Source organism: Schistocerca nitens, chromosome 5, assembly GCF_023898315.1.
Source record: "Schistocerca nitens isolate TAMUIC-IGC-003100 chromosome 5, iqSchNite1.1, whole genome shotgun sequence".
In the NCBI taxonomy this organism is placed as follows: Eukaryota; Metazoa; Arthropoda; class Insecta; order Orthoptera; family Acrididae; genus Schistocerca; species Schistocerca nitens.
Window position 1 is genome coordinate 147,673,935 of NC_064618.1, and position 144,179 is coordinate 147,818,113.

Below are 144,179 nucleotides of genomic sequence, written 5' to 3' on the forward strand. Positions count from 1 at the left end.
AACGGCTTGCCATGCCATTTCCACCTGGCGCCTCAGTTGGACCAGCGTTCGTGCTGGACGTGCAGACCGCGTGAGACGACGCTTCATCCAGTCCCAAACATGCTCAATGGGGGACAGATCCGGAGATCTTGCTGGCCAGGGTAGTTGACTTACACCTTCTAGAGCACGTTGGGTGGCACGGGATACATGCGGACGTGCATTGTCCTGTTGGAACAGCAAGTTCCCTTGCCGGTCTAGGAATGGTAGGACGATGGGTTCGATGACGGTTTGGATGTACCGTGCACTATTCAGTGTCCCCTCGACGATCACCAGTGGTGTACGGCCAGTGTAGGAGATCGCTCCCCACACCATGATGCCGGGTGTTGGCCCTGTGTGCCTCGGTCGTATGCAGTCCTGATTGTGGCGCTCACCTGCACGGCGCCAAACACGCATATGACCATCATTGGCACCAAGGCAGAGCGACTCTCATCGCTGAAGACGACACGTCTCCATTCGTCCCTCCATTCACGCCTGTCGCGACACCACTGGAGGCGGGCTGCACGATGTTGGGGCGTGAGCGGAAGACGGCCTAACGGTGTGCGGGACCGTAGCCCAGCTTCATGGAGACGGTTGCGAATGGTCCTCGCCGATACCCCAGGAGCAACAGTGTCCCTAATTTGCTGGGAAGTGGCGGTGCGGTCCCCTACGGCACTGCGTAGGATCCTACGGTCTTGGCGTGCATCCGTGCGTCGCTGCGGTCCGGTCCCAGGTCGACGGGCACGTGCACCTTCCGCCGACCACTGGCGACAACATCGATGTACTGTGGAGACCTCACGCCCCACGTGTTGAGCAATTCGGCGGTACGTCCACCCGGCCTCCCGCATGCCCACTATACGCCCTCGCTCAAAGTCCGTCAACTGCACATGCGGTTCACGTCCACGCTGTCGCGGAATGCTACCAGTGTTAAAGACTGCGATGGAGCTCCGTATGCCACGGCAAACTGGCTGACACTGACGGCGGCGGTGCACAAATGCTGCGCAGCTAGCGCCATTCGACGGCCAACACCGCAGTTCCTGGTGTGTCCGCTGTGCCGTGCGTGTGATCATTGCTTGTACAGCCCTCTCGCAGTGTCCGGAGCAAGTATGGTGGGTCTGACACACCGGTATCAATGTGTTCTTTTTTCCATTTCCAGGAGTGTATTTGTATGGTCGACCTAGCACAGGATAGTGTTGGTGAGGTCTACAACTGTTAGTGTTTCAAGCTGTCGTCCATACACTTACCTTCAAATTCTGTAAGTATGAACTAAATCGAAGAGAGCATAGCAATCCGTAAGGTTCCCGTCTTGACGCAGCCTTTAATGCTACGGTACTGCACAATATTTTGTCTAATTTGGTGAGCACTAACTAGCCTCTGAATCCAGAGATAACTTCAAATTTTTGTGTCTCAGATTTCATGTAATAATGATGTTTGTAAATGCTTACAACAGCGTCCACAGTATGCCAAATAAGAAAAGATAACTCAGTTTTATTCAGGAAGGTTTTCAAGAAACCCGTCAAATGTTCTTACCATTCCACCCGCTAGATAGTACTGAACGCGCAGATGCTACGATTGGCTCGATGACTCAGCCAGTGCTCGTAAGCTGCCATGAATCTAACGTTATGTGAGTAGTGACGATTAAACATTGCATCCCGGTTCAAAGAGCTGTGATAAAATTTTACTGTGAATGAGGAAATAAGGAAATAAGCTTGCAACGACATGCAACGTATTTAAGAGAATGATTATCACAGTCATATACAAGTGTTTCGCTGGTTTTGGGCATTTAAGAATGGAAGAGAATCCTTAAAAGAGGAACAACGCATTGGACGTCCTGTGTCTGCTCAGGCGGATGACTATGTGGAAAGAGCCAAGGAAATTGTTTGCCAGGCGAGTTATCACTAAAATGCGTGCACTGAAAGTTAGTGGTAGTAAGGGAACAACCAGCTGCACTTTCAAGGCAGACGATTGTTGCTCCAGGATCATCACCGCAGTTGATGAGGATCCTAATCCGTTGAAAGGAAACTTAATCGGGGGTGAAATTTGCTGTTTTCAATTCGATCCAGAGACAAAATGGCATGGAACATACCCACCGAGGCAGAAGAAACTCGGATAGCAGAAATCACGCCTCAGGGCAACAGTGCTTTTTTTGTTTAGATATTTCTCGAGTGATCCTTCTTCAGTTTCTTCCTGAGGGCACAAAAGTGACCGAACAGTACTACCTACTTACGAGTCACGCAACGTCACTTTGCCCGCATGCGTCGCGTTAGGATGCATCTGTCCAAAAACAAGAATTGAGTTCTTCTGTATGACAATGCACTGGTTCGCTGTGCACTACCTGTGAAACAGTTTTCAGCATCAAAACAGTTTCGTGTGCTCGAAAACCACCCTGTTCGCCTGTTTGGCACCTTGAGACTATTTTTTTAAATTCCGACAATTAATTTTGTTTAAAAACAGGAACATTTCAGTGACCAACAGGTTGAAGGAGGTACACAATAAGAACTTGCAGCGTTCTTTATACATGTACGGCGGATGTAAACGTTGTGTAGATGTGCAAGGTGATTATTTTGAATCCATGTAACTGAGAAATTCAAATAAAGTTGTCAGTTTGAATGTAATGCTAGTTTTCTCATTAATTATTTGGCACACTGAGTATTACATGTAGTTGCCAAAATGTCCCAGTACACAAAAAATCAACATAAGAGCAAAGAAAAGTCAAAAAATTCGCTTAAAATATATCCTTTCCGATTACTGTGATACCTTGTTTTAGGAACGTGTCTTGTAAGGACCAGCAGTAGTCACACAACATTGCGGATTAGATAAAACTTTTATGTTTGAGAAATACTTTAATGCGACATTTCTCCATGCTCGTCACTAGTGGTGGTAAGGATACCTGGGTAGAAGTCGAAATGATCATTCAAGAAATGTACATTTTTTGGCATATTATATCCCGTAAGGTGGTCTGAGCTGAGTAGTTGTTTTACAATATCGCCACAGTTCACCCCACTACGGGTTCCTGAATATGGAGAGCAGACAGAAATATCACCTGTTTATTTTGATAAAGTGGAGGTACCATCATATATTAAAGGATGTTGAACACTACAAGGTTTTGGCCCTCTATTAGTGAGAAAATATCTGTACCGTTTCGTCTGTTGCCCGGTGCCTATGCTGTTGCATAAACATTAAAATCTCTGGGAATTAAATAAGATTAGATTTGTATGAAAATTTTCAGCAAGACGTCATTTGATATAAGTGATATCGATGGGCCATAATGCGACACAGTCTTAAATGCGGCACCTGGTAATAATTAACTTTATATGCACGACCACGAGACGCAATGATAATCGTTACATTCCAAATACATTAAGTTGCTGGTATGCAATAGTTTCAGGGAAGAACACTGGAGGAGTGGTACCACGCTTTCCACCATTCCAGTCATCTCGAATTTTAGTGTATCTGGAGAATCTAACCTAGGAGGTCGGCTTTGATTCTTCTTTTTCAGTCATCAAATCGGTGGATGCATGGAATTTATGTTCATCACGCTATCTGTGGCAAATAAACATCTTAGTATGAGGAATTACAATTTGTAGAAGTCAGTTGCAAGATGGAGTTTCGAAATCGCCTTGCAAGAGATGAGCTGTGGCTGGAAGAAATGTATCCATAAGATTAGTTATAAATGTTGTACTTGTTGAAAACTTACTTTAATATGAAATACCTGAACAATGTTATGTATACGTAATAAAAAAACATGAGGACACGTTTTGATAATAGGCTTCAATAAATGAATGACTACAAAAAAGACTAATCAGTTAAAAAATTGGTTCTACTGCTCGTTCTCAATTATGGTTTTGAACATGCAAAATATTCATTTTATTGGTATACAAAGCAAAACTTAATTTTTATGGTAAGGTTACAGGCTTGACATAGATTGTGCAGAATTCGTGCTTTTTAAAATGATTTCAGCATTATAATTAACCTAATTAAGAAGAGTGAAATAAAATAAAAAGTTAATTCATAACTGGTTATCTATAGTTTCTCCAATAGTTTCGAAAGGACACATATATTCAGTTCTCAACAACAAGCGGAATAACAACATCATTAAAGATGCACAGCAGTGGGAGTCTAACGTTCCAAAACTTTGAATGAAACTGGAAGACATATGTTGCTGAGCTTTACGAACACTTAAGTTCATGAACTTCTCCTTTTGCCAAAGTTAGTGGTTTAGGAAACCTACAATTCAACATAACCTATTTTGTATAGTTCCTTTATTAAAGCCTTATGATATAATTTTCTTATAATTTCCTGGGCAACTCGTTACTTAGGCACACTGGACTCGCATTCGGGAGGACGACGGTTCAATCCCGCGCCCGGCCATCCTGATTTAGGTTTTCCGTGATTTCCCTAAATCGCTCCAGGCAAATGCTGGGATGGTTCCTTTGAAAGGGCACGGCCGACTTCCTTCCCCATCCTTCCCTTATCTGATGAGACCGATGACCTCGCTGTTTGGTCTCTTCCCCCAAACAACCACTCATTACTTAGGTAGAGAGTAGTGATTGGCTTAAGATGAGTATTGAGATTAATATTTAATGTCCATCCACAGTAATCTTGTAGACACATTTTCAAGCAGTTAAGCTTTCTAATTGCAGCTTGACAATATACATATTCACTAAATAAATTTGTCAAAAACAATTTGCTAAAAAATATGAAGCACTGGAATACCCACAGCTACAATTAGAAGAAGAAATAAATTACATGCGCTACTCATAGCTAAAATAGTTAGGAACTCAGAAACTTCAATATGAAATACAAAAACCTTGGGCGTTTTTCTAATAACACAAAATCTCCAACTGGTGGGAAAACAAAATTTATTAAATTTTTAAGTAATTGTTTCTGGACAATTACTTCTACTCTGTAAACATATATTTCATTAATATATTTCATTCATTGGTAGTATGCACAGTACACTAGCAAAATATGTTTGCTTTGTTGTTAAATCCGTTTCACTTGTGATCTGAACAGTGACAAAGACTAGTAATTAAATTGAAAATTCAGTGTTATTTCGTATCCTGTAAATAGCCAGCATGCATCCATATGTGCAAACAAACTGTACACAAATAGCCTGCATAATGTTTCAGTCCACATCATTCAATACAAATTATGAAAATTATCTATGGAAAATGTAATTATTTGACTACAAGCTACTTTAATTCTGGAAGAAGCTATGTTGAAAGATAAAAGGTACTGATTAAATAAGCAGCCATATGTCCTTTGGACCATGTTGCTTTGTGCGGAATTGATGACAGATCTTCATTATTTTTGGCGTTTATGTTACACATGGAGTCTCATGTGTACACCATAAAATAAGTGACACTCTAGCAACAGATGTTCAGACAGCTTACCAAGGATTCAAACATTTTCAGAAGAGTCATAGAAAGTGCTAAATGAGACAGGTTAAATCTGCCACCGTATGTAACTTCCAATGTTGTGTAGTGTTGAAAAGAACAAAGTACACAAGTAATACAGAACACAATATGCATGAATATTTCTTATTTGTAATTATATATTTTTTTAATTCCTACAATGCTTGTTAGATTTTCATCGTTATTTTTCCAGTTTTGGTTATTTCTCAGTAATTTTTCTTTTGTTTGCACTTATAATTCAGCAAGCAGAGAAACTAATAATGGCTATCCATAATAAGTATGTGTAAAGCGGTGTTCTGTTATTGCCATTAAATTCACATCGTTTTCAGAAAAAGCCAAGAGTTTAGTCCAAGTCCTATTTACTGAAAAGGTGAACATATTTATTCTCACATCTTGTGGGCAAGTGTTAAAGCGCAAAATAAGTAACAAAAATGTCAAATTGAAAGAAATAAGTGAGAGAGCTTTTGTAATTTCTTCAAAACACGAAATGTTGCTAGAATTTTTATTGTAATTATGCTTGTGTAAAATGTCCAGTGATCTATAGTAGGGACACTGTTGTAAAATTACTTGGATCTAGTTATGTCGAAAGTTCTAATAAAGTTTAAGTTCACTGTCAAAAATTGAGACCACACACATCAGTTCAGAACAGATTTTGGTTGGTAATACTCATATTTCATAATGCATTATTATTGTGCAGACTGGATTCGAACTTCTATATAAATCTAAATTGATGAATTGGAAAGCAGTGCACTTATTAGGATGAGATTTTCACTCAGTGGTGGAGTGTGCGCTGATATGAAACTCCCTGGTAGATTAAAACTTTGTGCCGGACCGAGACTCGAACTCGAGACCTTTGCTTCTGTCAAGTGCTCTAACAACTTTTTTTAAAAAATTTTTATTGGTCGTTGTATCTGTTCAGGGCGGACGTTCCATGACACATGTTTAAGTTCAGTGTCGAGCCATTCACTCAGTTTTTTTTTTTTTTTAATTGCAGAGGTTAGCTCACCCTCTGACCGAACACGCTAAGCTACCGTGCCGGCAGGAACTAAGCTAACCACAGAAGCTATTCTGCGAACCTTGCAGAACTATCTCTCCTGGAAGAAAAGATGTTGTGGGTTGGCAGGAGAGCAACACCGTATTATTAGAGGAAGCCGAAAGGCACGCGTTTTAGCTCACGCAGGCGGGCTTGAGGTCTGGAACAGGACAAGGAAATTAGACTTTAGAAAAAAAGGACGTAGCTGGTGGAAAACTTAACTTCAATCCATTAATGATGAGCGTCGCTCTTGACGGTATATGTTTTACAGTATCGATAGTAACTGGTAATGGCGCCTTGCTAGGTTGTAGCAAATGACGTAGCTGAAGGCTACTAACTGTCGTCTCGGCAAATGAGAGTGTATTTTGTCAGTGAACCATCGCTAGCAAAGTCGGCTGTACAACTGGGGCGAGTCCTAGGAAGTCCCTCTAGACCTGCCGTGTGGCGGCGCTCGGTCTGCAATCACTGATAGTGGCGACACGCGGGTCCGACGTATACTAACGGACCGCGGCCGATTTAAAGGCTACCACCTAGCAAGTGTGGTGTCTGGCGGTGACACCACAAAAGATATTGGGGAGACATGGCTTAGCCAAGCCTGGAGGATGTTCCCAGAAGGAGATTTTCACTCTGCAACGGAATGTGCGCTGATATGAAGTTCGGAAGGCACAATACGAAGTACTGGCAGAATCGAAGCTGAGAGGAATGGGTCGTCAGCCGTGCTTGGGTATCTCACTTGGTAGAGCACTCGCCTACGAAAGGCAAAGGTCCCGATTTCGGGTCTCGGTCCGACACACAGTTTTAATCTGCCACGAAGTTTCAGCGAATTTTTTTTTTTTTTACACATGGAATGAATGAATAGAAAGATTTGTGAATTCCAGTTGAATTTATTTTTTTCGGTCAAGAACCCTAATACTGTTTATTTGAAATGCAAGATAAGTATTATTTTTATTATTGTTCTAACGGTGATCATGTCATGGCACTACTGTTCAAAAAGTGAAAACACGCAATCCCATGATGTCCTTACATAAGAACTGAATCATCCGGGGCTGACAGCAGTGTCGAACTCCTTGTTGCTCATTGCAAAATGAACATTCATTTTCGACTGTGAAATTTATGGAAATCAACGCCCCAAGGAAGAGATGTTTCACTAACGCATTTTATGCACTTCCTGAGGCGTTTGGTATCGATTTCGTGTGGCGGTGTCTCTGAAATGCTTTCCTCTGCCATCCATAAGAAAACCGCGTGATTAGAACGCTGGGCGTTGCGGTTCTGACTACCTCACAAGGGCGTCAGAAGAAGGTGTGAAATGTGGGTAAGAGGGAGTGTGGCGACTTTCCCATCTTGTGATTCGTTCAGATTCGTTCACGATGGCGTTGGGCAGAATTGTGGTGAAATTTGGTGCCAGTGTGACATCAAAAAAAAAATGGTTCAAATGGCTCTGAGCACTATGGGACTCAACTGCTGTGGTCATAAGTCCACTAGAACTTAGAACTACTTAAACCTAACTAACCTAAGGACAGCACACAACACCCAGCCATCACGAGGCAGAGAAAATCCCTGACCCCGCCGGGAATCGAACCCGGGAACCCGGGCGTGGGAAGCGAGAACGCTACCGCACGACCACGAGATGCGGGCTGTGACATCACTAACCAACATTATACCTCACACGAACTTCTGAGCTCTGGCCTTTTCTTCGCCATATGTCGACACACTGCTGTTTAAAACGTCACCGAGCGCGAGGCTGACGTCGCAGGGCGCCACGCTTTTGCACCAGAGGAAAGTTCAGGCATCTTTGAGTCTAATTTCAAACTTACGCGTCGCAGTGGGAGAAATTGACGGGATGATATTTTAATTATGTTACGCAGTGTACTTTATATGCTGTGCGAAATATATTGGCAGTTTTCCATATCTTTCTGGAAAGCCTTACTGCATGCACTTCCAAAGTTTTCAGTCTTCTTGTTTTTAGCGCTTTAACTACAGTCTGATGAGTGGAACTCTGCTTAAGTTTAAATATTTTGTTTTAGAGAGAAAATATTTGCTGGTATTACTTTGCATTTTTATCTTTTATGCAAATGGAAACTGAAACCTACTCCTGTGAAATGCTCATCCCCCGCGATGTGCTTTCAGTTCCCATGATGCCAACTTCCTTACAAATTCTACAGCCAAAATTTTTATTTTTTACCACCAACAATTCGTATTTACTGCATAATTCCTGATTTTTCTCCAAATCCCAACATTCGGCAATGCCTTGCGTCCCAAGCTCTTTGTTTGATCTTCTCCTGCATGACCCGTCACCGCACGACGCTATTGGCATTTTCCTGACATTGTTTGCAGTGGGATCATTAACTTCCAGCTTTTTTCACGTTGGATGTAAAATAGTTCGTTGTTTTATTCAACCTTCAAGACTAACCACACACACAAAATAACAATCTAAATCGCCACCAGACACTACGTGCGTGCTTATTAGAACGTAAAATCCTTTTCGCGATGGTTACAGTATGCAGCGCCAAATCGTTTCTATTCAGGTGCCTAGGCTACCAACACAATCTAAAAGAAAAAATCCAACGATCGTAAACAACAAATGGTCCACTGTTGTGTTTTCTGGGGCCACGGTTTGATCTCGTGAATGTGATGTTTTCTACGCCTAGTGTCGATAAAAATAACTATAAAGCCAACATGCAGCACTAAAATACCTGTTGTTGCCTAAAAGACTAAAATTTCTTCAAGTAACATAGATATTGCAAAGCTTTAGTCGAGCAGATAACAATATGGCCTAATATTTCGATTCTGATATTTAGTGTTGAGTTGCCGACCAAGAGAAACTGTTTCGATAGATGGATTAAAATCGAACATACTCGAAAGCGTTTCCAGCTGTCCTGAACAGCACATTGACGCCAGCTGATAATGAATTTCAAAGTCGAAAATTATATTTTCTGGGCCAGATAGAAATGTACCAATCTTTTTTCTTAAACAGTCTTCAGATTTTTAAGCGGTTCGCGTATCCCTGCGTCCCTTCTGAAAAAGTACCCTGGCTAAATCATTTCAATTACGTAGTGATTAACGCATGAAGTTGATCTTGGGCACTAACTGGTGACAGCAGGCATAGGAGAAACCGTGCCGTTTTGTGATAAAAATAAGATAAAGCTATCTTCAATTCAATGCTTCGTTTGGACATTGTTGTACTTAACGAGATAGGTATATAAATTTTTGTCATAAGTAAAAGAAGCGGTAAGGACAGACTAAGGATTGAATTGTAGATCTTCAGGGTTTGTAGTCTTACACATATCCTCTTAGCTGCTGAACCACACTGTCATAAATATGAATTGATTAGAAACATAATTTGATTTCCCCACATCTGCTTCAAAATAACGCTCTACCACCTGTAAACTGCAAATTGACCATTGCTGTGTGTTTCGGGGCCACAGTTTGAGTTCGTGAATCGTGGTTTTATTCTGTGCTTGGTGTTAATGAAAATAAAGTCTGAATCCTCAATGCCACAAATGTAGCTCGTGGATTTCATAAATGTAGAATGATGAATTTAATAGCCGCAATTGGTTCCAGCTCAATGGCCCCGAAGTTCACTTGCGCTGTCCAGTTTTCTAAGTGCCACGTAAATGTTAATAATCCAAAAGATGTATCCACAGTTCAGTAATGACTTTTTAAACAACGTACAAAAGAAGCCAAAGACTGACATTGAACTTGTTTACACACTTTTGCCAATCAACATTTGGTTAGCAACCAAAAAAAATTTAAAATTTTGAAGGTCTATCCGATCTACCACATTAGCTCAAAGTAAAGTGAAGCTTGGTTCTATAAAACGTAAATAAAGACAATGCTCTCCCCGCGAGTATAAGGGATTTGATGTAACAAAACGAAGTATAAACATTCATTTAATAATAGACTTAAGCTGCATAATTTATTTTGTGTTAATATTAACTTAAAACTGTGTTCGTGTTGCATATTAAATTTGTCTGAATGTATATTAATATGGTAACACTACACGTGAGTCCAGTGTTATTTCCGGACACTTGTCTCCTATCCCAGCAAACTGAAATAAGTGAAATTTTACGGACATTTAAAGCGACTGAGAATTTATGTGTCAGTGTCTCATCGTAAAGAAATTTTCATGCTGCTTCCAAAATTGGTCTTAGGTTTTTAAGAGACTGTAATATTTCCGAACTTATGTAGAGTTTAATATTATGATGCGTATTCCAGTAATATTAATTCCGTGATCCGCTTGAGTTACATGATAGAGTGTCTTCCAGCATCTGCTGAATAAATATTATTTTTCAAAATAGTCTTGTAACTTAATCTGAATATTGCACATCATCTCCCTTTGTTAATATGTGATACAATTTGGCATTAGCCTAATGAGTTGGTCCCCCACGAAACTTGTTATCCTGTTATGGTCTTCAGTTGTTACATGATCTCATTTCATGATAGCAAAAAACGGGATGATGTATTAAAGTGATTACAACACACGAAATATGGATTTCTAGGGTAATGCTAAAATACAATTTCGGGAGGACTGTATGGGATCAGTGCTGTGCTTCTGTCACAAACATGTCTTATGCGTAAGCCAAAAATGGATTTAAGTTGATTCAAAGTTTGGGTTGGGTCAGAGAGTGTGTTTATAGGTGTCGTCATCGACTTTCGTTCTTCAGTCGATAATCGATTACGATGATATAAATGTTAACTTTAGCTTGCTTATTCATTACAGACAATACAGTAACACTGACTTTATTCTTTTACTCTGTTACAGAATATGTGCAATGAAGAAAATTAAATCTCATTATATAATCGTAATGTCCTTGTAGAATTAAGTGTAATTTGGTGACGCAGTGCTGCTCTAACAAATGAATCATCATCGCATTTGCCATAAGATCCGTGTCCGCTGATGGAGAGCCAAGCGTGTCGAGCATCTTAAGGCCTCAGGATGAGCTGAATGACGAACGAGGAAGCAAGCGGTCCGTCGTTAGAGGTGATAAACTAGTGTTCTTTCTTCTCAGTGGTTGTTCACATTTTTCAGCACGGTGTAGTACGAGTAAGTCGCATTCACCAACTGTAAAAGAATCATAAAAAGATCTAGAGCTGAGAGTTAAATAACAGCAGTTCGATAGAACTTATTTATGTATGGTGAAAAGATTCGAGTTCGTAAGAACAAGTGTACCTTCATACTTTCATACAGACAGAGGCATATACTGTCAAAACAGGGTCGTAAAGTAAACTCAACATCACATATTGTTCCCACAGTGACGAGAGGGTTAGTTTTACATAAGATTCGGCCCGTGTTAGTAAAACACTGTTTGGTGATAACAAAAAAATTATCCCTCACGATTTGGGAGACGTCGCAAAGCGTTGCAAAGCAGACAAACCAATTTGTTCACGTTTGGAGAACACAGTCATAAACTTAAAGAGCGCAAAAAGATGAATAAAACTCCAAATAGTTTGTATACTATACTCTAACAAAACACCTGTAACAAAACTGGAAAAAAATGAGCAACATACCAATTTTTTCCGAAGCGAATGTACTAGAAAAAACTCAGCAATCTGCTCACAACTAGAGAAATGGCCAAATAAATGTTCGAAGAGGTCTAAAACCAAATGCTTTAGAAGAATTTTAGAGTGAGGTGATTCTACGCGTGAAAGTGAACCGAAAATGTCCTATGCCTATGTGTCCTATCTTCGATCGTTAGGGAACTGGGATGGGTTGAAAACTACACACATCCCTGAACGAATATGAAAACAAGAGTGAATATTACTTACCGAAATACTATGTAGGAGCTATGGCGGACAGAGTAACGGTGGGACAGATGACATTGCTGGGATGGGACGCAAAATACCAACAGAAGTCCACAACGTGCGTAGGATAGTAATTACACTCAAACGGTTAACCACTGAGGTTTTGAAGATAGTGAGAAGCAATAATTTTCCAAAAATCAAGAAGCAAAATCCCACAATAAATAAAACTCTTCCTGACAACAGTAGGTCCAAAAGGTCCGAAAAACAAAGAAAAACATAAAGAACTGTAAAGCACGTGGGGGAAGTAACAAACGAATACTTCATACGAAAACACCTTTACAATAGCAGTAAGAATAAACGGGTGACACAACAGATTAGACCAGTGGCTTCCAAACTGATGATGATTACCTCCTGCGAGATAAAACGAAAATTTCTGGGGGATAAAAACAAAAGTGTTCAATTGACTTTCGATCACGAAATTAAATAATGTTAGAAAGCCATTTCTGTTACTGCTAATTCGTGAGACTGTAATACTGATTACACAAATTACCAGAAATATATTTTTTAAATGCTAGCATTAACGTGTGATACAGTGTGGTAGAGATTACAGCTTGTGATACAAATTTATAAACAAAATTTTCCTCACGTAGTCAATCCACTACATACAACTTCTTACTGTGTATCTACAACAGTAAAATGGAGACTCACATATCACATATACTTAAATATCTCATTAATATGTCTTTTCTGAGTTATACATAGTTCCTGCAATAGACTAGAAATTGCTTCATTCTTCACTTCGCAACCATAGGCGAACTAATTGACAGCGCAACGGAGCAGAACTACGTAAAGGCTACTCCACTGCAGCAGGGTTCAAATGGTTCAAATGGCTCTGAGCACCATGGGACTTAACTTCTAAGGTCATCAGTCCCCTAGAACTTAGAACTACTTAAACCTAACTAACCTAAGGACATCACACACAGCCATGTCCGAGGCAGGTTACAGACTGTAGCGCCTAGAACCGCTCGGCCACCCTGGCCGGCCGCAGCAGGGCCAACACTATTACTAGTATTATTTCTTTCCTTTCTCAGACGTTATGTCTAGTTAAAAATGGAAAGTGACGCGGACCTTGATCAAGCGTGAGTTCCTTTTAACTGTATGGTACATGTTACATTGCATTTAGGAACTTTTGAGTAATTGAACATGTATCAATAATTACAGATTTCTGTAGTTGTATGTATACGCTTGGCTGTAGCTGTATTGCGTTGATGTACTGGTGGATATTGTGTGGTATGACTACTGTAGTTGATAGTGTAATTGGTATAATGTCAACTTTATCCTGATGCCACATTTCCGTCCGCAGCTCGTGGTCGTGCGGTAGCGTTCTCGCTTCCCGCGCCCGGGTTCCCGGGTTCGATTCCCGGCTGGGTCACGGATTTTCTCTGCCTCGTGTTGTGTGCTGTCCTTAGGTTAGTTAGGTTTAAGTAGTTCTAAGTTCTAGGGGACTGATGACCATAGCTGTTAAGTCCCATAGTGCTCAGAGCCATTTGAGCCATTTTGAGCCACATTTCCGTAACTTCATCAGCCAGTTGGATACATTTTTCAGTTTTTTCTCCTGTTTTCTTCTGTATATTTGTTGTATTGTGTATGGATATTTCGATTAGTTGTGTTAATTTCTTATTTTTATTGGTGAGTATGATGTCAGGTTTGTTATGTGGTGTTGTTCTATCTGTTATAATGGTTCTGTTCCAGTATAATTTGTGTTCATCATTCTCCAGTACATTTTGTGGTGCATACTTGTATGTGGCAACGTGTTGTTTTATTAGTTTATGTTGTATGGCAAGTTGTTGATGTATTTTTTTGCTACATTGTCATGTCTTCTGGTGTATTCTGTATTTGCTAGTATTGTACATCCACTTGTGATGTGATCTACTGTTTCTATTTGTTGTTTGCAAAGTCTGCATTTATCTGTTGTGGTATTGGGATCTTTAATAATATGCTTGCTGTAATATCTGGTGTTTATTGTTTGATCCTGTATTGCAATCATGAATCCTTCCGTCTCACTGTATATATTGCCTTTTCTCAGCCATGTGTTGAATGCATCTTGATCGATGTGTGGCAGTGTTAGATGATACGAGTGCTTGCCATGTAGTGTTTCCTTTTTCCAATTTACTTTCTTCATATCTGTTGATGTTATGTGATCTAAAGGGTTATAGAAGTGGTTATGAAATTGCTGTGGTGTAGCCGATGTATTTATATGAGTGATTTCTTTGTGTATTTTGCTAGTTTCTGCTCATTCTATAAAGAATTTTATTAAATTGTCTACCTATCCATAATGTAGGTTTTTTACGTCGATAAATCCCCTTCCTACTTCCTTTCTGCTTAATGTGAATCTTTATGTTGCTGAATGTATGTGATGTATTCTACACTCCTGGAAATGGAAAAAAGAACACATTGACACCGGTGTGTCAGACCCACCATACTTGCTCCGGACACTGCGAGAGGGCTGTACAAGCAATGATCACACGCACGGCACAGCGGACACACCAGGAACCGCGGTGTTGGCCGTCGAATGGCGCTAGCTGCGCAGCATTTGTGCACCGCCGACGTCAGTGTCAGCCAGTTTGCCGTGGCATACGGAGCTCCATCGCAGTCTTTAACACTGGTAGCATGCCGCGACAGCGTGGACGTGAACCGTATGTGCAGTTGACGGACTTTGAGCGAGGGCGTATAGTGGGCATGCGGGAGGCCGGATGGACGTACCGCCGAATTGCTCAACACGTGGGGCGTGAGGTCTCCACAGTACATCGTTGTTGTCGCCAGTGGTCGGCGGAAGGTGCACGTGCCCGTCGACCTGGGACCGGACCGCAGCGACGCACGGATGCACGCCAAGACCGTAGGATCCTACGCAGTGCCGTAGGGGACCGCACCGCCACTTCCCAGCAAATTAGGGACACTGTTGCTCCTGGGGTATCGGCGAGGACCATTCGCAACCGTCTCCATGAAGCTGGGCTACGGTCCCGCACACCGTTAGGCCGTCTTCCGCTCACGTCCCAACATCGTGCAGCCCGCCTCCAGTGGTGTCGCGACAGGCGTGAATGGAGGGACGAATGGAGACGTGTCGTCTTCAGCGATGAGAGTCGCTTCTGCCTTGGTGCCAATGATGGTCGTATGCGTGTTTGGCGCCGTGCAGGTGAGCTCCACAATCAGGACTGCATACGACCGAGGCACACAGGGCCAACACCCGGCATCATGGTGTGGGGAGCGATCTCCTACACTGGCCGTACACCACTGGTGATCGTCGAGGGGACACTGAATAGTGCACGGTACATCCAAACCGTCATCGAACCCATCGTTCTACCATTCCTAGACCGGCAAGGGAACTTGCTGTTACAACAGGACAATGCACGTCCGCATGTATCGCGTGCCACCCAACGTGCTCTAGAAGGTGTAAGTCAACTACCCTGGCCAGCAAGATCTCCGGATCTGTCCCCCATTGAGCATGTTTGGGACTGGATGAAGCGTCGTCTCACGCGGTCTGCACGTCCAGCACGAACGCTGGTCCAACTGAGGCGCCAGGTGGAAATGGCATGGCAAGCCGTTCCACAGGACTACATCCAGCATCTCTACGATCGTCTCCATGGGAGAATAGCAGCCTGCATTGCTGCGAAAGGTGGATATACACTGTACTAGTGCCGACATTGTGCATGCTCTGTTGCCTGTGTCTATGTGCCTGTGGTTCTGTCAGTGTGATCATGTGATGTATCTGACCCCAGGAATGTGTCAATAAAATTTCCCCTTCCTGGGACAATGAATTCACGGTGTTCTTATTTCAATTTCCAGGAGTGTATATTTGTGGCATTGTGATCGTTTAAGTGTATTGAGTGCTTCTAGGTCTGTGTTACTCCATTTCACTACTCCAAATGAGTAGGTCAATATTGGCATAGCATAAGTACTTATAGCTTTTGTCTTGTTTCTAGCTGTCAATTCTGTTTTCAGTATTTTTGTTAGTCTTTGTCTATATTTTTCTTTTAGTTCTTCTTTAATATTTGTATTATCTATTCCTATTTTTTGTCTGTATCCTAGATATTTCTAGGCATCTGTTTTTTCCATCGCTTCTATGCGGTCACTATGGTTATCCAATATGTAATCTTCTTGTTTATTGTGTTTTCCCTTGAATATGCTATTTTTCTTACATGTGTCTGTTCCAAAAGCCATATTTATATCATTGCTGAATACTTCTGTTATCTTTAGTAAGTGGTTGAGTTGTTGATTTGTTGCTGCCAGTAGTTTTAGATTATCCATGTATAGCAAATGTGTGATTTTGTGTTGGTATGTTCCAGTAATATTATATCCATAATTTGTATTATTTAGCATGTTGGATAGTGGGTTCAGAGCAAGGCAGAACTAGAAAGGACTTAATGAATCTCCTTGGTATATTCCACGCTTAATCTGTATTGGCTGTGATGTGATATTATTTGAATTTGTTTGGATATTAAGTGTGGTTTTCCAATTTTTCATTACTATGTTTAGGAACTGTATCAATTTAGGATCTACTTTGTATATTTCCAATATTTGTAGTAACCATGAGTGAGGTACACTATCAAAAACTTTTTGGTAGTCAATGTATGCGTAGTGCAGCGACCTTTGTTTAGTTTTAGCTTGATATGTCACCTCTGCATCTATTATCAGTTGCTCTTTACATCCTCGTGCTCCTTTGCAGCAGTCTTTTTGTTCTTCATTTATAATTTCGTTCTGCGTTGTATGTGTCATTAATTTCTGTGTAATGACTGAAGTTAATATTTTGTATTATGTTGGTAGGCATGTTATGCGGCGATATTTTGCTGGGTTTGCTGTGTCTGCTAGATCTTTATGTTTCAGATAAGTTATTCCTTGTGTAAGTGTATCAGGGAGTGTGTGTGGGTCTGCACTGTAACTGTTAAATAATTTAGTTAGATGTGAATGCGTTGAGGTGAACTTCTTTGGCCAGAAATTTGCTATTTTATCTTTTCCAGGGGCTTTCCAATTGTGTGTAGAATTAATTGCTCGGGTGACTTCATGTTGCAAAATTATCACTTCAGGCATTTGTGGTATCGTCTTGTATGTGTCTGTTTCTGCTTGTATCTACTGTGCATGTCTGTTATGTTGTACCGGGTTTGACCATATGTTGCTCCAGAAGTGTTCCATGTCTGTTATGTTTGGTGGATTGTCTATTTTAATGTGTGTGTTATCTATTGTCTGGTGAAATTTCTTTTGGTTTGTGTTGAAACATTATTATTATTATTATTATTATTATTATTATTATTATTAGCGGCAATCTTCAGACACAGAGCTCTCACAGCCACAAGTTGTCCAATTTCTGCCAATTCAGAAGGTAGGAGTCCAGCAATCAAAAGATTTTCAAGCAACAAGTTAAGTGCACGTATTTTAATTTGGTTGATTTTAAATGGGGGTGTAGGATGTGGGTGAAGCAAGTGTCGTAGTAAGAGAAGTAGTGCACAGCAAGCATATTTTGTAACAAGTGTCTACCCTCATTGGGGATAGTTACTTTCTTTTCAGAGATGGCACTATAGGTAGCAATCGCGGTGTACTGAAAATTGCTTCATCGTTCTATACAAAAGCGCTGTTAGAAATAAGAAATATTAATTGTCTCATTGACACATTAGTTCGTGATATAATGAAACAGCTACAACCACTAAATATCATTTATCTTTCGGCATTGAGAAATGGAACTGCTCAAAGGAAGATTTTGTTGATGGTTGATAGTGGTGGTGGTATGATGGACAATGGGAAGGAACTCGATTGTACTAAGTTGGTCTCAGAAAGTTTCGGATTGGACCGAGCGAGGTGACGCAACATTGAGAAGAGTGGACTCGGATTCGGGAGGACGACGGATTATATTCCGGTCCGGTCACCTATGTGGTTTTCCCTGATTTCCCGAAATCACTCGAGGCAAATGCTGGGACTGTTCCTTTGAAAAGAGCACAGCCGGTTTCCTTCTCCATCCTTCCGTAATCCGAGCATGTGTTCTAATAATGATCTCGACGTCGAGAAGACGTTAAATTCTAATCTTCCTTTTATTTTTAAATATGAAGAGCTTTGGTTCCCCAGTGGTACTGCACACCATGAGAAAACGAGAGGGTACTAAAGCAAAGAAGTGCGAGAGTTCAGTTAAATTTTTTATGCCATGTTTGCTTGAACGCAAACTGTGACACATCGACAAAAGCAATTACAGGTACAGACGTTATGTCGTAAGAGAAAGCCTCTATAGTAATATCTCCTGCTGAAGATGAAATAGCTACGGCAATGCTGACGCTGAAAATGTGCAAGACTTCAGGGCCTGGCAGAATACAAGCCCGGATTTTAACAGGTATTGAGAGACATTCTCGGAAAAAACATTACAAAATTTTACATTGGTTGCCTTCTTCGAGGAAGAATGCCAAATTCATAGGAAACAGTTGAGGTCACCATATAGAAGAGGTGTGATGTTGTGGAACTGACATGAGGCAATTCCTAGTTTAAAAATAAGTGACAGGATAGGGAACTGACAGCAGGAAATTCTTACTTTGAGGATACGGCATTGACAATAGGCAATTTATAGGCTTAATCAGAATAGATTTAGAAAGGGAAAATGAACGAAGGGCGCTACAGACAGTGCCTAACGTTTCAGAGCCTCTACAGAGAAGTACATCGAGAGAGATGTGCTCTAACATCTGTAATGATCTCGACGTCGAAACGAGGTTAAATTCTAATCTTCCTCTTTTTTTAAAAAAAATCGTTGGGGCATTTTATAACATGTGATTGCCCTCCTTGTTATCGAGATACCGAAGGTACCTCTTTTTATCGTCTATAGGGTTGCTGTTCTGGCAGAAAAGCAAAACGAACTGGCCTTGAAGAATAGTTTTCGAAAGAACTAATCAAAAATGTTTTACAAACCAGGAATGCACCTCATCCTGAACATCAAATTCACTGAACGTCGAAGGTTTGATTACTGAGTACCATATACAGAATTTGTTGCGCGAACATAGAAGGTTAAGCAAGGAAAACAGAAAAACCCCTTTCGTTAAGATTTGATTGTATATCTCATGTAGTTAAATATTCACGGCCTGCAATAGCGTTAAATGTTCATTCTATATATGTAGAAGTCTGTCACTGTAGCAAAATATACAAGTGTAAAAGTAATTATTGTAAAACGATTCACAAATTATCGTTTTGGCTACAGCAGGATGGAATCATTTGGAAATTGGTGTGCAATGCTGAGGGACTTGAAGCTGATGGTGACTAGTGCAAGGAATGGCAACTAATCGTCGACATAAGTGAATGAAATATAACGTCAGTAAACAGACGGAAAAATTCGATTTTAGTGGAGTTGGCGATCAGTCACTTGAATCAGTCATAGCAGTCAAGCATAGAGTATCTGTCTCGAGTGACTGAAGATAGAGTGATCATATAAATCTATTCTTGAGGAAGGCAGGTTACAAGCTCACATTTATTGTATTAATTTAAGCAAGTATTATCAACTCGCTTGACAAATAGCTTATAGAACTGAGCATTTTTTGCCTAAAAACTTGAATTAATGGAAGAGGAAAAAAGAGGTAAGATACAAATTAGGGCACTGCTCTGGTATGCGTCTATTAAATCAGCGAGAGAACTTCACAAATGCTCAACAAACTGCAGCAGAAGTGAAAGGAAACATCCTACCACCAGTGGCGCCTGTCAGCAGGACATCACCTTGGAAGGTTACAAGCCACCTTCCATGTATATACTAAATTCATCTGCCCGTTGACACGACAGGCGATAGGCAGGACACTTTAGTTTCATCATGCTAAAAGACTCACGACGGTTATTTGATGCTGGGGTATGTATTCTGATTAAAACTGCATTGGTTGTCGGTCGAGGCACATAGTTTTATTCTAAGAATACGTGACAACCGCTCAGTTGGTATAGAACTCTGAAAGCGACAGGGGAGACCACACGGATTTGTTCCGGCTTACGCGTGTCAAGGAGTCCTCTCAAGGGGCTCATCGAACTCTGCTGTCGTCCAAGCTACGACAAAGTTCATGGTATTCTGCACGGTTCGGATCGGCAGAAGGCTGAGTGAGACAGTCTCAAGTGCTGGCTGCCAGCTAATAATGTATGGTGAGAAATCACTAGTCTTGGAATGCCTGGACCAAAGCGGTGGGAGGAGGAGCTTGAGGGACTTCTCGTCACGTTGGTTACGCTTCTGGAAATTCAGAAATGTACAAACAACGCTCTGATCAGCCTAGGAAGTTCTGGTCTTACGTTAAATCAGTAAGTCGCTCGAAACAGCATATCCAGACACTCCGGGATGATGATGACATTGAAACGGAGGATGACACGCGTAAAGCTGAAATACTAAACACCTTTTTCCAAAGCTGTTTCACAGAGGAAGACCGCACTGCAGTTCCTTCTCTAAATCCTCGCACAAACGAAAAAATGGCTGACATCGAAATAAGTGTCCAAGGAATAGAAAAGCAACTGGAATCACTCAACAGAGGAAAGTCCACTGGACCTGACGGGATACCAATTCGATTCTACACAGAGTGCGCAAAAGAACTTGCCCCCCTTCTAACAGCCGTGTACCGCAAGTCTCTAGAGGAACGGAGGGTTCCAAATGATTGGAAAAGAGCACAGGTAGTCCCAGTCTTCAAGAAGGGTCGTCGAGCAGATGCGCAAAACTATAGACCTATATCTCTGACGTCGATCTGTTGTAGAATTTTAGAACATGTTTTTTGCTCGAGTATCATGTCGTTTTTGGAAACCCAGAATCTACTATGTAGGAATCAACATGGATTCCGGAAACAGCGATCGTGTGAGACCCAACTCGCTTTATTTGTTCATGAGACCCAGAAAATATTAGATACAGGCTCCCAGGTAGATGCTATTTTTCTTGACTTCCGGAAGGCGTTCGATACAGTTCCGCACTGTCGCCTGATAAAAAAAGTAAGAGCCTACGGAATATCAGACCAGCTGTGTGGCTGGATTGAAGAGTTTTTAGCAGACAGAACACAGCATGTTGTTATCAATGGAGAGACGTCTACAGACGTTAAAGTAACCTCTGGCGTGCCACAGGAGAGTGTTATGGGACCATTGCTTTTCACAATATATATAAATGACCTAGTAGATAGTGTCGGAAGTCCCATGCGGCTTTTCGCGGATGATGCTATAGTATACAAAGAAGTTGCAGCATTAGAAAATTGTAGCGAAATGCAGGAAGATCTGCAGCGGATAGGCACTTGGTGCAGGGAGTGGCAACTGACCCTTAACATAGACAAATGTAATGTATTGCGAATACATAGAAAGAAGGATCCTTTATTGTATGATTATATGATAGCGGAACAAACACTGGTAGCAGTTACTTCTGTAAAATATCTGGGAGTATGCGTGCGGAACGATTTGAAGTGGAACGATCATATAAAATTAATTGTTGGTAAGGCGGGTACCAGGTTGAGATTCATTGGGAGAGTCCTTAGAAAATGTAGTCCATCAACAAAGGAGGTGGCTTACAAAACATTCGTTCGACCTATACTTGAGTATTGCTCATCAGTGTGGGATCCGTACCAGATCGGGTTGACGGAGGAGATAGAGAAGATCCAAAGAAGAGCGGCGCGATTCGTCACAGGGTTATTTGGTAACCGTGATAGCGTTACGGAGATGTTTAACAAACTCAAGTGACAGACTCTGCAAGAGAGGCGCTCTGCATCGCGGTGTAGCTTGCTCGCCAGGTTTCGAGAGGGTGCGTTTCTGGATGAGGTATCGAATATATTGCTTCCCCCTACTTATACCTCCCGAGGAGATCACGAATGTAAAATTAGAGAGATCAGAGCGCGCACGGAGGCTTTCAGACAGTCGTTCTTCCCGCGAACCATACGCGACTGGAACAGGAAAGGGAGGTAATGACAGTGGCACGTAAAGTGCCCTCCGCCACACACCGTTGGGTGGCTTGCGGAGTATAAATGTAGATGTAGATGTAGATGTCAGAAGGAAATTTCTAGAGCAAACTGGCAATGAAGATGTGCTCTCATTGGTCCGCGTCTGGAAAAATTCTGTGGTGGGAACTTATTAAACGTGATAGTTTTCACGCTGTTGGCAGGAAACAGGAACAATCTTCCTGATGGGCGGTTGCAGCCGGAACGTCGCAGACACCATTGTAGAGCAGGAGCAGGTGAAGATAAGCATTCTTGGTTTGGATATGAGAGGAGAGAGGCAGCAGATTTTAGACGAGGACTCTGAGTTCAGACGGTGGATGGGATTTAACGGTGTCAGAGTCCTGAAGAGCCAGGTACTGGTTCTTCACATGCGACGATGCAGGATCGACTTACTGCTACAGCAAAACCGGTGAGAGTAAGCAAAGCACCGGTGATAGCTGGGCCCTGATGTTTGAAAAAGGGGACGTACCGTTGCCACAATACAGTTAATCCTGGTTCCAGTGATACTATCATTTTCATTTTATTACTCAGTAAACCACTGGAGTAAAAAAAAATTTGGTGGGTACTACCGACTGACTGTGCACCTTGGATACGGTGACAATATTGCAGTCGTTTATCCGAGCAGCAGTGTCACTGAGTCTTACACAGTGGCATTGCTTTTAATACAATAAAACATCAATTTAATTTGATGGGTACTTCATTTGAAGTAACTTATAGATTCCTTCACTTAATTATTCGAGGGTCATTCAATAATTAGAGAGACAAATTGATCTGGAGGAAAAAAAGCGTTCATTTTTACAAAACAATACTTTTTCTGCTTTTCAATATAATCTCTGGTACCGCGCGCCGCGGAATTTGAATCCGCGCAAGGCGTCATAGACGTCGAAGACCCGTAGAGGTCGCTGCACCGTATGCTGTGGCGGCACGCGCCTCCTGGCCCGCTTTTAGTGTGGGGGCGCCACAGTGGAACACGTGGTCCCAGCGGCCAATAGCGGCGCCCCCGAGAGCGTACTTAAGCGCCGGCCACTCGCTCATCCATCCCTCCGCCGGTGTGCCCCAAGGCTCCGTCCTCTCCCCCCTTCAGTACCTTTTGTACACGGCGGACATGCCGCCGCCGTCACCCCCGTCCACCTTCTCCAGTTTGCCGATGACACCGCCTTCCTTGCCCTTGCCCCCACCCTGCAGCGCTCCCAACACCTTCTCCAATCCCATCTTGACCGGTTCACCGCTTGGTGCAACCAGTGGTTGCTCAAGGTCAGTCCCTCCAAAACCCAGGCGATCATTGTAGGCAAAACCACCCCTTCCTTCCGCCTCCTTGATCTCTATCTCACTGTCTATGGCCGTCCTATCGCTCTCACTCCCACCCTTAAGTACCTTGGCGTCACCCTCGACCGTCGCCTCTCCTGGACTCCCCATCTCCGGACAATCCGAGCCAAGGCAAGCTCCCGACTCCGTCTCCTCAAGCTCCTTTCCGGCCGTACGTGGGGTCTGGACCCCTCCACCATCCTCCACACCTATAAATCCCTCATCCGCCCTATCCTTTGTTATGCCCATCCGGCCTGGATCTCCACTGCCCCTACCTTTTATAAATCCCTACAAAGCCTTGAACGCCATGCTCTCCACCTCGCCTATCGCATCCGTCTCCCCTCCCCCACGCGGATCCTGTACGATCTCATCCCCTTCCCCCACCTCCTCCTTATCCTTGAAAGGATACAGATCCTGTATATCTCCCGCAAACTCGATCCTCCTCATCCGCTTGTCTCACCCATCCTCTCCCACCCCCACCCGCTGCCACGCCTGTATTCCCACGTCCCACCCGGTCTCCATCTCTCCACCCTCCTTACCCTCTCCCAAGGTGGCTTCCGCCAGCTCCCCCTCCCTGATGATGTCCTCCTCCCCTCCATCTACCACTCCTATCAACTTTGATTCTCCCCCCCACTTCCGGTGTCCTTTCCTTTAGGCACCCTCCCTCCCCTCTCTCTCCTTTTCCCCCCACCCCTTCCTCCATCCCTCTTCCCCTGGGCTTCCCCTCCCCCTTCCTCCCTTCCCCCTATCTCCTCTGCCCATGGCATCTCTGCTCTCCCTTCTTCCACCCCCCTCCTCCTCTCTTGGCAGGTCCCCAGACTCGCACACGCTACGTGGACTTTCGCGCGCCGGAGATCATCGCCATCAGTGTCTCGTGCGTGTCGTCGTGTTTAGTGTTTAGTGTTCACCGTCGCAATCCATCGTTCACCTGTGCCATCGCCATCTTCAGTGTTCGTGCGTCGTTTTAACAGTTTGCAGTGTGGATTATCGTCGAGTGTGCAGGGCTCCGTGTTTGTCATTATGTGTCTACTGTTTTATTGCCCACCGTTCTGTAACTTATGTATATTCTTACTGTTTTTTTCTCATTGTGTATTCTATGGCTGAAGAGCAGCGTAGAGTGCTGCTGCCAGCCTGCCTGTTGTACAGGTTTTAAACTAACAATAAAGTAAAAAAAAAACTCATCCAGCTCCGCCTCGCCTTCCGTATACGCCTCCCGTCCCCCACGCATACTCTATGACCTCATTCCTTTCACCCATCTGCTCCTGTTCCTCGAACATATCCGCATACTCTACACCTCCTGCCGCCTTGTTCCCCCTCACCCCCTGGTTGCTCCTCTCCTCTCCCATTCCCGCCCCCTGCCACGTCTTCACTGTTGTGTCCCCCCTACCCTCCATCTCTACACCCTTCATCTCCTTTCCCAAGGTGATCAACTCCCCCTCCTGGATGATGCCCTCTCTCCCTCCATTTATCCCTCCTATCAACTCTGATCCTCACCCCCTCCTTTCCTCCGTCCTTTTCCTGGGCTCCCTTTCCCCCCTTCCATCCTCATTTTTTCTCCACCTACCCTCTCTCTGCCCCCTTCTCTCCCCCGAGTCCTTTTGCATTTCCCTCCTCTGCCTTTTCCCATTCCCTCTCGTGTCTGCCCTGCCCCTCCCCCCTTATGAGTCCTCTCCCTCCTCTGGTTCCCCCCTTTCTTTTTTCCTCTCCTCCCTCCTTGTTTTTCCCCCCCCTATCTGCCCAGGTCTACCCCCCCCCCTGCCCCGCATCTGCCCTCAGCTATGGTGTGTTATCTTTGTCCCAACATTCTAGTACATTGTTTACAGTGAGTGTTCAGTGTTGTGTGTCTTCTCCGAAGTGTTGCAAACAGACATCATACTGTCACTAGGTGTGATTTTTATATCTTTTGCGAACAGAAACCAGACTGTCGCCATGTTTTTTTAATTGTCTGTCTACTATGTTCCCTGTCTGCTTTCTGTGTATTTTATTAGCTTTGCCAGCCCTTTGCTTTGTGTTTTAATTTTCTACAATTTTCCGCCGTTTTACAATTTCGGTCACCGTTTTATCGCCTGCTTTTATTGTTTCTTAACTTCTTCTTACGTTTTAAAATGTCTGTAGGCTGCAGAGCAGCGTAATAAGCTGCTGCCAGCCCGCCCCCTTCGGGGGGAATCGAAATACAATAAAGGAAAAAAAAAGCTCATCCAGTCAGTCTAATTTCGCTTACGTCGGTTTACACCTCGCTTGCGATAGACTGCTTTCTTCCTGGTTCGTGTACGAGTTTGTTTCCTTGTGACTCTGTTGTTCGGTCTTGTCGTATTCGTTCTGTCCTGCGTTGGTCGTGTCCGTCCTTTTCCGTTGTGTTGTTGTTCGCGGGCCTCTCCGCGGGTCCCGCCACGCCTTCCGTCAGTGCTACCCCGCGACCGTCCTGGTCGCAGTTACAACATAATCCCCTCGAACATTTATGCACTTGTTCCACCGGGCTACAAGCTTTTTTATTCCAGCTGCAACGAACTCTTTATCTTGATGATTGAACCGATTTCCCACAAACTTTTTCACGTGCTCGTTGTCGTGGAACCTCTTCCCACATAATGCCTCCTTCAGTGCTCCACACAAATGGAAATCACTAAGTGCTAAATCAAAACTGTAAGGGGGATGAGGCAGTAGTTCCCAGCTCATTTTATCGATTGTTTCACGGGTTAGTTGAGCAATATGAGGATGTGCGTTGTCTTGCTGGAGAATCACACCTCTCCTCTGAGATCCACGACCTCTCTCTCTCATGGCTGACTTCACCTTGTTTAAAAGCAAATCTGAGTAGTATTGGCTGTACATTGTACGCTGCTCTTCGGGATATCACCAAAAACTGGACATTCAGCATCTTCCTGCTGATGCTTGGGTTTTGAATTTTTTCTTGGTAGGTGAGTTGGTGTGCTTCCATTCCATGCTCTGCCTTTTTGATTCTGGCTCATAATAGTGCACCCAAGTTTCATCACGAGTTAAAATTTTGTTGAGGAAGTGCTCACCTTCTCTTTTATAACGTTGCTTTAGCTCTGTGCACACTCTCAACCTTGTTTCCTAGTGTAGCCACGTCAACTCCTTTGGGATCCATCTTGCACATATTTTACGGTACTTCAGATTGTTACAGATAATGTTATAAACTGTACCAGTACTAACTTGAACTTTATCAACTATTATTTCCACAGTCACACGGCGGTTGGCACGAACAATGTCATCAACTCGACTTTCAATTGAGGAAGTTGAAACTGCAACTGGTCGGCCAGATCGGGGTTCGTCTGTCACTGAGTTGCGACCATTTTTGAACTGCTCCACCCACTTGTAAAAAATTTGCTCGATTTATGCAACCTTCACCATAAACAGGTGTGTGTTAGAGCCTGGGCGTTCCATCATTCCAGTACGATTTCACATCCGCACACCGTGGAGTTTTGCAACCTTGCATCCAGTAACTGGCCTAAGACTCCAGGCAGCTGTGTGCTTACCATGGAGGTAAAAATCAGAGGGATTGTCATGACGTCACAAACGTGAAGCTGACCGCAGTGAAGATCCGCCATGTTAGCTACCCCAAAACATTTGCTTCTGGTGATTTGATTCCGTGTAGTCGTGAAGTGTTTTGATACAAAAATGCCGGCTTGCGTCGCTTACGGGTGTACTAATCGTTCTGATTGTAGTCTAAAGTTTAAACAAATCACATTTCATTCGTAAGTAGACTTATTTAAGCACTATTTTCTTATATATACTTGAAATTCTGATGCACTGTAAAGTTTTGCAGTATGGTTTTATTTCAGTGATTTGACTTTAGATTTCCTATCAGTCCAACGCGAAGAGCTCTCTGGAGGTGAGCAATACACTTGGTTTTCATTGTTTGGTTATTCCTAAGTAACTGAAAAGTCCTGGCAAGAAATATCCTGGAACTGGGGACTAATATTTTAAAATCCGATAATTTAATATAAAAGTGATGTAACTACTTATAGTTGATTAAATCTTCAGTATAATGTGTAGAACACCTGTTACAGAGATTAAATTATAAGTACTTAAAGGGTTACATATATTTTGTTAAAGCAAAGTTCCCTATCTAAGTCCAGGCTATTTACATCATTACATTAATCACTGTGCTGTCGTGTTACCCTGTAAACTGCTGTTATTTGCCACACTGAATGTCACTTGGTAAGAACAATTTAAAAACAAAGCGGATGTGTAAACTACGATTGGCCTGACAATCTTAAATTCAGTTCTTTTCCTTCGTAATTTAACGAATCTTTCACTTTGTTGACATGACAGCTAGCTTGTTTATATCATCCCTGCATACATCTATGCGACACAGCAAGTTTCTTGCAAACTTGAACATTTAAAATTTGCATTTGACTTGAAAATGCAACGAATACAAATCGGTGCCTCTAAACTATCAGTCATTGCTTTTTGAGTTCTGGCTTTATCAATTATCGACACAAACACAGTGAAAGTGAATAGAAACGGATTACGAAAGCACGGTTTTCATAGCACATACTTCTCTTCTCGGTCATTAGAAATGTATAAACAAAAAGGAATTACAGTACTGAGGCCAAAAGCGTCATATTTTCGCGTCGTATTACTCCCCCGTATGAATATCAAGAGCTCAGATGGAAACCCAGTTCTAAGCAAAGAAGGGAAAGCAGAAAGGTGGAAGGAGTATTAGAGCGTCTATACAAGGGCGATCTACTTGAGAACAATATAATGGAAATGGAAAAGGATGTAGATGAAGATGAAATGGGAGATATTATACTGCGTGAAGAGTTTGACAGAGCACTGAAAGACCTGAGTCGAAACAAGGCCCCGGGAGTAGACAACATTCCATTAGAAATACTGACAGCCTTGGGATAGCCAGCCTTGACAAAACTCTACCATCTGGTGAGAAAGATGCATGAGACAGGCGAAATACCCTCAGAATTCAAGAAGAATATAATAATCCCAATCCCAAAGAAAGCAGGTGTTGACAGATGTGAAAAATACCGAACTATCAGTTTAATAAGTCACAGCTGCAAAATACTAACGCGAATTCTTTACAGACGAATGGAAAAACTGGTAGAAGCCAACCTCGGGGAAGATCAGTTTGGATTCCGTAGAAATATTGGAACACGTGAGGCAATACTGACCCTACGACTTATCTTAGAAGCTAGATTAAGGAAAGGCAAACTTACGTTTCTAGCATTTGTAGACTTAGAGAAAGCGTTTGACAATGTTGACTGGAATACTCTCTTTCAAATTCTGAAGGTGGAAGGTTAAAATACAGGGAGCGAAAGGCTATTTACAATTTGTACAGAAACCAGATGGCAGTTATAAGAGTCGAGGGGCACGAAAGGGAAGCAGTGGTTGGGAAGGGAGTGTGACAGGGTTGTAGCCTCTCCCCGATATTATTCGATCTGTATATTGAGCAAGCTGTGAAGGAAACAAAAGAAAAATTCGGAATAGGTATTAATATCCATGGAGAAGAAATAAAAACTTTGAGGTTCGCCGATGACATTGTAATTCTGTCAGAGACAGCAAAGGACCTGGAAGAGCAACTGAACGGAATGGACAGTGTCTTGAATGGAGGATATAAGATGAACATCAACAAAAGCAAAACGAGGATAATGGAACGTAGTCGAATTAAATCGGGTGATGCTGCGGGAATTAAATTAGGAAATGAGACGCTTAAAGTAGTAACGGAGTTTTGCTATTTGGGGAGCAAAATAACTGATGATGGTCGAAGTAGAGAGGATATAAAATGTAGACTGGCAATGGCAAGGAAAGCGTTTCTGAAGAAGAGAAATTTGTTAACATCGAGTATAGATTTAAGTGTCAGGAAGTCGTTTCTGAAAGTATTTGTATGGAGTGTAGCCATGTATGGAAGTGAAACGTGGACGATAAATAGTTTGGACGAGAAGAGAATAGAAGCTTTCGAAATGTGGTGCTACTGAAGAGTGCTGAAGATTAGATGGGTAGATTACATAACTAATGAGGAGGTATTGAATAGAACAGGGGAGAAGAGAAATTTGTAGCACAACTTGACTAGAAGAAGGGATCGGTTGATAGGACATGTTCTGAGGCATCAAGGGCTCGCCAATTTAGTATTTGAGGGCAGCGTGGAGGGTAAAAATCGTAGAGGGAGGCCAAGAGATGAATACACTAAGCAGATTCAGAAGGATGTAAGTTGAGGTGGTTACAGGTAGATGAAGAATCTTGCACAGAATAGAGTAGCATGGAGAGCTGCATCATACCAGTCTCAGGACTGAAGACCACAACAACAACATTACTGTATCGAATACGCATTTAAGATCAGAAAAACGTTTGAAGTTGCGTTCCTTATGCTGTGTTGTTCACTGAAACAGTGTAGCATTTACTATATAAAACAAATATCGCGTGCACACGACAGAAATAACGAACAAGAAGAAATTGTAAACACTCGTCTGCTAATGTTTTTGGGGATCCAAGATGGCGGCAGGACCCGCCCACTGGCTTCAAAACAACGTACAGCGTAAGTCTGTAGCGCCATCTCCCCTTATTCCACCTCCATGGTGCTTACCGACAGGAAGGTGGCCCTGTTGATGGGGAACATGCGGCCGGCGGTGAGCTCCAGCGGCCTCTGCGCTCGGCACATAACCAGCAGAAGGGACCGCTGCAGTCGGCAGCCGCTCTCGGGCCACGCACAGCTGTACACCGCACCCGACACTGCCTCCCCCTGCGTACACGAAGCATAACGTGTAAACAGCCGGAAACACGAAGCTCTAGTCAGTGCCTCATTAACTGTCCAACACACCAAGTCCATGGTAACCCTTCACAGTTCTATTAAAAAACTAATAGGTTTAAGTATATTATATGGTATGTATTTATGATAAACTACTACATGTACATTTACATCTACATCTACATGACTGCCCTCCAACTCATACTTAATTGCCCGGCAAAGGGCTCATCGAACAATCTTCAGACCATTTCTCTATCGTTTCACTGTCGAATAGCGAGCGGGAAGAACGAACTCTTCTTTCCCTGTGAGCTCTGATTTCTCTTGATTTATTATGTTGATCGATTCTCTTTATGTAGGGTGGCGTCAGTAAAATGTTGTCGCACTCGGAGGACAAAAATGCGACTGTAATTTCGCGAAAAGATGTCGGTTCGTCGAAAAACGCCTGTGTTTTAATGGTTGCCACTCCATCTCGCGTATAATATCCGTGACACTCTCTCCCCTATTTCGCGATAATACATACCTTTTTTTTAACATTTCCGAGGTCCTCCGTCAGTTCTATCTGCTACGGATACCACAATGCAGAGTACGGTAGTACTCCACAAGAGGACAGAGTAGTTTAGGCTGTCTCTTTAGCAGACCTCTACATCTCGTAAGTGTTCTGCCAATAAAACAAATTCTTTGGTTCGCGTTGTCCACAACGTTATCTATGTGATTGTTCCAGTTTATGTTGTAGGTAACTCTAATTCCTAAGTATTTAGTTGAATGGACAGCTTTCAGATATGTGTAGGGTTACCAGACGTCCGCATTTACGCGAACATTTACTCATTTTCGGCGTGAAATGTAGCGTCCGCATACATTTTTGCGATTTCTGTTAACGTCCGCATTTTTTTGGTTTTGGGAATGAAGATCTTTTGATTTTTGTTTTCATGTCGTATCGTCAACAATTTATGTACTTTTTACTGCGGTCATTGAACTGCATCATTTGTTATTAGCTTAAATTCGATCTGTTACACTCACAAAATCGAAAATATCGATTTGTATTGCATACAAATTATGTATCTTTTTACCTTCGAGATAGCTGCTTCGACCATAGGTAGTATCTATGGTCAAAACATAGCTGTGATTGTCTACGTGCTGTTTGTTTTTGTGTGACACACGTGTTTTTAGCGAACTTGTCGAGTTGTGTAGCAGTGAGGAACAGTTTAGCGAGTTAATTAAAATTGCACAATTCTTCTTCGCGTTGTCAGCCCATAATGCTTGTGTGTAGACGTTGGTGTCCATAATAGGGGCACAGTGGACGAAGGAGAGAAATAAAGTCACTATTGACACTGTAAAGCGGATTGCAATGGTGAAATTTAATTTTAGAAATTTGAATTGCAAGAACTTTTTTAAATATTTGTGTCAAGAAAAGGAAAGAATCAGTCAAATGAAAAAAAACGTAGGTGTGTGACATGTGTGTAATGTTTTTATTTTTTTTCTTATGTAATAAATTTAAGAAATAGAGAATTTCCTCTTTTTTCATCCTAAAATATCGAAAATGTCCTCTTTTTGGCATTCCGAAATCTGGTAACCCTAGATTTGTGTAATTTTTTGTAACCGAGTTTTAACTGATATCTTTTGGCACTCACGTGGGTGAGCTCACACATTTCGTTATTTAAAGTCATTTGACACTTTTCTCATTCTACAGATATCTTGTTTAAATTATTTTGCAGTTGGTTTTGTTCTTCTGATGACTTCATATGACGGTAAATGACAGCATCACCAATAAACAATTTAAGCGGGCTGCTGAGACTGTCTCATAAACCATTTATGTAGGCAGGAACAACAAAGGAGTTATTAGGCTTTCTTGGGGAACAAAAGATATCACTTTTGCTTCAATCGATGGTTTTCGTCCTTTATTACCAAATGTGACCTTCCTGACAGGAAATCACGAATTCACTCACGCAACTGAAGTGATGCTCCAGAGACAGTTTGTTTAGAAGCTGCTTGTGAGAAACGGTGTTAAAAGCCTCCTGGGAACCTAGAAATACGGAATCAGTTTGAGATTCCCTATCGATAGCACTCATTTTTTTTTTGTGTGAATAAAGAGCTAGTTGTGTTTCATAGGAACGATATTTTTTGAACCCCAGATGATTATGTCTCAGTAGATCGTTTTCTTCGAGGTATTTCACAATTTTCGAACGCAATACATATGTTCCAAAATCCTAATGCAAATGGACGTCAGTGATATGCGTCTATAATTCAGCGGGTTACTCCTGTTTTCTTTCTTGAATATTGGTATGATCTGTGCCACTTTCCAGTTTTCATGCACGGATCTTCTGTCATGCGATTACTTATATCTTGTTGCTAACTATGGAGATCAGCTCAGTACAAAAGGATCCTAATTTATGTACAGTGTGGGCTGGAAGTCTTATCTTTATTAATTATCAGAGAGAGACATTAGATAATCAATACGATTTGTATTTGAAGTGGAAGTTAATAGGACAGCCTGCAACATGACTGGTTTACAAAGGAATGCTGAAATCCTTTTTTATTGATCTCAACAATATTTTTGTTGTGCTCAACTATTGTGACACACAGATTGAATGATTAATTTACTTTATTACGTTCTGCTCTAGATTTAGAAATGTGTGACAGCAGACTCTTGTTGTGATTTGTTAATGTGTCTGCCTTCTTTATTTTATGACAAATCCACAAAACTCTGCACTCTGGTTTTTTTGGATGGTATGTACAATGTTTACAGCGGAGACAGATATACATTAAATGTCAAACATATGCTCGTTTTTCGACAGTTTTTATTTAATAGAAGAAATAACTTGATGCTGATAGACCAGCAATACGATCTGTGTCAGAGGGTATATACTTCATTACTTTCAAATAGTAGAAAATAAAATGTAGTTATAGATCTGACAGGTATTGCTGAAGGACATCTTTGTAGTCATGACAATGATGATAATGAGAAGTTGGGCCATGAAGATAACCCGGATCCTGTGTTATGAAGGGAGGAGAATCCATTGTAGTCACAGTCATTTCAAATATGAGACCGCAAATTGTGAAAGCTTATCTAATTTTGACCGTAATCATTTAGTATCTGTTAGAAAGCTTCTAGTGTTTATAAATACATCAAATAGTAGTCATCCTTGTGCTTGGTTAGAGCAATTTGATATTTCACTCCCACTAACATGGCCAGCTGCTCATAAAATTTAATTGATATGTGGTTATTTGGGAGATAAGCATACCATGCAAAGCGTATTATGGTTAGGAAATGTGAATTTTACGAGGAGTTTAGACATTTGTTCTTGTTTGCATATTGGTCTGAGGCAGTACAACGTAGTCAAACATGGTATTCTAATTGTGCAAAATTTCAATCATTCTGTTGTGAATAAAACTGCATTTTTCTTTGAACATATGTAGCTGAAAAATTAATTTGTGTAAGTCTTGTTGATTCGAATTTGTCTTAAAAAACATCCTTCACATTTCCAACGAATTATTCATGCCGACCGTGTTAAAGATGATTTAAAAGAATTTCAAACTGCACGAGTTGGAATATGATAGCAGTGATGAGAGCAGTCATTGAAGGAATGATAATCAGTTGTCTTATCCTCATCTCAGGTCACATAAGAGTCATAATTAAGATCCCAATTCACGTCACGATAGCTGTGGAAATGGTCGAGATATCAGCTCGATATGCCTGATCGTATGAGAGTAACGGTTTTAGAAGAGGCAGAGATGGCTGGAATGGTAGACGATTTGGTCAAAATCGAGGAAGTAGGGGAAATATCAGAGGTGGTCACTGGAAAGATAGAAATTCAGGTCCGTATACTACGGAGACGCGATCTACTGAACCATGAAACGACGTGTGTGCAGAGAGCCTTCAACCATCTGATTGACAAATGCTGTCCACAGCTAACTTGGCTGCTGCAAATATGACAAACAAAAGCTATGAACAAGTGAACATGCTGAATTTTGAAGATGTGAGAGAACCTTTCCTTAGTGAGGAATAGAAAAATGTAAATTATTTGCTGAGTCCAGTGCTTCGAATATATGTTAACTGAATTATTTTGTCTTGTGTTCTGGATACGAGTAGTCCGGTTTCTGTGTAAGTAGATGAGCATCACATTTAAGGTAACTAAGCTGAAAGGAGCAATTGTTGGAAAAGAGTACAGGTGAAGAGACATATGGGTACTGAATTTCGTTGTTAGGCGTTAAGACAATGCTAACTGCAAGCGATAATTTTTTTTTTTTTTTGCTTTTCTTTCACTTCTGTTCACCCTATGCATATATCTTTGGTGCTTCAGCCCATTTTTTTGTTTTATCCTGTAGTGTGAAATACAACTATGTCTTTCTTTATTTATGTTACAATACGAAGCTCTTACTAATATGTTTATTCTTATTTTTTAGTACGAAAAATTTCAATTTTTCTTGACCTTCTTTGGTATATATATTTTTAAATGCAACATATAAAGCTGAATGTGATGTGTAGAACTGTGATGCAAGAGTGATATCGATAGCCGCAGTCGAACACACAGAGTCAATGTGTCTGCAGTGGGAAGTGAGCACGTGTATGTGTGTAACGTGTTAGTACCGCAGCCGATAAAAATGACACACAAAATATACTGTGGAGCTCTTATGTTTCGGATGCGGTTATGACTAGTCATTGACGTGAACGTTATGAAAGAACATGTGAAACATTTTGCATACTACGAGCTTCGTTGTGTTACAAACTGCAGCGACAATTTATATGTGAGTGGACAGTGCTTGTCATTAGAACCAAATTGTTTTGCAGCGAAGCGAGTTGCAGAACCCAATGTACTTTTCAAGGCTCTTGTTCCGCTTGCAACAGAATGGATTTCCGCTCGCATTTAATTGTTAACCGTCGCTACAGAAACCATTAAACTGTTAACTACATGTGAAACTGGTTTGCCAAACTGCGAATTCGCAAACATATTCGCTTGCTGAAAAGCGGACGAACTAACTTCACGATTGGCGAGTTAAAGTGAATTTTTTATTGTTTCAGTCCGTGTGTCATGATGTTAAAAATTGTAGAGTGTGTGTAAAAAATGTTATTGGTGCGCAGTTTCAAATTGTAATCCAAACAGCATCAACAATTGCTACCGACCAACATATGCTGAAAGGGAAATGGAAGGATAGCACTGTCGCCGATTGGATCACGTACCAGGTAAGAAGACGGGTATATTTTATCTCCGAGGATCTAATTTAACTAAGCTAACGACTTCACTTAGCAACGCCTATGCATTGATGAGCTACAACGCAAAGTTTTCTGTCTACAAAGACTCAGAAATCAATTTAAAAACTTTCGATTGTAATTTCTTTCCTTTCGGTGGATACTTCAAATCTGATAGTTGACCAACTACGAAAATGACGTTTACAGTCTGTAGATCGTCATATTACAGAATGACTGTTTATGAGTAATTTGTTTTTCGTAGTAATAATTGAACAATATTACAGACTATTCCACTATTGTTTGCAAAGTGATTACAGGATTTTGCTATACTCATACTTTTGCGGTTGATTACAAGATTCTGACAAAGTTCACTTAAATAACTTCGTTAGTGAAACGGGTTCTTTCAGCCTAAAATAATCAAAATGCAGTTCATTACGTTTTCCCAAGTAAAATGTTCAGATAAATTCCCAGGCAAAGGTTCTCAAAGTAGATCTCTTAGAACCGTTTTCTTTAGATATAGCTCAGGTTATTGACAAGACTGGATAACACGTCGCCCAGGATTCGTGTTCGTGAGGAAGTTGATGATTGAGGCGATTTTGGAGTTTTAATGAATGTACATTTAGGAAGAAGAGTCGAAACCATTGTCTTAAAATTCTCACCAGACCTTTTTTTTAATCACAGCCTGTTGTGAGTGAGGGTAGTGCTAGCACAATTCTATTACTAGATTGCCAACAAAATGTTTGTACTTTACAAGAAATATGGTTGACTCAATTGAGGAGCCAGTTGAAGAAGTGAAAGGAAACTTGATTAGTGTACTGCGACGCTATTCTCCTGTCTTTTCTGAACATCCTGGTACAAAGTTAATGAATACAAGAGATTGTTTGTCAGGTTGTATCAAATACTAATCATTTATAAATCAGAGAGTGAACTGAATAAATGCTGCAGCATTGTGAGACTGTATTCCCTCTCAGTTTGTATGTTAATTGTGTGTTATGGTGCCTAAGAAGGGACATCATATTAGGTTGGTGCGGATTCTAGAGAGATTAAAACAATCATTGCACCTAAGATTGATAGATCATAGGCAACAGATGAATTTTTGAAAAAATTCATAGTATTAGGTTTCTGTCTCCCATTAAATAAAATGAGAGCTGCTGGCAGATTAGATTTCATCCTTTATGTTGAAAATTCACGCGATTCTCGTTTTACGGCTTTTGCTATCAATTCTGCAAGTTACCACTCAGGTGGAATTTGACTGGCTGCGTTTATCAGAGATTTGATACTATTCCTCCAGATTTAAGAAAGAAATTAACTGTCTACATTGATGATATGTTAATTGCTGAAGATAGCTGGGAAGCACGTAATGAGGGTTTTGACAGATTTTCGAGTACTTTCAAAACGTATGGTGTCACTGTGAATCTGGAAAATCAGAGTTTGGTAGGAGACAAGTGAAATTTCTTGGACACCTTTTGACTGCATCAGGGATTTTACCTGGTCTAAAGGAAACTGAGACAAACAGATACCACGAAACAGATAACTGCACTCTTGCAATTAATTCAATTTCTAAAAAAAAATGTATTTGAGTACTTAGGCTACACCATGACTATGCGCAATGACTGGTAAGATAACTCTTTGCGATTGGGACGCCCAAGCACAGGCAATATTTGAGAGTGTGAAGTAGGCTAATTCGGAGTCTCCTCTTCCGTCACATCCGGACATAAATAAAGATTAATGTCTCAGTTCAGATAGTTGTAAGATCGGTCTTGGTACTGAATTTGCCCAAGAATTTGAGGTAGATGTAGTTACAGGGCGTCCTACTATTGTTTTTGTGAGCCAGATGCGCACAAAGTTTGACATTCACATGTCTTTGACAAAGTACCCGATACTATACGAGGATTTGTGTATGAAGTCCAAGTAAAACCTCTTAAGAGTTTTGCTTCAAAGCATTATTCGTTACCTTTTGTTTATGGAGACAAACTGAAACAAGAATTAGAATCCATGCTCGCACATGAAAGCAACAGTACTTTGAATGCCCGACTGGATACCTTCTGATGCCACGGTATTACAATCAATCTACGTAAATCAGTGTTTGGAAAATCATCTCTTAAGTTTTTAGGGCAGATCATCTCTGTTGACGAAGTTGAACCTGATCCAGATAAACTTCAAGCTATCCAAGACATCACTGTTCCCACAGCTAAAAAACAACTATGAAGTTCCATGCCTTCACCACTTATACAGCTTTGGATATTCCAAGACTTTGTCAACTAAGTGGTAAAAACTCAAATTGGTTCTGGAATGATCAGGCACTAACTGAATTTCTGAATTTGAAACACGCTTTGTTGAATGCTCCTCTGTAAAAAAAAAAAAAAGCTCAGATCTTTCCAAAGGTTTTTGTATTGCAACAGACAGTTTCAAAACGGCCCTTGACGTGTCTCTTCCAGGAAACAGAAGAAAAAGGAGTGATCATTACAAAGACTATTGCCTTCGCCAGTCGTGTATTTTCTCCAGTAGAAAAAAATTATTTCATTACATAACTCGTCTTGGCTTTTAAAAAATTTCCTTATTTCCTATATGGCAAAACATACGGAAGTGTATACAGACAATGGGGCAATTCAGTTCCTCATGCCTGCTAAATTTTCAAAGGATCATCTGGGATGATGGAAAGTTATCTACAGGAATTCAATTTCACTGTCATCCATATTCCAGGCACACAAGATTTAGTTGCTGACGCTTTGTGAAGACCTCTGACTGGTTCACAAACGATTGCATTCACACGGTTTTGTCGATCAAACTTCAAATTTCTTTACATTCAGCAAGTTCCGTTTGAAAACTTTGTGTCTTCTGCGTTGAAAGATATTGCCACAGATCAGGACAGGGATCCAGCGTGGAAGAATAGCAAACAATGATGGCATAACAAAGAAAATTCTATTATCAGACATCTTTAATTGGTACGAAATGACATCCTTTTCAGACGTTTAAAACTCGACAGTAATACTTGGCTTCTCTTTATTCCTGATGATCTTGTCAACAAATCCATATGGTATAAACATCTGAGCTATATGCATTACGAACCAAGAAAGTGTTTCCTCATACTTCGTCAAACATCCTATTTCATAAATATGGAAAAAAAGAATTAGGCGCGTTATGGCGAATCGCCAACTCTGCCAGCAAGTAAAATCTTCCATTACATCATATTTGGCTCCACTTTTCCCAATTATCCCCGTTAAATTGCATCATCTAGCGATGGTCGACCTCTACGGGCCTATTCCAAAGAGCACAATAGGTTTTTCGTACATATTCGTTGCAGTTGAGGTAACATCTAAACTTGTTTCCCTTCGAAGAGCTCCTGCTAAAAACTGATTCAGCTGCATTCACTAAGAATCTTTTTTAATACGCGTAGAACATGTAGAAAAGATTATATGTGACAATGGACCACAATTTCATTTCGCAACTTGGACCTCTACATTGCACACAGAAAGACTAAACACATTTTTATTTCCAGGTGCCACGCTTCCTCCAATCCTTGTGAAAGAATAATGAACGAGATAAGAAAACTATGTAGACTTTGTTGCCACAAACAACAAACTGAATGGGACAGATATATTGAGGTTTTTCACAACACCATTCATTCAATTCTTAATGATTCAACTTTGCTCTCGTCACATTTGCTTTTGAAGAATAAAAATTGCCAGATAAAATAAACGAATTTGTTTGTTTTCCCATGTCACAATGTTTACATAATCGTGAACTAATTGACATTGCAATTATTAATATAACAAAGGCAGCTGAGAAGAGGAAAATGCCACAAAAGATAGTAAGTCACACTAGGAAATTCGAAGTTGGAGAAAAAGTTTTAGTTCGAGCACATCCATCCTCTTGTAAAGCAAAGAACAAGTGTCAGAAATTTGCATTCCTTAATGAAAAAACTTTTCGGATTCGACGGATTCCACATTCCAACGCAGTACATCTTGAAACACTCAGAACGAAAGCTTCGAGAGGTCTTCATCACATCACCAATAAAAAACCGTTCATTCAAGAATTATTTGCTTTTCTTATTTTCCTAATGATGTCAACAACACACCGATATATAACGGTCAGGTTGTGGCAACAGATATTTCATTTTCTTTTAGCATCAACAGGTTGTACGTAGTTAGTTAGGTTTTTCTACATTTTTCTTTTATTTACGTCTATGTACACATAATATTAACAGTTCTTTTACCACCATACAATACTATAAGTGTAAGCCATGTCGTATGTTTATTTTCACTGTGTCATGACTTAAATGAAATAGATACAATGCTTGTTACAGGGCATATACAATGACCTGTTCTACGGTAACTGACCCAGATCTTTACAGTGCATCATTTTACAAACACAGGCTACGTAAAATAAGACAGCAATATGTTTTTTCTTTAAAGACAAATGCATCACAGAAGACAAAAGTAACATGAGAAACAATAACATCGAATTTTGCGCGTCGTAATGCCCTTTCTCTTACAGGCTAACGTATAGAAGTACGCAAAAATGAATTCCAGATAGTAATGATAAAACAGGTAGGGTATATATATTTCTACAGTATAGCATGTTGTGTCAGTAATCGGAGGAGATATTTAATTTCAGCGCCTTGCACTGAGATACATTAATACTGTGCCATAACCAGGGTTACTTCATTGACTGTAAGAGCTTTACTATTGATGTCGTATGTGAATCGAAGACTTATAAGGATTTATTATAGATAAAGTATGTAAAGCGATGATTTATGGTTTTTTAAAGTGAGGATATGATGAGATAACAAGAAGTAAGGATCATGAACCTTTTATTATTATTATGCAGACATTTATGATATGAGATATGGAATATTGATGTTAGGGATTATGTGATGATTTTACCCTTGGTGTATCTTTTGTTGATTGTGTTTTGGTGTGTTTCTCTGATCGGAAGTATTTCTGATGGTTTACGATAAGGTGTTATCAAACGATAATGCGAGTCTATGAATTTACAGGAAGATAAACACTTTGTTTCAACAATATGCATTTTTTTCTCCGTGTATAGCAACGTGAAGGACTGAGGACGCTTATTTCCATGTACTTTCTTGGATGAATTTGTGACTTTGCTTGTGCTAATGGATTTTTTTCTCATTCACAGGTTAACACAAATTTTCATCTTTTTTCAGCTATAGCTAACCGATTTCATTGGAAAGACATAATTTCTGAATTATTTCATTCTGTATGTTTATTATGCCTGTTCGTGGATATTAAGTTCTCTTCTTGATACCATTTGAATTTTGCATTTTGGGTAATTATAAGTAATTGGCACATGCATAGGTTAAGGTTGCGTTATAACTTTTTCATTCGCTTCGTATTTTGTGACTGACAGACGACAGGCAAATGTAACAATTTTTTTTCTTCTACAGCAGCAAAATGTTATGCACACTCGTTTCTTTTCCTTCCCTTTACGCTGTATCCTTATGCACGTTTACTCGAGCATACAAAAACAAAATACATTCTGCAGACATTGCAACACGAGTAATTCATTTATACCCATGTAAAAACTAAGAAGACTGATAACAATGTTTGCCTATGGCTATTTTCAGAATGCATCGTACATGTAATGATTAATATTTTTTTGTTTATTTCCTCTCAAGGTATGAAACAGATTTCGATTATGATTATTCTCTTTGAGATGTCACTACTGACACATCTGTACAAATTGTAATCTCGATGTTCATAAGAAATGTTTGTTATTCTTTGTATTTGAAAGTTTGCTGTATGTAGTTTTAGATAAACGTCGGATAAACGTCTTAGTTTTATTTTCTTTCACTGTATTGTAACAGAGTATGTGTACTTTGTGAAAGCAGCACATTCATGAACTCATATAGAGCTACTCTATGCACCGTGAGAAAGTTCGGCGTATTACGAACGTTTTCTTTACCAAAGCAAGCCACATCGATTATCATTTAAGGATGGGATGCGGAGATAAAACTAGACAGTCTATTTTCGTGCAGAGACAAGCACTGACGGCCCAAGAGACTATGACCAACTATTTAATAGCGTGTTGTTCCATCTGTAGAACGCAGTACATAAGAGCCTGTGAGGCATGCCTTGGTAGGTTTCCAGAGATATGTGATACCAGATGTCTATGTACAGGTCATGCAATTCCTGTAAGTAACAGGTCGTGAGGTTGTGGGCCAGGAGCTGTCACCCGATAGTGTCCCAGATGTGTTTCTTCTGGTTCAGATCGGGTGGATTCGGTGACGTAGACATCAATATGAGTTCACTATCATGCTTCCCAAACCACTGTATCACGGTTCTGATCTTGTGACAAGAACAGTTATTCCATCGGAAGAAGCACACTGCATCGGTGAAGACATCACATGACTTCTTAGACATTTGGTGACATACCTGAACTTTTCGACTCAGCGTAGAACAGGCAATCGGTGATCATAAGGCCGTTACAGCACCACTGAACTTGGTTATAAATAGGAAAGTCAGGAATGTATTTCTGCTTACCAAGAGCGACAAGAAACGGATATCAGATTATCTGAGCAGTCAACACGAAAATTTCATCTCTGACTCTAACAATATTGAGGATCAACGGACAAAGTTCAAAAGCATTGTGCAATACGCTTTAGACAGGTAAGTGCGAAGCAAAGTCGTGAGGAATGGAAAATACCCGCCGAAGTTCGACAGCCTTGTTTCAACAGATATCGAAATAAGTGACCAAAGGATAGAAAAGCAAATGAAATCGCTCAACAGAGGAAAGGCCATTGGATCTGACGGGATACCAATTCGATTCTGCACAGAATTTGTCAAAGAACTTGCCATCTTCTACCAGCAGTGTACTGTAGGTGTCTTCAGGAGTGAAACTTTCCTAATTACTGGAATAAAGCACAGGCATTCCTGCTTTCAGGAAGAGTCGTCGAACAAATGCACAAAACTATAGGCCTGACGTCGGTCTCTTGTAGAAGTTTGGAACACGTTTTATGTTCGCGATTTATGACACTTCTGAAGACCGAAAATCTCTGTAGGAGTCAACATGGGTTCCGAAAATAACGATCGTGTGAAACCGAACACGCTCTGTTGGTCCAAGAGACACGGAAAGCAGTAGATACAGGCACCCGGGTAGATACCCCTGTTTCTTGACTTCCGAAAGGCATTCTAAACAGTTCTGCACGTCCGCCTGACGAATTAAATACGAGCTTATGGAATATAAGAACAACCGTGTGACTTGAATGAAGAGTTTCTAGCAAGCAGCAGACAGCATGTCACCCTGAGCGAAGGGAAGTCTTCAGACGTAAAACTAACCGGACTTGCAGATCGGCATGCGATTCCTCATCCAGATTCAAGACAAAATTGTATCTAGCAAAACTATTTCCGGTGCATTTTGAAAACACATGCATGAAAAGAAGGTGCTGGCAATAGTGACACATCGTGCAGCACATCGAAATATATGGAGAAAAGTGTATCAGGCTGCACTACCTCGCCAGCCGTTCTAGCACTCAGCGTGTTCGGTCAGAGGGCTAGCTGTCCTGTGTAATAAAAAAACTGAGTGAACGGATCAGGATCAACGATGAACTTGAACGGGTATCATTGGACGTCCGTCCCGAACAAATGCAACGAACAAAATGAGCAAAAAGAAAAAAGAAAGAAAAAGATCACTGAGTAGAGTGCTGAAACATCGATTCCACATCCACGTGGAGCTTTGGTTCGAATCCTCGTCACTTTACTTTTTTTTTATTTTTTCAGACGTCAGTTCCCTAGTTTTCGTCGTTTATAAACAGGACATCATTTAGTCCCATTATAAAAGCCCATCACAAGACAGTGGGCTCCATTAAAATGCATGCATGAATCTGCTAACCACACAGAGCACAACCATAAGTGGTACTGTCAAGTTTATGTAGGGTGGCTTCTCGATGGAGTACACAAACGAAGAATGCATCGATATGCTTTTGACGTTGCGTGCATCTAATAACCAAGTTGCTGCTGCCGTGCGTCTGCTTCACAGTACTCTCAAAGGCGCCATTCCGATAAGAATGGTTTTCGTCTCCTGGAGCAAAGCCTTCCGAAAACCGGTAACCTTTGTCAACAGGTGATGGATAGAGGTCGTCCAAAGACTAGACATACTCCACAGTCAGCGGACGAGATTCTTGAAGCCGTTCACCATTCGCCTCAGCGAGGTACCTGTGATATTGCAACGCAGTTCCAGATGAAGAACTGCATCCATCTCAATACGCGTTAACTCAACACCAGAGACCAGAATACCCTATTCGACGAGTACAGTTTTGTGAATGGCTTAAGCCAAGTAGGAGATAAGGAACATTTTATAAATAATGTGAAATGGACTGACGAAGCTAGCTTCACTCGTGAAGCTATTTGCAACCTCCACAACAGCCATATTTGGTCGGAACACAACCCACATGTCATCCGTGAACGTGGCTTTCAGGTACGCTTTGACAGAAACCTGTGGACTGGAATCGTGGGAATGCCTTTGGACCGTTACCTACTGCCGGACAAGTTGAATACGACACTGTATCGTACAATTCTCTGCAATACTTTGCCAGACGCAACAGAAAACGTTCCATGTGGTGTGCGGCGACAGCTGTGGTTTCGACATGACGGCGCACCGCCACACTTTGGAATGAATGTGCGTAACTATGAAAACGAAGCGTTTCTAGGGAAATGGATTAGTCGCAGAAATCCATTGTTCTGGCCTTCACGTTCTCCACACCTTAATTCACTAGATTTTTGTTTGTGGGGACCCTTAAAGCAACAAGTCTATAGTACTCTACCCATGGATGTACACGACGTATTAGCTCGCGTGTTTAACACTTCAGCAATAGTGGCCGTTTTTTAGGGTCCAGCAAAATATGATCCACCGTGAGGCGAAGTATTTGCAAATGTAAGATGGTCGCTTTGAACGTCTTCTCTAAACCGAACGTCGTTCGTGCGTACACTTATCGGCCCTGTGAAGATAAATCTCCACGTCAAATGTACAGAAAGGGGTAACTGTGTGTAGCATAATGTGTAATCTAGTGTAGCCCACCTATTGTATTTTTGTACCTCATTCGATACACACCATATTACTGTATTCATTATTATTTTCTTTTGGCTTCATTTGTATCATGGAAGAAACAAAGTGGTCGTCAATGAAAAGAAAATGCTTAGCGCGGACGCAACTCCAACATCAGCGAGTTTGCATATTCGTTCCCCACACCGTTGCCTCGTCTCCTTTTTTTTTTTTTTGTTTCATTTTCTTCGTTATTGTTCGGTCTATTTGTTTGGAGCGGACGCCCCACGACGCTGAGCTAAAGGGACATCTGTGCTACCTGTTCTTGGCCATGCTGCACGCAGGGCCTCGTTTTTTAAATTGTATTTCTATTAAACCAATTGGCGGCTGTAAGTTTTTTTAGATACACTTTTGTCTAGAAATAAGATGATGAATCGGATGCCGAACACCAATTGCGGCATTTTTTTCTTTACTATGTATAAACGACCTAGTAAGTAACGTAGGAAGTCCCTTGAGGCTTTTCACCTATGATGCTGTTGCATACAGAGGAGTCGCGACACTAGAAAATTGTAGCGAAATGCAGGAAAACCTGCAAAGGTTCAAATGGCTCTGAGCACTATGGGACTTAACATCTGAGGTCATCAGTCCCCTATAACTTAGAACTACTTAAACGTAACTAACCTAAGGACATCACACACATCCATGCCCGAGGCAGGATTCGAACCTGCGACCGTAGCGGTCTGAAGCAGACTGAAGCGCCTAGAACCGCTCGGTCAGATCGGCCGGCACCTGCAAAGGATCGGCTGTTAGTACATGGAGTGGCAATTGGCCCTCAACATAAACAGATATAACGTATTGCAAATATACAGAAAGACTTCTCATTTTATGATTATAAAATTGCAGAACAATCACTGGAAGCATTTCCTTCCATATAATATCTAGGAGAATGCATACAGAGCGATCTGATGTGGAACGATCACATAAAATTAATCGCGAGTAAGACAGATGCCAGTCTGAGATTCATTGGAAAAATTGTCAGGAAACGTAGTCCATCAACAGTGGAAGTAGGTTACAAAACAACATTCGAACAATACTTGAAACAGAAACAGATAGAACTGATAAAGGAAATAGAGACGATGCAAAGTAGAGTAGCACGATTCGTTACAGTTTCTTTTAGTAACTGCGAAAGCGTCACGGAGATGCTCAGCCAACTCAAGTGGCAGACGCTGCAATAGAGGCTTTCTGCAACACGGTGTAGGCTACTGTTAAGATTCGAGAACTTACTAGAAGAGTCAACCAATCTATTGCTTCCTCCTATGTGGCGAATTGTAGTCATGCTATGGATACTAGATGAACGTTAGGGTTATACATAAGTACCTCTATGGTTTCAGAAGATCACTACGCTAAATTACAAGACAAACAGGAATATGAAACATATCGATGCACAGAGCGTCTCTTTAAGGGGCTCCGGAACGCCCTATACTTGCAATGTTAAAATAACTCTTATAAATTACATCTTTCCTCACAAAGTATTTGAGGTAGGAAGTTGAACTTTTTACAGATTATTTATTGGAATATGGGCTACAACTTAACACAGGGATTTTACAAAATTTTAGTTCAGTTATTAAAGATGATTTTTTTCAATTGTAATGAAAATTCACAACATTTTTTTGCAATTTTTTTATTTATATATTCAAAAATATACAGTTTTTTGGAAAAAGGCTGTGTTAAATTATGCAGAAGGTACTGTGTAACATTTACTGAAAGTTTGAAACAAATATGTTTGGAAGATCCTTAGAAAACATGTAATTAGTATGAGAAAATAAAAGTTTTGAGAATCGAGCGACAAAGATTGGATTAACTTTTTAGTGCATTCCAGGTCCATAGGATGGATTATCTTCATCCTCTGCAAACTCCTCCTCCAGCTTCCTCTTGTTCCTCCTCCTGTTTACTCTTGCTTGTATTTCTAGACTCTTTACAGCCCTGTCTGCAGCCCGAAGGCGTTCCTTGTCTAAAGCAAGCATCGCTCGTACCATGTTAGAACCTATCTTCATTCCCATATTTCTAAATACCTTGCACCTTACAATGTTGCCATCATTGAAAGTCGCAACAGCATCATACACACCAAAGTGAAGTGTTTCTATTCCAACAAATACAGTCTTGGGGATTCTCGACCATATAACACTATTTACACTTTCATTGGGATTTTGAGTTTTTCCGTGAATACACTTTTTCAACAGTTCAGGTGCTGCTAAGTCTCTGAAAATAGGTTTTATCACCTCCATTATTGCATGAGGCAGACTATGCTTATGAGTGTACACTTCACCAGTTAGCAATCCTTTGTTATATTTACACCAACTGTCTTCTTCTTTGGGACACAAGCTATGTTGGGGATTTTCATCGTCTTTATTGTTTACAGTAATAACACATACCTTTGGCTTTCCAACATTTCTCCTTTTCTTAAAAGCCTTCAGAGGATTTCTAATAACTTTACTTTTACTCATTATTATACTTCAACAAAACAGAGACTCAAGAAACAGAATGAATTACGAATATTTTCGAGATAACGACAGAGTAAATAAACATGAAACAATCGACACCAGCGATATATATTGAACCATCACAGGTTAGCCACAACACATACTTTATCTCACATCACTAAAATGTACCTGATGAACACGGACGTTAATAATAACACCATTTGACAGCAGTTTAACAGCGCCACAGTGGGTCACGCCCATGTGGAACACATTTCAAAAAAAAAAATTTAAAAATAGTTGTAGTCTTCGGAATTGAATAAATTATATATCTATTAAAAGGTAATAGTCTGCAGATTCAGAAAACGCAAAAAAGTAAAAATTGAACTTTTCATGATTTTGAGCCTTTCCGGAGCCCCTTAAGTTTTGGTCGTAACACGTGACAACGCTTTGTTGCAGGGCTCACCACTAGGTGGCAGGCGCGTCAGACCATGGTGTATAACGGACCGATGCGTGCGTTTTGTGTCCTTGAATTCGTTAAATGTGGGCCAGTTGCGACGGTCCGGCGACGATTTCGTACCAAATATCAAGTAAAGGCTTCAGCAGACAAAACAGCCCGTGAATGGTAACAACATAATCTGTGAGACTGCCTTCGTAAGGTGCGACTGCTACGGTCGCAGGTTCGAATCCTGCCTCGGGCATGGATGTGTGTGATGTCCTTAGGTTAGTTAGGTTTAAGTAGTTCTAAGTTCTAGGGGACTAATGACCACAGCAGTTGAGTCCCATAGTGGTCAGAGCCATTTGAACCATTTGAACCTTCGTAAGTGTGACGAAGAAAAGAGGCTGACTAGGACCGATAACAGAGAAGGTGGAGCGTGTACTGGAGTCATTCGTCAGGAGACCGAAACAATCGACGCCACGTGTGTTCAGAGAGGCACAGATACTGCAGTCAACCGTCTGGCGCACTCTACGCCAATGTCTGGTGTTAAGCAAAGCCATACTGGCTGAATTTGCTACATGCACTGACTTCTCGGGACAACGACCTTCTTTCTAACTTTTCTGACTTGGCAGCGGCTTTTAGGGGAAGACGGTTTTTCACAAAAGTTGGGTTTCAGTGACGAAACTACGTTTCATGCGTCTGGAAAGGTGAATCAAGATAACCGGGGCATAGAACACATATTGCTGACACACATTCGTGATTTAGCTAGGGTTAACGCCTTTTGTGTCATGTCCCGTTAAAAAGTTTATGGACCATTTTTCTTTTCTGAAAAAAACTGTGACTTGTTTCGTGTAACTGGATATGCAGCAGCAGTCACTTATGACAGATACAAAGCAGGATAGTGTAGACTTCATTTTACAACCAGACAGTGCTTCACCACACTTTCGTTCAGACGTTCGTGATTACCGAAATTCCGAACTGCCTCAGTGTTGGATTGGGTGTGCTTCCCATCATAACTACTCTCTTCTCTGGTGGTTCCTACCAAGGACGTAGCCAGTATTTTGTCAAAGGGAGTACAATTTTTTAAAGAGGATCTTAAATAGGTTCATGCTTTTTTAATTCCCATTTTGCTTTAAGCAGACCTTCATGAAAATAGTATTTGGTCTATAAACTTACGCAAGAAAGATTAAAAAAAATGCATTCTCAAAAGCATATATAGGTGCCAACTGCACAAAAGAAACTATCACAACAGCACACAGCACAAAAACAATAAACAGCAGCACTTACATTAAATCCAACTGCGAGTAAGAATTGTACTGATTATGAAAACAATAACTGGATTCAAGCATTGTTCAGTAGTTGGTCTTGACTGAAGTAGGGATGGGCAATAGCTGATAGTACTGTCGATCTATCGCTAGTTTAAATCTGTCGACGATCTTACAGACTACGGACGGTGCATATCACTTTTTGATTGTGTGATTGAAAATAAAACAATCTTCAAACTTTGCTACGCGTCAACTAGCTCGTGTGTAGTTTCATTTAGGAAATGGGGAATTGGGGGGGGGGGGGTCTGGACCTCCTGGACCCTCCCCCCCCCTTTGGCTATGTTCTTACTCGCATTCCATGTGATTTCTGATTTCACCAAGTGAGGTGGCGCAATGGTTAGCACATTTTACCTGGATTCGAGAGGATGACGGTTGCTGCTCGTGAGTTATTTTTTTTTTAATTTTTTTTTTTTTTGTTGTGGTTTTAGGGCGCACAACTTCAGCGGTCATTAGCGCCCAGACTACGTTAGGAATGCACCGCGAGGCACAAGTTTAAAACAGCAACTAAAAGGGAAAACACAATAAAAGATCGACAGGCATAGGATTAAAAAAAAAACAGCATAATCAAATGTCCTTAGACAGGTTGGTCAATTTGATAAAACGAAGAACGCGAGCAGCTGCTCCTGGGTCATCCGCTAAAATGGCATCGAGAGTACATGGCAGGCCAAGATCAAGACGCAGTGTAGTAAAATCCGGACAGGACGTTAAAATGTGGCGGACCGTCAGCAATTGCCCACATGGGCAGAACGGCGCCGGCGCAACCGTCAGCAGATGGCGATGGCTGAACCGGCAGTGTCCAATTCGTAACCAGGCCAAAACTACCTCCTCCCGCCGAGAGGGGCGTGAGGAGGACGTCCAAGCCGCGGGAAGAGGTTTCAAGGCCCGAAGCTTGTTGTCCGTAAGTGCAGCCCAATCGGCATGCCACAGCGATAAAATGCGCCGACAAATGACCCTGCTACAATCTGATGAAGGGTCACAACAAGAAGCTGTCTGAGGCTGTAGGACCACAGCCAGCTCGAGAGTTAGAGGGTGGTAATATTCGATGCTCTTGCACCTGTCGTCATTTAGCCTGAAAGTTACATTTTTATTTATTTACCAGGTTTCACTCGATTTTCCCGCCAGACAACTACGTTTCGATTGGTAACAAGCGCAGGTTTCTAACTGTGGTGTGCGTACTGTAAGACCTTCGGTACTCACACCATCAGATTGTTTGACTTGTCACTCTAGCGAAGTAGGCGAGTGTCAGCAACATGTCTCGTGGTCTTATCGTGGCGTGTCTATCTTCTGCCGTTAGGTCAGACGATAGAAATGCCACTTGCACGCTTAGAGTAGCAGATTGATGGTGACTAACTTTAAACAGAACTTGATTAATTTTCACACACATTTATTAAAATACACTCCTGGAAATGGAAAAAAGAACACATTGACACCGGTGTGTCAGACCCACCATACTTGCTCCGGACACTGCGAGAGGGCTGTACAAGCAATGATCACACGCACGACACAGCGGACACACCAGGAACCGCGGTGTTGGCCGTCGAATGGCGCTAGCTGCGCAGCATTTGTGCACCGCCGCCGTCAGTGTCAGCCAGTTTGCCGTGGCATACGGAGCTCCATCGCAGTCTTTAACACTGGTAGCATGCCGCGACAGCGTGGACGTGAACCGTATGTGCAGTTGACGGACTTTGAGCGAGGGCGTATAGTGGGCATGCGGGAGGCCGGGTGGACGTACCGCCGAATTGCTCAACACGTGGGGCGTGAGGTCTCCACAGTACATCGATGTTGTCACCAGTGGTCGGCGGAAGGTGCACGTGCCCGTCGATCTGGGACCGGACCGCAGCGATGCACGGATGCACGCCAAGACCGTAGGATCCTACGCAGTGCCGTAGGGGACCGCACCGTCACTTCCCAGCAAATTAGGGACACTGTTGCTCCTGGGGTATCGGCGAGGACCATTCGCAACCGTCTCCATGAAGCTGGGCTACGGTCCCGCACACCGTTAGGCCGTCTTCCGCTCACGCCCCAACATCGTGCAGCCCGCCTCCAGTGGTGTCGCGACAGGCGTGAATGGAGGGACGAATGGAGACGTGTCGTCTTCAGCGATGAGAGTCGCTTCTGCCTTGGTGCCAATGATGGTCGTATGCGTGTTTGGCGCCGTGCAGGTGAGCGCCACAATCAGGACTGCATACGACCGAGGCACACAGGGCCAACACCCGGCATCATGGTGTGGGGAGCGATCTCCTACACTGGCCGTACACCACTGGTGATCGTCGAGGGGACACTGAATAGTGCACGGTACATCCAAACCGTCATCGAACCCATCGTTCTACCATTCCTAGACCGGCAAGGGAACTTGCTGTTCCAACAGGACAATGCACGTCCGCATGTATCCCGTGCCACCCAACGTGCTCTAGAAGGTGTAAGTCAACTACCCTGGCCAGCAAGATCTCCGGATCTGTCCCCCATTGAGCATGTTTGGGACTGGATGAAGCGTCGTCTCACGCGGTCTGCACGTCCAGCACGAACGCTGGTCCAACTGAGGCGCCAGGTGGAAATGGCATGGCAAGCCGTTCCACAGGACTACATCCAGCGTCTCTACGATCGTCTCCATGGGAGAATAGCAGACTGCTTTGCTGCGAAAGGTGGATATACACTGTACTAGTGCCGACATTGTGCATGCTCTGTTGCCTGTGTCTATGTGCCTGTGGTTCTGTCAGTGTGATCATGTGATGTATCTGACCCCAGGAATGTGTCAATAAAGTTTCCCCTTCCTGGGTCAATGAATTCACGGTGTTCTTATTTCAATTTCCAGGAGTGTAATAATAAGCATAAACATTACTTAACTTGATTCTGGATGCTATTTACAATTGACAATCTGAAGTTCCTTTGGTCTTGGTATGTTAATCTTATTCTCACATATCTCTGATACTTGACAAAGTGTCTACTCATTTATCGTTGTGGCTATGTACAGGAATATGGTAATCTCATTAGGCGCAGACTGAAACTTGACTATAGACTGGTACAGACAAATGCAGACTAATGCAGACTGACTAATCGGAGGTCTGTACACTTGTTATAATACCTCGAGCATTCAGGTATCACTGCGCGAGTGTGATCTGCGAGGAGAAAAGGTTCTACATTAGCAGCAATCTCATTGGCTGCGTTACGTACTAATACGCGGATCAGCGGAAGCAGAATTTGGTCTGTCTCTAAGGCAGCGCCATCTCGTTGTGCGGAGATGGACGAGTGCTGCCCCTGCGCTGTTGTGCTTAGCGGGGCGCGCTCTAGTGGGAAAGTTGTGTACGCGCTGACTACTCGGAACTATGTACACAACACTAACTTCACTTATGCTGTTTGGAGCATGTAGCTGTTTATGTCCAGAATCCTCTACCAGTTATTTTAGGACCAGGTATACATTTGACTTTAAGGATTATGGTTTGGTGGTTGGAGAAGCTGATAGGGATGACAAAATGGCTCTGAGCACTATGGGACTTAACTTCTAAGGACATCAGTCCCCTAGAACTTAGAACTACTTAAACGTAACTAACCTAAGGACATCATACACATCCATGCCCGAGGCAGGATTCGAACCTGCGACTGTAGCGGTCCCACGGTTCCAGACTGTAGCGCCTAGAACCGCACGGCCACCACGGCCGGCCGATAGCGATGACGTCGTAACCATAAATGTCAGTTCCAATTCAGCTAGCTGCTGAATCACATCTTGCATGTGCAGACCTCCAATGACAATGGTGTTTCCCCTGTTGCATCAGCTTCTCTTAAAATGCAATTTAGGTGCTTTGCGTCTCGATGCGAAATTTCGGCGCATGGTATATAACTTTGACAAAGTCCCAGATTGAGAATAATATGTTTCCTCGGCTTTAATATAGCACTTACGTGTTTGTAATACCGATGTCGTCTATGCTGGCGTCTACGCTAGGCCTGTAAGTTCCCTTTTTTTAATGGAGTATCCTACTGGTTGCGATATGTACAGCTGTCTGCTCACTTTTTTTAGTGGAGTATTGCTGTTTGGTACAGCATCCCTCCATTAACAAATATTCTCTTAAAAAACTACAACCTTCTGTGACTTGCCTCCCCCCCATACTGAAATGCAATTTGCATACAGACAATAACCATTACTCTCTCAGAGCCAAGCATTTGTATGTGTAACATAGTTGTCCACCAAGAGATAGTCTAAAATACGCCCGTCCCTCAAGGGGGATGGACGGGCGTATTTTAGACTATCTCTTGGTGGGAAATGCTGTCTGGTATCGCATCCCCTCATTAACTAATGTTCTATTAAGATTATTGTCATCTACAACGTAGACCCCGTCCCCCTTTCTTGATTTTGAAATGCAATGGCATTATGAAGAAATGTAAGTGCTGCAGCAGAGAATTGAAGTCGAATGTAACATAGATTTTTCACCATGAGATCTACAAATGCAATTTAGTAATGAAGAATAATCAGTGATCTAGTTGAGCAATGGAATCCGTTGCCTAAAACAGTTTACATGCAAAATTCTTCGATTCTCTCTTTTCCGGTTTTGCCAGAGTCCATGATTCACTATTATATAATTCTGTGCTCCAGGCGAACATTCTCAGAAATTTCCTCCTGAAAAAAAAAAAAATGGTTCTGAGCACTATGGGACTTAACATCTGTGGTCATCAGTCCCCTAGAACTTAGAACTACCTAAACCTAACTAACCTAAGGACATCACACACATCCATGCCCGAGGCAGGATTCGAACCTGCGACCGTAGCAGTCGCGCGGTTCCGGACTGCGCGCCTAGAACCGCTAGACCACGCTCCTGAAACTGTGGCCTATGTTTGATACTAGTAGTTCGATCAGGAATGCCCTTTTACCTGTGCTAGACTGTTCTTTATGCCATTTTTGCTTCTGCATCTATATGTATATCCCACAAGCCACCTTACGGTGTGTGGCGGAGAGCACTTTGTGTACCGGTGTCACTTTCCCCTTCTCCTGTTCCTATTTCGCAGGAGAAACGATTTCTAATAAGTCTCTGTGTGGGTTCTGTTGTGTCTATTTCAGAAAGCATAGACACAATGAGGTAGCTAGGTGCACGCTAAACTAACGCAGACGGGCTTGAAGTTCTGGAACATGAGACTTATTAATGAATAAGAAGAAAAGTACATATAGGTTTGTTACTTAACTTTTAATGAGTCCTTGGAATACATCTCTCTTGAATATTAGTACGCTATTAGCACTGATACAAATGGCGCCTTGCTAGGTAGTAGCTATGGACTAAGCTGAAGGCTATTCTATCTGTCTCTCGGCAAATGAGAGGAAGGCTCGTACGTCTGGTCGCAAGCAATGTCGTCCGTACAACTGGGGCGAGGTCTAGTCCGTGTCTTGTGACCTGCCATGTGGTGGCGCTAGGTTTGCGATTACACAGTGGCGACACGCGGGTCCGACATGTACTACAGGACCGCGGCCGATTTAAGTTACCACCTAGCAAGTGTGGTGTCTGGCGGTGACACCACAGGTTCGAATCCCTCTAACTCCGTCATGTGTTGTTATGGTTCCGTGGCAGCAGACTTACAGTACTTAACTTCAGCTACTCCGTAGTCTCTATGTTTGACGTTAAGTTTATCGTTAATCTCATTTTTGCTACTCCTCGTTACTTGCATTTTTCTCCGGTTGACTTTCAGTCCATATTCTGCACTCATTGGACCTGTAATTCTTCACTTTTACTGAGAATAGTTGTGTCGTCCGTTAATGTTACCCTTTGATATGCCGTTACTCTGAACTTTGATCCCACTCTTGAACTTGCTATGCAGATTCAAACCTCTACGAATCCTAAATTTCGCGACATCGCCACACTGTTCAGCCCAAACAAAAATCATCCACATTAAGCTCATACAGTGATACGATGAGATGGAATGTATGAAAGAGGTGTTGATGTTGACAATTATATTACAATACTTTTGCCAGAGGGGCCATTCCCCTCCTGGGAGACTGTGCAGAAAGCCCCACTCACCTGGTCCTTGAGGTGGTGCGCTGTCGAGCAGTAGAGGTACAGCTGGATCCCCAACACTGGGAGAGCAGCCCAGCACTTCATGGCGGCTGCGTTGTCCGTGCTCTGCGGAAACACCAAACACACACTCGCCACACTCCTTCTGTGCGAGAATCATTAAGGATTAACTAGGTCCTTCATTTAAAGCACAGCCATCAGTATTCACTGAGTCCAAGGGAGTAAAAAGCTCTAAAACTGGATGGAGCTGTGAAGGGTGCCTAGGGACTGTGAAAAGGCACAGGCGATTCCCGTTTTCAAGCGTTTTATGCTCCCGTGTTATGGCGTTATGAATTCTGCAATCAGAGACATTGTGCAACTCAGCTGTTCGCCCGTGAGATCCGGAGCCTTACAGACATGGGTGCCCAGGCTGATGACGTGTTCTTGATTTCAGGAAGGCGTTTGATACAGTTGCACTCTACCGTTTACTGAAAAAAAAAAATACGAGCTTACAGAAAGTAAGACCTGATTTGTGACTGGATTCGAGACTTCCTTGCTCAGAGAACTCAACACGTCGCTCTTAACGGAACAATTTCACAGATTGTAAAGGTAATATCAGGAGTACCCCAAGGAAGTGTGATAGGACCGTTACTGTTTAAAATGCATATAATATATGATCTGTTGGGCGTCGGGCATAGTGATCTAGTGGCAAGGCGCATGCTGGGAAACTGAGGGTTCGCGGAATGGAATCCCGGCCAGATCACGGAAATTTTCAGTCTGCCTTTAATTTAGCCTCATCTTACAACGATGTGACGAGTCACCAGGAACGATATGTGCTACGGATTCCATTTTAAACTGTACGTCCGCTTTCCCCATGAAAGATGCCAATCGAACTGGACGTCACTTCTTACAGTCACAACATTCTGCATTGGTTGGACCTTCCCAGAGGCAAATCGCTCCCTTTGGACTCAGATGTAAAATGATGTCAGTTTATAACAAAATCTCTGTGCCAAACACGTGATATACACTACTGGCCATTAAAATTGCTACACCACGAAGATGACGTGTTACAAACGCGAAATTTAACCGACAGGAAGAAGATGCTGTGATATGCAAATGATTAGCTTTTCAGAGCATTCACACAAGGTTGGCGCAGGTGGCGACACCTACAACGTGCTGACATGAGGAAAGTTTCCAACTGATTTCTCATACACAAGCAGTAGTTGACCGGCGTTGCCTGGTGAAACGTTATTATGATGCCTCGTGTAAGGAGGAGAAATGCGTACCATCACGTTTCCGACTTTGATAAAGGTCGGATTGTAGCCTATCGCGATTACCCTTGACGCTGCATCACAGAAAGGAGCGCCTGCGATGGTGTACTTAACGGCGAACTTGGGTGCACGAATGGCAAAACGTCATTTTTTCAGATGAATCCAGGTTCTGTTTACAGCATCATGATAGTCGCATCCGTGTTTGGCGACATCGCTTTGAACGCACATTGGAAGCGTGTATTCGTCATCGCCGTACTGGCGTATCACCCGGCGTGATGATATGGGGTGCCGTTGGTTACACGTCTCGGTCACCTCTTGTTCGCATTGACGGCACTTTGAACGGTGGACGTTACGTACCGTGTTGAAGCTGCATGGGCAGCTGTACCTGTACACGCCATCCGAGCTCTGTCTGACTCAATGCCCAGGCGTATCAAGGCCGTTATTACGGCCAGAGGTGGTTATTCTGGGTACTGATTTCTCAGGATCTATGCACCCAAATTGCGTGAAAATGAAATCACATGTCAGTTATAGTATAATATATTTGTCCAATGAATACCTGTTTATCATCTGCATTTCTTCTTGGTGTAGCAATTTTAATGGCCAGTAGTGTATGATCTAATGGGCGTCTGGCCTGGTGATGTAGTGGAAAGGCGCATGCTGGGAAACTGAGGGTTTGCGAAATGGAATCCCGGTCAGATCACGGAAATTTTCAGTCTGCCTTTAATTTATCCTCATCTTACAACGATGTGACGAGTCACCAGGAATGATATGTACTACGGATTCCATTTTAATCTGCACGCCCACTTTCCCCATGAAAGATGCCAATCGAACTGGACGTCCGTTCTTGCAGTCACAATATTCTGCATGGGTTGGACCTTCCCAGAGACAAATCCCTTTCCTTGGACTCTGATGGCGTGATGTATGATGATGTCAGTTTATAACAAAATCTCTGTGCCAAACATGTGATATAAATTTTCAGACAAAATTGTACCGAGAGTGATAGTACACAGAGCAAATAAAATAAACAACCTTTAGGGATAACGAGGAATCTAAACTAATGATTGATTCACTTAACAAAGAACGGAATAGTCATTGTACAAATCACTGGGGAAAATAAACGACTGCCGACGTATTGGTCACAGGATACCGTCTCCTGCCTAAGAAGTAGCCCAGTCTCCAACCGGAATCATAAAAGGAGGTCGAGAACAGTGCTCTTTGGGCGCTGATGACCCCGCTGTTTAGCGCCCGTAAACCTCAAACACACACACACACAACAGTGCTCTTGCGGAGGTATAGAGCCCATGTGTTCTAATAGAGCTGTCCCAAGTGCTTCCCCAGAGGCGCCAAACCAGAACGCCCTCAACGAGCTGTCACCTCTCTCCACTCGCCACAGTTCACATAAACTGTCCTTTGCCAATGGCAAGGCTCTGTTAATTTCTGGTCAACGAAAATGTTTGTAACGAAACAGCCTAACTCCCCTCCTAGGAAATGTTTTATCGACCAGCAAAAGCCTTGTGTTTCCGTGAACACAGTTGCTAAAAATTAAGTGCAAAATTCCCACTCTTCAAATATTTTTATTTTAGCCAATACACGATTCTCACGCCTCTGTAATTCTTAGAAAATGGTAGTTTTTTTAGGGGCTGACAATGGAACTCTTTTTCTGTATTTTCCACGACCTGAGAGATCGTTCACCCAGTGTAAAGGAGGCCCCTGGCTAAAAAGGGGGAAAAAGAAATTCTACAACGAAGTCAGCTATTTGTTTCCAACAAAAAAGAGAGCTCTTTATCTGCTCTCTAGAAAGACTGCCGACCACTGCAAACAAAACTGTATAGGTGAATAGCTTTGGCTTGCAAAAATAGGCAGTATTCTAGACAGGCCAAGTTTTCATCATGGTTCATAAACGTGCTCTCAAAGATTGTGTTGATACACTATCATGCTGTGCTATTCACCATAATCGGAGGAAAAGTTTGTAACGGCTAACTGTCGGGCACCCGGTATAGACAAAACATACCGTGGGCTGCCTACCCCGCACGCAGTCCCAGACCCTTGGCTCTTTCCTCAGAAACAGGGGCGACCCTCTGAGGACTAGCATGGAGTCCCCCAAAATTCACCTGCCACTTCCTCAGCACATTACGTGACTCAGACATGCTTCTACAGAAAAATTTAACATGCAGTAGCTACCCAGTGTAGAGAAAGTTTTAACATGAGAAATGGTGACTTAATTGTAGCAATCACCGAGACTGCTCATAATAAGTATCAATATATTTAATAGGTAGAAGAACGTCTCAGACGCGAACACTGAATGAAAGAAATGAAATAAAAATGAGGCATTTCATCATCACCAATATCGGCGAAAAAACTACACAGGTGGTCTCGCACTGAGATAGAATAGTATAGCAACAACAAGCAACTTTTTTATTACAAGTATCCAAAATTACCTCGAAGAAATGATTAGCAAAAATGGGAAGCAGTTCTTAGCCAAATTAACATTTTAGTGTGTGCACGCTTCACTCACTCAAGTATGGCAATCATACACACTCATACCAAATGCTGATATATATTGATGAGTTTATTTCAGTTTGCAGAAATTAAAAAAGGGGGAAAACCAGCTCTTATGTTCCACTCACGCCTTTTAAAAATGTTACTGTATTTTTTATGAAACGTGCCTCTCATTCGTACTCACACTTCACAAATCTGTATTTCTTATTAAGCCGCAAACACTCTCTCTTTCACCTTAACGGTGGCACACTTACCTTTAAGTCCATTCACTATTTCAATGATTAACAACCATTCCAACTCATCTGTTCATTAAACAATTTAAATTTCTACCATTCACTCATCAACTCTGTAAAACAACATATTATATTTACGTGTCAGGTTCAAAACAGGGAATTGGCAACAAACAACAGCGACTCAACTGCATACGATCATTCCGCGCGAAATTCGAACGACTCTCTCCTCGAATTCTGGCGCATGGCCTTCAGCGCTTGGCCATTATTGAACGTAATAGGAAGACATTTCTCTGTTGGGAATAGCCGGGCTCATCTCAGAAAGTTCCAGACAACCAGCGATACGTTAGGAGTATAGTTTACTACATCATAACACTATCGATAGTAGTGCCGTTAGTTCCACTTACAGTCCATGACTTTTGCAGTCATTGTCTATTATCAGTTTTTCCGAAATGAAGTGATTTAATATGCTGCTTATTAATTATTACATCATAAACTCTATCAGCATATGATTTTGTTTCTTGGGTGTAATGTTCATTCTGGGCTGCTTTGTGGTTCCCCAGGAATGAACTCGATGATTTAGATCACGGATTGGCAAGTGGCGGCCTTTGGACCGTATCGGACCCGCGATTGGTTTCAGTGTGGACCATGGAAAAAATTCATGGGAGAGAGAGCAGAGCGCTCGCAATGTACTCCGTGCGGGACGCATTTTCAAATATTTTCGTCGACGCTCGGCTCGATTTGCAGCTCGTGACGCACACCAGTGACAGTTTTGCTTAATCCGTGCATGAGCAATGAAATTTTGTCGCCTCAGGATTTGATCAAGAAAGAGAAACACGTTTCCAGTCTCAGCGCGAAATTATGTCCATTTTGCTCATATGCATCGGAGAGTGGGGGAAACACCTCACTACCTTTAAGGGGTGCAGGTGAAGTATTTCTCCTCTGAATCAGTGCTGACAATACAGACACGTTATTTACTGCTTACTGCCTACAACCGTACTGCGCAATGATAGATCGCAAATGTTGGTAGTACGAAAATTACCTGGCGAAATGTGCCACTTCGAACAATGGCAGCAGTGGTCATTACTTGGTGAATGAACTAGTCACCTATTGTCGGTTCATGCACAAAGCCCTGTGCTGGTTGTCTGCTATTTTCATAAAGGTGTTTTTACTAAGTTGATTCGTAAAATTTCTGGTATTAACAACAGAAGCATTTTTGGACAACTATTTAAAAATGATTACTAATAGTATTTGTAGGTATTAACACGTAATGACCTGCCCGTGGCAAAAAATTGCAAAGTTATTCACAGTAATCTGTCGACTGGGGTTGTTTATCTCATTTCCGTACATTGCTTTTTCTATTGTATTTCATATTAACATTAGTGAATAATTGTGGACGTATTAGAACACTAACAGTTGTTGAAACTGAAGGTGATTTATAATAATGAATTAGCTGCAACTAGTTGCTTTTATAGGCGTTTATTTTCCCATGGTGAATTTAAAGATGCCTGGCGCCCCACTTCCAAATGTTTACATTTATTTACGTGTCGTGACCATCGGTTCTGTATCAACTACTACTACTACTACTACTACTACTACTACGTGATGAGGCCCAGTGGACGGCACGCATCTACAAGTTTCCTCCTCCACTGTATTCTGTCCATCGCTGCTATCCGCCATCCGTCCACATCTATTGACACTTGGTTTAATCCATCCCTCCAACGATTCCTGGGTTTCCCTGGCGGTCTCTTTCCTGTAGGTGTGAAATCAAGGAGCTTCCGAGGACATCTGTGATCCTCCATCCGGACCACATTGCCAGCCCACTGCATTCGTTTGGCTGACAGTTCCTGCTATGCTGGACTGCTGGTATAGTTCCTCAAGCTCTTGGTTGTATCTGATTCTCCATTCCCCTGTATCTGCATCCACAACCGGACCGAAGAGCTTCCGAAGCACTTTTCTATCAAAAACAAGGAGCTTATGGAAGTCCTGTTTCCGGATACTCCATGTCTCACAGCCATATAGAACAACAGGTTGGATCAGGGTTTTGTACAGTTGAATCTTACACGGTCTGTAGAGAGATCTGGACCGAAGCAGTTGTGCTAGGCTGTGGTAAGATCGGTTTCCTGCTTGTATTCTGGCATTGATCTCTGCTTCACATGACGAGTTCTCAGTGAAAAGTGCCCCTAGGTATTTGAATTCTCGCACTCTCTTGTAGGACTTTATCAACGTCATTGCTAAATTTTGGAACCCCAGTTTTGTCACGGGTACTGCAGTTCTGACTTTATACACTGGGAGCGCTGCTGTCGCGTCACGTGACGAAACGGCCAGCGAGGTTTCGTAAGTTTGTGTTAGGCCCATGGGTCATCAAAGGTTGCCCATGACTGATTTAGGTAGTTTCACAGAAGTTTTGCACAAGGTATATGAAACTGCAAGTAGGCTATGTCCTGTAGGTATTGTTACTTTCTTTCTGCGTCTTTTATGCACTTCATTAGTTTCATTTTACATTTCTTCTTGGATGTATATTGACATGCGCTATTATAACCTGTCACAGATACAGGGATTTCAAAGCGTATGAGTAAACACAGTAGCCAGACAAGTATGAAGACAAATGGTTCAAATGGCTCTGAGCACTATGGGACTTAACTGCTGTGGTCATCAGTCCCCTTGAACTTAGAACTACTTAAACCTAACTAACCTAAGGACATCACACACATCCATGCCCGAGGCAGGATTCGAACCTGCGGCCGTATCGGTCGCGCGGTTCCAGACTGTAGTGCCTAGAACCGCTTGGCCACTCCGGCCGGCAGTATGGAGACAGGTGGTGTGTTACATACGTACGTATGTGGCTGGGAAGAGCACCATGCAGGAGCTGACGGCGCCGACGGCGAGCTGCAGCATCGCCACGGGGCTCATCACGACGTTCAGGAAGCTCACCAGCCTGCAACAGGCAGGCACACGCGGCTCACCAGGGGCTGTGCTGGGCCACGGGGGCTAGCAGGCGAGGGTGGACAGTTACATGGGCACAGGCGCATGGTACCGTGCGGGACCGCCGTTGACATCCAGAACAGCTGAACCCCATAGGTGCTCGAACAGAGCTTGTACCATTCCTAATAAAGAGACCGTCCCATGTACTCGAGAATTTAAGATGCTACACTCTCCGAGGGTGAAAAACTATTATTGCCACATCAGAATTAGATTAATTAGAGATTAACAACTCTTTTAGCTAGAACTGATAGCTCTGTATGACTTTTATTTAGTTCGTGATTTATGTGTGTTGCGATGATCGACAATAGATACCAAACAGTGGTTGGTTGTGTAATGCATATGTGCTTTCTCTTCACGTGTTTAAACCAAATATTATGCATATTTATGCTTATGGAAATCCAACCGTAGCAGCCAGGCTACATGTACATTTAACAATCAAGCGTCAGCAAGGAGCCTTAGTGATGAAATGATAGGTGGCAATGTTGTGCAACCTTAAGCCGTCGGCACACGGACCGTGCATCCGAACGCTGAGCTTTGAGCGTGCCGAGTTTCTGACGTCATAGCGTGGAATAGCACGTTCGGGAGTCTTTCCGAACGTGCAGAGCAATATCTGGTATGTCAGATATTCTGAGCGTGCGTCTGAGCGTTGACCAATGAGATGGCACAACGCCACCTACGTCACACGCACGCCGTCTCCCTTCAGCACAGAGTTGTGACGCGCCATATTGTCATTCATTTCAAGCCTATACGTATATATGCCGTTCCGAGCACCAGCGAAGTGAGAATAACTGGGAACCCCGTTGTTAACTGTGTGATTCGTTCCAATAAAATAATGAGAAACATCATAGTCGTGGCAAAAGAATTATTGTAACGAGCGTATTATGAGAGTAGGCTATTTGAAGGCAGCGACACACTGAAGATCCATCCAAAACGCATTGTTCTTCGTACAATTTGTTATAATTAAATTTCAATTAGTAACATAATTATCTACTTTTAATGTTTCTGGCAAGGGGTAATCCAATATGATGAACGAAGAGGGTTGTGTTGTATGTTTAGCTTAATGAGTAGCGTCTGTGTCCTATAATGAGCTTTTGTTGGGGCGGTGGTTCGCGTCTGAAGAGTTCCAAATTTTGTTTCCCAACATTCGCGTTTTTATTAGGTTTTGATACTTTATTATTAGTTTAATATAAGAATATGCTGCAATATTTGATGTTATGTAAATATAAGTTCACCTTTTTATGAGGGGTGACTTTGTTGGATTGGCTTAATATACAGGACAGCTTGCGCTACTTGTATAAAGATATTTTGCTCCTTTTTCTTTTACGCTTCGTAATTCACATGTTGCAGAGATTCTGCTGCTGGGTAGGAACAGTGATCAAGTAAGACTGACCTCGGGGTTTTACTAAAATGTGGGAATGATGAAATAATGTTTATCTTATTCGGAGAAGTATTCTAAATTTGTACCGCACTGTTTGTAATGGAACTTTTATAAGCCTGTGTTCTTATTGATTGGACATGGCACTTTCCTTTTCGTGGACGATAGAGGAAATGTGCGTTTTAATAGAGCTAACGTGGGAATTTTACGCGCGCCCGTTGAGTAAACAGTGTGATTTACGAACTAGAAACATCCCTCAAACTGCCGCTGGAGTGCGTTGCGATCGCGTATACCACGTTGGGACCCACCTACCGTATGCACAAGTCGCATCGTTCCTAAGCGTTCAGCAGCACGTTGAACTTGGCACGCTCAACGTTAACGTTCGACAGCACGGTCCGTGCGCCGACGGCTTTAGTAGGGACAAGATCCAACTATTCGGGAGTAGTATCTTACAATCTGAGACAGTGTTCCGAGACAAACTTTCGTCACAATGTCCGCAAACGTGACGTCAGATCCTCCTAGCAACAGCGATCTGAACGCCCATTGGCTGAAAGTTTGGATATATATATGGAACGAGAAAAGAGTCCTTATTGGCTGAAGGAGAAAGGTGGGGTGGTCTCTCTTGTCCTTCGGGAAGACAGGACGAGTTAGTCGCGAGGAGCCACTCATAACGCGCGGTCGAGTAACCGGGGCAGCTCTAAAAGAACGGTCGCGTGTGCATATTTCGGATGTTAAACAAGATATAAAGTGAAGTTATTAGTTATAAGAACGCCTTGTGTCGTGGGCAGGGTCTATCATTATGTAAAGTCAGAAAACGGGATTAATGTGTGTAAAGGGTCGAATATAATGGCGTAGTCCAGAGCCGCCATATTGTAAATGCTGATTCTGTGACGTGAGTGACAAAGCAATCTCTGTATTAAAACAAGTATAGTACAAACGTTGTTGACAATTAACAACTGGTATCCCTAAACACTCCAATTGAGCGGGATCACCACCTACATGGAACCTGGCGACTGAGCGCTACTTCTGTGCTACGAGGGACTTACCGAAGCAGCAAGACACCAGGTTAGTGATACTGCCCAGAGAAGCACTTCCTTCTCCCTACAATGCCAGTGAGGGTGTTGTAGCTGGCTGATTCGGCGAAGGGGGCCCAACAACGAGGTCATTGGTCCTATTGTGTTAGGGAAGGATGGGAAAGGAAGTCGGCCATGCCCTTTCAAAGGAGCCATCCCGCCATTTTGCTGAAGCGATTTAGGGAAGTCACGGAAAACCTAAATCAGGATGGCCAGACGCGGGTTTGAACCTTCGTCTCTGCCGAATGCGAGTCCACTGTGCTAACCAATGCACCACCTCGCTCGGTACCAAACAGTAATACTGTTCTGGTATAGAGGTATTGTCAATAATTGTCACTATTGGTAACTGCAGTTAATTCAGAAGTTAGAAATTTTTACCAACATGGCGTTTTCCTTTGTAAGGGAGCCCTTTGTGGTGAGTTTGAATTGCGTTCGGTATATGAATACACCGCAGAGGCGGCAGAGGAGCGGTTCTGGCCGTTAGAAGAAATCAATCTAACGTAACCAAACAGCCTGCCAAAAGCTGTGCAAGTGGACAAAGTTCGATTGGCTACGAAAAGCAGAGTCCTCTGTGCTGTCATTGGTTTTCTTCGGAACACAGCATTTTAACTCTTAACTCAATAACATGCGAAATGTGGTCTCTGGGACCCCTATGTTTAAACCGAGATTTAAGGAATAAGTCATTTGAAAATTTTAATTACATAAATTTATTTTTATAATTCATTATGTGTTGTTTAAATACTCTTTGATGATTTTATTGCACTAAATAAAGCCAGCAGTATTTTACTTTTCATCACACAAAATTAAATACTTCTCAGTGTTTTTCCAAACATTACACATAAATGGACTGTTAAAGAACTACATATTATACAGTGAAAAATTGTATAATCTCTGTAGCAAGTATACAGGGTGATTCACGAAGATATGAAAATATTTTAATATGTTATTCTACAAGCAAAACTAAAGGAAAAAGTTCATATAAATATAGGTCCGCAAATGTTTAGTTACGGAGTTACGGCTAATAAAAGTTTTTCCCTGAAATTTAGTCATTTCGCTAATATGAAGGCATCGCAAAACTGTATGAGGTTAAAGTAAAGTACGATTTCCATTTATTTGGTTGTTATTGATCAGGTAAATGTAATAAAATATGTCCCAGACGTGTATCTGCAGTAGTTTTCCAGAGAATCCAAAGAAGCAAAGACGAGATTTCGTAAAATTTTTAATTTGTTAACTACTTGGCCCAATTTGTTTTTTAAATTTCAGATAATTGCACAAAGTTTTGAACAGAAGTTGTTACCATCACATTTGCCTTAAATAAACACCATATCGGCATATTCCTCTGTCGTAAATTTGAAAGGCATCCCTATTTCATAAATAATCTACAAACTAAAACAGTTACTATGTGGTTTCACTTAAATACACTGTTGTTATTATGTTCTTTCACTGAACTATACAGAAAACTAACTTGTATAAAGGTTGTGAAATGACTGAAACAACTCACTAACGGTTGCCAACAATGACACAAACATTTCTATATTCTTAATGGAAAGTAAACAAATTTGCTTGTATAATAATCTTTGCTTCTCTGAATGTTCTGCAAAACTACTGCAGATACACATCTGGGACACGTTTTAGTAGATTCGGCAGACCAATAACAACAAAGTAAATAGGAATAGTGCTTCATTTTAGCCTCGTACAGTTTTGCGTTCGCTTCATATTAACGAAGTTGCTAGATTTCAGGCAAAATCTTTTATTAGCCGTAACTCCGTAACTAAACGTTTGCGGACCTATGTTTGTGTGGACTTTTTTCTTTAGTTTTACTTGTAGATAGAATAACATATTAAAATATTAGCGTATCTTCGTGAATCACCCTGTATTTTCACACAAATTCCAGGCTTTATACATGCGAACAAAATTGCACTCGACAGGTGCAAAACGAAAGTCTGCAAAATTGAATTTCAGTCCTGGGATCTACGTTTCTCTTTACCATCAGGCAGAATGGGTTTGATTTTACCTAACACTAAGCATTTTATTGGCGAAACAGGAAGATGCTCATCAGCATTGTCCTGAATTTCTGCCTCTGAATCATCCTCTTGTTCGCTAGCGGAGTTTTGATCACTGGCTGTTGCAAAATTGTCGTCGTTCTCGTCTATTTCTTGATCTTTATCACTGACATCTTCCTCCATTCACCATCTAACAGTTTCATCAAACTTAGGATCGTTAAAGTCAACAAATTCCTTCAAACACATTTTGCACTATGCTGAAGAAAACAGATACGCAGTTCGTGGGTGTGCTCTAGGCGATTCCAAAGCGTGTCAACAACAAACACAGAAGGTGAAAATGCAACCGAGAGTAGCACTGTAGGGTTGGCAATTTAAGGAGAGCGGGGAGTGATGGTGGTTCAAATGTTCAAGCGTGTGTGAATTCCTAAGGGACGAAACTGCTTAGGTCATCGGTCCCTAGACTTACACACTACTTAAACTAACTTATGCTAAGAACAACACACACATCCAAGCCCGCGGGAAGACTCGAACCTCCGGCGGGAGGGGCCGCGCAATCCGTGACATGGCGCCTCAAACCGCACGGCCACTCCGCGCGGCAACGGTGGTATTGGTGGTGGTGGTGGTATGAGGGGGGGTGTATTCAACTGTTCCTCTGGAACTGACCTTGGAGAGCAACTTTCAAAATTGTCGCACAGTCTGAGACAGGACACCTCTCGAGTTAATGTTTAAATAACTTTCACAACTGCCTCACTGTGACTCTAATTCTTCTGCCCGAAAGACGTGTTTCCGTGGCTAGTACAGTATAGGCACCATGTTGACGCAGTTAACTGATTGCTACAAGCAACAGAAAGTCGATAAATGATCGGCAGTTAGTCGGAGAAACTATCAACGATATGGATGCCTGCTAATAGCAACAGTCAGATCACCCAGTATTAGGATGGAAATCCGTAGTAAGGATCGCACCTCCTGGCAGCCACTAAGGTGATCTGCCATATGACATCAATAGGCATTATCCCTGTCGCTCGCCCTGAATTACGCGTTTTATTTTTTCATTTTGTGTTCTCTGATTACTTACGTGTGTGGTTTGTCCTGATTGACAAGCGTTTTTCTCCCGGTCGAGTAAAAACTATACTTTATCCGGACATTTTTGACACCTATTTCCGTACCTTTCTACCTTCTTCGACCGTGCAAGCGTTATTATTAATGGATTTTTGTGTCTTTATCAAAATATATAATATCTAATTGAGTCTGTTATCGACTCATATTTATGTAGAGCTGTGACACCCTTTTTCAGCGTCATCTATCGTCACTCCTGATCTACTCGACTATAGTAATGGAAATCAGTATAATGGCATGGATGTTTGCAGGAAATTTAATATTGTCGGTTGGAACAGTTGAGCACAATGTATATGCAACAGTCTGAGATCCAGTATACCAACAGATGCATTCAAATGGTGTTGCGTTTAATGTCTTTAATGCAGTACACAACAAGATATCGACGATTCAGCTGGCAGAGGGTGGAACTCCGTATTAAGGCACTCGGCTCTGTGTGGTGTTATTGTGTCTGTACGTGCCTTCCTGCAGATAGGAGAGAGACACCATTAGTGACGGTGCGTATTGTGTACAGGAACCTCGATTGTGACACAGCCACGAGGAAAACGGTGTTATCGTATGATGAAAAAGCAAAAATGCGTGCGTAGAAGGAACTGGAACTCTGTAACTGCCAAACCGCCAAAAAGTGGAACCGTTCAAGTATAGTGATTCCTAATTTCGTTAGATTCGTGCACCAAACGGACAGAATGGAAAATACGGGCTAAGTAGAAAATTATCTGAGGCATCATAATGGTTACTTTTACTTTTGCGTAAAACAAGGACCACAAACCGTTATTATTTTCAGTTGCTGCTGATTTACAGCTGCCAGTAACTGTCAGACGTGTACGACAAATTTTGTCAAATGAAAACATCTTGCATTCAAGAAACGATTGCAGAAAGCTGTTCTTACATCCAAAACTAAACAGGCTGAATTGGAGTTTGCTGAAAATCATGTCATAGCTTTGAGAATGGGATAAATCAATCTTCGGTGATGAGAAGAAGTTTAATTTAGATGGTATGGATGAGTTTCAACATGATTGGCGGATCTGAGAATAGAGCAGCAGGTAAGATCGAGCAGAAATGTTTCTGGTGGAAGAGTTATGATCTGCGCAGCGTGCTGCACCAAACGTAAATCACACATTGCTTGGGTGAACAGTAGAATGAACTCTATGTGCACTGCGGTGATAGAGCGAGAATGGATAAGAATGTATGAGAATCTTGGGGACAAAAGTATAATGTTTCAGCAAGATAATGTATCTGTCCAGGTTTCCGCACAAAAAAAAGTAGTTTTAAGATAAAGACATTGATGGCTTGCACTCTCCTGCACGTAGCCTGGGAGGGCGTGTTTATCGCAATGGGAGGCAATTTTAGGCCTATGTGAGCTGAAAAGAGCGATACGAGAAGAGTAGGGGGCAATTTCACTGCAAGAACTACAAACTATAACGAAATCAATGCCGAAGAGAATTTTTGAAGTAATTAGGAAAAACGGAAGCTGGACAAAATACTAACAATTCAATAACATAACAGGATAGTGAGTGAGTTTATACCAGTTTCCATCCAGGAAATGTAAACGCCTTATTTTGTTTCTCGTGTTATGAAAGAAACGTGCCTTTGTAATGATTTCCATTACCCTATGATTCTGAAGACATGGTCGAAAATTGCGCGTAGTAGGAGATGAAGTTGAAAACACGGTTTCATCTTTTCACAGTCACTAACTGGATCAGAATATCTTAATCGTTTTGTATTTCACATGTCGTTAAGGCCTCAGTAATATCTAAATCCGGTTATTGTGGAGTCCAGAATAGCTGCGTCATAACATACCCTTGATCATCAAACTGCTGTATGACACTGCTGTTCACATGTGTGTGTATGTGAGGGGGGTGCGAGAGGGGGGGGGGGGACATTAGTGGACACCCAGATCCATAACTTCCATGGATGTACTTATGCTTGTAGACGTGTTTTGGCCAGAATTACAAAGCCACGGCTTCATTTGATGTCTGAGGTAATACTGTGGTTCGAGTAGCAAAGAAATACTTTACAAAATGTTTGTTTCTTTTGTTAACTTACAGCAAAAATAGAAACATATGCTTGAATCCCATCAGTGTTGCCATCATACGATTACTTAAAACATAAAGACAATTCCATCTCTGGAGACACACAGTATGTCACTTCCACCATCATGTGAGCCAGCTTCTTTAGTAATGGTAACTGGTGACGGCATTAACCCATATACCATAGTTACAACATATTTTATAATTCAAATTACCTTCTGTAAAATTTCAGATTACGGTGATGGCCAATTTTATACAGCATTGAGTGAATCACAACACAATTAGCTCTCGCAGATTGTCGGTTCTATTAACATTCCAGACATGTTCATAATACGTCGATTGAACCCCGTTGACATGAGGATAGCAGAGCAACAAATATAAAAAACTAAAGCTTCTACAATAAAAATTTTTGAAAAGCCGGTCAAATGTTTTCTAAAATGATTTCTCTGAAATTCAGAAACAAAATAGATAATAGAAACACTTGACAACCCTTTGAATGACGCGAAATAATGTACAGCAGTTGAGATACTCATACTTTAGTGACGTAAGGGGACCTATAAGTAGAAAATTCCACCAGAAAAATATACTCCAACACTTTAAAATTCGAAGTTCAACATTGAACTTTAAATTCTCAATCGGCATCTGATTTGCTGTACATGATTTCAAGCGTCAATCAAAGACGCGACAAATGATTCTCCAACTTATATCATGTCTTACTTTTTGACAAATCATTTCACAAAAATCACAGAAGTTTCGGTTTAATCTATGGTTTGATATTTTATGACACTTCATTTACATAGCTAGCAGCAGCTGTTAGTGAAATATTATTCAAGCAATTAAATCTGTTTTTGCAGAACTGGACTTCATGCTGGACAATTTGATACTAATTGTCCATTTCCCAACCCTCTTTTGGCCATGATAATTCGGACAAAACTTTATTGTGTTCTATTCCTTCGAAACACCAATTATTTTTTTTAATCACTGTGGCTAGTTTCAGCCAGTTCAATATTTTTTTGCAAAACTAGAGCTCACGCTGGTTAGTTTATTACCCTATTTGTCCATTTCCCACTCGACGTTTGGCAATCAAAATACGGAGCAAAATCCATTGCGTAATTTCTGGGGAGTCTTGTTTTCACTCCATTTAAACATTTGAACAAAAAGACCTAAGCAAAAGCAGAATAGAATGTTGTCGCCGTGTTTATGAAACTACTACATTTGATTTGGAGAATATAAATCTGAAATTTCACCGAGACAAAGCATCTTGTAGGTGAAACTAGCCGTCTGAATCAAGGTGTTTTTACCTCCTTCGACTGAGGTACCTAAATTCCTTCAATAGACTTTTTTTTTAATGGTGTCAAGAAATAAAGTCTCCAATGCTCTCGTATCAAGCTTTCCCACAAGCCCTATTATGTCACAGCGAAAAAGAGGTGGTTCATAATTACAGTAAATGTTAATAATGTCAGTGACATTTCGAGCCCGGATTTTTATGTAATTATATTTCCTTTCCCTCACTCTTAGCACGTGTAAAATGTAACCGTTCAAGAATTACGCTGCCTACGTTGATGTATGTTGTTTTCCCATTACGTATTTTTACATAGGTGATAACTACACATTTTAACATATTGTAATTTTGTGGCATAAAAAATTTCATTTTATCGCATTTCTATTGTTCATTTTTTTGGACTCTCTGTAGGCCGCCCCTTAGGTACATATTCGAATGCGACATACCACAAAAGTCGAAGACTAACCATTTCAGAAATAGGGAGTGAGCGCACAAGGAAAAATTTGGCATGTAGTATTTCTTAAGAGTTCATGACTGTTTGTGTTCAAGATGTCCCTTGTAGCATCAAAATTATCATCTCAATTAAGATACTGGTTTAAGATGGACGTTGCTTGCACTACTGACAGAGAGCTTGTCCAGATCGAGAGTACAGTAGGCAAATCTGGTATTAAGTGACAAATTCGGTAACACACACATAGAACACAGCAGAGTAATCGTCCAAGAATCAGATGTTATTGATGCTGATCTAAACTACCCCGAACTCTACAATGAATTTTTCCATATGTGCTCGGCGGGGGGCTATGGTTGCTACCAATATTCTATTGTACAAAATACTACACGCAACAGATTCCTAATGAATCGATATTAAAGAAATATTATTTAGATTTTTGTTGCTAGGAAGTTCTGAAAAGTGTGCGGCGCTATATAAATTACCACAGCATAGAGATAGCCGACAAAAGAACTGAAGTATGTGGACATTTCATAGGCAGTCTCATTGTTAGCAAACTCGACGGAGAAGAACCCTCGAAGCTGTTACTGATTTCCTGTAAAGTGTTGGAACGTATGAATCAGTAATTCGCTTTGTAAATGACAGTCTTATAGTGCTTTCACCTGACTATTCCATGCACTGCGACGTATCGCCGGGGTGCGCAGCAGCTACGCAGAAGTAAATAAAATAGTTTCATGATCAACACAATGTTTCCCAAAATTCTCTATCGTGCGTCGCTCTATAGAAAGCTCCTGACGAACCTAACATTGTCGACTGAGCGTGTCCTATATGATACATAAAGCTGTTGGTTTTAGTAATGAATATTTTCTAGCCAGGAAACGAGTGTTTATTTAATTTCCCAGAGAATCTTCAGTTTCAGTAAGAGAGGCACAAAATTATATCCCAGAGCATAAAAATCGAAAATGCTCTGGCGTTTATTCATAGCAATTTCAATATCTTGCCAGCAACGTCAAGGAATTAGAATCTACCTGACTGACCTTGCAAAAATCGTTAGAAATTGTTCAGAGTGTGGAATAGAATCTGACATTAGAGGTGATATGGAGGGTAATGAATACGTTTGACAATGTTTTGGCAAGAAATCCAGTTTACTCGACTCCTGCTACTATCGCAAATATTCTCAGAGGGGAAGAAGAAGACGTTCCAATGGACATCTCTACAGAAATATTTCATCCGCTAACGTCTGCACCATTAATGTGCTGTAATGTGGAGAGATCATTTTTCTCCAACAGAAACATTAGTTCTGATCAGTGAAATTCTATGACTTTAGAGAATTTGTAGAGGTGCCTGGTTGTTTTTAGATCATTTTTCTCCAACAGAAACATTATTTCTGATTAGTGAAATTTTATGAATTTAGAGAATTTGTAGAAGTGCCTGGTTGTTTTCTGCGCTACCTAGTGAAAGGTAAGGTAAGATACGTTAGTAATTTCAGTGAAGATGGACATTTAAGTAAATAGATGGGACCGAAATAATTTTCTTTTATTAGTGCAGTGTATACTTCCAAAACAAGTAATAAAGTAACGTAAAACGTACCTTCTTAATGCAGTCTTCGCGTTTCTGATACGGTTAACCGCATATTAAGATCATTTAATAGGCAACTGTGTAATTCAGTTGAAATTTTCGTTATATATTAAATATTTAATAAAATATTTTCTTATATTACGTTTTCTTACATATTTTATCCATTTTCATTATATATATTATACTTAAATTTTTGCAACTTGAGATGGCCCCCATGCAAAACGAGTGATAATAGGACAATGAGACTTGGTCCAAACTTTTGTATGGACATGCGGAAGGGAAATAAGGAATAAACCATTGAAACACATTTTAATTCCCACACGTAAGAGTAACACTTGTTACTTACGTACCATATGTACATTCCAGATGACAAAAGTTGCTGAATGTGACGAGCATCTGTATCCACGGAGGTTGTACGGTTAAAGTTTCATTATTGTTCGCAGCTCTTTTCGAACAATGGACAACGGAATGTTCACCTGTCATGACACGGCTCGTGCACAGCACATTACGTCGAGCACCCTCAGCCATGGCAACAGTAACTTTTTCAACAATTAGTGGCGCAGTTGGCCGTTGGCCAATCGCCTGTTAATTCGAAGTTCTCAATCACGTTCCTCAACCGTGATGCAGGAAGAGGGCTCTCCGTATTCCTTCAATGTGACGATACTGGCGAAGAGTAGCAGCATTATTGCTGTGGCTTTGACAAACCAGCTTTACGAGTAAAGCCCTGGTCACCTTGTCCTTGTTGACTGTTGGCAACTGTAATTCACGCTTATGCTTGTGTTTCACCCATACGGCACCTAACGCCAAGTCATGACACTATCACTTCTAACAACGCCAATCCTGCGGGCTACAACAGTTTGCCAAGCTTACAGTTCACGGAAGGCGGTGTGAATGATACGCTTTCGTCACCCTCCTGAAGTTTATGATTCCCTCTCCCACTATGCACTTTTAGCTGAGTTTACTGTAGAAATTTTAGCATCCTTAAACGCTCAGTATTTATTGTATCAACATACTGCGCAAATGTGCAAGGCCAAGAAAAAATTGGATTCTCCGACAGAGCGTTTCCGATCCTTTTGTAGGTTCCACAGGTTTCGTGGCACTTCCGACCAACCAGTTTTGCACCGTTTCCCTCGCAGCAGTAATTTAAGCTGTGCCCTTAGGTTCCTGCCTAACCACAAGCTCGGAAATCGCAACATATTTGGAAATAAATAGCGAAATATTTGTGACCAGTAAATATATAAATGTCACTGTAGATCGCTTCTCTCGCAGAAATTTAAGCTTTCATTTTTAACCAGACCAAAAATAGAAAAAAATATTTAATCGTATTGCATCGTGGCATTTCCGACCAGAGCCTCCTCCCGTTGTTGCGGCTTTCGTTTCACGTTTTCGTGAACATTTTTCCACATAACCGATTTGTCGTTTGGCTCCCCACCTCTCCCCTTTTCCCTCGCACATTTTTACCCATATTAAATTTGCGCTACTAAAAGTGATGCAAACTGTGTGTAAAGTTTGCAGTTGGTCGCACCTGGCGCCCCTCTCAGCTTGGCACCACACACGGCCTCTGCTATAATTCTTATACGTTGAAAGGGTACAGTACTGCCCGACATTCAAAATAGGTACAACATACTTCATTATTCTTGTCAGAACAACACATTTTTTGTAAAAATAACTCAATTTCAATTAATACAGCGAAGCCGGATACCAGTGTAGGAAAGAATGACAATTTATTTATTTAACTGATCACATGTGCACTCCTACAAAATAAATCCCTACATCCAGTTTCGTGAGATCTGTGAAATGAATGAATGTATGGTCGTCTGCTAACTGCAGATAGTGAATGTGAATATATTATCATCTTTGAGACGACCCTTTGGTCACCTTTGGTGGGACCAAAGAGATGAAATTTACCTGAGCTTTGAGCGCCTGAAATGTGGCTGACCAATACGGTAGCAAGGTGCTCCCCCACTTCGGCAGAGGTGCGAGAGGACCTGAAGAACGGCCATGTTTCAGCACTCTGCCGCTGGATCTATTGTTGGTAAGACCTGTCTTAGGCATGCTCCGTAAGGACAAAAGAGTGGAGACATGGTATGCATGTGAAATACTTAAGAGCAGTTCAGAATAGTAATTTCTCTATTTCAGGAACTTTTGTGGGGAGAATTAAATGTCAGGCAGGTAATATTAAGGGGATCGTAGTAATCTTCGGAAGTGACCAACGGTCACAATGAAACCACGTGTAGCAATAGGTTGAAATACTTCCAAGTGCTTAAGTTAAGCTGAATTACTAGCGTGTGTACTATAAGTTGGAAATATTTAAGAAATGGCGTGTGCAGGACTTGAAATTAGAGACGAGTACTTCCACGTGGTGAGTACTGTGTGAGTCTCAATCTGTGTATGAGACAAAGGATGAAGAGAAGTACTCGTCCATGGTATCAGTTGAGGACTCGCGTGTGTGATGAATATGTTCTTAATATTACTTTGCGTGTTATGTTTCCGTGTGACGCTTGATTTAAACTATAATACTCTGAGAGAGAAGCAAGGTGAGTCAGCCGTCTATCCAGCAACGCCACTTGGCTTGCATTGCACAGGAAGACGTGCGTATATCGTCCAGAGTTCGTAGTAGGAAAGAAAAGTTACGAAGTGGGGCAGTGTCGTGTGAAACTGGGATGAATACTAATTGAAGTGGGAAAGTTGAAAGTGATGTGACTGTAATGTTCTGACTATTCCTTATGTTGTATTCCATGTTGCGGTGTGGTGTATGTCATGTAATTTAAGTATGTGTGGTTTGCATGGGAGAGTAGCAAGGTAGTTTCAGAGGTAGTGGGTTATGCATGTTCCTTTTGTACCGCTCGGTCTGGAGGAAAGTTTCGTGATGATGGTTGTGAGAGTCGAAGTGTGAGATATAGCAAAACATCCACCATTCTATCCAGAAAGTGCACTGTAGCATTAAATAATTACGAGACCATAAGATAGAGAATCACCAATGTAAAGCCATGCCCACTGGGCGGAATTTCTAATGTGTTATTGTTGTAGGTTATGGAATTTGTGTGTTTAGGTTATAGAATTTATCGGAATAAATAAGATAGTGAAAAGAAAAAGATTGGTGGCCTTTTCCTTCGAATTGTATGTTGTCATGATATCCAGAATTTATAATGTGTGCGCCGTTCATATTCAGTGCGATGGCCACGTGTTGATCAAAGCCGTTAAATAAGAAAGAAAATGTGGTATTGCCAGTGCGTAGTGAACAGTCAGAGTTCTGTAAATTACTGATAGTCAGATGTGCGTTTCCGTTGCGTAATATTCATACAGGAGGGTAATTTGTAACTTAATTGTGAGTACGAGAGTTCATGTTACTCGATAAATAAGAATGAATCCACTCGCTTGGCAGACCACTCATTTTGCAGGCCTGACTGCTTGATGCCACAGTATGAGCAAGGCATGTGGGTGCCTCTCAACGTCATTATTAAAAATCTTAAATGGCGCCCCAAGCGGCGGCTTATGTCGCTTGGGCAGTAAACAAGCCCCCGAGAATCAGTTGCTAACAGGATCGGAAGTCACGAAGTCTCGCCACGAACGGCTGTGTACTGAGCGAGATGACCCTTACACAGTACAATATATTCCTCAATATACTGAGCAATCTACAGTAGTTTTAAAGCTAAAATAGTCAATACCGCTCTCAGGTGCTCAATATTATTGCGTAATGCTCAGAATCGCTATAAATGTTGAGCCTGCATGGGTCCCTTACGTGTTTGTGGACAGGACGTCGTTTACCTGCAGCAACCCTAACCACGCACACAGACGTAGGTACCGTAATAGACATTATCATGTCATTAAATTCATCTGTGTAACAGCCAGTGTTTTTAGTTGAGTACCACTCGAACTTACAACAATTTCTTAGCTACAGAATCTTTTTATGGGGAACAAACACAGAAGACAGTTTTAAAGCTACAGTATAGGACAGTAAGAATAACAACTAAAAATAATAATCTGATTCTTTATAACGATTTGTTCAAAACACTGGGATTTTAACTAGGTCAAGAGTCAAGAGTTAAGTTATACACACAAGCAGTTCTTGTCAGTTACTGCACAAACAGTTCTTTTCTGTCGATAACCCTGGAAGAAGAGCCACACGGAACTTAACATCCATCAGGAAAGAATGAACGTAAAACTCCGTTTCCTTCTATAGAGTAAAATTGTACACTAACTTGCATAAAGAGGTAAGTAAACCAAACGTATTTAAAAAGGTTCTGATTGAGCACCTCAGAGTCTTAAAAAGTGACAGTACACACTAAACGTTTAGCGTAGTCTCTTCCAAATCTTACATGGGCGATCTACCACATACAAAAAAAAATACAAGGAACTAAAGTTTCGAACGAATACATAATACTATGCAGCAAAATACTGTTTACAACACTTTATGAACTATACAAAGATACTTCCTCGATGGAAAAATAGTGTATCAAACATATTGGATTATCCAAAGACATCTGCTTCTCAAACACCTCTCCCTCCCCTCTCTCTCTCTCAAACACACACGTACGCACACACAAAAACACACACACACACACACACACACACACACAGAGAGAGAGAGAGAGAGAGAGAAACACATAGGCGCGCGCGCTTTGGCCCGCGCTCAGGTACGCACTCACACACATGCCAAACAGTTAAAAATAGCACCACAGTTGACGGAAACGGGAAAGAAATGAGCGGTGACAACATGGGTCTCTCGATGAGTATGGAGATGTAACTTCCCTTCCATATCTCGTGCTGTGTACGAAAACGTATGATCCCAGGTGTAGTTGAACTGTAGGACGTGTGAACATTGTATGTAATTACAACAGAAAAAGAAACAAACCGAACATGCACAACAGGACTGAAAACGCAGGTATAAATAAGTCCGTGCGAACTGGAGTACCAACACGCGAAATGAAAACTTACGTCTATAACCAGCTGCAGCTCTGTAACCAATAAAACTCTAAACTTCTTATATGAAATGTATTATTCGAATTAGTCTCTACTTCTATCACCTATAATATTTGATGTTCCTCACTAAACAGGTCGCATAAGAAAATTAACTTACATCATTTGTGATGGATCGCTATTCATTATACTTCAAACGTAATAACTGTAGTTTAAAACACTTTTTTTACAGAAGAGCATAGCATGGAAGAAATCAGGTGTAGGGTTTGCTGTAAACAAGGATATTAATATATCGTACTATCAATATTCATTACATACCAGAGAGAGCAGCAAGATATCTTTTAAAAGTAGGTACATTATAAGACATTCCATGAAAAATGTAGTTGGCATCCTAGGGAAGCAGCGTATCTTATATCCTCTTCCTCCTCCCACCTGCTCTGCCCCCCCCCTCCACACACACACACACACATACACATACACACACACACACACACACACACACACACACACACACACACACCACTCAATTTTTTTACAAAAAACTGAAATTGTAGAACAATAGGAATTTAACACAGTGTTGGAACTATGGAAATGTAAGAAACAACACAATGACAACTGATTAACTTTCAAATATTTTTATATGTTTATTTGCGTATTAGTTTCAGGCAAAATCCATTTCATCAGACACGATTATGGCACGTAATGGAAGGTCCATCCTATTTAGTCATCAAAAAATGTGTCCCGGAGGCACATTTTTTAGAGAAAATGGCTACACTTCAGACAAATATCTTCGAAAATCTTTCTTAATACTTAAGCCTATATTAGATGTCTACAGATTTCTCTCCTTCAGAAACGATTTTCTTTCCATTATAAGTCTATATTTTATATCTTCTCTACTTAGGCCATTATTAGTTATTTTGCGGCCCAAATAGTAAAACTTATCTGCTACTTTAAGTGTCTCGTTCCCTAGTATAATTCCCCCAGCTTTATCTGATTTAATTTGACTACATTTCATTATAATTGTCTTGTTTTTGTTGATATTCATCTTATATCCTCCTTTCAGTACATTGCCCACTCCGTTTAACCGCTTTTCCAAGTTTTTTGCTGTCTCTGACGGAAATTACAGTGTCATAGGCAAACCCCAAAGTTTTTAGTTCTTCTCCCTGGACTTTAATTCATACTTCAATGACTTTTTTGTTTCCTTTTCTGCTAGCTGAGTGTACAGATTGAATAACATCGGGGACAGGCTATAGCAGAAGAGGAATTGGTAGCTTTAAGATATGAAATAGTAAGGCAGCAGAGAATCAGATAGGTAAAATGACAAGGCCTGGAAGAAATCCTTGGATAACACAAGAGGTATAGAATTAAACTGATAAAAATGCAGCAAGTGAAGGAGGCGAAAGCGAATACAAGTGTCTAAGAAATGAGATTGACAGGAATGGTCGAGCAGCAATGGCTAGAGGACAAATGTAAGGATATAGGAGCATGTTTCACCAGGGAAAAATAGATACCGCCTACAGGAAAATTAAAGAGACTTTTGGAAAGTAAAGAAGCAGCTATATGAATATCAGGAGCTCAAATGGAAAACCAGTACTATGCAAAGAAAGGAAATACAATTACTATATGACGTATTTTTTGATGACTTTCGACTATGATGTGAAGGTGCAACAGTACGACATGGTACTTGAGCCTGAAAAGAGCGTGGAGCCTCTCGTAAGTAAGATCTCCGCATACTCGTGTATAATTGTTGTGTACCAGGCTCAAGCAGTACCTGACAGGTACCGTGAGAGGCTGTCACTGAACAGAAACAACCACACGCCAGTCACCTCTCCAAACAGCCGCCTTCTAGATGGCGTCCCCTACTCGGGACGACATTCTGCTTCAATGCCACGCCGATCAGTGCGTCGTAGTCGTCTGCCAATACAGTTGCCAAAGAGAGCCCTGTCAAACAGGGATTAATTCGTTTCCCCCCAGTACTGGCGGAGATTGAAACCCTTCTGCTGACAGACAGAAAAGACAACGAGCCACGGACACTCACAGAGAGTTCCGGCCTTAGTCAGATGACTGAACTCAGTGCCCGTAACCAGCTCAGTTCAGTTCCTGCAGTTACTCTACAGGGCACAGTTCTAATGAGCTCCATTCTGAAGACTATATTCTAACTTAGCAGTCGCTATATATGGAGAACTAGAACAGACAAACGAGTGTCTGCATATCTATGTTCATTCACTCATATGGAAATATCATAGACTGTCAGTAAACAGCAAAGTTATTCAGATTTCATTTTATTTGATATAGGACATCAAGCTTACTGTATGAAACTGTTACCAAATTAAAGTTTTGTAACATATGCTTATAAATCTGATTGGTTATTTCTTATTATGTTGCCACATTTCTGTTCTAGTGCTATCAGGTCAAGCAAGTGTTTCATTAATAAGACTAGCCTGCAACAGCCCTCATTTTAATGAATTATAGGTGAATTAATATTAAGATTCAGTTATAAAAACCCAACAGTAATTATGATGCGAAACTTTTTTAACAGCTTATTTCATTGAGTGACATGTACGCACATCAGTGATCTCGGTTAATGCCTAATAAAACACATTTAACGGACTTAATATATAGGATTTTTGCCGTTTGTGTTTTCAAGTTTGTTTGTAAGATGTGATGTAGCATCAACAGGGAAGACATGTACGAAGGCATGGTCTCGCGGTGATACAAACTGATAAAATTCTCTTGTGCTTCCAGCCAAGTCAAGTGGTTTAAAATTCATGGGCCTTCAGCTGAGTGCTCTTTGGCCATTATCAGTTGGCGACTGTCATGTGATTGCTGCTGCCATTCTTGTGTCAGGATCCTTGCTCGCCTCCCTGGTGAAAAACTAGCCAAATCTGAACTCTTGGCGCTTCGGCAACGATACAGGAACAACGATAGTTCTAGCTCCGCCAGAACTGAGCTCCACAAACTTATAATCGTGTGCATCTGACTGAACGGAACCTCAGGATACACAAGAAAACGAGGAAGAAATGTATGTGATTTGATTTAAAAAGGTCATGAGTGTGCATGTCATAAAACGAATTTTGTTAAGTTTGTACACCAGTCGTAGAATTAGGAATACCATCACACTTTCCATTTTGAAAACATAACTACTGCAAGTTACTAATGTTTTACTTTCTGCAATACATGTTTGGTGTGTATATATTCTTCTACAGATCTACTTTTCGTTAGATTGTGGTAGCTGTATAATAAATTATTGTTTATTAGTTCACCATTTATTTAAGAACTAGATTCTAAGGTTTTGTTCTGATACTCGTATGAATCTGTCAACATTTTACCTCTTTTCTTGTTATTTAAAAAGATACCATACTGTTCCATGTAGAGTTTCATGAATGTGAAGCTAAATTGCATGTATTACATTCTTGATACTTACTTCATTACTACTTTAAACAATAGTCTGATTTTTTTAGTTGCATGCGGTGTAACTGAATATTGTTAGTGTGGATGTACAATATAAATTTTATTTGGCATGAGTAACTGAATGAATTCTCTGGAATTCTTAATGTGTGATTGGATGTGTGTATGGTTATTGAAGAACAAGTTGTAAAGTTAAAGTTTGAAAGAGTTTTTCTCGAGCTCTAGAATGTTTCCTTTCTCTATATTTCTAAAGTAAAAAAATATCTTGATACCGCCACAATAAAAAATGTATGAATTATGACATCAGTAAGATTATGATGATGATCAATGAGTGAATGTTCAAGAGATCAAATAAATACAAAATTGTAACATTTAGGGAATGAATGAGGATTACATACTGTTTTTTTCTTTGACATTGTGATTGACGTTTCACACACACACACACACACACACACACACACACGCACACACACACACACAAACATACAACAGAACTATATGTGTATGAAAATGTGATTGTCGTATAGGGATGAATTACTAGATTTTTCAAATAAGCAATGTGTAATAAAGAATAAGTGATGTTGCCTGTCCGCACTCCCATTCCCAACAACTTCATTCCCAGTGCCATGAAAACCCAGATGACAGTATATAAAAATTGCTTGGGCATGCCTCACTACCTTTTATTGAGTGAAACATACCCTGTGCATTTTTTACTAGTCTCTGAGGCAGTGAAACGCATCTGATGACTGATTTCATGAGATACTGATTTCCAGCACTGACGAAATTAATGTATGTAGAAACTTCAAAAGAGTATCGGAAATAAATTCAAAAGGGACGTAGTTAGCACCTCTCATATCCCATTTTCTTCTAGTAATTAATGCGCTCGGTGTAGAGGTAGTGTGCGAGCAATTTTGTATTTTCTGAGTGATTACTGGTTCCGTCAAGTAGTCGCATTTTTCCAGCGAGAGAGACACCAGTGTGCCGTCGTGCCATACGCCATGGGGGAGGCGACTGAGCGTCTAAGACAACCACTGTCTGTAGATGACTTCCATTCTCACTTTCCGAAAGGCAGTCCCTATCCTTCTTTCTCGAGGACATATTGGTTACGTTTCTAATTTTCTGAAGTGAGGAATTCTTGAGCACAATTATATTTCATTTCCAGGGGATGCATCAGTCTGTCACCTCGGCTAGATGGTTGCCATCTCAAAGACACATTCTTCTTGTTTGCGAAGTCGACGTGGCAGTAATTTGAAATTGTATTGCCAGAGGAACTCCGCGACATAGCGTTTATCACTAAGCTCGCCTTTTTTTTATTTATACAGATGCTTGATCGTTATTTAGAATTTTCTTTTAGTAAGAGGAATTGGGACAGTAGTTTCCTATCATGTCATTGGCTCACAAGAAGGCTACGACCTCTTATTGGTCAGTACTAGTCTAAGTGCACTCTTTTGTTCATGGGAACTAGAGAAGAATGGTTAAGCAAAGTTTTTGGTTATTCTGTTTTCTGTTTGGATGCAGATGTTTGTCTCTGGCGGACGCTGGTGTTAAGTTCCAACTCTGGAGATTGGTTTTGATCAGAACAGCTCCGTTTTGGTGGTTTACTTGTGTAGAAACTGAAGAGTATGTAGCTCGATCAAGCATCATGTGATTTTAGGGCCCTCACGATGACTCTTGCACTTTTTCATAGCGCGCTACTCTTGTCGATTCGTGACTGAACTTTGTCTAAGAATAAGTGAATCTTTGTATACATGTTTCCACGTGACTATTCGTTACAGTGCCAAGTGTATAGCAGTAATTCCTTTGCATGTTGATTAGTACTCCCTCGAACAGCATGGCCAATGGAATTATTTCTGTAGCGCCAGTGAATATAGGTTCCAGCGTGATCCACGGAGACAACATTTTTCGTTACGTTTTTCAGTACCTAGTGACCCACTCACAAGTATCGAAAATAGTAATTTAACACTTTCACTTGTATATTGATGGTTTGTTCCTGTGTAACTTTTATTTATATTCAGTTTCTCAAGGTTGTTGTTATTAGCAACAATTTAAAAAAGTGCATGACTGGACTCCTTCTATTAATTCAGTAATTAGACAATCCATGCCACTGAGAGTTAATACTTTTGCAGTACCGGCACCCATCAGTTATTTACGAAGGGCCTGTTTTCTTTTAATCCGTGTCGCAAATTCTGAATTGCGTATCTGAACAAATGGGAAAAGCCCAACCGACGTCACGCATTATACTGACCAGCAAGTTGCACAGTAAAAGATCGTTCACAGTCGGTACTAACCAGGTAAATTGTTATACACATATTTGTACTCCACTGCAGAGATTTTATCAGCGTTTCTCTCAGTGTGAAGTTTCAAGGCACATTCCTGTCGTCACATTTGCAACACGTATGCTGTCGGGCCCCCAACTGTTTTCGGCTAGGTGTTCGACTTAGAACGGTGGGCAGAGTATTCTTTATGAATTCGCTTCCCGGCTTTCGTCCTTTTGCAGAAACGCAGATATCATGAGTTGTTGCGTATATTTCAGAGTCTGTACTTTGAGCGGTTCGCATTTAACTTCATTTTTGCTCCTAGAGTGCAGAGTACAGCTTGTTATTTCTCTTGCTAATTTGAAGGTGCCAGTTGGCCACATGAGAAACTTTTTTTTATTCCTTCAGTCTTCCAAACCATTTCACTCAAAGTCCCACTTAATTATTTCCGGTTTTTTATTTCAGTTTTCTGTAATTTTATTTTACGTGTAACAGTGGCCCTGAGCACTATGGGACTTAACTAATGTGGTCATCAGTCCCCTAGAACTTAGAACTACTTAAACCTAACTACCCTAAGGACATCACACACATCCATGCCCGAGACAGGATTCGCACCTGCGACCGTAGCGGTCACGCATTTCCAGACTGTAGCGCCTAGAACCGCTCGGCTACTCCGGCTGGCAAGAGTAACAGTTTATATTAATATATAGAAGAATGGAAAATAAAATTGAGGATGCGCTAGATGACGATCAGTTTGGCTTTAGGAAAGGTAAAGGCACGAGAGAGGCAACTGTGACGTTTCGGTTGATAATGGAAGCAAGACTAAAGAAAAATCAAGACACGCTTTGATAGAATTTGTCGACCTGGAAAAAGTGTTCTACAATGTAAAATGGAGCAAGGTGTTCGAAATTCTGAAAAAAGTACGGGTGTGCTACAGGGAGAGACGGGTCATATGCAATATGTACAACAGCCAAGAGGGAATAATAAGAGTGGACGCCCAAGAACGAAGTGCTCGTATTAAAAAGGGTGTAAGACAAGGATGTAACCTTTCGCCTCTACTGTCCAATCTGTACATCGAGGAAGCAATGATGGAAATAAAAGAAAGGTTCAGGAGTGGAATTAAAATACAAGGTGAAAGGATATCAATGATACGATTCGCTGATGACATTGCTATCCTGAGTGAAAGTGAAGAAGAATTAAATGATCTGCTGAACGGAATGAACAGTCTATTGAGTACACAGTATGGTTTGAGAGTAAATCGGAGAAAGACGAAGCTAATGAGAAGTAGTAGAAATGAGAACAGCGAGAAACTTAACATCATGATTGATGGTCACGAAGTCAGTGAAGTTAAGGAATTCTGCTACCTAGGCAGTAAAATAACCAATGATGGACGGAGCTAGAAGGACATCAAAAGCAGACTAGTAATGGAAAAAAGGGCATTTATGGCCAAGAGAAGTCTACTAATATCAAATATCGGCCTTAATTTGAGGAAGAAATTTCTTCGAATGTACATATGGAGTACAGCATTGTATGGTAGTGAAACATGGACTATGGGAAAATCGGAACAGAAGAGAATCAAAGCGTTTTAGATGTGGTGCTACAGATGAATGTTGAAAATTCGGTGGACTGATAAGGTAAGGAATGAGGAGGTTCTGCGTAGAATCTGAGGGGAAAGGAACATATGGAAAACACTGATAAGGAGAAGGAACAGAATGATAGGACATCTGTTAAGACATGAGGGAATGACTTGTATGGTACTAGAGGGAGCTGTAGAGTCCAAAACTGTAAAGGAAGACAGATTGGAAGACATCCAGCAAATAATTGAGGACGTAAGTTGCAAGTGCTACTCTGAGATGAAGAGGTTAGCACGGGAGAGGAATTCGTGGCGGACTGTATCAAACCAGTCAGAAGACAGATGAAAAAAAAATCCAGTAAGACTTCATGTTGATTTTTAAATATGAATAAAATTTTGGTAAATGTGAAATAGATTTATTTTTGTGAACGTATGGTGATGAGTGGTGATGAGTCGCTAGGGCTCTCACGTTTCATAACAGACTTCCAAACCAGTTACTAATATAAATTAGATTCATAGAATTACTGCCTGACACTTTCCTTTTAGTGCACAGAGTCTGCGGGGTTGCAAAGACTGCCTATAAACTCGCTACCCCACCCTGCTGCTGCATGTAGAACGGAACCGAAGTCAAGTCTGTACGTGCGAGAACGTGCACCTGATGTTACGAATGCTTCTAATAGAAGCTGAACGTTCTCACGGATGTGCCTTAAGCGGTAAAGACGTCTGATGCTGCGCGTATCACAGCTTCCGCGGCGTGCTAAGTGGTTTCAAGAAGACAGGACGCAGAATGTAACGTCTTTGTGCAAAGAAAGCGAAAGTGTTTCAACTGACAGTACTGAATTGCACCGTAACTTTTTAACATCGACAGTAAAGGAACAATTTCTGTATCATTAAACTAAATACGCTGTATGTTAAACGAGTGTAAATCGCAGGCAGCAGCGGAGGAAATTAAAAAAAAATAATATAAAAAATAAAACCTCTGTGTTCACAGTACTGCCGAGAAACCCAAGTCAATGAGATCTCGAAGAGAAGTAGCGCTGCCAGTGGGGGTGCAGACTGCAGCGCCTAGAACCGCACGGCCACTTCGGCCGGCTCATCTGAGGTCATCATGAGTCCTCTAGACTTAGAACTAATTAAACCTAACTAACCTAAGGACATCACACACATCCACGCCCGAGGGAGGATTAGAACCTGCAACCATACTAGCAGCGCGGTTCCGGATTGAAGCGCCTAGAACCGCTCGTCCACAGCGGCCGGCGTCATGGGTTCTGTGCAGGTCTGGTGACAACTTCATTTTTGTCAGTATCGAAATACTTTGCTGTGTAAGTTACTGGCAAAATGTCAGATCAAAGAACTATACTGAAAACATAGGCAGTACAGAGAATGCCCAGAACTTCCAGGCAAGTTGTTTAAATCAATCTTAATTTGATACTTTCCATAGGAAACCTATAAAATGCCTAGGTATTTTATAAAATGCGAAATGAACAGCAAAACGTATAAAATTACCATCAAAAAATATACTAAAACTAAAAATTTGTGTATTTAACGAAAATTAAACTAAAACCTGAAAATTATTACAATTGTGCTTGTCTGAATATTACCTTATCCTGAAGTGGATGTATTTTGGCAGTTTTTAAGAATTGCTAATATGTAATAAACAATTAAAATTCCATTTAAGAGTTATTACTAAAGTATAAGAAACAATAGTTGAATTTAAATGTTCAGTTTTATATACTTCGAAGCTGTAATTATTCTCTGCTTTATTAGCTATAGGAAGCAGAGCTGAAATGGCATTCTGAATTGCAAGTAAGATTCTGGCATATATATATTTGCATACGCATTTCACAAATCCTTATCCAGTTCCAGTAGATAGGTGACCTGCAGATGACCTGAGAGTCACTTCTTTGTCTATTGGAACATTTTCGGACATTTTTCTCATTATTTATATAAAATCTTTGTTTCATTGCATGTGCACCATTATCAATGATAACAGTTTCACAATCATCATGTGCAGCCTCCATTTTAAAGAAATTGAAATTCTCATACAAGTGTACTCCACCCGAACTGGAATGAACTGTTGCAGCAATGATGACTTTTAAGTATCAAAATATTTAAATTCCCTTTCCTTCATACTTTGCATTCTATTAAATGTCTACGTAAAGTAATAAATAAGATGCATTTCATACCCTGCCTAAAGAATTTTGGTATTCTACAGGCATATACATAAAAAAATGTTCAAATGAGTGTGAAATCTTATGGGAGTTAACTGCTAAGGTCATCAGTCCCTAAGCTTACACACTACTTAACCTAAATTATCCTAAGGACAAACACACACACCCATGCCCGTGGGAGGACTCGAACCTCCGCCGGGACCAGCCGCACAGTCCATGATTGATATATATATATATATATATGTATATATGGTTGGGAAGGTTGGTTGATTTGGGGGAGGGGACCAAACAGCGCGGTCATCTGTCTCATCGGCAGTGCCCTTTCAAACGAACCATCCCGACATTTGCCTTAAACGATTTAGGGAAATCCCGGAAAACCTAAATCAGGATGGCCGAACGCTGGTTTCAACCGTCGTCCTCTCGAATGCGAGTTCAGAATGCAAACCACTGCGCCATTTCGCTCGATCATCTTGTTATACGATTTGCTGCTAATTATCACTTTATGTAACTCTCCGCGGTGCGTAGACGAGAACAGAGGCAGCTCTACCAAATAGTCGCCTACGCCGCCGAAACTTGAGGGCGAGAGAAACATTTTGGGCGCAAACCCGGAAAATTTCAACAAACTGTGTTTTACGTTGTTATGTCTTGCCTCCTGACAAGCAAGATATAAAAACATAGGTCTTGAGACACAGCTCTGTGCTGCTCTGCAACACAAAAACTCATCGTGGTATGTGAAGCTCTAAATGCTCATTAACATGTCCCATAAAGTGGGCGTGAAAGTGAATGGGAAAAGACGTGTGTGGTTAGACGCACCACAAAGCGCACATTACCACTGCACGCACAGAGAGCAAGCTTTCATGACGTCTAGAGGTAAAAGGAAAACAGCAGTAATTGTTTTCACAGCGGCCACAGGGTTATATGCTGTGGGACAAAAATGAAAGTTGAGCAAGTGTCAAAGCCGAATGTCAAAGTGTTTATCATAATCTGAAAAATGGTTCAAATGGCTCTGAGCACTATGGGACTTAACTTCTGAGGTCATCAGTCCCCTAGAACTTAGAACTACTTAAACCTAACTAACCTAAGGACATCACAAACATCCATGCCCGAGGTAGAATTCGAACCTGCGACCGTAGCGGTCGCGCGGTTCCATACTGTAGCGCCTAGAACCGTTCGGCCACCGCGGCCGGCGGGACTGGAAGGACAGCGCAGCATTGGACAAGTACTCACCAGGCACACATGATTTCGCGGGACTTAAGTCGGAACGCGCACCTTTTTTTTTCTATTCTGTCCAGGTTCTGAAGCGAGCTGACCCACTGTGCAACGTTACGATTAGTAAGATACAAAACTCTAGCTATCTCAGAAAAAGGGTGTACATTATCCTGAGTGATGCATTTGTAGAAGCTGAGTGAACCGTGACTCCAGCCAGAAATCTCCATACAAACTATATTTCAAATCATATTTCGAGAAGTTGTAGTTCGAAGGGCTACGGAGAAGTGAGGCGACTGAAGAAGACACGTAGATCCATTCTTTTTCATTGACTATTTGGAAAAGCATGAAACTGTGACATAGTCCTACTATATACTCGAACATCTGCACAGGGTTTTAAACAGAGGCGAGAAAGGTTTCTCATGCTACAGGCAATACGGCTGATCATTGCTCGGCTGTAAAAGACCTACCCCAAAGTAGACCACCTTGCCCCTGAATAGTTCTCCTTTCATCCTGTTTCCCTAGCTCTTTTTTCCTCCTGATTTCAAAAAATTGCACAGAATGAAGGAATTTTAAAAGAATGTAAAGATTTTTTGTACTGAAACTTCCTGGCAGATTAAAACTGTGTGCCCGACCGAGACTCGAACTCGGGACCTTTGCCTTTCGCGGGCCAGTGCTCTACCATCTGAGCTACCGAAGCACGACTGACGGCCGGTACTCACAGCTTTACTTCTGCCAGTATCTCGTCTCCTACCGTTTCATATCAGCGCACACTCCGCTGCAGAGTGAAAATCTCATTCTGGATTTTTTGTACTGTAAACAAGTACTACACAAAGCAACAATTTTTAAATTTTTTGTCCTTATTTAATTGAAATGTTGCCTGATTGAATCAAATTCGTCAAAAACTCAATGGAGACTATGGTGAGAAATAAAATAATGCGTTTCTTGTCAGTCGATTCTTGTATGTATTGTATGAGCCGATATATACAGACGATGATGATTTCGATCAAGCACAGAGATTTTAAGGCGAACACAGCAACGTGGCGGCTGCAAACCAAAATCTTCATCTGTTGTGATCTTCATGCGGAAGACCAGTGACGCAGCAGGCCTCTCTAGTATTTCTTACGCCATCTCTTCATCTCTGCATAACTACTACAACCCACATCCATTTGTAGCTGGTCACTATGTTCTTGCCTCGCACTGCCTCTACACGTTTTTCCCCTACATTTCCATCCATTACTGAACTAAATATTCCTTGATGTCTCAGGATACGTGCTATCAACCGATCCTTCTTTTAGTCGAGTTGTGCCATACATTTCTTATTACGGAACCCTAATTCGTTACAGTACCTCCTCCTCAGTTATTCGGTCTACCAACCCAAACTTCAGCATTATCATGTAGTACTTCATTACAAAAACTTCTGTTTTCTTCTCGTCTGAACTGCTTATCTTTGTATGTCCGTCCTAGTAGTAGTTGTTGACACGGACTTCAGCTGTTCGGTATGAATTGAAAACTAAAACACCTGCAGTCACCTCTTTTGCATTTCATTTATTTACGCAATCAGTTTCGGTGTTCCATTACACAATCTTCAGGCTCCTTTACCAACGTAGATTGGGACGCTCTTGTTGAATGTTGTCCTGGCAGTCGTCCGTTGATGAACGATATGATAGTCTCATGCAAATCAGAGATTTACGGACACTGGTTATTTAATATTGGCACCTGTTATGACTGCACACTAGATTGTATTCCTCCAAATTTAAGTTGGTAAAGGGGCCTGAAACTGGTCTAATGAAACATTGAAACTAGTTGCGTAAATAATGATGAGTTCCCATACTCCGAGGAGCGTAGGGGACGATGCGGGAGACCCGCACCGCTGTACTGGGTAAGGTCCTAGTGGAGGTGGTTTGCCATTGCCTTCCTCCGACCGTCATGAGGATGAATGAAGACCACACAACAACAACCAGTAATCTCGAGGCATGGAAAATCCCTCACCTCGCCGGGAATCGAACCCGGGACCCCGTGCGCGGGAAGCGGGAACGCTGCCGCAATACCACGAGCTGCGGAATGCGTAAATAAATGCAAAAGAGATGACTGCAGGTGTTTTAGTTTTCATTTCATTTCGAATTGCTTATTGTTCACGTTCACTTCCGTACATAGTTATACTCCAGACAAATACCTTCAGAAGAGACCTCCTTACAATTAAATTGTTATTAATAAATTCCGCTTTTACAGAAATACTTTTCTTGCTATTGACATTCTGCTTTTTATATCCTGTATACTTTGGCCATGGTCAGTTATTTTGCCACCCATATATCAAAATTCATCTACTGCTTTTAATATGTCTTTTCCTACTGTAATCCCCTCAGTGTCACCCTATTTAATTAGACTACATTCCATTACTGCTGTTTTTCTTTTCTTGTTGTTCATCTTATAAAGTCTTTTCAAAACACTATTCATTCCGGTCAGCTGCTCTTCCAAGTTCTTTGCTGCCTCTCACAGAATTATAGTGTCATCGGCAAACAATAAAGTTTTTGTTTATTCTCCCTGAACTTTAATTCCTTCTCCAAATTTTTCTCAGGTTTCTTTTATCTCTTGCTCAGTGTACAGATTGAATAACACTGGGGGCAGGCTACAAATCTGTCTCACACCCTTACCAACCGCTGCTGCCCGTTTATGACCGCCAACTCTTATAACTCGTTTGGTTTCGACAACCACTGTTAAATGCGTGGTAGCGGGTGCTTTTTGTTATACCACATATTAAGTTTTCTTTTTCCCGTTTTATTCATGTATGGTGTGCGGAGAGTGTGCAGAATGTGCGCGAGCTGTTAGGTACCTAATATCATCTCCGTGGCCTCTACGGAATATATGCGTAGTTTCTGCCTGAACTGCATTTCTTGAAGCTTTCAAAACAGTTTCCCGCGAGGCTTAGGTCGTATTTCTTCGAATGTCAGCCACTTAGTTTTTTTTCTGCATTATACTCTTTCGGCAGTCTAGCAATCCTGTGCTCGTTCTCACCCCCCTACTCCGCATATACGACATATCCACCGCCAGTCCGCCCTATGTGGCTTCCATACATTTGGTAGGCTATCGCTTTTGTTAATAAATTTTCAATGAAATCTGACATTGTCAAATTGGATCAAACTCTATTTAAAATACACTCTTTACTTATATATGTTTTGGTCACGTTTGGCAGACATTTTACAGTTAATCAGTTTCGACTCTAATGAGTCATCAGCAGAACTAAAATTCCGGAAAAAACGAAAATTCAGAATTACTATCCGAGTTAAGAAGTTCTGAAAATATTAAAAAGTGAAAGCAAAAGAAAAAGGTGAAAATATTCCTCGTGCTTTGTACCGACAGCATCAAGCCGTGATCAAGCACTCAAGGTGGCCATGTAAAATCAGGAATGCTTTCTACCTTGAAACTGGAAAAGCTATGTTCGTAGAGGGCGCCTGATCATGATTGGGTTACGTGAGCGATAACATAGTCATTATTTTTCACTTTTTGAGATATTATCAGCTACAGCGTAGACTGTTGGAAGGTATACTATAATGAAGTAATACATCGTTTAGTTTTACCAGACATGTGGTGCCCTCTTATCTCAGTTTCTTTCAGTTCTCTATATTTCAGTTTTATGTCAAAAAATGAGAAATAAAGAATATGTTATAGTTCTGTACAAATAAATAATTTTTGTAGTGTACTTATTCGTACATGTAAGCAAAGCATTTGCTCTCTACGAACGTAACTGTTCCAGTTTTGAGGTACATGTGAGCAGGCACGGCAATAGATTTTAAGTGACGAGAATGAGTCCTTGTTCACACCTCGACGTGTTACCTACGTTCAAAGACACCGGAAATAGTTTCATTTTTTCTTCAGCTTGCACTTTTTAATATTTTTATAACTGTTCATGTAGAACCATTATGACCGACCCCCATGTGAAAATGCTAGTTTTACACGCTTTTCAATGTTATGATGTCAAATTACCTGTGATATGTATCCTTCAGTGATACAAATTTGCTAGTACATTTAATGGTATATTTTGATGCCGTTCGCACCAGGTCTGATTAATGGAAGGCATCGAAACATTTACAGTTCTAGTATAATATATTTGTCCAATGAATACCCGTTTATCATCTGCATTTCTTCTTGGGGTAGCAATTTTAATGGGCAGTAATGTATTTTGGGTCATCAGTGTATACTGGAGCTCAGTTTGCAGCAATGGAACTAGTATAAGAGACCAACGTCCATGATATGATTACTTTCTTTTACTTACCTCAAGAGATTCTGATGAGTCTCGACGCAAGCGCGCAGTTGCTCGTGAATGGCGTCCTTTAGCCTAGAGGCCTGACAGTCCAGTTCGTTCACAGTTTCGTTCATTCCGGTGCCAACAGTGGCCAAGCGGAATGTTAGGATTCTCAGCTGGACTGTTATGTGGGTCATGACGGCCACAAAGAAGCAGTCCACGTCCACACTGATCAGGGAGAAGAAGACGGTGGAGGCGCACTGCAGCACGTAAGACAGTTCGTAAAAGGGCGACCTCGCCCAGGTGCCCAACGGCATCTGCTGGAAGGGCCAGCGTTTCTCTTTGGAGGCCTGCACCAGGGGAATGAGCGACCACAAGATGTCGGCCACCAAGACGTACCAGTGGAAGAATACGCTCAGCCGACCGGCACGCTTCCGGGCGATTGAGACCACTTGTTGGATGGTAGGGTCGCCGGTGCAAAACGCCTGCTGTTCTACGGTCATCAGGTCCACGCGGCGCGCCAGCGCGTAGAAGAGCGGCCGGCGGCTTACGAACAACAGCGACTTGGAGAGGGCGGTGAAGATGACGAAAACATTGGCTAGCCCGATGGTGACCTCGGCGAGGTCCCCGGGCCGGTACCAGATGCCGACGGCGGCGACGGCGATGTGCGCCACGCCCACCGCCAACACGGCCACAGTGTAGGCGTGGAACAGCGCAGAGTCCGCCGGCTGCCACAGTCCCAGCGTGCAAAGCAGACGGATGTTGGGCCTCAGCACGGAATCTGCAGAGGACCGCCACGTCAGCGGAGCTCCAGCGCTGCGGTCGGCCATCGCTCTCGGCGTGGTCCTAGCTGCGCGATCTACGATCGCCCGATGCGGAAACGCGTGCGCCAGGAACCTAACGGGATCGCTAGTGATCCGTGCATCTCCGCTGCTTATTTTTATAGGCAACCCTCGTCGATATTATACGCGGCGTGCCCCTTGTAAATCTCACCCCGGTCAGCGGGTGTACTGTCGCCAAAGAGAATGGTAAACGAGGGCGCTGGTAACTCACCATTTTCCGTCGCATCTCGCTGGAAGAATCGGGGTACTTAAAGCGAGGAATTCGGATGTAGCCCATGGCGGTGAATTTATACTCTGTTGCCGTTAATATTACAAATGAAAGCAAGTCAATAAGGAGAGTAAATATTCCATCAGGCAGGTATGTCTGTAGTGGGGCGGTAAATTATACACCCCACCTGGGGGGAAACAGTCCTCAGGCAATAGTCAGCAGCTGCAGCGGCCGAAATCCACCAACGGGTCTTGCTTTATTTAGGCACTGTGCGCAATTACGTCGTCTGTTGTTTTGTTACATTTTTTTGAAATATGCGAAACGTGTGACGGTAGTGCTCAGTTTGGGAGTTTTGCGGTGCAGTAGTTCAGTAGACCTGACGCCTATACGTGACCTGCGACAGTGTAAAGCAACTCTAGTAAAGAGACTTACTTTGCCTCAGAAAAGGTCATTGTAATTTAGAGATAAAAATTTTTCGTATTCTTCCCGTAATATCCTAAAAAGCACGACTTGCCTAGGCATTAAGGATATTAAAAGTCATTAGAAAGTGCGTGATTTAATTAGACACATTCATACAGTAATGAACTGCCCAAGTTTTCCACTGATAATAATAAGGTGCTGTGTGGAATGTGTCAATTGAACAATACTTTTTTTCAACACATCCAGAAATATATTTTTATGACAGTGTGCAGGCCATTCCCAGATGTATAATTAATCACATTTCGGATGTTGTGGTTCTTTTAACTTCAATAGTCCGCGTTATAAAACACGTGAATAATTAATTTTTCTTTCACCTGTGCAGAAGGTCATACGCTATGCTCAGTGGCGTTTAATGTATTTTAATGTCTTATCTACTCAATGCCTATTATCTACTATCTCGTGTGGATAGTATTTCAGAATACACACTTTGTCAGCTCGATACGGGTTCTCAGTTTTTTATACTATTTAAAAAAGTTAATAGTTTATAAGAGAGAATATTAAGTTCACGGTACTGAGTTTAACTCGCAAAGACAGGTGTCAATGTTTCTTATTGCAAAATTTAAAAAAAGTTTTGAATCATGTCTTGTGCTATCGTAGTTACTCTTTTCAACAGACTGCTTGTTCCTGCTTCAACTATTGTTCCATTGTACAGCAAGAGTTACCAAAAAGGAACTACTTTACAATACGTTTAGAATCACATATTTTCTTTTTAGATTAATTGCTAAACGGTTATGTAGCTAAGTATTTCGCTTTCCTCTGTTGCAAAGTTATATTCACTTGCAGACGGTGTTGAGTAATTTTCATTGTACTACTGCAATTTTGAATACTTCGCCGATGATTAAATGTAGTTTTGAAACTGTACTTAATACTTGCAACCAATTAGAAGATGACACCTTCACAACAAACTCTATCCGAGTAGACATTGGTTACACTGTATGCCATTAAAATCCTGTGTAGGACAAAATGAAAGTATCTTGTATTTCGATGCATAATATTTCTTTGCAAAATAATATAAATTTCCAGGTTCTGGGTCCTACAACCAAGCCGCAAAACAAAAGATAACTCCCAATTTTAAATGCATTTTTACTTCGTCATTCTCTGTAAGATTCCCGAAGTACTTATAGCACCAAGTATAAATCTGTGTACTTTAACACAACACACAATTTTTACTACTTCCTCCAATAAACAAGTTTTCTGTAAGGGAGGAGCTAACGCAAAATATTATTCTAAGGGGTGTAAGTAGGCTGTTTAGGTTTTTTTTTATTGGTAACGCCACCTCTGTATGAAAATCACTGGCTGTGCTGTGTGCAGTCTGTGGCTGCTTTGCATTGTTGTAATACTCGCCATTGTAGTGTTAGGCAGCTGGCTGTGAACAGCGCGTAGCGTTGCGCAGTTGGAGGTGAGCCGCCAGCAGTGGAGGATGTGGGGAGAGAGATGGCGGAGTTTTGAAATTTGTCATGAACTGCTATATTTATATATGATGATATCAAGGTAAATACATTGTTTGTTCTCTATTAATATCTTTCATTTGCTAACTATCCCTATCAGTAGTTAGTGCCTTCAGTAGTTTGAATCTTTTATTTAGCTGGCAGTAGTGGCGCTCGCTGTATTGCAGTAGCTTGAGTAGCGAAGATTTTTGTGAGGTAAGTGATTTGTGAAAGGTATAGTTTAATGTTAGTCAGGGCCATTCTTTTGTAGGGAATTTTGAAAGTCAGATTGCGTTGCGCTAAAAAATATTGTGTATCAGGTTAAGCACAGTCGTGTATAAATGTTCAAAGGGGACGTTTCAGGGGTATCAATGAAAAAACATAAATAATACGTAAATTCACTGATATCTACGATCCCCAGTTGACAGTGATTCTCATACCAATAGCAAATGGTTTGATTTAGTGTACAGTCCTCTGTAATTTGGCCACGTTTTTATGTGCTGCATGTTAAACAGAAACTGCTACTCGTGAATCGAGTGTTCAATCGGACGACAGCTGCTGTGCTTCTACTAGTCCACGACTGAATCTATAGTAACGCAATCTTCTACCAGCTTTCATTTTGAGAAGACATTTCTCATAATCAGTTTAATATGGTGAATATTTTTAATCACGAATCCCAGGTTTAAACGTTGTTATCTGTGTACTGTTATATAGTTAATTGTGGCATTCAGAACCAACAATCGGAGCCTATTTGTCATTAAGTCCTCATTTGAGCGTATCTTCTGGCCTGTTTGGCTAACGAGTTACTATGTCACGGATTTTAGTGCGTGTAGTTGTTCATTATTTTTGCCCTTATTTCCAAAGTTTGGCTTTTTTCTTTGTGTTATCCCTCAGTTTGGTTTTTTGCGCAAAATGTTAGTTGTGTGTAATCTGGGCTCAATATGAACACAACTAAGGGCCTTATACGTGGAAAAAGTAAAAAATCACAATTAAATTTTATTTATTTCTTCTCTTAAGAGCTTTGTTCGGAAGTAATTGAGCAAGCAACACCTTTATTACTTTCAACATAATTATTAATATTGCTACATTAACTTCTCTCAGGGTTCACCTTAGTGACTAGGCGTAAAACATTGACGAAAATCTTAATTTTCATTCCACTGCTGAGGTCAGTCTTACCTAAATCAGATCTGGTGAAAATACTTTCAATTTATTATAGACAAACTGTTTGAACTCATTACTGGTAATTTATGGGACTTGGCCGGTTTCTACTTCAATCCCTTTATGATTTTCGTCTGGTGGTTCTGTCTCACCATTAAATGCACTGACTATTTTATTTTTTGTTTTTGGCATCCAATTAAGACAATGGATGCGCAAGTTGATAGAACATGAGAAAGAGACCACAAATGAATGCTTAATTTTTGTAAATGGCTGTTAGAAGTATCACGAACGACAAACTAATATTCATAAGGGTTTTGAAAGAATAATGAAATCCAAATATGACGCTTTGGCTTCAGAATCGGCACAGAGGCTTCTGAATAGATTCTGCAAATATAACAAATGATACACTTTTCTTCTGGACTTACGTCAGATTTACCACGAACATACACAGTTTCAAAGGATTAATAGATTTCCCTCATGCACACTGGCTGATGTGTAGCTCCTGAAGCACTGAAAGATACTCCATGAGTTCAAATTTTCACGTTTCAGTGAATGTTTCTTTGACAAATTTTGCCTCCTCTTCATCCTTCGAAATTGCTTAAAGTTATCAGCATTGAATGATAAGTCGATTTTTCTTTTCTTTTATTTTCAAATAACGTTGAAAATTCATATTATCAAGTGGGGTTAGAAAACTCTGTAAATTATTAAATTACTAAATTTAACAACGCTTGACTCTCGGGTCTTCATGACTGCCTATGATTGCTCAGCCCTCTTCCACAGATAACTTATTCTGTTCCACGCGTGAACCTTAACCCTCCTTTCAAGTTTTTTTGACCAAAAACGTTTTCTGTATAATGACCGTCAAAAGATTAGAACGTCTATGTCCACGTGGTTTTGAGAAAAAAAGCTTTTTAATCTCGTTTATGAAACATGCGAACATCTTCCAGCGTATTTTCGTAATTGCCTTCGTTGTTAAAGGAAAAGATCTAACTTTTATGCAGTGTCAGTCTGCACGCTCAGTTCTGTGGTGTTGATGAGCATCGTTGAAATTCCGTGAACAAAGCTGACCTTGTCAACCTACTGTGAAAGTCACTGGATTAAACCTCGTATGATCTCCGAGCCCAGACGACAGGCACCGTTCGCTTCAACAAGAGACCGCAATCTATTCCCTCAGTAGCCACTCGGACAGCCTCTGCAGCATATTGAAAGAGGGCTCAGGCATACAACTGGACAACTGGGTACATCTTGCTGCGATTTTGCTTCTGCATTGTTAAGAAGTCATGTCTCTATATATCAGATTCTTTCTTCTTCTGACTGAACGTAGTTATTGTTATAAAACAACTGTGCTGATTTTATATTATTAAAATAATATGTCTTTATTTTTAAAATTTTCTGATCGTGAATCAACACAGCAGTTGCAGACATACACTTTCTCTGCTTACCAGAGAATCTGGAGGGTTTTTAACACTGAGATATGAAGCTAATGAGATGTTAGACGTCAAAGTTTGGAAACGTAAATGATCCCTCTAAGGAATACTAACAGTATTTCCGGGTATTGTTATCGTATACAAATCGTCCAACTTCACTATCTAACCTCGAATAGTATTTTTCAAGAGGCATTTACAGTAATGGCCAACATGTTTTCTCAACGTTATAAACCTTCTAGAGATGTTTACATGTATCGTATTTGTCGTGGAATATATAGAAGAACATTTATAACACTTGTTTTTATTTTTAAACATTTATTTTGGCCATCAGTTATTAATTAGTATATCTTTTGTAGGTGTAGAATGATTTTTAAAATTGAATAGTTTGTTTATGAATAATTTTATGAAATTGTAGGTAGCGTAGCATAACAGTATGCAAATTGGTTAATAGGTAAACGCCACACAGTACGAATGATGCTGCTAAGCGCTTCAGGAAACAAGTCGTTTTGCCCCAAGGAAAAGCATTCGAAGTAAGTTTACCAACGAAGCAGCAGGTCTTAGATTGTTGTAATAATTCAGTGAGGGTGCTGGTACTAGACAAAGAAATTCTTTGCTTATTCTTCATATACCTAGCTGTCGTAGCAGTATGTTATGAGTTCTACGGCAGTGACTTTGATACTCTACACCTACATTCATACTCTGCAAGCCACTGTGAATTGCATAGCACAGGGTATTTCCCATTTCATCAGTTGTTAGTGCTTTTTGCCATTCCATGCATGTATGGAGTGTGGGAAGAATGACTGTTTAAACGCCTCTGTACACGCACTGTGAGTAATTTTGTCCTCGTCATCCCTGTGGGAGCAACACATATGCTGATCAGGCAGAACGTTATGACCATCTACCTAATAGCCGGTATGGAGAAGGGCACAGGTCACCCTGTTTTTAAAAAGGGACTCGAACAGATGTGCAGAACTGTAGACCTATATCTCCAACGTCGATCAGTTGTAGAATTTTGGAACACGGATTATGTTAGAGTATAATGACTTTTCTGGAGACTAGAAATCTACTCTGTAGGAATCAGCATGGGTTTCGAAAACGACGATCGTGTGATGGTTCAGATGGCTCTGAGCACTATGAGACTTAACTTCTGTGGTCATCAGTCCCCTAGAACGTAGAACTACTTAAACTTAACTAACGTAAGGACATCACACACATCTATGCCCGAGGCAGGATTCGAACCTGCGACCGTAGAAGTCGCGCGGTTCCGGACTGAGCGCCTAGAACCGCTCGGCCACCGCGGCCGGACGATCGTGTGAAACCCAGCTCGCGCTATTCGTCCACGAGACTTAGAGAGCCATAGACACGGGTTCCCAGGTAGATGCCGTGTTTCTTGACTTCCGCAAGGCGTTCGATACAGTTCCCCACGGTCGTTTAATGAACAAAGTAATAACATATGGACTGTAGTGGACTGTTAAGGCAGCCAGTCCACAGTGAAGTAGCCGAAAGGGCACGCGTCAACTCACGCCGTCTGGCGTTAAGTCTGGAACAGGATTCGTAATGAATGTGATAAAGAAAAGAACGTAGCTACTAGAACACTTAACTTTTATCTATCCTTTGGTATACAGCATTCTTGATGATACAAGTGAGACTATCTTGAGATACATGCAATGGTACAAATGGCGCCTTGCTAGGTTGTAGCCATTAACTTAGCTGAAGGCTATTCTAACTGTCTCTCGGCAAATGAGAGAAAAGGCTTCGTCCGTATAGTCGCTAGCAACGTCGTCGTACAACTGGGCGAGTGCCAGTACGTCTCTCGAGACCTGCCGTGTGGTGGCGCTCGGTCTGCGATCCTGACAGTGGCGACACGCGGGTCCGACATGTACTAATGGACCGCGGCCGATTTAAAGCTACCACCTAGCAAGTGTGGTGTCTAGCGGTGACACCACATGGACTATCAGACCAATTGTGTGATTGGATTGAAGAGTTCCTAGATGACAGAACGCAGCATGTCATTCTCAATGGGGAGAATTCTTCCGAAGTAAGAGTGATTTCAGGTCTGCCGCAGGGGAGTGTCGTAGGACCGTTGCTATTCACAATATATATAAATGACCTTGTGTACGACATCGGAAGTTCACTGAGGCTTTTTGCGGATGATGCTGTGGTATATCGAGAGATTGTAACAATGGAAAATTGTACTGAAATGCAGGAGGATCTGCAACGAATTGACGCATGGTGCAGGGAATGGCAATTGAATCTCAATGTGGACAAGTGTAATGTGCTGCGAATACATAGAAAGAAAGATCCCTTATCATTTAGCTACAATATAACAGGTCAGCAACTGGAAGCAGTTAATTCCATAAATTATCTGGGAATAGGCATTAAGAGTGATTTAAAGTGGAATGATCATATAAAGTTGATCGTCGCTAAAACAGATGCCAGACTGAGATTCATTGGAAGAATCCTAAGAAAATGCATCTGAAAACAAAGTAAGTGGGTTACAGTACATTTGTTCGCCCACTGCTATGACGCCACATTCAATCACATCCCAGATGTATTCGATAGTGTTCAGATCTGGCGAGTTGGGGGGCGCACATTAATTGGAACTCACCACTGTGTTCCTCGAACGACACCATCGCACGGCTGAGCTCGTGACAAGGCGCATTATATTGTTGAAAAATGCCACTGCCATTGGGAAACATGATCGTCATGAAGGGGTGTATGTGGTCTGCAACCAGTGTACGATAAACTTTGCCCACCACGAGTGCCTTGCTCGAGCTCCACTGGACCCATGCATGCCCGCGTGAATGTTCCCCAGAGCATAATGGGACCGCCGCCAGCTAGTCTCCGTCCCGCAGAACAGGTGACAAGGAGCTTGTTGTTGCCTTGGAAGACAACGAGTTCGCGTCCTCCCATAGGCATGATGAAGAAGGTATCGCGTTTCATCAGAACAAGTAACGCTCTGTCGATGGTCACGTGCCCATTTCAGCCGTAGTTGCCGATGTCGTAATGTTAACACTGACACGTGCATGGATCGTCGTCTGCGGAGGCCACGTTAGGTGTGTTCGGTGCAATGTGTGTTCAGACACACTTGTACTCCGTCCGACATTAAATCCACAGTCCGCCGCGTGTCCTGTTTTACCAGTCTGCCCAGCTTAAAACATCCGACATCTGTAATGAGTGCTCGCCGCCCAACCTCATGACTTGTGGACGTGGTTTCACCTTCGTTTCGCCACGTTCTGAAGACACTCACTACCGCACTCCTCGAACACCCAACAAGTCGCGCAGTTCCCGAAATGCTCGTGCCGAGTCTCGGGGCTATCACAATCTGCCCTCTGTCAGACTCACATAGATCGCGTGCCTTCCCCATTCTACACGCGGACAGTATGCTCGTTGGTGCTACATGCACCGTGCAGCAATCATCGCTAGGTGACGCTGCTACCGCCTGGACGGGTTTATATTGCTAGTATGTCAATGGTCATAATGTTCCGATTGATCAGTATGAGTGGTTGTAGTATATTCCAAGATTCATCAGTGTAAGTTGGTTCGTGAGATTTGTTAAGCAGACTTTCACGGGATAGTTTGCGTCTGGGAGCTAAGATGTTTTAGAATCTCCGTGACGTTCTCCCGTGGTTCAAACATACTTTTATCATTCGCGCTGCCCTTCTTTGTATATATTTAGTATGCCTTTTAGTCCCTTTAGTTTGTTTCAGGATAACAAGTTTCACGTCTTTACTTCAGGCCGTAAAACTTGTTGGTCATTATTTTCTGGGAGCTTTATAACAAATTAGCTACATGAGAACAAATCATTATACCTTTATTGCGCTAAACGATGTTTGAACGTAAATCTTTAACTAGGACATCCTATAATTTATCTTTTTTCCTATCTGTAGTCTTAGTTTCTGTATAGCTGAGATATATCGTTTGAAATACTGTCAAATGTACTCTACAGCAAGGCACTTATTTTCTGAAAAATATCAGTTTCGGTTTACTTCACGACAAGTTCTATCGGAGTAGTCAGTGGCTCTACTAGATTCCGTTAAAATCCTGCATGAGGCAATACATAACTTTCAAAGTACCTCATATTTTGGCACTTTATATTTCTTAGCTGAGTGGTATTAAATTTCAAGCGTGGGGTCATGCAACCAGACCCACGAAAACAGACAAATGCAAATTTCTACTCCATTATTTTATGTAGGATTTACGAAATAGATGTATCACCAAATATACGTTACCTAGAAGAGCTGTCGAATAATCAGAAAGCAGCGTAGTACTGTTTCAGGATAACAAGTTTCACGTGTTTACTTCAGGCCGTAAAACTTGTTGGTCATTATTTTCTGGGAGCTTTATAACAAATTAGCTACATGAGAACAAATCATTATACCTTTATTGCGCTAAAGGATGTTTGAACGTAAATCTTTAACTAGGACATCGCCGGCCGCGGTGGTCTCGCGGTTCTAGGCGCTCAGTCCGGGACCGCGTGACTGCTACGGTCGCAGGTTCGAATCCTGCCTCGGGCATGGATGTGTGTGACGTCCTTAGGTTAGTTAGGTTTAAATAGTTCTAGGTTCTAGGGGACTGATGACCACAGATGTTAAGTCCCATAGTACTCAGAGCCATTTGAACCATTTTGAACTAGGACATCCTATAATTTATCCTTTTTCTATCTGTAGTCTTAGTTTCTGTATGCCACCCCTAAAATCTGACAGTTTACTTGGTTGTGTTAACTCATGATATTGCGTGCCATCAACAATTTCAAGCATAATATTCCTGTAAGACACAGGTGATGCATTATGGAATATTGATAATTGGGACTTTTCCATTGGTAATTTCCTGCATATACCTTCTTATAAACAATTATTAACACATTACAAGAATAAAGAGCTTTGGTATGTCTAGTATTGAGAATACAATCCGTTATATTGGAATGTGTTTTCCAATGAGGAAGAGAGAAAACGCATATATCGAGATGAAGACGGATTGATGGTATCCCATTGTGAAAAGTATTCATGGATATTATCACGTTGATATTTCCTTTTCTCGCGTATTTTCAAGTGGTTAGCACTTCTCCGTCTCGCTGTGCGAAATTGATAGTTTTATGGAAATTGTCCCACGTGTTTATCTTCTTTCACTCCTTCATGTTTCGTCACAGTTTAAGAGCATGTCCCAGTTTTAATTTCGAGTATTAAAACGACATAATCTATGAAAATATTCTCTCAAAGTCGTTCCTCAAAGATTTCACTCAGAAGCTTGAAGATGTCAAAATTTCTTCTGGGGTAATTTTAGAATCTCCCTCTGTTCTCACTTCATTTACGAACGTGCTAATTGACGAGACGCGCCGTACTTGTAGATGTAATCTGCTTGAACATAACACGAGGAGTACAAAGGAGATTTCTGAGTCAATAGAGATGTTAGAGCTGTCCCTTTACGTTCAGTTGCTTCAGTTTTGATAACAAGATTTGTAATGATAGTCTTTTGAGCATAATGGATGAAATCATTATGAATGATTTAGAAAATTTATTCTTGAGTCAATACACAAGGTAAAAAAAGAGTAATATTATAGATATGTCAATGACACATATCAGAGGATACTGCGAAGTTGTCTGCATTTTACTCCAAAATCAAATTTTTAGATCTTGCCATAAGTAAACAATGTAGAACCACACTTTCGCCGTCTACCATACGCTCACCTGTTCAGTGCTGTCATTAATCAGAAGTCAACGTATCCCCTGCAATATAAGTAGATGTATTTCCAGTTTATGATAAACAAATTACACAGTGTATCTTTAAATCAGAACGAGTACCATCTTGAACTTGATATATTAAAACAAGTGGCTGTGCCTAGCGGTTATGAAGCTAAGGACGTCATTAACTTGAATAAGAAATTAATTAAGAAGTGGACGAGTAGTTTAAATGATTAAAACGAAATACAAAGAAAGGGAAAAAATAAATTCGTTATATTGAGTTAGTATGGAAAAGTACATGAACGGTTTGCTCGTTGTTTCACTAAGAATAAAACGAGAGTATACTCGGTACTGACAGTCAACTTCGACTTGAAATGCTGCAAAAGAAAGAGAAGTTTATAATAAATACTCATGGTCAGGTGTGTATAAGATAAATTTACAGGCGTGTCTGAAATTTTACGTAGGCCAAATGGGCAGATCTTTCGATGTCCACTTTCTTTTGATGTCCGCTTTAGAGAACATTGTAGCACGGTTCTCATAAAAAAAGTGGACGTAAGGTGGCATGCATGCATGGAACAACATCTTGAAATATGTCATTATGTTCCTAAGAGATTCCATTTGGATGTACCTGAAGAGCTTGTCGTTGTTACTGATTTATCAAAATACCTACAGCAATTGTTAAATGAACAAAATGATTTCCGTAACCAACTTTTTTCGATGTATTTTCTGATCTGTTTTGAAAGGGCTAGCACGCGTCCATGTTTCATCGGTTTTCTCCTACTTTTGATAGCGTTCGGTGGCATTCTGGGACTTTTTTATACAACTTTTCGCGGTAGCGCCAGACCTTTGATGCGTTTGCAGAAATTTGATTGGTTGGAAACAAAATAGATTTTAATAAATCTTAGTTAGAATTCAATAAATAAAGACTAAGGCTTAGGTAGTTCGTTAGTTTCGTCTTTAAAAAAAACAGCGTAAAACCCGCTTGGACTCTCACTTATACACCTGTTTTCCATATTTCATCACTGATAACAGTGAGACGCCGGCGGCAATCTAGAATGGCATACACCGCGCCACCGCCCCTCCAGTCAGAGAGTTATGCAGTAGCTGTGCAAGCGTGTGTTTCATTCACACGTCAGCGCAGCAAACATAATATCTCGATCCTGTAGACACCGACTAACGTAAGTTTGGATCATTTATATTCGTTAAAATTTTTTTTTAACTTCTCATAGTTTTATTCGTATCATTGCTGCTGATCTGCACGAGGCATGCGCACGTTCGTGTTGTCAGCACTGAAAGACAAACGAGGAGAGGTTTCTCAATAGAACAGAAACATCTGTCGACCGAGCGTTGCGTTCTGTACATGTTGTCAACATGAAGCTGGAATTTTCACGTGATCTCCGGGTGACCCTGTTTGTTTAAAGCCAACCCATGTTGGCTATCATTTCTCGTCACATAAAAACATTCCAGAATGCGTTTTAGATGGAGGATTTCGCACATGTCGTCATGGAACTGTCACGTCATGACATGGTAGTGCTCGTGAAGGTTTCACGGGAAGAAATATTTGACTGTATCGTGGTCTGCTGACATCGTAAGTTAACCAATTATCGCCGCTACCACTCGTGTTAACAGTAGTGGATATTGTGCTTCTTTGTATTCATAACCTTTATTTTATTGTTTTTGCTTTGTTTTTGAGGCAACTGCAAATGTTCCATGACGACTTGGATATTTTTTCGATTGCATGTTCTTAGACAAACGAGGTCAGATATGTGAAAGCGATAAATTATTTAGGTTCTACAATAACAGGACAGAGACGACACCCACAATGTTTATAAATAACATAAATTGACGAAACAGTTTCGATTACATAATATTTTAAGTGAAAAGGTCAGCTTTAATGAAGGAGAAAAAGAAAGTTGTTTATAAATGACATAATTAGTTATGTAAGAAAATAAATATAATGGATAAGGTAAACAGGTTTCATTTATTCCTTGATAGCTGTTGTCTGACGTCTTTGTACATATTTATTTTCGATAGCAATTAAATATCAACGTTTGTTCGTGCACGAAATCCACAGCAGTTACGAAGGGATCGCTATCTGTACTAGCGATACAAAGACATTCAAAGTTTGTGGTTTATGGGACGCAATACACTCAAACCTCGGCGTCCTGAGAGCACTGACCATGGTGGCAGTGTTTATTGATGACACAAAATCAGTTCTGCGCAGATAAATGGTCATTCCAATGATATTTCTACTCTGTGGATTTCCTCACTCATGTCTCCTCTCCCCACAGGGCACTATGGCAATTGGTCAACTTATGGTTGACCCAAATGTCCGAGGCTTTCGAAGTAGTTACCCGGAATCGGCTGTTTAAGTGATGCCATTCCTGATTGTGATGGCTCTTGTCCCTACTTTTAGCCTTTCATCTATTGGGATTCCATTTTCTTCCTGCTTGCACAGATCTAATAACCGATTTAACAGTTGTTTCTTTCTGACTGTTTATGTATACTTGCGATCGTCAGCTACTAGTTTGTAAAATGCCGACTGCTCCTGCATTTGGGCGTTATCTATCCTGCTCCTAATGCACGTCTAGTTTACCGACAGCAATAGTTAAGTAAGTTTTTAGTATTTCCCACTTTGGAAAAGATTTCTCTCATCATCAATATTATACAGTGCATTTCTTTAATCTCCTATTCACTATTTAAGAGTTACCAACTTTACACTGTTATATAGTTAACTGTAGCTTTCAGTTCGAACAATTAAAGTGCAAATATGTTCACAATGTGAACTTACCTACAGAATTGTTCAATTGAAGAGTTACTGTGTAACATTATCAGTTATGTATCATTATCTATAAAAGTTATTTTCATTTGCAATTAAATTCCTAGCATTCTACTGTTCCTATTTTTCTTGTTTTGTAAGCATTTGATTATGACTTGGTAATAACTCGAAACTGGTAATGACGCTATTTGAGTGACCTGAGACTGAAATGTATAACAAAAAAATAGATATCTGTTGTAAGTTGCAAGTGTATATGCAGTAGGGAGCAGTTTGTTTTCCCTAATATGTGATCCCTAATTGTTGAGTAAGTAAGTAGCAATCAGTACTCTGTCAGTGGAGTAGAGTTCCCATTGTTATGGAAGTAGCTGTCTGCCTATACGGCAAGAATGAAATGAAATTGAGAGAACAACCATTTTTGTAAACTCCAAGACTTCTTCGATTACAAAGTTATTGTAGCAACAGTGAAACTCCTTATTAGAAATCCATTAAATTTTGATGATTAGGAATCTTGAAAGCAGAAAATAGATGTATTGGGAAATAGCGTGATGATATGAGAGTTTTCCCATTGGTCCATAATAATCTCACCTAAAATTACGAATAGACACTGTATTTTTCTCATTTTTTTCCATTCCTAAACGTCTTTCCCGGGAATACTTTGTCATGCATGAAAAGAGAAGCCGATAAAAAGTTTTGTTGGAGTCTTCCTGAATTTTACGATGCTCCAGCATGGAAAATTCTTTTGTAATCTAGTCAGAGTTTCTGTAGAATACACGCTCCTGTGTTTACTATTGTTTAGGCTACTGTCGTGTTTAATCTCTGCAACATTAGAACACTCCGAACATATACAGCGTGCATCTCGTGTGTGTTTCATTTTCCTCACCTGTCATAAATTGTGGACAGTCAATTTTTATCTTCTGTGAGAAGAGTGCCTTAACGGTGGTATTCCAATGCGAATTTGTGAGTTTCTGTAGTTGGTCGTTTGTCCGATTACGATGTGTCAAACAAGCACTGCAAATGCCAAATTGTTGTGAACCATGTCTGAAAAGTAGTGCACAGTTTGTAACAGAAATATGTCCATTGTTAGGCCGGCCGGGGTGGCCGAGAGGTTCTAGGCGCTACAGTCTGGAACCACGTGACCGCTACGGTCGCTGGTTCGAATCCTGCCTCGGGCATGGATGTGTGTGATGTCCTTAGGTTAGTTAAGTTTAAGTAGTTCTAAGTTCTAGGGGACTGATGACCTTAGAAGTTAAGTCCCATAGTGCTCAGAGCCATTTTTTTGTCAAATGTTAGTTCTGAAACGTTCATAACTGAACACAAGTATAATTATAGGAATGAAATTGAAATTGATAACTTTTCGATGAAAATTATTAAATATTGTTGAGGGCAAACAATAGCATGAACACAATGAACTTAAGGGAATTTCACTATATAAGAGTTAGAGGAAATTGATGAAATACTCTTGTTCAGAAACTGTCGATACCCTCCTCTCTGAAACAAATAACTGATGAAAAAGGGCCTTGGGGGACTCTTCTTTGATGAAAATTATTCCTAGGCTCGTGTAGAGAAGAGCGGGAAATCCTTGTCTCAGCATTTGCATGATTTTCTGTTATGAGTATTTGTATGATGCTGAATGAGATGGAGAACTGACTAGAACGAGTTCATAATGTCAGAACTGTTTGAATGTGGAAAAGTGGAACACACATGGAATCGTTTGATCATCTTCTGGAAGAATTTATCTAAAAGATTACCGATCTGGACTATACAAGTAAATATGAGATGAGCATATTGTTACGAACGCAGCACAAATTTCTGTTTGTTTCTTTATAAATTGCAGTGACATCGCAGTTACAGAAACTGTATGCAAAGATTCAGAAGATATTAATCATTATATGAATTTAATGCTGTCTTGATCCTCTCGCGTGTCAACATTTTACTTCTGTGGAATTATTTGCTTGTTTCAGGCGAACAGTCTTTGTGTTCGTAAGACGCATTTAATTTTATCGAGAGAAGTTGGTAAATGTGTTCTTACACGACAAAATTTAAACAACGCTGACTTGAGATGCTTATGTCTACCAAGGATACTTTTGCTAGGCTGGAGGATAGTTGAAGATAACAGTGTACACCATATTTGGAAGACAGGAAATTTAAACTCTAAAAATAAATCAAGACAGTCAACTGTATGACGCTTATTCTCAAGAGAACGGAATTACAGACTATTTTCATGTCAGATATCATCAGCTAATAAAGTGACCATAATCATGCTCATTAACGACTTATCGTTGCAAGTAATCGTTAATTTAAAACAGAAATGGTGAGCCATGGCTTCCTGTGTGCTACGTATCTTATGAGTCACTTATTTCAAGTGTAGCATCCCCTCTATCAGCAATGACTTCAGTTTAGTGTTTGAAGAATCTTCTGTTGCAGGCACTTACTGTCTAGTTTTTAGTTCGCTGAGTCGACAAGATACGTATACATTGGGAAAACCAGTTCGTAACGCTAACACAACGATTCAAAGAGCAGCTAAATAAGATTTCCGCAGTCCCACTTTAAATGTGAGAACGTATGGCATACATGACTTTCAGGTTGGTAGAGCAGGATCAATAGCATTTACAAGTGGTATACCACCACCTCCAATTCAGCTTGATTCTGTGATAAATTACAATTATTTATTTGCCATTTTATCAATCATTGAGTACTTCACACTGAACAACAGAATTTATTACATCTCAAAATGTGGCTACACGGCTTTCGACCTGACAGTCATTCAAGGAATCTTCGTCGAAGATTGTGTCGCAAGAGGACTGTCATCCTGCAATCATAACGTAGATTAGGAATATCTACTGTGTGAGCATTCAAACGTAGGGAACGATTTTTTGTCACCAACGTAACATTTGCCAACGCTCACATGACTATGGTGCGGTCTAAGGATTATCCGTAAGCGCAGTGCAGGTTTATAATGTCATTACATTTCTATTACATAGATGTCTTGTTCTAAAGTACAGCGGATTTGGTACAAGCCTTTCATAGACACCTTAATAATTTGCATTCGACATATGGAATGAAGTTGGCTCAAAACTTTGAAGAGATTCGCAGATGTAAAGGCATTTTGCTTGTATGCGGCAACTGTCACCACAATTCACCTTGCCCGCCCGCCATACATCGCGAACGCACGGTTCCATGCACGGCCCACAGGAAATCAATGTCAGTGAAAAGGTACCCACTGAAGGTCAGCCGGCCTCGGTGGCCGAGTGGTTCTAGGCGCTTCAGTCCGAAACCGCGCGACTGCTATGGTCGCAGGTTCAAATCCTGCCTCGGGCATGGATGTGTGTGATGTCCTTAGGTTGGTTAGGTTTAGGTAGTTCTAAGTTATAGGGGACTGATAACCTCAGATGTCAAGTCTGTGAGGATGCAAATCAGACTTGCTTTACATACACACTGAAACAGTTTCTGCGTTAGTCCCGTGGTCTGGGGGAAAGCCGCAGATGCTCACATTGTGACTCTGCAGCGGATACAGAACTGCGCCCTGAAGACTGCTATGCATCTTCCGAGGCGCTTCTCGACGCGCCAACTCCACGAGAACACCGTGATCCTGCCTCTCCGAAACAGGTTTCGCGCCATCGCCAAGAAGTTCTACGAGAAAGCGGGACACTCCGTGGACTGGGCCAACAACCTCATCACAGGCCAACCACGCGGTGGCCTGACCTGCTGAGGGATTAAGTTTTACTAATACCCCGTCAGAGTGTGTCTTTCTCTGTTTGAGGCTACTCCAGCAAGGAAAAATCAACAAGAGTGGTAAGACATTTTTCTGTCTCCCACAGAAACCACAGGAATGACAAATTTTGTCCAAATTGCACCATCACGAGCCAAGGGTAGGCTCGTCTTTTCAGCGTCAGCGCCGTCAGCGTTAGCTAAATTTGAGACTGGAGGTGTTGAGTTAATGTTAGTCAAAATGCGTTTAAGGCAACAAAAACACCATATTCAACACCTTAATTAGTTTTAATGGGAGGGGTGTGATAGGGATACAAAAACCTGCGAGTTCCTTCTGGGATATCTCAGAAAGTCGTGGCAGGAATGTTGCCACTGCAGATCATTGCTGACAGCGTTGGTCACGAGAATGTACGGTCGCAAGAAGACCGGACTCCGGACGGCCACGTGGCACTACCGAGAAGAAAGACCACAATGTTCGGCGAATGGGTCTCGCGCATCGTATTGCTTCTGCAGCAGCAATCTGAGCAGCAGTTGGCACTACAGCGACACAACGAAGTGTTACAAATCGGTCACTTCAAGGAAGCTCGGAGGCAGACGACCTGTAGGGTCCGTTTCACTGGTCCCAAACCACCACCATTTGCAACTTTAGTGGCGTCAACCGCAAGCTCATTGGTGGGTAGGGTGGAGGTCTGTTGTGTTTCCTGATGAAAACTGGTTCTGCCTCGGTGCCAGTGATAGCCGTGTGTTGTTCAGGAGGAGGCGAGATGAGGGCCCGCGACCAACTGATTGCATGCTAGACACATTGGAGCTACAACTGGAGTCTGTGGTGCGATTTTGTATGACAGTAGGAGCGCTCCCGTGGTTATCCCACACACCCTGACTGCAAATCTATACATCAGTCTGATGATCCGACCTGTTGTGCTGCCATTCTAGTCGATAACGCTGACCCAGATACCGATGTTGTAAACCAACACGTTCCACAGAGTGTCGACTGTCGACATTTGCCTTGGCCTGCTCGATCACCAGATCTGTCCCCAGTCGAACACAACCAGCATTAACCGTCCCTGTGTTGACCGACAAAGTGCAACAGGCATGGAACTCCATCCCACATACTGACATCCGGCACCTGTGCGACACAATGCGTGCACGTTTGCATTCTGGCGATTACACCAGGTATTAGTGTACCAGTATTTCACATTTTCTATGGCATACCTGCGATCTTGCGGTGTTAATAACTTAAATATGTTACCTAGACAAATGTTCAAATGGTTCAAATGGCTCTGAGCACTATGGGACTTAACATCTGAGGTCATCAGTCCGGTAGAACTTAGAACTACTTAAACCTAACTAACCTAAGGACAACACACACATCCATGCCAGAGGGAGGATTCGAACCTGCGAACGTAGTGGTCACGCGGTTCCAGACTTAAGCGCCTAGAACCGCTCGGCCACAGCGGCCGGCCCTAGACAAATGTATTCCCGAAAGTTCATAACTCTTCATGAATTACATTTTTGTGTTGCGATTTTTTTTCCGTCAGTGTAGAAACTCGCTCCCCACCGAAGGCCGCTGACATACGTAATATCTGTCGTGTCATGTGATGGGACGCAGGCCCCAGCGCCCAAATATCTTGTTGGCGCTACCATCAAAGCACTGACGTAGCTACCTTTTGTCATATGAGAAGAAGCCATAGTCATATCTGTTTGTTGGATTCTGTACTGCACTTTCTCGTGTTGCCGAGCTTCTTAGAGAAACTAAAATATTAACTGCACATACCCATTTTCCACTTCGGAAGTACTACTACTATTGTATCCTATTATTACCACTTTAAAATGAACACAATGATTTTGATCTGTATAATCCACGGGTAATGACTGAGATTGTCACATACAAATCGTATCTGCAAATAAAAATTCTCGAAATGTGTATATACTGAAAAATTGGACTGGCAGCACACTTTCCACACTAGCAGAATTTATCTAGCACTTGTCTCGTTAACTTAAGACCGTCGTCACATAAATTAGCCCTACTATGTTATTCATTCATTGCACTGTATCCGAAGATCAATTAAACCACAAAGCACCTTTTATTTATACGGTGACTGTAACTAGACGTTTGTGGTATTTACCTATGAAAAGTAGCTTTTCCTCTTCCGACGAATTTCGATTTTTATCCACAGCAGCCGCAGGTCAGCAGAATTTCCGTTACTAATAAATAAGTGTGTGGAAACTGGGTAAATACGTGTAAAAATAAAGTTTCGTACTGAGGAGGCACTCATCTCTTTAACTAACGACACTTCCTGCTCCTACATCGTAACGCGTAGCGCGGTAGCTTGAGAAACTGGGAGAAGGAGCCGACCCAGATTGAATTCGTGCGGCCGATTGAACTGCAGTGTGCAGCTGTACTAGACCGCGTTGGTGTGGTTTTCAGACGGTGTCCCACGATATCGGAGAATGCGATTCACAAACAGTTAAAATACGATAACATGCTGAACAAACTTCACACGATTCACAGACAGATAGCACACGCGTCCTTACCTCCCCCCCCCTCCCCCTCCCGCCCGCCCACTGCTTAGTTTAAACTGGGCGTCAGGAATAGCACCCGGCCACAAAGTTAAATAATAAAATAAAATTTATCAAATCGTGAAAAATTTATTTCCGTACTAGAAAAGATAAGGGAAAAGAAGAAAAACTAAAGACAGTGACACTGTCATTTCAGGGACCTGTGACAGCTATGAGAATATTGTCATTGCAGTATTTCCATCATCACCACAAAAAATATGCACAGGCCGATATCCTTGAATGTGAGATTGAAGCACCTGCACAAAAAAATATTTTCGTATGTTTAATGAGGCTATTAACACCAGCTGAGTCCGAATGGTCTCAGGAATTGAGGCTTGGTCAGACTAAATAAATCTCTTTCATTTATTGCACTATTTTTGCTACGATACTAAGATGGTGTATTTAGCATCGCTATTCTTCTTTATTCGACACCGGAAAATTTCCACACCTCGTTTAAGAGATATTTTTGTTATGTTAGAAATTAATAAAAAGTCTGAAAAGTCTGATCGCAATGCACTGAGGTTCAAATGGTTCAAATGGCTCTGAGCACTATGGGACTCAACTTCTGAGGTCATTAGTCCCCTAGAACTTAGAACTAGTTAAACCTAACTAACCTAAGGACATCACACACATCCATGCCCGAGGCAGGATTCGAAAAATGGTTCAAATGGCTCTGAGCACTATGGGACTCAACTGCTGAGGTCATTAGTCCCCTAGAACAGAACTAGTTAAACCTAACTAACCTAAGGACACCACAAACATCCATGCCCGAGGCAGGATTCGAACCTGCGACCGTAGCGGTATTGCTGTTCCAGACTGCAGCGGCAGGATTCGAACCTGCGACCGTAGCGGTCTCGCGGTTCCAGACTGCAGCGCCTAGAACCGCACGGCCACTTCGGCCGGCCTGCGCTGAGGTGACAGAAGTAATGGGACAGTGATTTGCCCATATGTGGATGAGGAAAGTATTGCGTAGACAAGGTATAAAAGAGCGGTGGATTGGTAGAGCTGTCATATGTACTAAGGTGATTCATGTGATAGGGTTTCTGACGTGCTTATGGTTGTACGATAGGTATTGATGGACTTTGAACGCGGAATGGTTGTTGGAGCTAGACGTATGGGACATTCCAATTCTGAAATCGTTAGGGAATTAGGTATTCCGATGTCCACAGTGCCCAGCATGTGCCGAGAAAACCTTATTTCAGGCGTTTTATCTCACCACTCACCACGGACTACGCACTGGCCGACGGCTTTCACATAAAGTCCGAAACAACCGAGAGCAGCTGCGTTCACGTAGAAATCAATGTGGGACGTACGACGAACGTAGTTAGGACAGTACTGTGAAATTTGGAGCTAACGCTCTATGGCAACAGACGATCGACACGATTGCCTTAGCTAACAGCACAGCATCGCCTGCAGCGCCTGTCGGGCTCATGACCATATCGGTTCGACCCTGGACGACTGGAAACCCATGGCCTGGTTCAGTTGGTAAGAGCTGACGGTTGGGTTTGGTTGTTGCGGGCATCAAACGAAACCACGAGTCCAGCTTGTCAACTAGGTGCTGCGCAAGCTGGTGGTAGCTCCGTAATGGTGTGGAGCGTGTTTACATAGAAAGGACTGGTCCTCCTGTCCAGCTGAACTAATCATTGACTCGGACCGGTTATGTTCGGATACTTTGAGACCATTTGCAGTTATTCATCCACTCATGGACTTCATGTTGCTAAACAACGATGTCAAGTCACTGGGCCACGATTTTTCGCGACTGGTCGAAGACTCATTCCGGACAATTCCAGTGAATGATTTGGCCATCCAAGTCGTCCGACATGAATGCTATCGAACATTTTTGGGACGTAATCGAGAGGTGAAAATGGTTCAAATGGCTCTGAGCACTATGGGACTTAACATCTGAGGTCATCAGTCCCCTAGAACTCAGAACTACTTAAACCTAACTAACCTAAGGACATCACACACATCCATGCCCGAGGCAGGATTCGAACCTGCGACCGTAGAATCGAGAGGTGAATTCGTGCACAAAATCCTGCACTTTCACAATTATGGACGACTTATAGGTGGCAGGACTCAATGCTTCTGCTGGGGAATTCCAAGGCTTTGTTGAGTCCATGCCACGTCGAGTTGCTGCACTACTCTGGGCAAAAGGAGGTCCGACACGATATTAGGAGGTATCCCACGACTTTTGTCACCTTAGCGTACCTCTTAACGATTCTAAATACAGCGATCAGTTTACTGGTAATGAAACTAAACAGGCGATCACTTAACTTTTCACTCCAGAGCGAAGTATTACGCATCACATTTGACCTAAATGACATCGAGTTAGAGATCCCTGACGGAGTTCCGGTTTGGACCAGATGAAAATGTGGTGTTCTTAAGGTTTATTTCACATGATGTGTTCACATAGATTCGATAACAATAACTTTACTGCCCATCGAAAATTCGGTGACGTGATGAGGTAAGGCATTTTTGAAAATTTTCTGTGAATCGCCTTAAAAATGTACGGGTGTTAATAAACGTAAGATTAAAACAAAATGCAGTTCTTCCAGAACACGATGATGCCAGTTCCACCTTGGTGTACTCAATAGTTTGTGAGTTCTAGCGAGGTGAACAAATGTAAAATGATGCATGCATTCAATATCAACAACTTTGCTCTGTGCCTCCACGCGCTCTTGCCGAAATAAAATTAAATGTGGTATGGCATTGTTGGCCGGGAGTCCTTTTAAGGGGAGTTCGGCCGCCTAATGCAAGTTTTTTTACTTGAAGGCACTTCGGCAACTCGCGCGTAGATGATGGTCAAATTATGGCGAGAACAACATAAAAAACAGTCCCGGACGAAGCAAATCCGCGACCGAGCCGGGAATCGAAGCCAGGCCCTGTGATCATACTTGCTGTTTATCTTTCCTTCAAACAAAATACCCTATTTGTCTGTTAAAAAAAAAAAAAAACAGCTCATGGCGCATATATAATCGAAGTGGCTGGAGATAACATACGAGGGGCGTTTGAAAAGTCCGTGCAAAAATACAAACTACTTACGTGTTTGGCGTAAACCTGTTTTATTTTTCGACATAGTCGCCTTTTAGACTTATTCACTTCGTCGAACGCTGATCTAATTTGTTCCCCTCCGAATAATTGGAATTTTCCAAATCTGCAAACTAGCTATTAGTTGCTGCAATCACCTCCTCGTTTGAATAAAAGCTTTGTCCCGCCAGCCATTTCTTCAAATTTGGGAACAAATAGTAGTCCGAGGGAGCCGAGTCTGGAGAATAGCGGGGATAGGAAACGAGTTGGAATCCTGTTTCCACTAATTTTGCGACCACAACTGCTGAGGTGTGTGCTGGTGCATTGTTGTGATGGAAAAGGACATTTTTGCAGTCCAATCGCCGGCATTTTCTTGCAGCTCGGTTTTCAGACGGTCCAGTAACGATGAATAATATGCACCTGTAATAGTTTTACCCTTTTCCAGAAAGTCGATGAGGATTATCCCTTGCGAATCCCAAAAGACAGTCGCCATAACCTTTCCGGCCGAAGGAATGGTCTTCGCCTTTTTTGGTGCAGATTCTCCCTTGTTAACCCGTTGTTTAGATTGTTGTTTGGACTCAGGAGTATAGTAATGTATCCATGTTTCGTCCACAGTGACGAAACGACGCTTAAAGTCCTGCGGATTATTCCTGAACAGCTGCAAACCATCCTTGTAACACTTCACACGATTCCGTTTTTGGTCAAGGGTGAGCAATCGCGGAACCCATCTTGCGGATAGCTTTCTCATGTCCAAATATTTATGGAAAATATTAGGTACCCATTCATCCGAGATGCCCACAGCACTAGCAACCTCACACACCTTAATTCTTCTGTCGTCCATCACCATATCATGGATTTTATCAATGATTTCTGGAGTCGTAATCTCCACAGGGCGTACAGAACGTTCAGCATCACTTGTGCCCATATATCCACTCCGTAAATTTTGAAACCACTTACAAACTGTTCTAATCGAAGTTGCAGAGCCACCGTAAAGTTTATCAAGCTTCTTTTTAGTCTTCTGAGGCGCTTTGCCTTTCATAAAGTAATGTTTAATCACCACACGAAATTCTTCTTCTTCCATTTTTTGACAATCACTTGACTTCCTTGATTCACACGAATGCCAGACACAAAGAAATAGACCAATAAGGCTGAAACTTGGTGTGCGTTCTTTCCAAAGATCCTACTAACTAAACATGATCTCGATACGCGCCAGTGGTGCCATCTCTCGGACTTGGCACGGACTTTTCAAACGCCCCTCGTACATAACAATGCTGAAAAAAATTAATGCATCTGGGAAGACGAAGTGGATTTTGATGCTATGATAGCATATGACTCCTTAGGGATAGTAGATGCACTGATAATGGATTCAGTGTCGTCCGCCAACAGATAGTATAATGACATAGCTACCAGAGCACCATCTGTGTCTACCCTTTAACACGGAATGCTCACAGCCAGAAGGGTTCGTGTGGTGCAAAAGTATGAAGCAAGCAGGCAACCATTCCACGAAGACACACCCGTGCCTGCTACAGCCAACTGAGCCAGTTTGAAACGGTTGAAATTGTAGTCTTCGGAGTGGATTGCCTAACAAGTGGACTAGCTGTGTCAGTTGCGCAACGACGCTGGTATCAGTGATCACGTGAACATTCCTACACCTATAGAAGAGGCTCTGGAAGTCCATGCAGCACAGACGGCCACCAGGATGGTCGTGTTGTAAGGGCAGCATCATCAGAACGTACAGACACCACAGCAGACATAAGAGGGCTTGTGAGTCCACACGAGTCAACACGAACTCTTGCGAACCGACTATTACATCTACACATCTACATTTATACTCCGCAAGCCATCCAACGGTGTGTGGCGAAGGGCACTTTACGTGCCACTGTCATTACCTCCCTTTCCTGTTCCAGTCGCGTATAGTTCGCGGGAAGAACGACTGTCTGAAAGCCTCCGTGCGCGCTCGAATCTCTCTAATTTTACATTCGTGATCTCCTCGGGAGGTATAAGTAGGGGGAAGCAATATATTCGATACCTCATCCAGAAACGCACCCTCTCGAAACCTGGCGAGCAAGCTACACCGCGATGCAGAGCGCCTCTCTTGCAGAGTCTGCCACTTGAGTTTATTAAACATCTCCGTAACGCTATCACGGTTACCAAATAACCCTGTGACGAAACGCGCCGCTCTTCTTTGGATCTTCTCTATCTCCTCCGTCAACCCGATCTGGTACGGATCCCACACTGATGAGCAATACTCAAGTATAGGTCGAACGAGTGTTTTGTAAGCCACCTCCTTTGTTGATGGACTACATTTTCTAAGCACTCTCCCAATGAATCTCAACCTGGTACCCGCCTTACCAACAATTAATTTTATATGATCATTCCACTTCAAATCGTTCCGCACGCATACTCCCAGATATTTTACAGAAGTAACTGCTACCAGTGTTTGTTCCGCTATCATATAATCATACAATAAAGGATCCTTCTTTCTATGTATTCGCAATACATTACATTTGTCTATGTTAAGGGACAGTTGCCACTCCCTGCACCAAGTGCCTATCCGCTGCAGATCTTCCTGCATTTCGCTACAATTTTCTAATGCTGCAACTTCTCTGTGTACTACAGCATCATCCGCGAAAAGCCGCATGGAACTTCCGACACTATCTACTAGGTCATTTATATATATTGTGAAAAGCAATGGTCCCATAACACTCCCCTGTGGCACGCCAGAGGTTACTTTAACGTCTGTAGACGTCTCTCCATTGATAACAACATGCTGTGTTCTGTTTGATAAAAACTCTTCAATCCAGCCACACAGCTGGTCTGATATTCCGTAGGCTCTTACTTTGTTTATCAAGCGACAGTGCGGAACTGTATCGAACGCCTTCCGGAAGTCAAGAAAAATAGCATCTACCTGGGAGCCTGTATCCAATATTTTCTGCGTCTCATGAACAAATAAAGCGAGTTGGGTCTCACTCGATCGCTGTTTCCGGAATCCATGTTGATTCCTACATAGTAGATTCTGGGTTTCCAAAAACGACATGATACTCGAGCAAAAAACATGTTCTAAAATTCTACAACAGATCGACGTCAGAGAGATAGGTCTATAGTTTTGCGCATCTGCTCGACGACCCTTCTTGAAGACTGGGACTACCTGTGCTCTTTTCCAATCATTTGGAACCCTCCGTTCCTCTAGAGACTTGCGGTACACGGCTGTTAGAAGGGGGGCAAGTTCTTTCGCGTACTCTGTGTAGAATCGAATTGGTATCCCGTCAGGTCCAGTGGACTTTCCTCTGTTGAGTGATTCCAGTTGCTTTTCTATTCCTTGGACACTTATTTCGATGTCAGCCATATTTTCGTTTGTGCAAGGATTTAGAGAAGGAACTGCAGTGCGGTCTTCCTCTGTGAAACAGCTTTGGAAAAAGGTGTTTAGTATTTCAGCTTTAAGCGTGTCATCCTCTGTTTCAATGCCATCATCATCCCGGAGTGTCTGGATATGCTGTTTCGAGCCACTTACTGATTTAACGTAAGACCAGAACTTCCTAGGATTTTCTGTCAAGTCGGTACATAGAATTTTACTTTCGAATTCAGTGGGCCACGGACACGCACACCTCTATCCCGTCTTACACTCACACCACAGCATCCAGGTGCACAGCTCGCCTGGTACCGTCAGAGGACCACTTGGAAAATGGAATGGCTCGCCATGTTCTTCAGTAATGAAAGCAAATTCTCCCTGCACGCAACTGATGGTAGCTGTCGCGTATGACGTAGCCCTGGTGAGCACTGTCTCGTAGAGCGCATTCGTCCACGACATACTGGCCCCTCCCCAGGTCTTATGGTCTGGGGTGCGATAAGCTACAAACTTCGTCCACACCTTTGGTGTTTCTGAAGGGGACTCTGATCAGTGCAAAATGTTGTTAGATCCGTTATTTTGCCGTTCTTGCAATAGGAAGGTGATGTGTTGCTCCAATAGGATGCTGCTTGCCCACACACTGCCCGTGAACCTCAGCGTGCTCTGAAAGACGTGCTGCAACTTCCCTGGCCAACACGATCTCCGGACTTGTCTCTAATTGAGCACATGCGGGATATGACGGGACGAGAAGTAATTCGAGCAACTCGTCAATCAACAACTGTTACAGAACGACGTGAACACGTCGAGTAGGCGTGGCACAAACGTTTTCAAATGGTTCAAATGGCTCTGAGCACTGTGGGACTCAACTGCTGTGGTTGTAAGTCCCCTAGAACTTAGAACTACTTAAACCTAACTAACCTAAGGACATCACACACATCCATGCCCGAGGCAGGATTCGAACCTGCGACCGTAGCAGTCGCACGGTTCCGGACTGCGCGCCTAGAACCGCGAGACCACCGCGCCCGGCCACAAACGTTTTGCCAGGACAGTATTCATCACCTGTACTATCGACTGGATGCCGAGTGCATGTCTTTTTAGGATATGTACTCGGTGGCGGAGCCGTCACACGACAGACAGACGTGACCACAGAGTAGTTTCATCGGGAGACCTAAAATGCCACTGTAACAGTGGACGAAACATTTTCTCCACTGCAGTTCTATACATTATGACGCAGTACAATACTCAGAAAACTTTCGTGTCAACTGGCTCTGGTTGTGGAATTCTATGCAGTCGTATAAAATTTAATTCTGTTAGTCCATTGGACTGAAAAAAAAAACGGCTGAACAATGAAACAATCGGCTGACCAATCGGATAAAACCAGTCAGTTGTCCCATCACTAACTGCGAGAGGGAGGTAATGCTAGTTCTCTCACTCCATGCCCCACCCATAGCGTAGTCTAAATTTTCGTGGCAGACTGCTACATTGTAATGTCGACACTTCAGCGACTCATTTCCGTTAACAAGTTGACACTAAGCCTGACAGGTTATAGCTATTTTCCAGACCAGGACTGGAAACTGAGAACTTTGCTTGTCACCTGCAAGTGCTGTCTCAACTGAGCTATCCAAGTACGGCTAATGGTCACCACCACACGTTCACATCTGCCAGTGCCTCATGTCCTATCTTCCCAGCTTCACAGAAGTTCTCCTGCAAATCTTGTGGGACATTACAGTTTTGAATTATTAATTTAAAAAAATAAAATTATGCAATTTTTGTTACATTTTGAAACATTAAAATGATAATAGCTCAAAAAATATTCGACTTACAGACCTAAGGTTTGTTTCATTTTATTCAGTTTCTTATAAGCTTTAAAAGTTCGTGCTACTTGGCGACATTCGTAACAATGCTGAATTTTCTTAGCTGAAATATTTTTAATTTTGAATATATGAAAATCGAACTTTTTTGTTTTGAAACAAAAAATATGTAATTTTACATTATTTGTTAATGTGTATGTTAAATTACATGACGGTGCTCCGATGGCAACATAATAAAATACATTTTATATTATTGCTAAGTGCAGCATGTAGTGTGTACTCTGAAGCATTTTGGACTTATTACGAAGTTGTAATGAAAACGTTAAAAGTTAGAAACCAAATGCAGCTGTCAAGTCATTGTTATTTTTTATTTAGTGGCTATTGGTGTATTACATTATTATAACAAAAGTGCTTTTAAAATTAGTTGCGACTTTGACGTTTGGCTGACCAGAGGGGAACATGATGCCTTTGCCCAGGTATCATCAATGGCGAGCAGACTTTCCCTACGACACGGCCAGTGGTTCGGCTGGTAAAGCGCCCCTGTTGCCACAACGTGAATAAACAGCACTACGTGGCGTCATGTATTAGCTGTGTCAACGTTCGTCAACTCTCTTTGTAAAGCCATATTCTTTGGCATTTAAATGTTTTGTAGCCGCCAGGTATTGTGAAGAAGTGTTTCGTGTTTGTGTTAAATCAATAGCAGCAGCGCAGCACATCTGAATAAGAGATTTGTTCAAATGGCTCTGAGCACTATGGGACTTAACATCTGAGGTCATCAGTCTCCTAGAACTTAGAACTACTTAAACCTAACTAACCTAAGGACATCACACACATCCATGACCGAGGCAGGATTCGAACCTGCGACCGTAGAGGTCGCGCCGTTCCAGACTGAAGCGCCCAGAACCGCTACGCCACTCCGGCAAGAGATTTGTAATGAAAGTATCGTCCAGGATCACCGTTAACCGGCTGGGAAGATAATGTTCTGCTGCAAAACATTCCTCGGAATTCGGCGTTAGTGATGGAAAAAACGCCATACCACTCTGTTGTGATGCATAAATCTCCAACAATGCGGTGGAGTAAAGCGGATCTTTTGCTATGGGTACAAAAAATGTTCCCTGAGATAAAGTTGAACCTAGCATCTACAAGCCAAAGTTAATGGAACTTGTAGTGCTGTATAACCAAAACTTCATGCTACCAGGTTGACGAACTGGCTAACCGTTAAGGGCATAGCTTAATCAGGCTTCCTCCATATCATGCTCATTTCAATCCGACAGAACAGGAAGTTTACGCTCACTGAGAATGAAATACTGACAAAAGAAGCCGCTGCAAATGTTACACGAAAGGACTGGTCTTGAGTTATCAGCCATAACATGAAGGTAGTTGAGGAGACATTAATTGATGAAGAACTGTGACCAGTCTTGAGGATAGTTAACTTACTTTGTTGCCATGTTAAAATCTCCTTCTTTTGTCGAAACACAGCACAGTTTAGAAATATTCATCTCAGTAACTTTCTAATGCAGGTGAAATTGCAACATAATCACGAAATAATGTATTATTAAACTAACACCTGAATGCAAGTCGGGTCAGTAGTTTATGAAACAGCCCATTCTCAGTATAAAAATAAACGTAACTTATTCACTTATCTTGCTGCAAAACCCACAGCAATTCTTGTGTCACCAGCTATCGATTGATTGAACAAATCTGTATTCGCTTGAATATCTCAGTAGATATCGAAGTTTTGCATGTTAATTATGTGGCAAAACAGTCTTGTCTTTGCACACTATCATTTGCCAAAATCTTGTTTCGATATCTCAAACCACTTATGATATATAAAGTATTTATGAGTATTTCACTGACACACGAGTTCGTGACGGAGCGCTTTACATACTGTAGTGGGAACTTCTGCCACTGAATGTATTGGGATGACCAAATGCAGCGGGAAGAGGTAGAAGGCACTGTATTAAGAGTCGTCCAAGCTTTCCAAGTGATTTATTCTTTCCAACTACAGCGGCTCCATTCCTCTCGATCTATGTCACTGGGTCCCGCAATGCTGAGGACACCACATCGCTGTCTGCGAAATGGCTTGTCGAGGAATGGCTGCCTCGGCTACCCGTGCATGCACTGTGTGTTGGCCTTGTACGCCAGTGGAGTTGCGGCGTCATCAGGGTGCCGGCAGTCAACTCAGTGGTCTGCATCTCTGCCAACTCAGCGCCACTAGGTGTGAGCCACAGGCGACCAGCTGCGTCCTTCTTACTGGCATGGCTGAGATCACAGCGACAACAAGCGCCCACGATCCGGCGTCCGAATCAGCAGCCCTCCCCTCAGGATGCCTCCGGCTTGTGCTGGAAATGCAGGACGAATGCCCACGGTAGTGAGCCGTGAAGAGGCCTGCAGCTGGCTGGCTACAGACCCTGCGTGCCTCAGAGCATCAAACCAGCGGCCCGCCATGGACTGGAACGGTGGCGCCCCATCTGCTGCCGTGTGTAGCTGGTGGTGTGACGTGCCCCGCCATCCAGGAGAGCTGCGACACTTGAATGAATGTCGTTAGAAACCCGCACCTATTTATATGTGGCTTGTACCTCTGTTTTGCCATATGCGCTGCTTCGCGTCACATACTCAAAACAGGTTGACCAGTGGGCCCCTTTTGCCTGTGATTTGTGACATGCAAAACCGCTACATATACTCTTTCAACAATTTGACGGCCCTGTGGCTTCTATTCTACTTCGCAACTGTTGTTATGCATAACTCACTGCAATCTGGCTCGCACCTGGCTGTAACTTGTGCTCAGAATACTGTATAAAACTAACTTTCCCTATCCTAAACGGTGGTGCTGCTACAATACATTCCATTTTCTCGAGATTGGAAAACAGTGATCCTTCCAAATTTAAAGAATAATCCTGTATATTGTCTACAAGTAATACGCAGCAACATGCAACCTAACACACACAAATTCATAGCGACACCTATTTTTCTCTGCTAAGTAAGGATTTCTTGCTGTAGTTGACCTACTATCGAAATATCACAGTAACTAACCATTAACAAAATGATAGGAGAGTCATCATGAAGATGACGAATTAAACTATAAGACGTGCGAGTATGAGAGTTTATTAGAGAACAGTTTCTTTAATATCGTTTGAGAAATATCACAGAGGACTTGTGCGACTTGCTGTTCATACAGTCAAGCGAGCCTGCCATGTTTCGCGTCAAGTAGGCCCGACTTTGTACTGTGGTCACCTGCTAATGCATCCAGCACATGCTGGCAACTACGCTTCTCTCCACTTGCTCTGTATTGAACTGTCAAAAGTAGCAACTTACTTTAAACGCGCTATAGAATTGTATGCATAAATTTAAATTCACATTTGGCTTTCCAGTGTTGACTATAGAAATACTTTGATGTACACGACAACAGCGCATGCTAAACAAAGACTGTGAGTCATTTACTTAACTATACCTTGATTTTACAAGTACATTAATGTTAATCAAGATTATTAAACACTGGTGTAGGTTTTATTGTTTGACAGTGCTTTATTTGAGTGACGAACTTTTTACACCTTGAAGTAACAACATGTTATTTTCCGATATAAACTGTGACTTTTTCACAGCATTTCGTCTTACAGTCTATAAGTTTTTCCAGTGGTAGTTGCTGGATTTAATTTATAAATTATGAAGGTTTTGCAATTACAGTAAATTAATCTGGTCTTCTTGGTTATGAAAAATAAAGGACGGGTCCACAGGGATGCGTAAATAAAAGGTTGACTTCTCCTTCTTCATCTCTTAACAGCACACAAGCCACCAAACGTTTGTTATCATAGACACAAGTAATGATCCCTGTAATCTGTTCAAAAGCATGGCGCATCTGCACCCACTTGAATTTTATGAACAGTCAACCTTGTAAAGTCAAAGACAATTCTTTCTTTACCTTTGGCTTTGGTTATAGGAATAAATGCACGATACTTCTGAGTCCCTTTGTCTGTCATGCAATCTTTTTGACAAGCTCAATTTTTTTGCTGCACCATCATTTTTCACATAGAAAAGGGCAACTGAACGCATATATACGTTACCCCACTCAAACACTGGAAGAAAGTTAATATTGATCATGTGTTGCTTCTGTAACTGATTAGTATGAATTTTGAAGAAACCACTTCGACTTTTATTTTAGATGGATTTATTAAGCCACTGGCTTCATTCTTTATGACCATCCTTATATGTCAAAGTGGCACAAATTGGGCAATGTCTGGATTTAAAATGCTTCAACTGCACATAGACAATACAATATTTCACTTTGATGGCTGTGCTTTGTAATTCTCAAATTCCAACATATGCCGTTCAACATTTTATTGGTTGTTAATCATTTTCAGTCATGATGCCAGCAGTTTTCAGCCATTTTCTCCCCTGGGCACCTGTGCTTAATGAGATGCAGACGCGTGCAGCAACCTGGACCTCTATATCTTAACAGTACTTTATTAATTATATCTCAAAAATTGATCTATAATGAAATGAATTACTCTCAACACAAATAAATATTTTTGTCTTATATTGGGAATATATATTTCTGTAGTTCTGTAAACATTAACTGTAATTAGTGTAAATTAAAAGTCATATAAATTGGAAAAGGTATACTATCCTTATTTATGTTGATTGTTATATGACATGGTATAGTACAGTTTTAAAACGCTAACAGAAAGTGTGCTTAATTAGTACTCAATAATTTCATTTTAACTGCGGTTTTAGGAACCAGTTTCCAAACAAAGTGTAGTTAAGTTACAGTTGGCAATACAAGTTGCAACAAAATAAAATTTATTTCTGTATTTTCCCTTCAGAACACCATCATGAAATTTGGCACACACATTAACGAATATTGTACTACTTACATACATTTACCCAAACCAAAAATCAGATTTTGTAATTTTCAGAATTTCAAGAACCTTTATTTGCGAAAATTAAGCTTTTTATCAATGAAGTCAAGTAGCACATGTGTTGAAGCCTACAATAAACCAAATAAAAAGGTCTAAATTTCAGGTCTGTATGTCAAATAGTTTTAGAAACATGGTCATTTTAAAATTTCGAAATGTGTAAGAATTCTACAATTTTGGGAACTTTACTTATTAATAACTCAAATACGAAATGCAAAAAAATTAGTGTTTTGTTTTATCATTTTATCATAGGGAGAATACAACAGCTAAAAATTACAAAATGCTTAGTTATCGAGGCTCAAATTTACTTTGATTCATTTCACGTGGATTGACTATTGTGGAGATATGGCACTGTCAAAGCCTGGGAGACCCATAATTGGCTGCCAAGGATTTCCTTCCGATCTCAATTACTTTATGAACTGAGTGTTATTTCCTTTCTTCGCACTCATTTCCTATACACACACATGACATCATTACCTATTTTACTATAATTTATAATGCAATGTGGTTGCCAGATGTTTCTTTTTGACACAGATTTATGTTTACTAGTACGATTTATGACCTACCATCAGACATGGCTGCTCAAGGTAAGTCCAAACAGTGACATTACAGTGGATATGTTCAAATGGTAGGAAATTAAAATATCCACTTACCCTAAGTTGAAAAATGATAAATGATGAAAAGCTGTCTGATGCTACCTACATTGTCTGTTTGCATAGAACACGTATATGGTACTATTACACTAAAACTCAGGTTAGATCACATGCATGGCTTGGTTAAATTACACTGCCAATATGTATAAACAAAATTACACTGATACCCCATGATCCCGTATTTAATAGTTTTCACAAGGGTTATTTATAAAGTTACATTGTACTGTCAGGTATAGCAGGATGTGATGGGTACAACTGCGTGTATATTTTAAAGAAGTACAGTATCACATCCACCACACCTCACCACCCTAAACACTGCTCTTGCAAGCAGCTTCTAGACTCACAATGCTTCCCTGAGACTCACAGCTGAGCTGCTAAACTACTCCCGCACACTGGGGAGGCAACACCACACCACCAGACCATAACCCCTATACTAACTGAGAGACCCACCGTTCTGTGACCACACTGCTTTATGGAAGCAGGGTGTAGTGTGGATGGAGTTCAGAGGAATGTCGATATATTACCTGCAGCTGCAGCCATGTAATTTGACCCCAGGCAACACTCCTGTTAAGTGTGCCATCACCTCCCCACCTGCGAGAGGCAACGAACATTGCTGCTTTGATAAGCATTGAGTAGTGGGGAAATTATCACTATGCCTAGAAGGAATGGCCTAAGTTACTACAGTTTTCTTTCCTCAGAGCACTTTAAAACATCTATAAGTTTGCTACAGAATCGTAAATAGTGTTGAGTTTGTGTAATCGATTTCCACATTAAATAATTAAAACTATAGGCAGACATTTCCCACACATTCTAGTGTACAGGAATAGAGTTTCTACAATTTTAGCAAACGAAAGGCAGTGTTCAAGTTTACATCCCTATAGAATCACATAACAGGGGAGATATTGTAGATACTGGTTGCTAGTATGAAAAATGCCTAGTGCCACCATAGAATTATAAACAGCAGCTTAATATAATGTTCTATCACCAGGAAAACATATTTCAGGGCATTTTATCAAGTCCTGTGTACTTTTTCACTGCCATGCAGCATGTTAGAACAGTAATGGTATATACATGTTTTATACTCGAAATATTACGTACTTTCATAAATAATGCATAGATTTTTATTTTTACTGGCACAGAATTTAATATTTCGTACACAACAACAGACTGTAATGATACCTTTCTCTTAGGACAAGCAACATGTATGTGTTTTATAGGCGTACCGTTACTCTGTACAAAAGGGAGGAAACTCCAATGTCTGACCACATTCCTTTGCTATCTACAGTAAATGCAGATATCTTGTACTTCTCTGCTGTATCCGATTTTTTAATACACTATTTCTAAAGGAATTTGCAAGCTTTTCTTGCACATCTACAACGGCCTGCTCTTTCTGCAGTACCACTTTATAGCCTCCTTCGCAGTAAATGCTTCGCCAAACACATTACATTTTCCTTTATTTGACTTACATCTCATCTATTTCGAGTTTTCCACATTAACTGCACTTAAAAGAGTAATTTGTTTAGCAGAGCCTGGCCTGTGTCCATTCTATACATTGATTCTCTTTCTTAAGACCTAAGCTTTAACTGTAATGGATTGTAAACTATGCAGAATATCCAGAAAGTCTACTTATCTGCCACATCCAAAAATCATGTAAACTAGTATTTCATAGAGCCACAGCAAGTCATTACCATGACACTTAGAAGATGTACCAGTTCTACTAAAGAGACGGATTACACTACACTTTCAGTTGTTGCACACTACCCCAGCACTGCAAATGTGTGAATGCAGATCCATAAAACAATACTTTTTATGTATTATGAACATAAACTGAAGGGCATGCAGTATCAAAATAATTAAAGCGAAACAAACGCCAATACTTTGAGGAGGACAGATAATGCTTGAGAAAACCAAGCCACTTATGTTGGGAGGAAATTTTAGCATTGTATATGTATTAAAGTGACACTTATACTGCAGCTGTGAATCAAAGTAAAAACCGTTCCAATTCTATTATTTGTAGAGCATCACCAAGCTAGTAGTGATTCCTTTGCATATAAAAGCAGTTCATGACCTACTTCCAATCTATTTTTTAGTTCATCAGCTAGGTCATGAGCTTTCTTCTATTAGAAGACCACATCCAGGAAATTAAAAGTATAGCAGCCACTAGAGACTCCCCCCCCCCACTTCAGATTGACATGGGCTATCATGACTGATAGACCGCAGCTATGGAGGGGAGGGGCTGTGTGTACAGAAACCCACCACTTCACACATCTGGTAAGCTGTCAAAGCTGTGCTGGTGTTCACAAGACTGCTTTATTGACCACTTGCAGATGAAAATGCATCGATGGTGGAGTAGTGCCAGACCTTGAGGTTGCCAGTGTGATTGAACTAAAGAGTGTGCAACAACACAAAAATCGTCATTTCGATCAAACAGAGTCGAAGCGCTTAAGTGAAAATCCTCTATGTGTCGAAAGCCAATTCACACAGAATATAACCCATACTAGCTGGACATGAACGTTTTCTCCAGTAGCAGTCATGTTATCTCCTCAACAGTAATCATGTTCTGTGGTACAGCACTGAAATTATTGGATTGTTTTATTACACATAGTGTAAGTTTTAAAAAGAGAAGTGTTTCAAATCTATGAAGTGTATATGTTGTTGTGTTGATTTTGTCATAGACGGAATATGTGAGTTAACGAATTATGTAAATACATGCATCTCCAAAGGAACATTGCATAATTCTTATTAACAGCACAAGCACTGCCATATCGTATTTATCTCCTGATACCAGGTAGCGACTTTCAATTAAAATGCGTTCCTCTGTATGGGAAGTACATTCTGTGTGTACGAGTACAGGTTGTGATGCAGGATCAACAACATATTTAAGTTTTGGTCAGTTTTGTGGAACTGATGGCTTTAGACACAACTAGTTGGACTCATACTTAACAAACAGAATTCAAAAAATTGTGTTGGATAATTCCAGTGATGTTGGAAAGGTAGAACATTTTAGTAACTATGGCGATATCACCAAGGGAGTTCTACATGATTCACTTTTTGGTCCACTTCTATTCCTTATATATATGAAAGACTGGGTACTTTTTACAGACGGTGTTGCTATAAATGGCAATAATCAAAAAGCAACAGAAGTGACTGTTAATGGTGTTTTACAAAGAGTTATACAATGGTTCTCTGAAAACGGACTGTCACTAAATTTTGAGAAAACACACTATATTCATTTCTGTACTAGAGTCATACTGACAATTGATATAATATATGAACATGAGTCAGTAGAGTAATGAGTAATATGTGGAGTTCACCCACATCATCATTCAGATACCTCTACAAGGAGATGTGCATTTTAACTGCACCATCACAATACATATATTCGCTCATGAAATCAGTCACAAATAATCCATCACCATTTGAGAAGATTAGTGATATCGATATTCAACACTAGAGGAAAAAGTGGCCTTCATTACCCAGTCAGTGGCCCATAAACGAGCTCAATATACAGCAACAAAAATTTTTGCGTTTGCCCAATAACATAAAATTTCTGGCATGTGGCAAAGCAGGTTTTAAAATTGGGCCTCAAATTATTTATCCTCGACTACTCCTTCTATTCTGTGGACAAATTTCAATTTAAAATGTGGTAGCCTGTAAAAAAAGCTAGTTTTTAAGTGTAGTGGCGTTAGGACTAAAAAATAATGTGTTCAATAATATTAAAAATTATCACATATAAATATCCTGTGAAATGACTTATTATAAACCATTTCGCTAAAAGAATCATTTAAATGATCAGTGGAATATACAGGGTGTTTCAAAAATGACCGGTATATTTAAACGGCAATAAAAACTAAACGAGCAGCGATAGAAATACACCGTTTGTTGCAATATGCTTGGGACAACAGTACATTTTCAGGCGGACAAACTTTCGAAATTACAGTAGTTACAATTTTCAACAACAGATGGCGCTGCAAGTGATGTGAAAGATATAGAAGACAACGCAGTCTGTGGGTGCGCCATTCTGTACGTCGTCTTTCTGCTGTAAGCGTGTGCTGTTCACAACGTGCAAGTGTGCTGTAGACAATATGGTTTATTCCTTAGAACAGAGGATTTTTCTGGTGTTGGAATTCCACCGCCTAGAACACAGTGTTGTTGCAACAAGACGAAGTTTTCAATGGAGGTTTAATGTAACCAAAGGACCGAAAAGCGATACAATAAAGGATCTGTTTGAAAAATTTCAACGGACTGGGAACGTGACGGATGAATGTGCTGGAAAGGTAGGGCGACTGCGTACGGCAACCACAGAGGGCAACGCGCAGCTAGTGCAGGAGGTGATCCAACAGCGGCCTCGGGTTTTCGTTCGCCGTGTTGCAGCTGCGGTCCAAATGACGCCAACGTCCACGTATCGTCTCATGCGCCAGAGTTTACACCTCTATTCATACAAAATTCAAACACGGCAACCCCTCAACGCCGCTACCATTGCTGCACGAGAGACATTCGCTAACGATATAGTGCACAGGATTGATGACGGCGATATGCATGTGGGCAGCATTTGGTTTACTGACGAAGCTTATTTTTACCTGGACGGCTTCGTCAATAAACAGAACTGGCGCATATGGGGAACCGAAAAGCCCCATGTTGCAGTCCCATCGTCCCTGCATCCTCAAAAAGTACTGGTCTGGGCCGCCATTTCTTCCAAAGGAACCATTGGCCCAATTTTCAGATCCGAAACGATTACTGCATCACGCTATCTGGACATTCTTCGTGAATTTGTGGCGGTACAAACTGCCTTAGACGACACTGCGAACACCTCGTGGTTTATGCAAGATGGTGCCCGGCCACATCGCACGGCCGACGTCTTTAATTTCCTGAATGAATATTTCGATGATCGTGTGATTGCTTTGGGCTATCCGAAACATACAGGAGGCGGCGTGGATTGGCCTCCCTATTCGCCAGACATGAACCCCTGTGACTTCTTTCTGTGGGGACACTTGAAAGACCAGGTGTACCGTCAGAATCCAGAAACAATTGAACAGCTGAAGCAGTACATCTCATCTGCATGTGAAGCCATTCCGCCAGACACGTTGTCAAAGGTTTCGGGTAATTTCATTCAGAGACTACGCCATATTATTGCTACGCATGGTGGATATGTGGAAAATATCGTACTATAGAGTTTCCCAGACAGCAGCGCCATCTGTTGTTGAAAATTGTAACTACTGTAATTTCGAAAGTTTGTCTGCCTGAAAATGTACTGTTGTCCCAAGCATATTGCAACAAACGGTGTATTTCTATCGCTGCTCGTTTAGTTTTTATTGCCGTTTCAAATATACCGGTCATTTTTGAAACACCCTGTATAACTAACTAATTAGATGGAAGAGTTCTTATTAAACATAAAGTACACTCTGATTTCTTAACAAAACTGGGGAAAACGTTTAAGAAAAATAAAATGTACAATTACCTTCGAATACTCAATACAGAATATTCAGTATCAACATGAATCGAAGAATAACTACATTAGCTATAAAACGCTCACATTAAACTTAACATCTTACCTCTGTTATTATTAGTATAGTATACTGACCCTCAATGAAATGATCATAAATCTTATCCTTAGTAAGTACTTACAGAGACTCTTTCCCTTAAAACTTGTATCTTACCTTCCGTTTCATTCTATCGACTCCTTTGAAGACCAGAACTCACAATCTTACATTTGTTTTCGTCTTGTATATTTGCTTTGATAATTTACAAGGCTAATCTTTCGTATCGTTTGGTTCGCCTGAGAGGTTCCTTTATCTCCAGTGCCACACTTATTGGATACCACTCTCAATAGCTCTCCGTCAACAATTCATTCACATGTTTCTGTAATCAAATCTGTTCCTGCAACCTACATAGCTATTAGAATGTACTGTATCAAATAGATAATATGTATGACACCAAGACAACCAGCCAGTTCAGTATTTACAAGAAGAAACAGTATCATATAAACATCATTAATACACACAAATATTCATCACCAAGTCATTCCCAAATCACATGCATATACACAGATTGACATGTTCATTAACATCATGCACATTGATAGATATATCACTTTGAGGAGAGAAAAATCATTTGAAATTATTAAATTTAATGCTGGCGAATTACCATCACTTCTGTACCTTGGGTCAAAGGACTAACTCATCAATACAAGGAGATAAAACGGTAAAAGTTTCACATCATTCTTCGTATCATTTTTTTCATGGCCAGTTTTCTCTGTCATACCTCTTTAAATCATTCCCAATGATTTCAGTGGTAGCTACACTTAACCATTCTTCCATTCCTCTACAGATATCATACTGAATATAATGTGGCTTCACCCTCGTAGATCTCAGTTAGTTTTCTTCCAAACCTATAGTGTCAAACAAGCCTTGACTATCGTTGGGACTTAAATGGTAGAAATGGGTTATTTATTCGTTACATAATTTGTGATACTCTCCATGTATTCTCCTTTTCACACAAAAGCTAGGTTGTCATATATAGCGCCAGCGAAATATTCTAAGAACTATTTCGTTTTAGGTGCCAACATAATCAAAATCATCCTTATTCCATAAACAAGCAAAAATGTTCCTGACAACAGCAAAATACTTCGCAGTCCATCCTTCATAATCTCAAGAACAGAGTTAAGTACTCAGGCTAATCAGTCAACTTCAAACACAAATCACAATAAAACACCTTACCTGGCACAACCTTCATTCATGGAAAACCAACAACCCTCCCATTCTCCTTGTTAATCGACAACCCTGCATACAAAACTGTATCAACATATGAACCTCTGCTTTAGAGAGAATGCACAACTGCAGAGTAATATAAATTTCAGGTAACCTCATATTCACAGAACTTAGCACAACCACGAACAAAGCAATCACACAACCTGCATCAGACACTATCCATTCCTCACCACTGTTTGGAGCCATCATTAATCATCACACATGATCATCTTTTACTGGACAGGCCCCAACTCATTATCTCATTCAATAATATCCACACCTTGGCAACTACTAATGGTTTTCAACCTGAAGCACAACTAATTTTCTTTCATGAGTCATAGATACACTCAAATTCATTAATTAATTCATTTCTCACAAGATATTACGCAATAGATGGCATCAAGTCAAGCTTTATCACAACCTTCATGTACAAATCTTTCTCATTAAATATAGACCAACTCTCACTTTCATCTGTATACACAATCACTCTCACAGTGAACTCTTAATAATTCATTAATGACACTCGCAAACAATCTTCTCACCACATGCACAACACATCCGTTTGCAAAAACCAGAATTCACTCAACACATAAGAACAGAAGCCTCACTTCATCTAAACAGTTGAACCAACATTCATTCAGGGCAATTAGTTAGCAAACCTTCACGTTATATCAGTCCACATACATAAATCATTCACACCAGTCAATAAGTCTAATCACACAAAAAAATATATTTACTCACTACCACATGTAATGGCTCAGAATGCACAAGCAATCAAAACCATACTTCATAACTTCACTAAATCATCCAGCATTCACACTCATCCATTTCCATTGCATTAAACCATCCAACAAAATGTCATGTGACACAGCAGAATCATTCTCCACTATCATTTCACTAAGTTCCCATCATATTCACACTTCCCCTATATCATATCAGAAACATTAATAACAGAAGACATGCAAAGAGGCATCCTAAAGTTAATTGGCTGCATCAATCGTTATATGAAAGGCATTACTCAGTCCCACGCCCTCATGCACATACAGCGAAGAAAAAAAGAGGCATCATACAGAAAATTAACTCACGAAGGTAATAAACTCTAATACAGAACATACACAAGATATCTGTGAAACCACTTCCACGATTATGTAACCTGACGTGTGTATGATCCTCAGTAAAATTAACATTAAATACAGGACTGATGTCCCACCCTTTCATAAAATACTGCCACTGCATAAAACACACAATAATGAACATGGATAATTGCCTGGTTCGGTGTAAATGTAGTGGAAGTGTTAATTAAAACACAAACCAAGAGCTGTAAGGTTGCAAAACACTATGACACTGAACCTTGATCTACCTACAGGATAAGAATCATGATTTCTGTGTCTTACGTTCTGCCAATTTAATTCCACACATTCACACAGATACCTGATCAAGAATAAAAAGAAATTTAGTAACCAAATGCTGTAGAACTTCACTGCTCTCTCCACTTTCCCCACAAATAAATTTGTTTGCATCTCCACAATCATCTGATAACAGGAAAGACATATGTTATACGTAAGTAATGACATGAGGTAATGGTAACAGAATCCCACTTAGTGTTTACTAGAAACTGAGTGATAGCAATTCTGAATTTACTACTCTTCAATGTGTTTTTTTTACTATTCCCATTTTCTTGTCTAATTAGACCCGAGAAACATTCCTGCCTTTTACTGGCATTATTCCATATTCTCAATAGCTACCATATTCTCAGCCTGTTTCTCTGTGAATGGATTAAAAGTCATAAGCGATACAGTCTCCTCTTAAACACCTGTAACCTTCCCTACTTTATAAACGCAGGCTGGCAATGCTCATTGTGGTTTCTGCTCAGCCTCAATAGTCAGCTATGCTGTTATAGAAGCAGGTTCGAATTCTGTAGTAACCTTCTGCACCTCAGTATACTCCTGGATTTGCTTTTCAACTTCCTGAACAGCTCCTACTTTAGTCTCTTCCCTTTCACAAACATTAGCTTTCTGTTCTTTCACAACTTACAGCACTGCTTGGCAAATTTTTTAAATCCTCTTCTAATTCATTTCGCACCCAAGCAATTTAACTGTGAGTCTGTCAATCTGGTGTTCCATGTTTCTGCTTAAATCTTTGAATTCTGCTTTCACTTATTTGTTTAAGTCGTTGTTTAAACCATCTGTACTGTCAGCCAACTGCTTGAGACATTTCAAGAAGTACACATGGTTACCAGAAACTCTAATATGTGCATATTGCTCAAGCATCTCTGTATTCTATTTAGCGGTGCCGTAATTAGGAAACCTAACCCATTTGTTAAAGTACTTTCACAGTTCAGGGAAGTAGCTTGTGTTTGATGAAGCTGTAAAGGGTGACAATTATCAAGAGATCTAGAATCCTAAATAATAGTCATAGTTTATGGATCACCAATTGGACTCGTGATACCTTGTCCTCTGCATATCTCCTCTAATCTGGCGTTTATATTTTCCAGTAATTCATTGCCTACGTTGCCCACATGTCGTGGTTCTACACTCATGTTCTCTCCTATATCATCTGTTCTCACCCTCCTAGAAGTGCGCTTTCAGCTATGACAAGAAGACGTCTTGAACACTTTTATTTGAGGCAATGAAAAATTGTCATCCACTGAACGCACAGAAACAGTTACAGCAAAAGTTTAGAACACTATTAAAACAGAGGAATCCTCAAAATCGCCACTTGGTCTTAGATAAAAGAAAAGAACCTCACAATTTTCTGCAAGTTCGTCACACACAATACATTTCCCACTATCAAAAATAACACATAACATGCCAGAAAACTTCAGCACACACTAAGAAACACAAAAATACGTTTTAAAAGAAGATAGAGCACCATTCAAGCAACACAGTAAATCAACAAGACGTCTGACAACTGAAAATAAGTTCATTCACTACACCAACTATAAATGTGTGTATGTGTACCTGACTGCTAAACACAAAATTCTATTGACTTTTCATAGATCCTTGCCAGCTATTTAATATAAAACGTTCCTATTAATTGGAGAGACTATGTGCCAAGACAGTAAGAACCTAACAGGGTTAAGTATTATAAAACGTCCCTGGATAGGATCGCCAATATAAAACGTACCTGTTCTGAATAAAATAATATATTTCCTGACCGGATACAGCAATATATAACGTACATACTCAAGTGGGTCAGGGATACTGATAGGACACCTAATTATGAAAACCATTAGCTACTGAACTGACCATTCAGGAGAGACCTGACTCCTTATCAACAGGAAACCCTCGCAATGACAGTCAATAGTGCTCTGCTGCTAACGGTAATAAATGTAAAGTTACTGATACAACAATGGGAGGAAAGGACATCTTCACTACACTGATGAGACAATTGAATTTAATTATTGATTGGTAACAGGTAACAACTTTTAAATATCTCATAAAACCATTGGTAGGCCTATAATAATAAATTCTTTACCTACGATCATGACCAACTGCTTTTTTCTGGTCCAGAGTCTGCTTCAAACAACAAGTGATAGTTGAAATTAATAAATTTGAGCGAAGGTATGATAGGGATATTTGATATAGTACTCATGGACGATGGACCGATAATAAGCTCCATATGGGATGTATTGGACAGTAAAAGGAACAGTTCTTGTTAAACATAAGATATACGCGAATTATGCAACAAAACTGGTCACTTCGTCTTAAAAAAAAAAGTGGTTTAGCATTTACACAGAGGACAGCACTTTCTTATATGTACATGGTTATAAGAATATTGTTTGCCTCACAGGATTTGAAAGCACACTCTCGTCATATGCATGTGGATGCATCTGACATACCACACAAACAAAGTACTTCTCTTCTACACAGTAGAGCAAGCAAAGCGTACAGCATGCAGGGCAGAGAAGCAAAAACTGTGTTCCACGAAAGGGCCGACGTCAGGCGAAAATTAAAAATTGAAATTCATTAAATTTTGCGAAATTTAGGACATTAATCAGCATTAGATACGTTCCAAGAACTGGGTTCTAATCATTCATTGTGACTACAGGGGCCTACGGACTGCCTGGTGGACATGTGCCTCAACATGAGTGAAATATCGAAGGTTAAGTTAAACTACAGATTTCTGAAGAGAATAAAATTAATTGGATGCTTAGAGATTGGTTAGATTAATCAAATTGTATTCCATTCAAACATTTGATGCACATGTGGCTAGACAGGAGAAAAACATGAAAAGTTAATTAAGCACTTTATGTCAGAATTAAGTAAGAATTTTGCGTATCCATTACACAATTGAGCCACTTATTAGCGACTCAAGCTCAGGCTACATGACTTCTACACTACCCATCCAAATATGCAGGTTGACACAAAGGCAGATTCATCCAAGTCCATTAACTCGCAAAATATCGCAAATTCCATAACTATGTTATGAGAATTTACTTACCTTGGAATTACTATACTAAATAGAAATAAATTTAATTTATGAAACAATCAAACAAGACACAATTCCTTTGTATCATCACAAAGACATGTCTATTTGGCAAGAACACAAAACATTCTGACAAAATTCACAAGCACTTACCAAAAACAATATCTGACTCATTTCAACAAATAAAAATGAATGATCACGTCCTAAACCTCAAAAAACTAGTGTCAGTGTGTTAGCTCATTTAATTATCATTCTGATATCTTCATTATATCTATTGCAGGGTGAAATGCAATTACTTCTGTCTGACTCAGAGCCCACAGAAAGAGTATCACACAAAGGATACCCTCCGTTAGTTCATCCATTTAAAGCAGTGGTGGGGAGGGGAGCAATACACCTAAGACACTTCCCATATCCCCACAAAACTTGCGGTACTATCCTGACTAAAGTACCTGTTGTGCCACTACAGTTAACCTGTCTGTGTCCTTGTCAGTATCCCAAAGACTGGAAAAAACCTGAACTTGCAGGCCATGAACTTAGTCACCCACGAGATAATATGTTCAAATCAATTAATCTTGTATTTAGACTCACAAAGAGGACTGGGATGAACGGAAAGATGCTAATACTCCCTATACTACGATGAGAAGAAAGAACAAGACACATTTCCTTCCTCAAGGGTAGCTGCTATCACAAACATGCAGCCAGAGAAGGAGACAACACACCAGGAAGATTAATTATTATAGAAGAAATCAAACACATCCCTTTCATCATCGAGAAAAGAAAATGAGTCAGAAGATATACTGCAAACGAAGGTATTTCTACAGAACATATACTTTCATTGTATAGATACCAATAGGGTTTCTGAGGAATATTATGCATGATTATTATTTAATTGTTTTAGAGAAACACAAATATACATTATTCTACATGTGGGGAACCAGAAGTATCTAATTTCAAATCATCATCACAAGTAAACATAGGAAAACTTTTCATTTCTCGATTGGAAATGCAAAACTAAACTATGTAAAACATGATGCATTAATGGTTTAATATAGATACGAGGGCCGTTCAGAAAGTAACCTCCGGTTGATTTAAAAAAATACACCAAGTTAAATAAAAATATTTTAATATATACATCTTACAACTACATCTTTGCACTATTTTTCTACATAGTCTCCATAGCGATTGAGGCACTTATCGTATCTCTTCACAAGCTTTGAAATTCCTTCTGCATAAAAATCACCCGCTTGTGCCTGGAGCCAGCCTGTGACCGCATCTTTGAGCTCTTCGTCGTCATCAAACCGCTGTGACCCGAGCCATTTCTTCAAATGCATGAAGAGGTGATAATCACTTGGCGCCAGGTCTGGGCTGTAAGGTGGATGGTTGATAACGTCCCACTTGAAGGACTCAAGAAGGGCCGTTGTTCTGCGAGCAGAGTGAGGATGGGCGTTATCGTGCAAAAAAACGATACCGGAAGTCAGCATACCACGGCGTTTGTTCTGTATAGCCCGTCGTAACTTTTTTATTGTTTCACAGTACACGTCTTGATTAATGGTCATACCACGTTCCATGAATTCAACCAACAACACCCCTTTGGCATCCCAAAACACCGTTGCCATCAGTTTTTTGGCAGAAAAATCTTGCGAGGCTTTTCTTGGTTTGGTAGGCGAATTTGAATGTGCCCACATCTTTGATTGTTCTTTTGTCTCAGGGTTCACGTACTTAATCCAGGTTTCGTCACCGGTCACGATTCTGTTTAACAATGGTTCTCCTTCGTCCTCATAACGTGACAGAAAGTCTAATGCAGAGGCCATTCTTTGAGTTTTGTGGTGGTCGGTAAGAATTTTGGGCACCCATCGTGCACATAACTTACGGTAACCCAATCTTGCTGTCACTATCTCGTACAAGAGAGTCTTAGAAATCTGTGGAAAACCAGTAGACAACTCCGACATTGAGAAACGTCGATTTTCACGAACTTTTGCATCAACTGTCTGAACGAGTTCGTCAGTCACCAATGATGGTCTACCACTCCTCTCTTCATCGTGAACGTTTTCTCGTCCACTTTTAAATAAACGTACCCATTCACGGACAACTCCTTCACTCATAACTCTTGGTCCGTACACGGCACAAAGCTCACGATGAATAGCTGCTGCAGAATATCCTTTGGCTGTAAAAAACCTTATGACAGCACACACTTCACATTTGGCGGGGTTTTCTATTGCAGCACACATTTCAAACTGCCACAAAAACTAAACTAGCGCAGGTACGACGTTCACTCGACCACGGCTTGATGCCGACTGACCTGTTGAGTGCGTGAACGCACAGATGGCGTCGCTACTCCCCCCACAACCCGCACTGTGACCAATCGGAGGTTACTTTCTGAACCGCCCTCGTATAATGTAGGACATCTCCAATTTTGATAGTATAAATGAGTACACAACAAAAACGTACAAGTCAGCAAATAGAATACGAGAAGTTAAGGCATTGTTGTTACATAAGTGCAATAAAAGTGAAAGTAATAATATTGCCAATGATAACGAAATTAATTTGAAGCAAATATTGTCAATTTTATAAAGTTTGCTGGTACATGACTCTGAGGAGGTCTTCCTTGGATAAAAAACCTACCAGATTAAAGCTAAAGTTATAACTACAGAACTGTACATGGTAACAGGTAAAATAGGTAAGAACTTTTATTATATTCTACTTTCATCATTTTAACTTAGCCTCAGGTGGTGGTGTGAGCAGTTAGGTAAACTACTCCACAGTACTTGTGGCTAGCTGCCACACTATTATGCTGAGCTATGGACGCAACCACAGTATTGTTGAGTGAGAGACGTCAATTTACTGCCACAAACCCACCAATGGGAGGACCAAGTACCATCACATAAGGTACGGAAGGGGGTCGGTGAGGTAGCAGCCGCAACAGTGGGTTGCTGTCTTGCCTGCCAGCTTCCTTACCCTCTGGACATGTCCATCCATTCTTCCTATTGAGGGCGAAATGCTCTTTCCATACTCTGCAGCTGTAACCCTTAGTGGTAGTTCTTGGGAAAAATATCCGTTTTTCCCTGAATCCTGGCATTTTATGTGTAGGAGAAACACCCTGGATGCCCACCTGCCACCATCCTAACATGCACAGAATTAATGGTGTGTCTGACTCAGTGGAAGACTGTCTAAATGTATTAAATGCCACCAAACAGAAGTTAGAAAATGTTTTACTATACTCTGTGCCAATGACTTACATATGGTGTATGTTCTCAGACAACTTTCAGAGGAGCTGCTGTGTTGAATTTAACACTGTTCTGGGATTTGCGTCCTGGTGTAATGAGAACACCTGAAAGTTGATGAGCATTCAAGTAAAACTTCCAGACATTTAGAACAAGAATAATATATATAACATAGATTATGGCTGCCTACAGTTTAAATTATCTACCTATAAAGTATGTGGAGATTTTTAATGGAGACTCCGCCAAAGATGAAATAAATGCTATACAGAAATATTACATTAAAGTTTGAGAAGCGTATGTTTTTCCCAACTCAGAACATTATTTCAACACTTCAAATAAAGATACTCTCAACACAGGATTGTTTTCTAAAAAAATGATGTTCTTCCAAAGATCTTAAAAAAAGGATCAACACGTTAAATGGACTTCAACCATTCACTATTAAAGAAATTACAGGTTCAAGTGCAGTTAATGTGTTATAAATATGCAAAAGAAAACTGGAAATAGAATTGAAAGAAATAAAAAAGGAAAAGTAAAGTAGAATGTATGACAAAATTATTTGCCACAATGGAACACTATAAACCGCTGATGGAAAAAGAGCAGGCCATTGTAGATGTGCAAGCAAAGTTTACAAATTGCATTAAACATAGTGTCTGGAAATACCAGGATACTGGAGGGGAGTACAAAATATCAGCATTTACTGTAAATAGCAATGGAAAGTAGTCATATGTGGAAGTTTCTTTCCTAAGTAGTTCTTTTGGTTTGTGAGAAACAGTATGCAGAAAAAGTAAAACCATACATGTTGCTTGCTGTAATAAGCAAATAGATCTCTGACTGAAATAGAGAAAATTCAGTCCTGCTTCCAAAAATAACAATTCTCTTTATTATTCATAAAAAAATATGTAATATTTCAAGAATAAAACACATGTAGCAATATTGTTGGAACTTATTTATGCTGTAGCAGTAAGTAAGTTCCAGTGCTATAGCAGTAGGACCAATGACCAAGCAGTTTGGTCCCTTCCCCCTCTGCCCTTCCCCCCTAAACCAACAAACCAACCTATAGCTATAAGAAAAACGTATACTTCACATACTGACACTACTGGTACTAGTGGACCAAGCAGTTTGGTCCTCCACCCCCCCCCCCCCCCCGCCTGTCCCCCCTAAACCAACCAACCTATAGCAGCAAGAAAAACATATACTCAACACATTGACACTACTGGTACTAGTGTAACTTACTGGTTAATCGACACTTGCTGGAAAGCTTAGTTTGACGTTCGTACCACGCATTGCAGTTAATACTGAATACAGCCACTCCCACGCTTCAGATCAGAAGACTTTTATGCATCTCTCACACTGTGATAATAGTAATGTGGAGTAATGCTTTATATATAAAACTGATATGAAAATATAGTAATATGTGTGATCACAAAATTAGATATATGTTGTATTTTTTTTAAATATTAATTTTATTACTCTTATTTTTAGCTAATAATTATCTTTTGTACATGTTAAATTCTGCATATATGTGATCATGTTCACATGTAACCATGTAATCATCCACTTCAAATCCCAGACGAATTTTATATCACATTATCCATTCCACCAAATTGTCATAGGTTTTTTTTACACAACTGGTTAATTCACATATTCAATCTATGGCAAAATACATAGCATCATATTCAGTTTATGAGTTTCAAAAACATTTTTAAAACATATACCATGTGTAGTCTCAGGATCTAGTAACTCCACTGTAGTACCACTATTGGGGTGGTAGCAACCATTACTGTTCTTGGTACTGCCGCCTCTGCTGGAGAAAACATTTGTGTCCACATCATGTGGCATGTATTCTATTGTGAACTGACTTCTGATGTATGGCAAATTTTAACACAAGCATTTCCAACTATATTTGACCAAACTGAAGACTTCTGCATTGTTGTATTGAGTTCAGTTATAATGGCAAACTCAAGGCCTGGGGCTATTGCAACATAGATGTTTTTCTATGCACTAATGGTCGATTAAAATGTACTTGTGAATACCAACCTCGCTTTGACAGCCTACTAGATGCATGAACTGGTGGGTTTCCATACAGGCAGCCCCATACCACCACATGCATTTGCAGTCTGCTATCAGCATGGCCCATGTCAGTCTCAAGTGGTGCTGGCCTGGAGTAATGGGCTACAGCTTTTTTTTTTATTTCCTGGATGTATGTCTTGTTGTCAGAGAAGAAGTAGGACATTCACAAAAAAAAAAAAATAGGATTGAAAGTATGTCATGAACTACTCTTAGAAGCAGAGGAGTCAGGAGCAGAATGGGAATGCTCTGTACATAACAAAGTAGGAACGGTTTTTTCTTAGACTTTCCGTTACAGTACAAGTGTCACTTTAATACATATACAATGCTAAAATTTCCTTCTGAAACTGGTGGCTTGGTTTTGTGAAGCACTGTCTATCCTTCTCAAAGTACTGACATTCGTTTCATGATTAATTAGCCTCTATTTTCGTATTATATGCCTTTCAGTGTGTATGTTAATAATACATAAAAGGTATTGGTTTATGGGTCTGTGTTCACAGATTTTGCAGCGCTGTGGGTGACTCTATGCAAGCAAATGAAAGTGCAGTGTCTGCAGTCCCTTTAATATATTTGTTATGTCTTCTAAGTGTTCTGGTATTAACATGTAGTAGTATTGTGACATATAGCAATACGTACCACGTCACATGTTACTTCAGACCTGTGAGACTTGGAAGATAAGAAGACATTTTGGATATTCTGCATAGCTTGTGTTGCATTAGAGATAAATAGTCAAAGATCCTACGGTGAAGTTAGCGAAAGCTCCTGTATAATCCTTTTGTTCGAGAGTGGAATGGTAGAGATGCAGCTTGAAAATTGTTCATTGAACCCTCTGCCAGGCACTTTACTGTGAATAGCAGAGTAATCATGTAGACGTAGATGTAGCTGTAGATGAAGCGGTTTTCTACAAAGAATCTCATACCATAGGTCTTCAGAAAAAGAATCACTGTATTGTACAGACTGAAGCTGGACCTTATTTCACAAAGTGCTGTTAATACGAAAAACTATTTGGCAACCATACTGTATAACAATAAAGATAATGATGTTATGTTTGTATATATGACATGAGTGCAAAGAAACGAGATGTGACTCAGTTAACACAATAAATGTAATTGGGTGGAAAATGCTTGGCACGAATTCTTTGGTCAGACATTATAGTGGGAATAATAGGTCATAAATTACACTGATTGGTAATAAATTTTAGGGAAGGGGCGTGGCAGTTCATAAATTCGATCGACCATCTTATATAAATCTGGAAACTATGCAGGGTGCGTCAGATTTTTAAACTAAATAGACGCTACTCCTTTGAATTTCCCAGCATTTATACACTACTGGCCATTAAAATTGCTACACCACGAAGATGACGTGCTACAAACGCGAAATCTAACCGACAGGAAGAAGATGCTGTGATATGCAAATGATTAGCTTTTCAGAGCATTCACACAAGGCTGGCGCCGGTGGCGACA

At 41.1% G+C, this 144,179-nt stretch overlaps 1 protein-coding gene across 1 annotated transcript; it reads right to left on the reverse strand.

Annotated features, from left to right (window-relative positions):
• Nucleotides 1-11,259: 11,259 nt before the first annotated feature.
• Nucleotides 11,260-93,065, reverse strand: LOC126260314 (odorant receptor 43a-like). Its single transcript, XM_049957639.1, has 6 exons — nt 92,266-93,065; nt 77,315-77,365; nt 61,411-61,510; nt 54,600-54,701; nt 30,013-30,168; nt 11,260-11,527 (listed from the first exon to the last, which is right to left on the reverse strand). The coding sequence occupies exons 1-6, from the start codon at nt 93,063-93,065 to the stop codon at nt 11,471-11,473; spliced, it is 1,266 nt and encodes a 421-aa protein (XP_049813596.1). The 3' UTR covers nt 11,260-11,470.
• Between the last annotated feature and the right edge of the window lie 51,114 nt (nt 93,066-144,179).

Bases quoted from the DNA above. Each gene is read 5' to 3' on its own strand.
- LOC126260314 (XM_049957639.1), bottom strand. From the start codon at position 93,065: ATGGCCGACCGCAGCGCTGGAGCTCCGCTGACGTGGCGGTCCTCTGCA. The intron at 61,511-77,314 runs GTTTGTTTCTTT...TGCCTGTTGCAG, and splicing joins AGTCCTGTTGTGCATGTTCG to GCTGGTGAGCTTCCTGAACG. The intron at 54,702-61,410 runs GTACGTATGTAA...GTGTTTCCGCAG, and splicing joins TGCTCTTCCCAGCCACATAC to AGCACGGACAACGCAGCCGC.